Source organism: Streptopelia decaocto, assembly GCF_964273445.1.
Source record: "Streptopelia decaocto genome assembly, chromosome: 4".
In the NCBI taxonomy this organism is placed as follows: domain Eukaryota; kingdom Metazoa; phylum Chordata; class Aves; order Columbiformes; family Columbidae; genus Streptopelia; species Streptopelia decaocto.
This window is the reverse complement of record NC_138658.1, coordinates 63,093,125-63,237,303: the sequence shown is the minus strand read 5'-3', so window position 1 is coordinate 63,237,303 and position 144,179 is coordinate 63,093,125. Positions and strand designations below refer to the sequence as shown.

At 39.6% G+C, this 144,179-nt stretch overlaps 2 protein-coding genes across 5 annotated transcripts; both read right to left on the bottom strand.

Annotated features, from left to right (window-relative positions):
- Positions 1 to 51,988: 51,988 nt before the first annotated feature.
- RAB28 (RAB28, member RAS oncogene family) lies at positions 51,989 to 116,205 on the bottom strand. Of its 4 annotated transcripts, XM_082051232.1 has the most exons (9): positions 115,793 to 116,205; positions 108,347 to 108,443; positions 103,051 to 103,139; positions 95,651 to 95,780; positions 62,204 to 62,307; positions 59,411 to 59,488; positions 55,356 to 55,567; positions 53,259 to 53,359; positions 51,989 to 52,340 (listed from the first exon to the last, which is right to left on the bottom strand). In XM_082051232.1, the coding sequence occupies exons 1-8, from the start codon at positions 115,868 to 115,870 to the stop codon at positions 53,338 to 53,340; spliced, it is 810 nt and encodes a 269-aa protein (XP_081907358.1). In that variant the 5' UTR covers positions 115,871 to 116,205; the 3' UTR covers positions 51,989 to 52,340; positions 53,259 to 53,337. The 4 variants fall into 4 exon arrangements, with proteins under 4 accessions (XP_081907358.1, XP_081907359.1, XP_081907360.1 ...); XM_082051233.1 differs by lacking the exon at positions 53,259 to 53,359 and having other exon boundaries at positions 115,793 to 116,204; XM_082051234.1 differs by lacking the exons at positions 53,259 to 53,359; positions 55,356 to 55,567 and having other exon boundaries at positions 115,793 to 116,192.
- A 23,637-nt stretch (positions 116,206 to 139,842) lies between these two features.
- Positions 139,843 to 142,334, bottom strand: NKX3-2 (NK3 homeobox 2; the record flags this gene model as incomplete). Its single annotated transcript, XM_082051135.1, has 2 exons — positions 139,843 to 141,463; positions 141,929 to 142,334. The coding sequence occupies 2 exons, from the start codon at positions 142,332 to 142,334 to the stop codon at positions 140,988 to 140,990; spliced, it is 882 nt and encodes a 293-aa protein (XP_081907261.1). The 3' UTR covers positions 139,843 to 140,987.
- Between the last annotated feature and the right edge of the window lie 1,845 nt (positions 142,335 to 144,179).

The window sequence follows — 144,179 nt, the reverse complement described above, 5'->3', positions numbered from 1 at the left end:
GAGCTTTCATAATCGAGGATATCCTTGAGTGGGGAGAGGGGAGAAGGGGCGGAAAGAAAGTATCTTTGACACTCTCTTCGCCTTAATTCTTAAAAAAATAAAAGCATGGTAAAGTTTGTTGATCTTTCTCCATCAGTTTCTTATAAATGAGGGAGGAGCCAATGAAGAACATGGTGGTGTGACACAGCCCAGTACTAGAAACCATAAGGTACTCAAATTAAAATTTCTAATTTCAGGATTTCAGAGAGCTTAGGAAAAGTTATTAATTACTATTAGAAGAGAGTTTTGAAAACCAAACTGGGACATCTTTCTATAAATTGGATAATTTGGCTAGATATACACACATACACACATGAAAAAGAAAAATAAAACTTAATGAAATTATCACTGCATACTGACCCTGCTGAAAAGAAATATTAACATAGGTGCAGAAGAACCAAAAGTTAGTTTAGAATTTTCAAGTAAAAAAGTAAAAATCACCTGCACTTAATCTGAGTAAATGCAAACACTTTTGAATCAAAGAAGATGTACTGAATAAGGCTTTATAAGTCATAGCTCCAAGCTCCTGGAGAAGGGCTGACAGTTCGAGGTACCATCTGTAAAGGAGTTCAACACTATCTGTGACACATATTCAAAATTACCTTACGAGGGACAGACTGCACGGTGCACTCGCAAGCATGGTCATGGCAGAGAGCCCAGGTTGACTTCCATCAGCCCAGCTTAGGTACCGAGAGCAGCTGAGCTCCAAAAGCACAGACATCAGAGCAGGGTGTTCAAGCACAGCTGGAGATAGAGCTCTTTCCTGGAGTACCTGGAGTTCCCATCCTCTGTTTCTCTGCTACTGGTATCGAACTAGATTTATAAAATTAACAGATTGGTCCAACAACACTACAATCACTTCTCCAGCTTTGGTAAAGTTCAACTACTGATATTGATAAGACTTCAGATATGTACAGTGTAAGAAGTTCATTACTAGAAATAAAAAAGGAAGGTAACCATGGAAGAGCAAGAGCAGTTCCTGGACTAAGGATTGATAATACAGCCATCTTCTACAGATTTCTGGGTCTGAAGTCAAACAACAATGACAGACATACATCATAAAAGACAGGCATAGCCCATGCAAGATGATTTTACATTTTGCATCCTTAAAAATACCCTGTAGTTTTTACCACAAGTTTTAATTCCTGTCTTAAACACTCTGTAATTTTGCTACTTGCTTTTAAGTGGCAGCCATGTTTTGACACACTGTATTCCAAGGTAAAAAAAAATCAATGTGGTACTGTTTTAAGTTGTCTGTAGATTGCTTTGAGAACGAACCAGCAAAAGTGCCCTGCATTTACTTCATTATTTATTGTTATTCTGCAGAGATGGCTATAAAATCTGCAGGAATTAAGTCTTCGTGTGTGTTTGATCACCGGGCTCTGTGCGTGGACAGAGAGCACCTCTGTCCAATTAGGAGCCTTCCAAGAGAACATGACAGAGATATGCACTCTAGGGATTTTTTTATTTACTTTGCTTCTCAAAGAGAAATATCAACCAGTTTTCCAATGCTGGATTGGTTCTGATGGCCCTCATCACATAGGAAAGCAAAAGAACTCTTTTTTCTTTTTTCTCATATACACTACACTAAGAACTGAAATATATGGAAGTTCCTCTTTATCGATATTGGCAATACACATATTAAGTAACTACATGAGCAATGTGCATTTCATAAAAATAACTAATACTAGGTTTCCTTAATAAATTTCCAGTTACATCTGTCCAGGGATAAATGATGCTCAGAACATATCAGATCTCCTGAATTTATTCAGTTACCGAACTATTAATAAAAGATATATTTCACATCTAGACTGAAACAGAAACTCTACAACACACAGAGATGTGTGACAATACATATCCCATGACTTTTTTTCTTGAGGTTCTGGGGTCATTGCTGTGTTAAAAGACTATACTTCTAGGACCAATAGATTCCCTTGTTATGCCATGCCTCATAGTGTAATACCGTTTGTCATAATTCAGTTTTACAGATTTGCAGACAATCATTGTAATATGGGCACTGGGCAGAGAGTTGTTTTATAACTCTCTCCAAGTGAGTTCTTAACGGAGTATTTTCCTATTCCAGAGTGTGAAAGCCTGGCACAGGACAATAATGACAATGTGGTACAGCAGAACAATCTACTGAGTAGAGCCGATACTTTCAGACAAGATATTTTGGCATTCACTGGCATTCCTGAAGTGCTGAATAGATACAGAAACGTCTAAAACCCTTGTTCTCCACAATCCATTCAGTAACTGATGAGAAAAGGTGAAGAGGATTCAAACTACTACTGAAAAAAAGAGTCTCTGAATTGTTGAAAAGACTTTGTGCAATATAAGCTCTTCCCATGTGGGCAGCAGTACTGTGACAAAAATACAAGTAAATCTCTACACAAGTCATGGGAAGGCCCTCCAGTTTTCCTTTTGGTATTTAGTTTTTGGTAGGTTGTTTTTTTCTATTTTTTTTTTTAAGTTAAAAGTAAAAGAAATAAAGAAATTAACAGTCTCTTATACATTATACTGGGTTTTATACCCAAGTGTCCACCCATCACTAGATTTAAGTGTGTTTAATGCAAATTTGAACATCTCATGAACCCAACAAGAATAACATCCTGCTTGTTCTCGGAAATTAAGCCATGCTTTTGCAGTGATAGGAATGTAAATCAATGCACAGAACAGAGCATGGGCATTCTCACCACACAGAGCAAAGGATGTGTTGCCATCCACCCAGGGCATCACTCACAGTGATGTAAAGAAACTTAAACTCTAGTATTAAACAACTAAGGAACATCAAAGACTTAGTGACCAGCCCAGACCTTTATAATTTATTCTAATTTTCTCTGACTCTTCTGACTCTTTCCTCTCCTGCTTTCACATGGGCCTTCCATGTCCTTTTGCTATATCACTTCATTAACACATGGCTGTTTATTAGTCTGCTACAAAGATATTGCATACATACAGTAAAAGGATATCAGATACCATAGAGATTATTTTCCTTTTACAATAGTTTTGAAGCTAAATTTTAATTTGTGCTCTGGGCTTTACAAGTTAAAGACACTACCTTAAATACACGTTGAACACAGTTACTAATCTATGATCGAGTTTTGAGTAACTTGTTCAGAATCCCATCTTATATCTGTACTAGGGCTAGAAAATGATCCTATATTGCCCAAATTAAAGCCCATGGATTTAACAAATCTGCTCAGTTTTCTTTTACAGTGATAAACAGAAGGAAAACACAGAAGTAAATTCCATGTGAAACCTTTAAGAGATCAAATCTTTAAATCTTTGTTTTTCCATTTACAAAGTGCAGCTGACAGAGAACAGTTCATACACTCATGTTTCCTCACGCTCTAGTACTCCAGAGAGTAGTGACAACTCTAGTGACAAACTGCTGTCATCTGACTGTCATCACCATACTCTAATATCTAAATATTAGCAAACTTCCTAAGAACTTTCCAAGAGATGGACCACACGTCAGCAGTAAAAACACTCGGGTGAGAGATTCGCTGATTGCCTCGTTGCTATATAGGGACCCCTTTAAAATGCAGGACTTCTGGAAAGAAGTCCTGGACTCTTGCCTTCAGACTGGAAAAACCTGTAAACCCACTGACAGAAAGAGAGAGGCAGCAAGAGATAAACAGGGGTAGGAAATGTCAAGATATTTTAAATATTTTCCTGTCCTATTTTTCCTCAAGAAAGAACCTTGTGTCTGACTGTGTTCATGGGTACAGATTTAAAAATAGCTGGGTGACTTCCTGGCTGAGAGAAAGATATAATTCAAGTTTATTGGCTGCCTAGCAGACATTACATTCTGTTTTCCTCTGTGCCTTCACACAAGTAATTGCCTGTACATGCACAGTCCTAGATGTGAAAGTTACCTTAAAATTCATGACGTGCTTGTTATTTGGGTGCCCAGTGGTTTTAGGAAGCCACTGTATATTCCATCAGCTCTTCAGATAAAGCACTACTATAAGTATTCGGATACGTTACCAATCAAGAGCAGAGACTGAATTCACTGCTTTCCATTTTGTTAGCATCCATTTATTGTTGTGTCATATACAACATTTGTAAAGAAAACAGTAGCTTCCCTTGATGTTGTTTTGTTTTGGTTTGGGGGTTTTGTTTGTTTGCTTGAGTTTGGTTTTGTTTTTTGTTTTTAATTTCATAATTCCATTACCAGAGGTCTTGGGTAACTGCTGAATTCAATCTCATGTGATGTTGTGCAAAAGAAATTAATGTATCTTCTAAGGGCATTGGAAGAACGCAACCGTAGAAAACCCAGAAAAGCAATCTGTTTGAAACAGGCTGGAAAGGACAAGCCTGCATGACTTCATAATGCTACACTTATCCATGAAGGTTGTTCTCCTACTGTAACCTGTGGCCACACTGCTGATACTTGAGGCATGGTGCGTAATCCACACAAAACACCACTGGAAGGTGCAAACAAAGAGTTGTCTTCTCTTTTTCTGGGCTGCTTATGTATATTTACTTGGTTTGAAATAATCAAGCAGATTAAAAGGATTCTTCATCTCTTCCTCTGCCTTAACTCTTCAGTCCCAAAGATAAGCTCAAAGCCAATTATACAAAATGCTATAATGTAAAGATAACTGTTTGTACAAAACCAAACTCACTGCATGTTGTTTATTTTTAGGAAGTGTTGAGAATCACAAGAAAAATTATCTTCCCCAAAGATAATAATGGACATATAAAGGCATCAGAAAAAAACTGATATAGAATAGTAGAATCTAAATCAGTCACAACATTGACAAGGAAACAGACTTGCCTAAAACATGACCTAGTCAATACTTACCACACATTATCGAAGTAGCACTGTAATTAGCAGGAAAGAATTCTACTAGGGAACATTCATTTAAAAAAAAACCTTCTGGAAAGTGGAGCTATTTTGATCACTCACAGCTAAACATCCTCTTAGAATTCCAAATTCCTCAATTTTAACTCAAAAAAAATCAAGGATGTGCTTCACTCACTGAATGAAATTTGCCAGGAATTATTCGCTGAATATTTTCTGCAGTGGGCATTAGAGGTTTTGAGAGACATTTCACAATTCCTGTTCCGCTCTTTTACTTCTGGGGGGAGGCACCTCAATTAATACCCCAAAGGCAGTGAATATCAGGAGCTGGATTGAAGAGATTTCATTCTAGTAAAGCTGTGATGTGATGCTACATGCATTTTCTTGCAGCAGGGCTCACAGGGGGAGCCTGTGGGAGGTCCCCCACAGTGAACAAAGAAAACAGAAAATCTCCAGTTGGAAAGCTCTGTATGGACTCAAGGATCTCACATCCCAGTGAACGTGTCCAAGTGACCAAACAAACTCACAGCTAGAAACTGTAACTTAATCCCCTCTTCCAAACACATTTCAGCAACATGTGGAAGCCAGTAAGCGGGTTGCAACAGATAAGTGACCACACATAACAAAATGAGACTCATCAAAATAGTTGTAACTGCCTGAGAATTAAAAAAAAAAAAAAAAGTGAGAGGAGACAAAAATATTGGAGTAAAGAGAAGAAATTAGCACACTGAAAAGCAAGCATGCTAGAGCAGGCCTGGTAGGTCTGAGTGGAACTCAGTTCACATTATTTATCTAAAAGTGGGTTTGAAAAAGGATGTCTGATTTCAGCAGAGCCATCAGTTTTCACATGACCATGAAAAGGGTTTATAGAAAACAAGTGGCAGCATTGGCTTGATCTGGTATCAGAGAACGCAATATCAGACTAGAAAGCTTTCAACGGGCAGGGAGATGAGAGGGATTAAGTCTTGAATGAGTAAATCCTTGAATGAGTAGTCTACCTGTTTTGTACTAATAGGCGTTAGTAAATGAAAGTGGAGAATCAGGTCCCTATCTTTCTGAAACCAGATGACTTTCAACAGAAACACACTACACAAAAATTTATAGAAGCAAAAGTGTGACTCACTGCTTGCATTTGAGCTTATTTAAGAAATACTTGTCTTGCTTGCAGGGTTACATTTTAAGTAGGTGGTCTCCCATTTTTGAATGAATATTTTCTTCCTTTTTTCAGGCAGCTATACAGCTTATAAAATGTTAAGATTTGTTTCAAAGTCTTGCCATTCTGCACTGTTTAAATAACATAGCTCTAGAAACCAACACATTTTGAACACATTACCCACCCACATTATTAGTCATTAAACGAACAGCTGTGTCCCAAGGCCTCATGCAGGCTGGAGGAGTTTAGGAGATCCCAACTTCAGTGCGGGATCTACTGACCCACGTTGTTCCTCATCTGGTGCACTTACACAGAGATGAGGCCAGTGTTTCAAACACACCTCATCACCTTCCTTTGCTTCATTCTTTGTGCTTTTCACAGGGTGACCTTTTCACTCACCTGCACATTTTAGTTTAGAGGTCTTTGCTTGTTTTCTGAATAGCTCATGTTTGTGGCTCTAAAGCATGTGCCCTTTGACTCTGTCTTCCCAAAGGACAGTCATTTTGGTCATACCTACTTGCTTTTCCTAAACCACAAAACAACACCCTGAGTCTCATGATAAGGTGGTTACCTCTGCTGCTAAGCTCCAGACACACAGCTCTTTACATCTGTTGCTATTGTGTTAATTCTCTTTGGAGACGTTTTACTTCTCAAAGCTCATTTCTCTTGGAGAATAACTGAGATAGATTTCTTCCAGATTGGGTCAAATCAAAAGGACTTTTTTGCTTTTTCCTTTCTTCAGAAATGGTTTCCATGAGGCAAGTTTTAACTGAGGAAGCTACATAACTGAAAAATGTCTGTTTGTATGATTTGAAGTACGTGAGTAACAGAATTGAGTGCCACTAGAGACGCCTTTAGGTATCCCCTGGTCTCCGATAGGAGGGACACATCTTTCCAGAGGCAAACGGGTCATTAAAGCTCCTGTAGGATGCCTTCCAGTCCCACAGAGTTGTCTCACAGACCCTAATAACACAGATACCTGTGGCCGGGCAGCAGGCTTTCACTATGCTGTGCAAACAAAATAGCCTGAGGATACTTCATCCCAAAGAGTGCACAGTACAAGAATTTATAGGTGCGAGACAAAGGTATAACATAACATCTAAGCATATTTATACCTTGAAGACCACTTAAGATGTAGACTGGCCAGGAAATACCAGTGACACAAACATTTAGCGATTGGAGACAGCAGACACTAGACCACAGAGCAAGGCAGTTCTTGACAGTGAGTGTTAATCTGAAGGGAAAGCTAAAGAAAACCTGCAGAGGGGCTGGGTGGAAAGATTTTTAATAATTTAGAGGAAAGACAACAATCTGTGGCTAAGGAAGAGTTTGCAATAACATCTTTCAGAGAAATTTATCTGCAACTTGTGGATACTTAAGATTTGAAACCGTTGATTGGCAAAGGTGGGGTATCTCCACAGTCTTATGTGCTATGTTATGTATAAACACAGATACAGAATATCTTTTCTTCCTTGTCCTTCAGGCTCTTACAAATCTGAATTTAAAAAGAGAAAGATATATAGATAACAAACAGATAACAGTTACAAGTTAGGGGATGGTTACTAGATTTTACTTTGAACAAATCCATAGTGGAACAGGAAACTGAACACCATAGCCTGAATTCCAGGTCAGTGGAATTCCTAAACCCCACGCAAGAATAGCCTGTCTCCCTAATACTGTTTTGTGCATACACACATATACATAACATATGTGTAAGACATAGGATTGAAAGATCTAGACTCCGTTCTTAGTTATGCCAAGGTTTTCCACCTTAAGTTAAACATTATTTCCACGTAGCTTAAATCATCACAACTACACTGAAATCAGTAATCCCTGTTAGCAATTATGTCTACAATATCCATACATCAAAGATATGTTCAAGAGTACTAAACTGAATTACAGAAATAAAAATCTCATGTTCTGTGTCTTTAACTAAATAAGATGCAATTATATTTTTCCATTGACTAATATTCTAGGGAATTATAAAATTATTAGGTTTAAGACTGTCATCTATCACCCTTGATCTTTCAAACAGGCTGACCATCTTTGGCTTGCACTGATTTCAACCAGAGCTGCACTCCCTTAGTTTGTGTGAAAACTTCACACCCATGTAAACACAGAAGTAACAGAGAAAGTACAAAACCAGAGACCTAAAGAGACAGAACCAAAACATCTATGTATTCCTATAGTCAAAACTTGATCTCCTTGTATTCAAATTGACTTTGATAGGGAAATCTTGTCATGCTTTTGAAAATAACTCTATTGGTAGCTGTAGAAAAACTGTCAGAGGTACCTGGCCTTCTGCTGCTGGGTCACTCTCTCGTGGAAGATTTTTAGCCAGTTCAGCCTCCCACTAATAACAAACAGATGTACTTAATGCTACTGAATGTAAATATTATTCTAACACACTTTTGCCTAGTTTTCCATGAGGCCCTATTTTGAACCGTACATGCTTGTGAATCCCCTTGCCCAAGGGTTCTGCAGGTGGCCTATCTCACAGTGCCATTAGAAAGTTAATTACCTACAAGGGAAGTTTAAACAAGTTGTTCCAAAAGCAGTGGAACGAATAAAGCCTGGTTTCCTACAGATTTGTGGCTTGCATCATTCCCCGCTCTGTACTGCTACAGTCCAAACCCTTTTCCATGCTCCTTTGATAAATTCCCCTCCCTGCAATTGACGCTTATCCCCAGCCCCATTCGCAATATCCATCCACTTCAGCTCAAGCAAGAGGCAGCACACACCACCCTTGTTTCCAAACACTGTGTGTGCCAGCTGCTTGGCCAGGATACGTGTGCTGAAACTTTTTCTTCCATAGGTATACTAATGTCTTTTCTAGTGCTAGTTTTCTCACAATAAACAGGAACTTCATAATTTTGAGAAAACAGTGGCACTTAAAATCAGTTAAAATTGGCCAATATGTTCACAAGTTTCTTTGGAAAAAAAAATCTCTAGTTATACTCAGTGAATTATTTTATTATATCCATTCCCTTACAAATTTAGTCAAAAACATTCTGTCTTCTCAAATAATCTATGTTTATTTGCCCATGCATTAAAAGGATGTTTTCTCTCTTATTCTTCTAACCAGTACCAGATCTTTGAGACCATTCCAATCACCGTCTTCTTCATCTTAAAGGTAATTAGGACTACAAAAGGATATATACACACCTTGCAAAATGTATTTATTATCCTATAGCATTAAACTTAAAATGAGAATTTTAATTTTTCACTGCCACAGAGAATGAGATCACAGTCTACCCACTCTTGCATACCTGAGCTCTTCAAGGACCAAAGTGTTTTATTTCCTTTTGATAAGCTTGTCCCACAGCTCTCATAGAACCTTTCCTTCACTAAGCAACAGCCTGAAAGTGTAATTTTATTGGACTTTCCACTCAGTCCTCCTTAGCACTGTTTGGGAAAGCCATAGGTCTGTAAGCTATACAACACAGGTTTCCCAGCCCCTCACTCATAGAGAGATTAGACTTTTACAAGAAAGACCTTTCTTAACAGCAAAAAAAATAATAAATGTACATCCTAAAATAGCATCTGTGAATCTGGCCCAACTTATCCATCCAAAGATATTTTTCTATCACCCAGTAACTATAATATGCATGCATATTACTGTCCCTGAGCTCTCTGGGCCAGTTTTGATTAATCTTTCCCCAGGACACAGAGCTTTCCAAGCCATGGATCATTTTGCTTGATTTTGTCTGCACTTTTCCATGTCAGCAGTTTTCCTGCCCCACCACATGATGACAAGAGCAGCACACAGTGTTTGTTGACTGCCAAGTGTTACGCTAACTGTCACACAAGGAGAAAAGGCAGTGGAAACAGATCTGCATTGTTTAAGGATGTGTAGTAATCTCATAGGCATCTCCCTGCTCTCTAGCTCCATCTACAGTAGCAGAAATCCTCCCTTCCTAAAGTAAACCCAAAGATTCCCCACAGAGTACGGGAACATTTGAGGCAAAATTGCTTTACCACAGGGTAGTATGACACAGCCTACAAAAGCTTAAGTGGTGACTATACGCTCACAACACCCTACTGTAATACCCATTTCTGTACACTGATTCTATCTGAAGAGCCTGACCCCATAACACCAGAAATTCTCCATTACATACTTGACCTCCTCAGCACACTTGCATTGCCTTCTTTAACGAACACAGCTGCTAATGTTCTTTGCAATGCCCATCGGCTCGGTATCAGCCTTGCCCTTTGAATCTCTCCCTCAGTTGCCCCTATTTTGATGTGTTGCTGACTCCGCAGCAAAGCTACACCCTTTTTTTCAGAGGAGAATATGTTAACTACTTTTTCATGACAATACTCATTAAAGATCTATCATGAGTCAAGCCTTCGGTCAGGACTTTGTTTATTCTGTATGAGAGCTTCAATGGAACTTGTTCCAACTGTATGCATTCATCTTACAGCTGATGAGAGACATAGGGAGAATTTTGTTTTGACCTTCCCAAAATAAACACTTTCAAGAAAAGAGATACAAAGTAAATAGTAAAAAGACTGTAAAAATATTAAGAGGAAACTTGGAATGTCTAAGAAGATTACATAGTGTCTTCCCATTTAATGAGATTAATTTCTTTTCAAACTCCTCTTTAAGCAGTAAATTATCAAATAAAGATATATTTCAGTAATCACTTAAACATTTAAAAACAGGGGGATGAAATTACTAGAGAGAACTATCAAAAGGAAAAGGAAGTTAAGGTTCTTTTTCATTTTAAAATCGGTCCTAGCTGAACTCTCCAGTAGGGTGTTGTATGGAAACACAGAGGCAGCAGCGAAGGAATCTAGCCCAACAGCAAAGGGGCTGTCACCGCTCAGGGTCTGGAAGAAGGAGAAGCCCTGGGGTGGGCTGCATGCCCCAGGGACATGTTACATGTCACAGCATCCTGCTCTTCCCTGTGCTCCAGCAGTTCATCTGGTTCTGCCCCCACTAGCTTGCGATCCAGTGAGCAAACAGAGTGAAAGTGTGGTTCCTTGCAGGTTTTCCCTTCTCCTGTCCTGTCCTGCTTCTTCAAGGAACAATGAGATGCCTAGGAGAAAAGGAAGTGGGAAAAGAAATGAATGCCTCGTTGTCCTCTGCAAGGACAGAGATGAAGAAATAAACAACTTGCATTGCTCACAGGATGGGGTGAAAGGAAAGCAGAGCCGGTCAGGACAACAAGGATTTTCCTGGCTCCAGCAAAGCCCTCCTGGAGTAATATACTGAGCCACCTCACACCCTTCACTCCATTATCTGAAACATATTGTCCACTCGCAAGCAGTGTTTTGCCTTCCCTTCTGGACCTGCCCCTAGCTGCTGCTTGTATGTAGAGGAACAGACGACCTAAGAAGCCCAACGCACAGGTAGAGATTCAGTAGAGGAGAAAAAAGCCACAGGAGTCACAAGGACCTGGAAACTCCAGTGCAATCCAGGAAAGAGTTGGGAATAGCCTACAGTGTTTGCAGAGAGGTGTCCCAGCTGTTAAGTTGTCAGCCTTCTTTTTGACCTGTCACAGAGTTACTTGTGTGGCTAACACACCGCAGGAAGGTAATGGACTAAGGAAAGTAAAAATAACATTTCTGTTTACTGCATCAGTCTCAAGACTTGAATGACAGAGTGGCAAACCAGCAACACATAATGGAGACAAGTAGTTTCTGCAGACACATAAATTGTTTGAACGTGTTTAATCCAAAACACTTCACCAATTTTGAGAGGAAGCTAGTAGGGGCGAATTATGTGTCTTCTTGAAAGCTTACATTTTAAACATACAATATCATACACACAGAATATTCAGAACTCTAAATATTTGCTTATTTTAAAGTGACAGAAAATCATAGGTTAGATACTGTCCAATCTAGAGCTCTGCTCTTTAAATAAATAAATACACTTCCAAAGTATTATACCTCCTTTCACACTCAGTACAGCTTAAAATTACCTTTTCAACTCTCCCATGTTATCAGAAAGACTGCATATCACCACTTATTTGCTTATCCTCTCTAGTAATGTTCAAGATTAAAAAATGAGATCACAGTCAATCTCAGAATTTTATGTAAACTCCCAAAATTATGGAGCATACTGTGACTAGTGTAAACTTCTGGGAAACATTACTCCAATTTGGAACCACCAGATGGCTGTACAACAGATTTATAACTGTATTAGGGGGGATAACTTGAAATTGAATATAACCATTGTGATTAATTATGATATTTCAGTTGTCTCAGAATACAGCTTCCTCTTCCACTGAAGATACATCACAGGGGAAGGATTTATGGAATTAACTTTTCATTCAAATAGAGTTTTCCTTAAAGGAATCCAGAGAAAGTAATCTACAAACTCCAAGTCAGACTTGAAAAGACAACAGCCCAATGGTAAGTAGAGGGAATGCAAACTGAACAGGCACAACATACTGGCGTGAGTGTTGTGAGCAGTCTGTGTGGGTAAGGCACTGCCTGACTCACCTGCTCCCAGGTCACCTTGGCCTCCTGAGTATCTCCAGAACCTACCTCCTACGTATAACCTCATTAGAGACCTCCAAACTAGGAATTCCACATCCAAGTCTCAGGCAGGGACCAAACAGCAGCCTAGTAGGCAAATGAAAACACTCATCTCTCAGTCACCTTCTGCTAACCCATTCTTTGACACCCTTATTCAGTGTCTGGGGTGGCGTCTGGTACCTACTTTGAATATGAAAATTTATATTCCAAAAAGTGAAGCCCAGAAGTCAGACATAGACAATGCACAGGAACAGTGAATCAGCTATTTACCTTTTGCTTGTTAGTAGCTAGATGGGTTTGGTGTCCAGCTCCATTTTTTCAGACACAGGGTAGGCATCAAGGACCTCCAGATCCACTGGTCTGCGATAAAGTTAGGTCTACGCAGCACAAAAACTTTGAAAAACCTGTCTTAAGTTTCTTTATCTCCAAGTTGACTTCTGTAAATTGTTTCCTTTAAATCAAGTACATCAGAGGACCAAGCTGAGTGAGTTTGTATCAACTCTGTGTGTGTGTGTGTCTCTCTGCAGAGGCAGTATAAAGCAAACCCTCATTCTGTTAGAGATCCACAGATTTAAAATCTCCTGTCCTGCACAATCCATTGTCACTGCTAGTTTTGTTACAGCAGTGTCAGAGACCCCAGTATGGACACAGGGTCTCTGTTTAATATATAGGATCCCATACAGAAGATTCCTGGCAGTTGGCCAAAATTTACATGATAACACTTTGACCCAACTCAGCCAAATATAGTCCACTGCCTAACAGATGTTCAGATTTATTACTAGGCTCCCAGTCTTTTGTCAATGCTAAGATCATCAATGACGTACTTTCCAGAAAGAAAATTTCTTGAGAGTCATTTTGCAGTCTGGGGCCAGGATGAGGCAACTTGCAGTACTAAAAAAGAAAAAAAAAATCTTAAATGCAGTTCCACTGGAGCTGGCCAGTGACTCAAAGGTTGAACATTCACAGACAAAATTGCCTGTTAAAGGCAATGAGCAAAGTCTCACTGATTTCAGTGAGGTCTGGATATCTCCCAGATGTACTCAGAAAAATGGTCAAAAAATAACCCTAGAGGCAGAGCCAAGCATTCACATTCCTGCTTCTGTTGTCATTACCACTTAAAAGAATGAATCCTGTCTGCAATTGCTAACCTAAAGATACGTTAATCCTTTCAGTTTTAGGTCAGTCCACTCATCTAACAAACAGTGACTTGCAAAACACCTAATCAGAGAGACTGACCTTGCAGTTTTAGACATTTTGAAGCCTGCACAGTTAGCTGAGTCTTGCTTTAACACGTGTCTCAAGACTTTTGGCTAAAGTGTCCTTTAACTGAATGTTGCTCATTATAAGCTCAAGTGATTATGTAACCAGTATGTAAATGTGTAACCAATTGGCTCTTTAGGACTGTCCTGAGTAGTGATAAGATTTTGTATATAATGGTTGCTACTTTTCTTGCTGGCATGCTGGCTTTATTCCAGTATCCAGACTTGTGTAACTCTGTAATAAACAATATCTCATCTCTGTATGCTAAATTTTGCTCGTTTGTATGCTCACTGGGTAAAGAACTCTGTTTTGGGGACAACACTTCTGCAAAGAACCAAAATTTTCTCAAACCCCCGTGCACAAAACCCATTCCCATATCTAATGTAACTGCTTTTACCTTCAAAAGTATGGCAAATGGTCCAGAAAACAGATCAAGAGGCTTGGTAAATGTTAAACAAGTTACACCCTTCTGTCTCTCCCATATGTTTTCTCCTGTTTATTTTAAAAGGGAGCTTTTTAATCCAAGAACCTAATTCCCATCCTGCAACATCTCATGTGAGTGAGTTATGAACATTACTAGGCCGATAAAATACTTACAGGATTTCTGAATTAGCTTTACCTTTTTTAAATCACCAGTTCTTAAAATAAAGTAAGAGGAATATCCGGTGGAAATGTGTTTTATCAAAAGGAAAAAGAGTGCACCTATATTTAGTCCCATTCAGTACAGACAGCTTTAAAGCAAGACTGTAAGTAAAACTCTTAGACAACACTATATAAACACATTACTTAAGCTACATTCTGGATCTGATTAATTATAACAGGAGATCAAATGTTAACAACTTAAGAATCTTCACTCCCATCTACACATATGGAGTACTTTAAAAAGTACTATAATTTCACAGTAATAAATAAGAACTCTCACCTAAATTATACAAGCATTATCTTTTGGTTGCTTTAAAGGTGAATGCACAATACAGAGTTTTTATTACAGACTCATTTGGTAGAAGTTGCCCATATATGGTCTATGAGAGAACCAAAGAGGAAAATTATGTCCTTTGTAAGAACATTTAATTCACATTCCTGCTCTGTTTTCTGTACAACAGTTATGCTTATGACAGGTATGCATTCCTGCACTACTTACAATGTGGTTTTATATGAAAAAGACATTCACATTCATTCTTAGCTGAGAACATGTCTTGCATTGCCGTGAATGTTACAGTAACCCTCAGTTTCTTAACAGAATAAAGCAGGCCAACTTTCTCAGTATACGAAGTCCAAATTCAATTTGTATCCTTACAATTTTGCTTCCAGTTATTATTCTCAAATACTGGAAAACTTCCACTAAGCTCTACATCTAACAAAAGTATATTGAATGTTTATTGCCTGATAACAATTACAGCAATTTTCAGTATAATCAGAACTGCCACATCCTGTAGTCACCAATTTAACAGAAAGGGAAAAACCACCTCCAGTCCAAACCATAACACAGATAGTCCAAGTTCATTCCAGATGAGAGAGAGCAGAAACACAAGCATGTGATCCCATGCTACCAATACAGACTTTTATATGCCACATATCACCTTATAACATTCAATAATGGAAGTGAATCCCCTATTTGAGGTTTCAGCTATTTTCCTTTTTCCTTCCCTTTCCCAGAAGCAGATATAGTGGGCCAGAGCTTCATTTTGAATTAATAGTTAGAGTGATCAACCTTAAGATGGGAGACTTACAGTGAAAGAAAGCCCAGTATTTTGGAAAAATTACAGCTATAAACCAGGGCTGAATTCTACTTTCCTGAGGTTTCATGGTGAATGATCAGACTCCTGGGAGAAACACCTTTTGCTTAGTACTTACGAGCATGGCACCAACAAGTAACCTACCTCTTTTGCAAGGGCTGAGCAATACCCACACCCTGACTTTGGGCCCCTTCAGACTATGAAACACAGTGGGGATGGGAGGAACATTCTGTTAACTCCGAAGATATGTTACCTTTTTTAATGCCACTGTATCCACCCTTCATTTACAAATGGACACCAGAAACCAAACCATGGTCTTACACATTCTGATGACTGTAACAAAAACCAAAGAATAGTCCAGAATTCAGAATGTTCATTCACCTAAAATAATACCTGTCACATATCTATCCCATTCACAGGAGGTAACTCAAAGAAAAAGTTCAAATTTTTCATTACTTTGGTTCAGAAAGCAGTGAATATATACAAAGTCAGGAGCTCTAAGCGCAAACAGAACAGAACCCCTCTAAACAGTCAACAATCCTCTAAATGTGCTGCACACAGAAAACAAAATGGCTAGCCAGCCCAAAATAGGATGAAAAGCCATGATATTGAAAACAGTACTGCACAAATAATAGCATACAGGTCGGTTGAATAGTTCATCCTTTTTACTGTTTGACCTCTTAAATGTATGGATTTTTTTTCCCCTCACAACTCAAAGTTTCAAAACAAACCTACATTGAATTGGAAGCAAAAGAAAACAATCCTTTCATTTTGAAAAAGGCTCAACGGATTTTTTTTTTTTTTTAATCGCACTTCTCAAAGTGACCTTGTTCTTTGGATAAGCTTATTTGCTTTTGACTCTATTCTATTGTTTTCCAACAATAAATGTGTAATCAGAACATATTTAACCAGCTGTAAATGTCATTTCCAGAATGGGTAAGACAAGAACCTACATATGTGACTGGTGTCAGAGCTCAACAGAGCAGTGACTTGGTCTAACCAACTGCTAGCTGTCCTGAAATGGGCCTCAAGGCATCACCCCTGCCCTATGCTCTCTCCCTCCACCCTACCCTCCTCAAAACCACCCCATTGCACACTGACATCATGAGGCAATTACTTAATCTGAAATGTGACCTTTCATTTCAGCACCTCCATTATCTTCTTTGCTTGCCGAAATTTACATTTCTCACCAATTCCCCTTGTGTTTCTTTAGACATTAACCTCATGTCTGTGCATGAACATGCAGCCCAGGAAAACCTTCGGAAAGAAAGGCAGAAGATGTGGTAAATTCAGGAGTTTGGGGGCTCTTGCGTGCTTCATCTTGCTGCTAGGGAAAACAATTTGCTGTAGGTCTGATGAGACACTGTATTATTCTTGGGTCTTGGCTAGCTACGAGCATATAAATATTTCTGTATAACATCATTTCTTTCTAGATTATGCCTGATATTGAAAATGTAGATCACATGGTTAGGCTGGTTTGTGATGCTACAGTCATGACAGCAGTATTAACTACTTGAAAAGCTATCGGTAACTTTTTCTACATTAATTTTGATATTTTTCAATATTGTGTCACAATGACATGACTCTGAATTACCACCTCAAAATAGCAAGTGGATACTCCTGTGGATAACCACTTTTCAGATTCCAACTGCATGATTTCCATAAGAAAAAGACCAAGCAATAAACCATCCAAAATGTTAGGTAATGTTTCTAAAAACATCTTTGTTTCTAAGGAGCTTAAATATGTAACTTTTGAACTTGCACTTAAGCAATTATGAAAAATGTTAATGCATATCTGAAGAAAAGTACTGTTGGGGTCTAACAGTTGAAAGAGGAAAACTGTAGGAAGGAGAGTAAAAATTTGATGTTTTGTTTTGTTTTTGAGTTTTACATTAAGTGAATTGACAAAGGTAAAAGCTGCTAAAGGACTTGAACTAGCTGGGATAAGCCTTGAATAATACGCTCACTCTTCTAAACTTAGCTCAGGATTAACAAGTAACACTAGTCAGAGCAAGGATGAAAGATGGATACTGCTTTATTGGGAGATGAATGGATGTTATTCGCTTACAGAAACAGGTCTGGGATTTTTGTTTATATAAGGGGTCAACCAGACAAAAGCTGTAACTCTAGGTTGAAAGCACGTACATATGGAACAGGTGCTGCCTTCCTCCTGTTCACCCAGTACCAGAGCATTTCTAACACCCTTGGTGTTTGTCTGTTGCTGGTTTTCACTGTTGTGACACTGAAGTGACCTGAAGGAGGATGGAGCCCAAATTCTTGATGCAGAAAACTGTGGAGGATAACCAGCCCTTCAGGTGGCTTTGTGTGTGATTCACAGCTAACAAAAGTCTCCTTGGTTTATTCTCCCTTCTCAGTATTGCTAACAAAGAGAACATATCCCCTTTGCAGTTAAATTACAATTATCTCTTTGACCTCCTTGAAAATAAGAGAAGGCAAGTGGATCTTGGGTTTGAAAGTTCACAAGCCCTACCAAAAAGACAATGAATCAGCTCAGGAGGTGTAAGTAGTGGCATTCTTTCCACTGAGCAGCGTGTCCAGACCTCATGTGTCTGGCACCAGACTCCTGAACACGTGGCTGGTGCATGGTCCAGGACAGCTTTGGAGTGCTGGATTCACAGGCTGGAGCTCTCGTTCTGCCAGCTGCTGCACAACCCCATGGTAGAAGAACATAGGAAAAGCGGGTTCCCATCTATTTACTGTCAGCAGAAATGGGCTCAGGCCTGTTCATTTCAGCCACAGCACATCATGAGCAAATCCCACGTGAGATGCGCAGGTGACCACGTGCCTCTGAATGCAAGATCTGACACAGCCAGAGGAAAGTTCTCTGTCTGTGATTTCAAATGATGTCCTGTGTGTCAGGACTCAGCAACACCAAGTACAGGGAATGATCAGATTAGGCAAGATAGCCAAGTCTCTTCATTATGGATCACTTGCTTCTCTTTGGTGACTTCTTGCAGGCTGTGTGAACACAGCAGTTGACAGGACCAAACTCCTGGTTGTAAGTAGGCTTGAGAAGAAGAGTAAATTCACTCACTATATACAAGTACATGTATGTAGCACATCCCTACAAGGACCTAGCAGCAAACAGGTACAGTAGGTCTCATTCAGATGTAAGGCACCAAACACAACTTCAATAACTTTTTTCACTTTCTGAGACAAAGAAGTGGCTTTGTGAGTCCCACTGCCTTAGCCAAGCCTACTGGCCATTGCTTGGCCTGTGCTAGTGCAGAAAATCAAAATTACTTCTTCTTCAGGAAAAAGTTCTTTACCCAGAGAGTGGTGAAGCACTGGAACAAGCTCCCCTGCAAAGTGGTCATGGCCCCAAGCCTGACAGTATTCAAAAAGCATTTAGACAATGCATTTGGAAATATGGTTTAATTTTTAGTTTGCTGTGTGTGGAGACAGAAGTTGGACTCGATCCTCTGGGGCCCCTTCTGACTCAGGATATTCTTAACCAAATGTCCTGGGACTCAGTGCCTTCCTAGTTATAGAAGAGTTTTCATTCATTGCCCTAATCCAGTAAAGGAGCTTCACATCCCATAAATGACCCTTTCACAAAAGACGTGATTGACACAAACCCTTCCAGATCTGTAATTTTCAAAGGCTGCTTTTGAAGGAAGCAAACTGCTGAGGAGAAGTAGAATCAGCTGGGACAGTTGTGTCTCAATATAAATATTTTGCTGTTGTACATGGACTGTCATTAACTTCTATATGAATGGAAGTTTCACAAATGGAGGTTTCCCCTCCTTCAAAAAATAAAAATAAACAAGCATGGGTGAGCCAGAGTAAAATTCACATCGTAAGCAACAGAGTTCAATGTGTTAAAAACCATTAATCATGCTGAGGTCAACCAGTGCTTTACATATTTCCTCCCCAAACTCTGTCTTGTGGGTGATCTGTATCCTAACAGGTTTTGTATTGCTGAGTTGTAAAGCGTTCCTGATGAATTGTTTTTGGCACTCAATCCAAAGCCTTGAAAGCCTGAGTCCCTGAAAATAAAAAGCAGAGCCTTCCTTTAGCATTAGTGCTGGACACAACACTGGAAGACAGTCTGCATTGTATGCCGAACAGAAGAGCCTATGGCCTGTGTATAGGTTTGTCTGTGACGTCAGGGAGAGTCAGGAGGCTATCAGCAGTGTCATAAAGTATAACCATTAGAGAAATTACACTTTTGAAAGGAAGGCTATTAATATTAAATTTATTCCTCCTTCACTCTGCCACAGTAATTGCATGACTTGTTACAACCCCTCTAACTCCCACCATCAGACAGTGACCCAGTGCATCCTCCCTGCCATCCTGTTACTCTCCCTGCCTTTCCTTAACCTCTTGCTCTCATTAGTTTCCTCACACTTTTGACAGAAACATGCCTCATTCTCCTACATTGTATGAAGAAGAAAGGCACAAAAATCTCTCTGGCTTCCATCCTTTTATCCTGCCTTTTCAGCAATTGCCATGAATAGTCATATTGAATTCTTCCCCACTGACCTCATCCTTCACTCAGTCCAGTCTGGTGTCTTCCTTGAAATTACATCCTTCCAGATTCCTACCTGAATCCAGATGTTCATTGTCTCTCAACTTTAATCTGCTTTTACAAACTCTTTGCCATGCTTCTCTTGTTTACATCCAACCTTCCTGTGCTTATTGCCTTTTGAGTAGGCATTAAACAAGTTATTTGACATCTCTCTTTCCTTTTCTTTCCTACTTTTGACAAAGGATCCCAAGACTCCATTCTCTGCCTATAACTTTTCTCCTTCAGCTTCCATACCTATTTTTAGCTGTCATTTTTACCTCCAGTTTCTCTCTAGTCCACAGCCTCATTACAAATTTGCCTTCAGCTGTTCAAACACTTATTGGATGGCCTTCCTCTGTGTGGGGCACCATAAGTTTAGCTTAAACTATTATCTCTGTCAAGTTTCTATGTCCTCCACTTCTTCATAGCAGTAATATTCACTGTGGCAGGTTTATATATCTAATGAATTTGTCTGAAGTATTCCTCTTGATTTCTTCTTACCTCATTAAAGTACTATTTGGGTTTTGATGCATTAAGAGCTTTCTTCAAGTTTCCATCACTGCATGTCTTTGCTTTTCATGTCTTTGCTTTTCATGACTTTGCTTGTCATGTCTCTGGTGTTTCCACTAATTTTCTGCTCTTTTGTCAAATAACCTTTACCTCAATACCTCTCCTTAAGTCGGTGCAATCTTCAGCATGAAAACACATCACATATATAAATTCTGCTTTCTGTGAAACCAAACTTCAAGAATTGTGTATAGCCAATAGGTATATGCAGGAGAATACTCTGTCTCCCATCTAGAAATAAATGTGTTTCAGAGAGATTTGTCAGTAAAAAAAAGGACAACTGGGTATACAATTACATCTCTTTCAAGAAACAGAAGAACGCAACTCAAAGGAAGTCCTTCAGCAGAATGAAATTTATCATCTGTATGAAAGAGGCAAGTTCATAAACATTCAAAACCAGCAGTATTCCATTCTGTAAACAGGCAACACTCCTAGACTGCACAGAAGGACACAGAACCATTCTCTTTTTTTTTTCATCTGTTCTTGTTCTCTTATCATATTAAATTATCAACTGAGAACTGAAATAGTGCTTTTAAGCAATAAGTTTAAAAAAGCAATATATCATTCATTGTCATATGGCATTGTTATATGGTATGCCATACAAGTACACCTCATCCACACATACTTATACTACCTCTGCCATAATTTGTTTTGTCCTTCATAAGACCACCCAGATCTTCCTAAATTACCCATAATCAATAGCATAGAATGAGAACTCTTCTATTCGCAGACAAATAAAACTGCTTTTCAACTAATAACCCCTTTCAGGTCTAAATATTATGGTACTATAGTGTCTCATGGTTGAGGGTTTATGTGGATTTAACTATGCAGACTAATTTTTCATAAAGCTTGCAACTTGAATTAACAGATCATTTCTTTGTTTGTTTTCACTGCAGTCAATAGGAATCTGTTCCTGGATTTCAGCAGGAGCTGGATCAAACACCTATCTTCTGGATATTCAACTTCATTCATCATTATTGTCTACTATTTAATCTTCACCACTTGACTAGGGTTGTGATTAAAACACAACTAAACTAAACAACTCAAGGAAAGTTAAAAGATATTAAAAAATGTGGCTACTTTAATGAAATAATATATGGCAAATAACCATTTAAAACATAAGACAAATATTGTCTTCATAAGAATTAACAAACTGTAATGAAGGAAATTTAATAAAATTCAGTTGAGTCTTCATTCCAACAGTATCTTGTTTAAATACAATGCGTAGTCACTTTAGTAACTAGCTATGGATTTTTCGAAGTAATTACAATTTCCCCTATGATTGTGAAAAAGAGTATTAACATAAGGATGTGAGGATTATCTTCTTCATTCATAAGATCACTTTCACTTAGTTATTCCACTATTTGTTTGGTTATTTGTCCATGTCATGTCTTTTCCTTTTTTGCCATTAAGTGCTCAGAAAGAATTTTCTATCCCACATTTATAAATAACCTAGCACAATAGTACCCAATACCGGTTACAAGATTCAGAAATAATTTAGCTTCTAATTATAGTAACTTCATCATTATTTATGACCAGCCACAAGAATAGTCCCATTTAACTCTGAGTTAAATAAAACTATAAACAACATTGCTATCAGCCCCTTGTTTTTTTTGTGATAGAAACTGTGGATTAAATGAATGCTTTAAGTATCATAATTTTCTCTCTCATTTATGAGAGAATATGTTTTTATATAGACTCACATGTCAATAAGCTGAATGTACCACTTAATTCCTCACGGAAACCAGTGATCGATGTTCCACCTCAAAATTGCTAAGAATCACTATGTTAGCCTCTAACCTCAGTTGCCCCAGTATCTGCTGGGGGTAAGTGGATGTAGCAAGAAATTTCTTGGTCCTTCGAGCTTGCCAATGGTCTGATTTAGAGCAGCCCACGTCACATCTGGCTAGCTGTGACCCCAGAGGGCTGCCTGCCAGCTGGGATTTGCCAGAACATCGTGTGCTTTGGACATTCCCCTGTTCCCACAGTAACGTTCTTGTCAGGGGCTGTGGGGAATGTGCTAAGCAATGAGAATACCCAGCTGAGGAGACGCAGCAATTTTCCAGACGGTGCAGAATAAAGGAGCTCAGACTGACACTTTCTGAAGTTGTTCACAAGAACAAACCCTCTTGTTCCAGGATTGAAATATCACACCCCTTTACACCAGTCCTGACTCCGAAGGAGAGAAGGGGAAATGTTGCCTACAAAGGCATTTCTACTTTAATTAATAGGATAGCTAAGACAAGCAATGCTAAGTTGTGATTGTGTTCGGATGGAGAGCACTAAGGTAAATCCAGATAACAAGGCACCGTTCTGGGTTGAAGCAGTACTATCCACCTTTTGCAAAGTTTTACTTGTGTATTTATCACTGCTGATCAGTGGAACATTATAAAATCTGTGTATATAAATGAGACATTTTGTGATAATTAAATATTTTTACACTTTACCTCTCTTTGCAAGGTAAAGTACCCCATTGGAACAGGCCTGAACCTACACCCCACAGTGTGTTAATCTATATTTTTCTCAAAAATAACATTTCTTGAACGAGACTTAAAAGCACCAAAAGCGCTTAAAAATCCCAAGCAGTTTTAAACAAAGACCTAATCAACTACCTCATCTCATTATCTTTTCCTCATTCACTTCCTGTCCCAAACCACTGTCCAGGATTGCTCAACAGCATTGGGTGGTTACTGAATTCCCTCCCATCGATCATGGCGCTCCAGTGCTGTGTTTCCAAAGCTGCAAATAGTTTTGCAAATCCCTGATGAAATGCATAAAGCACTTTGGGGGAACGTTGATAAATGAAAGCTCCGTAGAACTTTTTTGTTTAGCACAAGAACTTAATGGAGCATGATCATGGTGGGTGGTGTGCACCTTCAACGGGTGGTAAGGAGGGACCAGAAAACAATCTCACTGAGTAAAAGAGAGAGACAGTAAACACAAAACGGTGGACTTGTAAAGATATTATTTCTTTTAAAATGTGTATTCCAATATGCAACACACATAATTTCTTTTGCTTTGAAATTGCATCTGCTTTTTATAAGAGTAGGATGATTATTATATAAGAAAAGCCTATTTGCCTGAGTATGTGGTTACACATTTTCTACTGACTTCACAAATTGTTCAAATTTCAGTATTTGTTGGCTTCATTATAAACCAGTGTTATTACTGGCAGCTACTATAAGGTATTAAAAAGACTTTTTTTATTGTTGCTATAGTGTGACATTAAGGATCAGAAACTCATCTGAAAAACGTGAAAGCTGAAAGGGCAGGAGTAAATTTACATTGTATTTCAATTTAAAATCTTACTTAAATAAATTATATTTACTCATCAAGTCAAGGAACCAAGAGATTCCCCAAATGAGTGATGTCTTCTAAGATCTCATCAATTAGAGCTCTCCAGTTCAAACCAAATCCTGCCTGATCACTCTGCTTGGTTGAAGAGACTGACTTTGAGTGGCCTTTGTGCTTTGGTTCATCTCCTACCCAAGGCACTTTATGGACTCATTTAGGGTTGATTTTTTTCCTCATACTTTGATATTTTCTGTTGGTTTTGGTCTCATGCTAACTGAAAACATATCTTTCCCCACAATCATCCATGAACATAAAGCAGCAAAGAGGAACCCTGACCTTGATGGGCCATGAATGCATAAGCTGATGAGTTGGCATAGGTCAAGCCAACAACAGTCTTATTTTTGACAAGTTGCCCACTGTTGGGTGAGATGTATCAGTGTTGAATTTCTGCCAGTGTGACACACTCTGACAGTGAGAGGAGCCAACAGATTTCAACGAATTGCTTATCTAAGCCTGCAAGGTCTCTAGCATGAGGCAGCCCTGTGACTTGAACACAGGTTCTTCTGTAGCGTCTGAGAGGTAACACACAGCTTCAGGTATTGTTTTCAAGGGAAACAGGCTTGGAAGGACCCTTCAGGTCATCACATCCAACCCTGGCTCTCAGAAGCACCAATTCAGGCAATTGTTTTTGTATAATTTGCCTCAAATAATCTGTGGCTTGCTTTGTTTTGATGGGTTTTGTTTCTTTTATTCATGTTGTTAAAAGACTGTTTCAGAAATTCACTGGGAACCTTCTCATTTCCAGCCTGACTGCTTATTTATTTATATGACCAATCTATATCTGTCTGCTGTTCATGTCACTGCAGTTCTCATTTTTTAATTTCTCTTTCAGTGAAAACCTGAGTAAAAGGAGATTTTTTTTTTTTTTTTTTTTCTCAGCTAAGCCTCACAGAATCACAGAATATTAGAGATTGGAAGGGACCTTGAAAGGTGATCTAGTCCAATCCCCCTGCTGGAGCAGGAACACCCAGATGAGGTTACACAGGAAGGCGCCCAGGTGGGTTTTGAATGTCTCCAGAGAAGGAGACTCCACAACCTCCCTGGGCAGCCTGTTCCAGTGTCTATCACCCTCAGTGTGAAGAAGTTTCTTATCATATTCAAGTGGAACCTTCTGTGTTCCAGTTTGTACCCATTGCCCCTTGTCTTATCATTGGTTGTGACCGAGAAGAGCCCGGCTCCGTTGTTGTGGACATTAATGAGGTCACCCCTCAGTCTTCTCTTCTCCAGACTAAAGAGACCCAGCTCCCTCAGCCTTTCCTCATAAGGGAGATGCTCCATTCTCTTAATCATCTTTGCTGCCCTGTGCTGGACTCTCTCCAGCAGTTCCCTGTCCTTCTTGAACTGAGGGGCCCAGAACTGGACACAATATTCCAGGTGTGGTCTCACCAGGGCAGAGGAGAGGGGAAGGAGAACCTCTCTCGACCTACTAACCACCCCGCTTCTAATCCACCCCAGGATGCCATTGGCCTTCCTGGCCACAAGGGCACAGTGCTGGCTCATGGTCATCCTGCTGTCCACCAGGACCCCCAAATCTCTTTCTCCTACACTGCTCTCCAACTTATACTGGAACCTGGGGTTGTTCCTGCCCAGATGCAAGACTCTACACTTGCCCTTGTTACATTTCATTAAATTTTTCCCTACCCAACTCTTCAGCCTGTCCAGGTCTCACTGGACAACAGCACAGCCTTCTGGCGTGTCAGCCACTCCTCCCAGCTTGGTGTCATCAGCAAACTTGCTGACAGTGCACTCTATTCCTTCATCCAAGTCGTTGATTAATATATTGAAGAGTACTGGTCCCAGTACCGGCCCTTGAGGCACTCCACTAGATACAGGCCTCCAACTAGACTCTGCCCCATTGACCACAAATCTCTGGCTTCTTTCCTTCAGCCAGTTCACAGTCCACCTCACTACCCGATCCTCCAGAACATATTTCTTCAGTTTAGCTGTGAGGATGCTGTGGGAGACTGCGTCAAATGCTTTACTGAAGTCAAGGTAGATCACATCCACTGCTTTACCATCATCTATCCATTTGCTCATGTCCTCATAAAAGGCTATGAGGTTGGTTAAGCATGACTTCACCTTGGTTAAGCCATCTTGACCCTAATGACCCTCATATCCTTGATATGCCTTGAGATGGCACCAAGGATAAGTTATTCCATCACCTTTCCAGGGATGGAAATGAGGCTGACCAGTCTATAGTTACCCAGGTCTTCCTTCTTGCCCTTTTTGAAGACTGGAGTGACATTTGCTTTCCTCCAGTCCTCAGGCACCTCTCCCGTTTCCCAAAACTTGGCAAAGATGATGGAGAGTGGTCCAGCAATGACCTCAGCCAGCTCCCTCAGCACCCGTGGATACATCCCATCTGAACCCACGGAATTATGGATGCCCAGATTGCTTAATTGCTCCCTAACCCAGTCCTCATCAACCAAGGCAAACTCCTCCATTGTCCTGACTTCCTCTGGGGCCTCAGCGGTACAGGACTCCTCAGGACAGCCTCCGGCAGACTAGACAGAGACAAAGAAGGCATTCAGTAACTCTGCCTTCTCTGTATCTTCTGTCACCAGGGCACCCACCTCACTCATCAGTGGGCCAACTTTGCCTCTAGTGTTAGTTTTATCTGTCATGTATTTGAAGAAGCTCCTTCTGTTGTCCTTGACCCCTCTCACAAAGTTTAATTCTAAGGAGGCCTTAGCTTTCCTAGTTGCCTCCCTACACCCTCTGACAACAGCCTTATATTCTCTCTGCTGAGACTCTACTAAGTCATTAGTTCTCTCACTACTGTAGCTAATTCAGTGCTTCACCATCATGAACAGAGCCAGGGGGCTGATTTTCAGGAGAGCAGCCTTCCAGACAGACCTGTGCCTAGAATCCCCATTGAAGCCAAAGGGCTTCCTGTTTTGTCACATGTGGGTGACCAAACTTGAAGTAAACTGCAATGAATAGTAACAGTGCCCTTCACAAAGATCAGGTCACCCATATACAGACTCATAGCATTTTGAGGAAACTAGAAAAATCAGGTAAAACTCTGTTCCCAAAGGAGACAGGATAAATCTCTCTTGTTTATGTTTTTACTCTGTTTCATCAGTAAACTGAAACACAAAAAAAATGTTTTATAAAATCTACAATTATAGACCCAGGTAAACTTTCTCCTTCACAACAGTAAACTACAGTTGTACAACATGTGAAGTTTTAGGGCAGCAAACCTGTGCCTACATCCATCCCAGTAAACTGAGACCACAGGATGTACCCATATGCATTAACAAATAGGTGAGCTGTTGATTTTTAAGACAGTACAAAAACATCAATTATTTCTTTGTCTTTTAAACTGAAGTGCTCAAAGAACATGACAATTTTTCATAATCCAAACACTCTGAGTATGTACAGCGGTTGCCTAACTTTTCAGTGAGACACCAAACACAATATTTAAACTATTTCTCTTCATAGGGTCACGTTGAGTGCTAAAGTCATCAGGAGCTACCTTGCACCCCTGAGGGCAAAACTCATCTTGTTGGGTCTGCTCTCATGCACAAGAGTTTCAGAAAAATCAGGTTTATGGTCAAATGTAGTGGAACAAAAAGATCAAAAACAAAGCCAACAAGGCAAGCAAAATGAAGTGTCCATCTCAATTTATGGCAGCACTACATGCAGCCTATTAGGAAGCATATGTCCAGTTTGCTAAGTATTTTGGGGGGAGAGGCAAAGGCAGTCAGAGAAGTGTATGCCTTTCTACAGCATTACTAGCCTCAGTAAATTCCCAATATCTACTGATTTCACTAGATTTGAGACAGCAACTGTAATACTGTTATTTACAGCAGTGCCAAACACTCAGTAAGTTGCCCCAACATCAGCTCTATTCTTGGTTAAGGACACAAGATACTGGCTGAGCCCAACTTTTCACAAACCCTGGACAAGACAAAAGATTGTCAGTTTCCCATCAGTAACACACTGCAGTTGTTCAAATGACAGGTTATTTTGACACCTACTGGCCAGCCCAGAGTACAGCATTGTTAATTTTCCAGGTTGAGACAGTGCCAAGAGTAGGCAGATGCTTAACTCAGCCTCAGTAAAAATCCTTTTTCTTTCTTTTTTTTTTTTTTCCCGGTGTGGAAGTCAATGTATGGTTGTAAACTGGAAAGTCGGGACAGACTGGTGAAGATCCCAGGCTAGTCTGAATCACAGGGTTACTTTAAAATAATTTGAGGGGCTAGGGACAGGGAGAGGAGTGGAAGGAGGAGAAAAATGGGGACTGGGAAGCAGGATGTTGCTTGGAGAGTGTGACATTTATATTTGTAAGCACTGGTGTGGTTAATGGCTCTAAAATACCTCTTAGGCATTGATGCATGAAATCCATTGCCAGGTCCAGGTGTTGAAAAAGCACTTGACTGATAAGAAAAGGCTGGTCAGAACTGAGAGTGCTAACAAAGATGTAAACAACTGCCATTTGGGGAAGGAAAGGGAAAAAAAAAACCAACACATTAATCACCATTGGAAGCTAATCAGAACACCAGTGACCCTAAATGCTGTTACAGGATTATAGTATCAGGGTCCATACAGAGAGAGGAGTGATGTTATATTACAAGTCAGTTAAAATATATAATGAAAGTAAAATCTAGTCAAGATTTGGAAAGAAAAAGTTAATAAACCTTATGAGATTTTGACACTGGGAGTCAAAAAAGCATGGTTATTGTGGTTATTGTAAACTGTCCTGCCAGGCTGACTAAGGTACAGAATCAGTAGATGTAGACACAAAATTGTGATCCTGCCCAACTAATTTGGTCTACAAAAAGGAGAAATTACTAAGGTCCAGAAATGATAATTTTTTTGGAGAGAAAAACTGAGTGCATTCATTTAAGTATCAATTCCCGGATTTTCCAATCCTCATTCCAAAAGCTTCAACACTCCAAATCTCCCTGGCTGTGCACCTGAACAGAAGAGGGATCGGATCCTGCAGCGCGAAGAAAAGCAAAGTTCAGAGAAAAACTCAGCTTGAAAGCAGAACAAATTTTCCAGCCTTCAGCTGTTCCCAGCCAGTTCCTTGGATTTAGAGATACTGTAGACAGCATAAGCAACAAGTCATGGCGTAATTTTTACTAGTGAGGAATATTGCAAGAAAACAAGCAAACAAGCAAAACCTGCTTGCAAATTTTTTTTTTTTTTACTAAGGAAATTTAACAAGTAGCACTAGAGTTGCCATATACCACATTATACAGTGAGGAGGGGTGAGGAACAGGCAAAAGAGATAGCCTTTAGTGTAAGCATTGAGAGCAAGTACCATCCCAACTTAGCCAGACAGACTTGGACAAGCAACAACTGTTTAGTTGGAGCATTGAAGAAATAAAGAATAATTGATGAGAAGAGATGGACAAGTTTTCCCACACTGAAGAGTTTGTAAAAAATCTTCCTGGTGAAAGATGAAAGAGGGATGAAAGTTTTCAAATTTTTTTCTTTCTTCCCTCTTCAGACCTTTTCTATCATGTTAGGGGCAATTTATTTTTTTAACTGCTCTGTTACATAGAAACTTCTTCTCCAAACCCAGCAGTGACTGGCACATATAGTACAGAGAGTGCTGACATTTTCATAGGAGTTTCTGCCCTTTCTAGTCCTGTTTCTTTATCACTCTCAACCTCCATATTAGTTTTTCCAGAAAGGAGCACTTCATTGCCTTTCTTGCTTCATAGTTTTACCATTTTCTTTTTCCCTGCCCCTTTGATATGATCTTAAAAAGAAACATGAACCCAGTAATGTTCAAGCTTGAGCTGAACCTTGAAAGTGATGATATCAGAATGGGTTTGAAATTAGACAAAATGAGTTTTCCATTCAGTTGATTGGGAAAAGATATCAACTTCTTGACAGAGATATGGGGACTGACATTTTCAAACAGCACAGAATGTTTTTACAACCAGTGTGTGCAGTATTTGAGATACTGAGTCACTGCAGAAAGATTTTGTACCCTACTGTCCAGTGTTGAGAGAGCTCGTACAGAGCTGACACTTCACCTGGGACTCTTAGAGAATACAGCCCTTTTTTAAGCAATCAGTCTACCAACAAATATAACCCTGCATGGTGGCTATAAAAAGGCAAAGTGAAGCTGCAGATGAAATACCACAAGTACCTTTTTTGCAGTTTGGCCTGATCTGGCAAAATGTGTCTCCTCAGGCTGTGCGTCCCACTGAGACAGGGAATATCTTTTTTGCTCTCCTCTGAAAATACCATAGTCCCAAGGCTCCAGTAATGTGAAACATTGCAGTGAGACTGATATGAGCATAAATCTGCACATAAGAAGAATTAAATTGTGAGGATTTAGCCTGCACATGTAAGCAACAGCAATCACGGGCATCTGCAGAATGAGAGATTGCTGACTGCAGTTCCTGAAGTTTTGCTAAATCCATTTTTGTTTGTATTTGAACTAGCTGCAGGGAAAACAAGTGCTGGACATGGACATCAGTGTGTTAAGTGTAGCTTCACCCTGAGCAGAAGAATGACCCCTTTGACAGAAACATTGCAATTCCAGTATCAGACAAGAAGGTATAGGCAAATGCAGATGGGCAGATGGGAAAGTATAAAGAAAACTGAACAAGTCATCTTGAAGTGCAGCAGTCTCACCTTGCCAGGTGCCTACTACTCATTTTGTTGGCTTTGTGGAAAAACATAATTTTAAGAAGTGATACTTAAAATTCATCTGCATGTAAAGCTAGACTCAGTCTCTCCTACCCAATAAAACAAGGAGAAAAATTCTTGAGTTCAAGCCCTCCAGCAAATTCAACCAAAGAACAAGAGGCAGCGTCCACTGCATCTGAAATGTTAGCAGTGCAGTATCAAGGTTCTTGAAACTTTATACCATCAAATAATGAAGTCCCTGGTAGCTACTGAGCCTGAGGTCAGATATTCCACAGCTGCACTCCAAACACAAAAACAACTTTTATCTTAAGCCTCCCATGATACTTCAGATGCCTTAAGCAAAATTCTCCTCTTTCACATGCACACTGGTTTTCATCTCTGCTGCTGTTTGCTCTCCTCCTGTGGGCAGAGCCGGTGGGATTCCCACTTGAGTGGAGCAGGCAGAATAGCAGAGCTGAGATGTTCTCTGTGATTCCTTAGGAGAAGAAGTTGGATTTTAACCAGGTTGCCCAAAAAGACCAGAATTGATATTGTTATTGAAACATTCACCTCCCCCCAGCACAAAAAAAGCAAGTACCCCTCTTCCACTCATATTCATGGAAGAACACAAAAAGTTTGTGAACAAATGTCATAGTTTGATGGTGCTACCTTACCAGGATTTTGTCTGCTCATTTTATTATTAAAAAAGAAGCAAATAAGCAACACAGAATATTTTTTCTGCATAAGGAAAGTCACTGTCTTGTGTTTTTCAGTATAATATTTCAGGTGTGTGCCAAGAACAGCACCCAAAAGCACTTGAAAATAGAGAAGACTTTAGGAAAAGCCTTTACTCCCAGGGATGAAGGCTATATGCAGACACTGAAGAGAATAAGCATAGGAATGACAAGGCTAGTGTAACACTAGCCTTAGTGTTGCATGCTATAATACTTGCTCTGCAGCTGTAGTTTGTACAAGTAGAAAGAAGCCATGTGTTGAGAGAGGGAAGAGAAGAAGGAGGCAGTAGTTGGCCAAACTAAGGCAATTTTGCAGCTGTATGGGTTACAGATATATATGGGTGAAACAAAGGAAACCCCAGAGCCCATTTTTCCTTCTACTAACTATCTGGCCTCTGAACTCTGATCATCTGCTCCCCCTACAGCTATAGTTCTCCTGGCTTATTTGAGGATTTAATTTCAAATTATACATGTGCAAAAACAGACTGAAATCCCATTTTACCACTGGTTTGATCACTACTGGCTGAACTATAATTCTAAAATACAGTGACTGTAATGTAGTTATGTTTCTTGCCTGCTATTTGTAGTATAATAAGATACAGAAGCCAGGAACCTACTGTATCAAGCACTGTGCAAACATATCTCTGTACAATTCTTCCTCCATAAGTTTACAGTTTAAGTACACAAGGGTTGAACTATGTTAACACTACTGCTACTTCCTTTTTTTTCCTAAGCTCTGGAAGACCTAAACATCAAGTTGACTGTATATGTTATAAATATTTTCTAAATATTATTTACCCAAGAGGCAGGATAACAGCTTTGAAAGTATAAGTACAATGTAAAAACACTTAAAACACACAAAATTTCCCATGCCTCTCCCTTGCAATCCATTTAACACAAACACTCACTACTGTATTCTTCTAACACCTTCATGCTAAGCATTTCCTACATAAAACAGAGCTTGTCTTTACCTTCAAGGCACCACTTAACAATCACCTCCTTCCTTTGCCCAGACAGCAGTATCTTCTAGCTGCCCCTTTTCTTACTGTGGCTTTTTTCCACACTACCATAAAGTTAATGGAACTTAAAACTAGACAGGGCAGAATCCCCTTAAAAATACTTCTGTCTCAAACTAATTTCTACTTGCTACATATAATTACTAGCAGGTTTCTGTACTGTGCTAAATTGCCTTTTTTTTGTCTTGGAGTATACCCAAAGATGGCAGGTCCTGTAGGGCCTATAACTCTGAAATGGCTGGTCCGGCTTGACACATTTCAGAGACAAGAAACAAAACTGGAGTTTATGATAAATATGATGCCACCTTCATTTCTGAATTAATTCCATCTTCTTCTGTCTAAAAATATAACTTGAAAACTAATCCTTCCAGTGGGCTTCCCACTGTATATTCTCTTTCCACCTTTAAGCACTAAAGTCAATGGACAAGGGACTGTTTCCATTTTGTGTCTCACACAGAACTGAGCAGTTCTGTAATTTGTGATGAACACATGAAAGTGAAACACGGGAACGTACCACCTAAAGTTTCCATTGCAGACCACTGAGTAAATTCGTACAGGACATTAAATATGAATTTCTGCAGAACAGACCAGAATAGTCTCTCCTTTGTGACCCACTAACAGACCTTTTGTGACTTAAGGTTTTTCTTTCAGGAATCGTATTTAGACTGAAGGCTTAGCTCATTGCTTAAACTTGCATAAATTTATTATCTTGATGGAAATTCTTACTTGTTTTAAAAACTGATCTTTTCTTAGAGAACTTATTACAGTAACAAATTATGTAGAAGTCATTATAATAAAAGCATACCTCAGAATCCTCTTCTGTTACATGCGCATTGCTCAGGCAAACCTTCCACATTTTAACCAGTAGCAGGTTTACCCTTACTGCTGTCAGCGGTTTCATCTTAACATATTGAATTTTAAATAATTAATGCTAATGATTACAAAAATCTAGAAATTTATTTAATGGACATTTAATTGCTGGAGAGGGTACAATTTTAAAGCTATTCATCATGTTTTAAGTAGTTTATTACATGTAACTAGCCCATTTAAAACTCAAGGTGCTTTGATTTCACTAATATTAATATTTGTCCTAAGTTACTACTAATGATGGATACCAGTGTGAAATGATCCCTTTTTCTTTATATATCTGACCTGCAACCACCCAAGCTGTGAGCCCACTGCAGATGCACCAGAGAATCCATCTTATAGTTTCAGTCATGTCTAGTTTTCCCTCTTTGCTTTATAACTTATCAAAACAGCTGTAGGAGTTTGGAGGGAAATGAGCAGCTTTATATTATTGTGTATTCTAAATAGTTGACTACTCAGCCAAAATAAACTTTGGCCTTCTAGTAGCTTTAAGGCAGTATTGGCACATGTAAAACAAAACATACAACAATACATACCACGATGAGTGCCAGATGTTCATGGGAGAAAACACACAGCTGTTGGGCTTAGATCACCTGAACTCTTTCAAAAGCCAAAGACACCGGTCACCTTTGTTGAGCTGTCAGATTAGCAGAGGGACTGCAAAGACTGGAAGCAAGGAAGGGCCGTCTCAGTTACACTTAAGAATGCCAATTTACGCCTCATCAGCCAGCTGTCATGTAAAATTCCTTATGATAGACAGGACTAAAAATAACTAATTTGTCTTAAATGTACTGTTAGGCACATTGAAATAATCCAGTTATAGTTAGTCTTCTATTAGAAGCTGAGTGTTTCTCAAATTTAGTGTAAAAGCCCAATTGACTCTAATTCTTCTGTTCTTCTATAAAGAAATAGCATTGAGTAATTCAGTGAGAGGTTATTCAGCAAGACTAAATTTCACTGCATCACAAAATACAAGCAAGCAGGCTGCAAACTCCTGAATTCTAGATAACTATAAAATAATATCTAGGAGTTACAATTATCCCACATACACAAACATAGATATTATTACAGATGAATATTAGGTGATACATATCCCTGATATGGAGTTTCAATAAAGACTAATTTTGCTCAAAAGATGAAGACAGATTACAACAAGTAATTAAACTATTAAAGGTGGAGTTACTCCAGTGCTGAAATAAACTCTGGCAAGCTAGTCCCCAAAAGAGCATTTCCCTTAACAGCATATAGCTACAGGATTTTTAGACACTTTGATGAAAACCAGTTGTAAGACTAAACACAATATTCCTCTCCCAGTGCTGAATTACAGTAAAAACGATTAATATTTTCTTCAGTTTTCTGAGAATCTAAACAGCAGGATCATGTATTCTTCTAGAAGGATTCAGGAGCTAGGGTGTTTGGATCAATTATCTAAAGTTCTGCTAGTGTACAGTCAGAAACATAAGCATACTACTTTTAAATCGCAATAACCAACAGAAATATCTATTTTTAAGCCTATTTTTGTTAAGCTCTTATACTGCATATGTATCCAACTGAAAATACCTAACAATCTGTTGTATTTGCAAATGTGGTTTCAGTTGTTTCTCTGAAATTTAATCAAGCCAAATTCCACAATGGTGTTTATCTGCTCATATCCAAATTTCTATGCTAATTCCCACTAAAATGTGAAGATTTATTTCTTCTAGATACTTAGAAATTACTAGGTTCTGCTGCCTTCTCATATCTGCTCAAGATAATAGTTCTTTTCTCACTTTCTAGAGACATCCAACAAAATAAAACAGGTTTTGAATTGGCCAAACTGTGTTGATGGTGAATCTGGAATTTTACAGCTAAAAATCTTAAAGGCATGTTTTCAATACAACTTTAGTGGGGGGTGAGGAGGGAAACAAACAACCAGCTTCACAAGACTGCAAATATACAATGGATAGCTTTACATTTCCTGTGTCTCATATACATTTCCCATGTCTTGTATAGCTGTAAAAGCATGGCAACAGAATAAATGAATACAACCACAACATGCAGGTAAACACTCTGCTGTGAGGACTCTCTCTGCGACTATTGGAACTATTTACATCCATGTATGAAGAAGTCAGGACAATTATCATTGTGCATTTTATTGTCTCACTTTCTCACTATTCAATTGAATCGTCTTTTGCTCTTTTTTTATTACATTCATATATAAAATAAAACTCCTTTTGGCAAGATGTTCTTGCCCATACTGAGTAAATGTGAAGATGTGCTTCTGGTTAGCGCAAAGAAACAAAGTTCAAACAAAAGCAATCCTAGCTCTTAGCCATTGTACTACTTATGATGTGATGGCAGATCTAGGAAATTTTCTCTTACTGAAGACAAAAGTAAAATTCACACAGTGCTCGTTCATGAAAGATTTGGCTCTGAGAGCCCACACATTAAGTTCCTTGTTCTCAGTCTCCACATGCCTACTACACTCCTGTGCTTTCACACATCCGTGCCGCATTTCCCCAGAGCAACTCAGTAAATGGCAAAATTATACATGTAAGTTTTTAGTTTTTATGAATCTTACTTAAGAAGACTTACTCTGTCCTCACTTGGAGACAATATTCATCTGACAAGCAAATTGTATCATGGTAGAAAATTCAGAACGTATCAAACTTTTGCTATGAAGTTTAGATCCATCTTTATGCAAAGACTTTATGTGAAGAGCCTATGAGGCCCATCTGCTTTCCATAGGGTATGAGTGCCTGTGAGACTCCTGTAGTTTCATATTGTGCTATTAGTTAAGGACTTCATTGCTTCCTAAATAAATACAGCAGTTCAATCCACAAACTCACCACTGTATAACACATTTGGTACCAGAGACTTGACATTACTCATCTTAACATCTGATTACCAAAAGCAGGTGAACAATTTTTTGTTCAAAGCTCTGTATTTGTATATGCACTGAGAGAAATGCAGAGGAAAAAAAAAACCACTATTGTAATAAAATATAACAAATAACTTAAATATTTTCACTGCTATAAAATCTCAGGGGTGGTTTCATGGAAACACCCCCTTTTTATTAAGTCTAATAAATTCAATGCTTCCTTAAGTTGTTGCCTCAACTGAAGATTTTAATTGCTATAACAGCACGAAACATTTATTCACACATCTGGTTTGAATTCCTTTTCTTTGACAAATTTAATCAGTGTAATTATCTATTTGACAGACACACAGTTAGACAAGGATAAACTTCAACAAGATGTAATTTACATGCTTCAATTAATCGTTCTAAAAATTTGTACAATCTAACAGATGGGTCAAACTCTATGAGAGCATTTGACCAAAGGCTATAAATCAACAGTGACACATTTTCTTTCAGGCAGTAGCTTGAGAAATTAATATTGTTTCACAAAGTTAGACAAAGGAATTGTAAATCTTACAATAGCTCCATTCCTCATAAAACTATCTACTACATAAAGAATATTAGTGATGTAACATTTTCAACCACAACAAAGGATAGGTTTAAAATATGTATTATTCTTGTTAAATAATTTTCTTTTACCCATGTAAAGAACTTCGTAGCCCTGCACTACTTCAAATTAATTCACATTAACACTGACGGACAAATAGTGAAATTCCCCAAAAGGCAGACACCACAGTTACCACCTAATATCACAGCACGCTTCCCTGATTTCATATTTTCCATTAACATTTAAAAAAAAAAAAAAAGTGCAAATGATTATGATACAAAAACAAAATCTGCCCCAGGGAGGTGGTACTATTCTAGGAAAGGCTCCAATACTCCAATAGATGATTTGTACTGTAGAGGAAAGGGGACTGTGACCACTGACCACACTGTGCTGCCCATGGAGGCAGCGCCTGCAGCCCTGGCCAGGGCATCTGTGTTGCCCATGGTCTCTTGAGCATTAATACCACAATACCGGGGCTCAGTACACCTGCGGTCAGCTATTCAGGAAAAGCTTTGGTTGTCTAGGCTGAGAGCCTGTCAGATGAGACCTGCTTGGACCTCCCAGGTAGCCCTCGGAAAAGTAAACTCACTGCTTCCCCCTCCCAAGTAACCAAAATCCACAGCAGCTGAAGTGCGATGGTCTGCATCAGGTCACCGTGTCACCACTGCCCCACTCCCAGCAGCACTGTATGCCCACTTGTCCAAGCAGACACATCCAGAGCTGCAGCACCCACAGGGTCTCCCATCACCCCCCCTCAAAGCAAGAGACACCTGATGAACCAAGGAAGGGCTCCTGTTCCAGCTGAGCTCCTGCAAGCCTTGTAGAGAAGGACATCTTCCTATAGACCAGCTTAAACAGCTTCAGCAAAAGGAAAGAATAAAATTTGCATCTCTCTCCCACTATAAGACTGAGCAACATGTCTAAGTCTAATCCCTTCACTATTTAGGCAACTTTTAAAATAAAACCTTATTCACTGGCAGAACATGCTATCGTGCTGCTGTCACATTATGCTTTAAGATGAGGTACCTTTGAGTGACAAGTAATACTTACTCTTTAAAGCATCACGAATGAGAAACCATAGGAAGAAAGTTTGTCTGGCATAAAAACATAATATCTTGGTTGCGACCTTCATCATTCTGCACTCTGAGAAGCAACAGGAGTTTCGATGACAACTATGGAGCCGCCAACATGCAGTGCAATCCTGACCGTGCTGTGTAGTATTGAGTGGGAGCAAGAATTTCATTTGAATTCCACTTGTTAAATACATCTTTCCATCTGTCTCTAAGTCAGCAGCATCAGGCTCAAGGTTGATACAAAGCTCAAGAGGAAACAAAACTGCTCCAAGACATTTTCAAACTTAATATATCAAGCCAATATTTTAAAACATCTGAGGTTCACTCTAAAAGTGGGAGGGGAGAGTGTTCCTTTCTGCACAATGAGTGTACTTCAAAGGTAGGCTCTTTTCACTTCAATGTGAAAAGCAGACCTAGTGCTCTACAGCTAAAGCCCCAATGCCCTTGATGTCTTAAAGATTATTTAAAATCAAATAAAATAAAAATTAATACCAGATGGGGAGGGGCAAGGAGGCCAGAGAAAGTGAAAAAATATTAACATTGTTTTATCTGCAGTTATTTTTGGCATTTCATATTGGTACTTTAATGTTTTTACCCTTCAGTCTGCTATGACTAACTAATTCCAGGCTTAACTGGTAGTGACTATAGGGAATTTTGCTCGCTTGTCAGATGATCACAGCAGTTAATTTTTCCACATCTTTTATTTAATAGTGCTAGGCAAATACATCAAAATTTATTTGCAAATACTTTTCCCTTGTCGATTATTTCTCCTGCTGATTCACTGCACTGGTATTTGCACCACGCTTGTTCACTCAGGCCTTGGATTCTGCTAGTGCTTATGTTCACAAACTATTGCTCGGGCAGAGCCAGCCAGTGGGACTATGCATGGATTGAAAGCTCTCTCATGCAAACCATGGGTACAATGGGTACATGCAGTCAAGCTTTGCATTTACAGGGAGAAAAAAAAAAAAACAGCTCTCATTTCACAGTATAGAAATAACCATTACAAATCCTCAAGCAACTTGGAAACTGAGAAGAAGATAGCACATTTTTCCATTTTAGGCTTTCCATAAGGAAACAAAAAGAATAATGTGCAAAACCAACTAATGATCCTATGGCATGAATAACTTGCAGCAACTGGTATAATAAAAAAAACCCACAGTCTAAAATGAATTTTCACAAATTACTGATTGAATATTAAGAACATGAACACATTCCCAGCACAATCCATTTGTGGGAACTTGGAATAATCTTGAGGGATGTATTTTAAGAAGCTGAAAAGGTCTCTTTTTACAACGTTTCTAGCTCAATCTAACTGAAAACCTAACTAAGATAATTTGCTTTGAAGTCTTCTAAATGTCACATGGCAGCCTTGGCTCCACCACAGTGTATTTATTTATACTATACTATAATATTATATTAAGTTTTATTCAAAAAAAGCTGTATGGAAGAACATTAAGACTCCAAGTTAGCAAAAAGTTAGCAAAAATCCGGAGTTCAAGTTGTCTGTTCCACCATAGTACTGCCTGCTCGTGCATGTACATTTGGACACCATCTCCCATTACATGACCGCTCACTCTTTTCCCTAAAGAAACCCTTCCCCAGATATTGCATATTTTCTCCTTGCCTCACCAGAAAGGTGCGGTACATTCTGTTATTTACTACCCCAGCGTGAAAGCCTTGCTGCGAGGGCAGGGCTCATTTCCTCAGTGGTGAATGTGGTGCTGCACATCCCCCTAGTAACTGAGTGCTTTGACCACGCACATGTTTTCACAACAGCCTTGTCTCCATCCTCACGCCCCAGTCACCCAATTCCTCATATAATCTTGGTCTCAGCCACACTTAAGAGAATGAGGTTTCCATCCAAGCCATAACTCTGGAAAAAATAACTTTAAAAGGTGGAGTTTAACCCCTTCTGATGAAGCTCCTCCCCGACTCCTGCAGACTCGCTCAAGGGGAGAAACACCAGCCCAAACCCCCAAAGTTTAGCAAAGCTTTTAAAAACTGAATGCAGGGAATTGGAAGGGGTAATGTAACCTGGTAAATCTTTGCAGAAGTTGCAGCAGCTCTGCCGATAGCTTTTATAAAAGAAGGAACCAGCTTCTAGTGAAAAGCAGCTTGAACTGAGGAAAAATAAAAAAGAAAAGCACACAGGGTTAAAATCACTCCCTGGAATAGAGAGAAGCACTCACTTGCAAAGACCACTTTCAAGGTTAGGACTGCTTCATTTTGCAGCACTTTAAGGGCCAGTTCCCAGCAAAATGTGCCAAGGAAAGAAAGTTAATCGTACGGAAAGCAGACGGTGTTAACAGTTGTAGTGAAAAGTGTTCTTTATGTGTATTTTCTAATCCTTCCAAAAAGCAAAATATATGACATATTCTGAATCAGCTCTTGCTATCTTTGCAGATTTGAGGTTTTTTAAAGATAACAGTAACATGAAATTACACTTAAAGACTGATCTTTTTTTTAAGCTTAAACACAATGTTAAAACTTCTTGTCTCTACACTAATGGGAAAAAAATGTTCTTGGAAATTTTCTCTCATTAACACATATTTTGGTGGTCAAATCAACATACTCCTGCATGTCGAGCAACAGCCTGTGTTGATGAGCTGGTCACTCACAACACAAAACCAGATTCCCTTTACAAAGCCTGTGTTTCTCTCCATCCCCTCCGGCAGGTTCTCCTCACCCTGACAAATGTATCTGCATGACAGGACACAATCTGGATAACCCAGGCACGTCAGCTGGGGAAACCTGCCTTGGATCAAATCTGTCTCTTTTGCAGTATCTTTGTGCACAAATTACACCAGCTCCTAAGAGGAAACCATAGAGCAGTGTGGGGAATACTATGCTAATGTAAAGCTTCACTGTCCTAAAACCTGTCAGTCTACCCTCTGTTAACTTCTGAACAGATTCTCTCAAACACTGAGTGCCCAGCAGCTACTTTAAACCTTGGAGTCTGAAGAAAACCCTGACACTGTCTCCACAACTCTGAGTTCACAGTCTGAGTGTAAATGCTCAGGGCTAAGACGGTGGCCTTTGAGCCAAAGGCTGGAGGCCCATCTGTACTCCTTGGCTCACTGTTGTACCTTTGCAGCTCCCCTTTGCAGGACAGCTGAGCAGCTCGTAAACACTCACAGAAACAGCAGCGAAGCAGTTTCATTTCTGTAGACCAAGCAATACAACAACAGCATAGAGGTACTGGCCTTCCACCGTGCAGTATTGGTTCTGGTCGCAAACCCCTGTTAGAGGTGTGGGACAAAATCAACTTTTTCTTTTATCAAATAATTCATATAAGAACTGACCCTGTAACGTCAGCTCCTAAATATCTCACAGCAACCAGGAGCACTCAGCCTTCACAGGAACCCTCCCCACCTCCTAACAACAGAGGCCAAAGCAGATATATTTTTCATACTTTCAGCTTTAAGACCAAGTAAAATGTCTCAAGTTAAAAAAAACAAAAAAACAAACAAACAAAAAAAAAAAAAAAAAACACAGCAGCACAGTGACAAAAGAAAAAAAAACAACCAACAGGCTTGGGTTTCAGCTTTATCAAATCCCAGTGACTTCTCAGAACATTTATTCAGCTGGTCTGGATAAAAAATAAGATCTAAAGTATTTTGAAGTATCATCAGATGTAAGACTCTCTCATAAATTACAAATTGAAAGGTCAATGACTCTATGAGCGCAAATAGCAACCAATTAGTAATTTAGGGCAGAAGTCCAACTATTAGGAAATCCATCTCCTGACTCTATTAAGTAGCAGATTATGTACTGTGTAACCACATGGATAAACCCTTAGTCCTTTATTCATCTATTATTAAAATTGAGCAAAAGTTTTGAAGGCCACACCAACTTAGAGTAGCATCAACCTTGAACCAAGGAGCCTCTGCTTTTTTGCCATACCTAGTTGGACTGCTTATGGTTTTAACACTTTCTAAAATGGGCACTCCTCGGGACATAAACCCTCCCTATTATGCTTCCAGCTACCACCTTGGGTTGTGAAGTATTAATCTGCCTTGGAGTAAAAGAAAACTTGTAATCTCTCCACAAAATAGGTATGGATTTCCCAAGGTATTACTGCATGGCCATAAAAAAAAAGCAGAGAGAGAAGCCCAGGTCTCCTGGTACCCATCCAAGGGCTCCACCCATGAAAGCTGGTTCTCTTTTTAAATGCCTGGTTGACAGTATTTTTCCAGAATTGCTTTTCCAACTGGGTATCTGACTAGATGCCACCGCCAAACACCGAAGCACATTTTTTTCAGTTAATAACATAGAAGTTCCTGTACAGTTAATGTGTTCTCTGAACCAAGCAGTGATGGTTCAGGTGATGCCATCGAACGTTCAAGTCATGTGTTCCCAGCTCTTGCCTCCTACCTGGAAGGTGTTCAACACCACCATTCAGGTTCTTCACATTGAACATACATGATGGCTATTACCATTTACACTATGTATGAATGCACCATTCTGAATAGTAGGAGGTTGAAGACAGACTCCCTTTGGTTTCTCTGTGAATCCAGGAGATCACATTTGGCCTCCAACTTGAAAGGTGTGCTCAGTCTTAATCAGAGTTCAATAAGTAATTTTAATGAGCAATATCAATGTCATCAAGCATCACAGATGCGAAACAGTGAGCGGTTGCCTTTGTCAAAATCCAGCCTACGGAGCTTATTTCCACCTCTAAAAGCGTATTGTACCTCAACTTACCCTTATCTTTCTGCATCCATGTTTGGCTCCCTACTTACAATGGCAGCTCTTTGGAATGAGGTCATAATTTCTTTCTGCATCTGAACAGCATCAAGCTTAAGGAATTCCAGATCGCAGCTGAGTTTTTGCCACTTTTTGATAAATATAGCAAATAAATATTATTCCATGTTTGCCCCAGAAACACAATGGGGAGAGGAATACTTAGGTTTGAAGGATTTAACCAAATGTATATAATCTACATAACAAATGTATATCATACATAAAACACTTATACTGCAAATATAAATTAACAGGCTCTGCCTAGGGATTGTAGCTTCTATACAAGGGGGCGACTTCAGCTTTGATGCAGGTACACACAATTACATTACCTTCAGTTGTAGCCATATGCCAAACACGCTTTTCTCACACAGAGAAGCTTTTAAACCGTAAGCAAAGCTACAAGAGAAAGCTTCCAATCGGTATTGATTTGCTATTATGTTACAGTCCTTTCCTTCAGTCACTTATTCACCATCAGATGGAAGGAGAAGAGAAAAGCCAGGTATGTTAAAAACAGTAACTGCTCCTTTCATTTAAAAAGTTCCAGAAAACCTGAAGAGGAATGTAAAGTATTTCTTTGCAACAGATTTCAGAAGGGCTGAAAGGGCACCCCAGTCCATTTCCTCTCTCTTTGCTGTTCTGAGAAACCACTACAGAGGTACAGTAAAGGGGCAGGTCATTTTATACTTAAGGTAATAATTTTTGTTCATTGAATTAAAAAAAAAAAAAAAAAAAAAAAAAAAAAAGCTCACAGATTATTTTATAGAGAAAGAAGTTACAAAGATCGATTTTCAAAACATGGGGTAACCCCAGACCTGCTCAGTGCCTCATTTTAGGCATCTCTGAAGTATCCCCTATTTGGAACATAGTCAGGTCTGTCTTTTGGTGCCAGATGTTCCTTGACGAGACAGCTGCCTTGGCAAAAAAAGGGAAAATTATTGAAAATCCTTATTATCTTCTGTGTTTCTGCCATTAATTACAACATACAAGGACAACAATGTAAACTGAATATCTGGGAGCCCAGGAAAGGACTGACTTTCTGCAAGTGGAATCAATGTCAAGAGGAGGTCAGACAGTGGTGAACAGGATGAGAAAAAGGTCGCTTTTCTTTACAACTTTTGTACAGCCTGAGGAATGCAGGTCAGAAAGAGCTTTACATTTTCCCAGGCCTGTGGTTCCATGAGAAACTGTCTTCACCAAAACAGAAACAATTGCAAATATCAGAATTACCACCAGCTACTTATTACATCCTCTTTTAACAGATATTGCAGCATGGTACTGAATGTTACTCAGAGAATTGCCTAATGAGGCCGGTGTCTGCACAAGGATCTGGATTCAGACTTGCCCAAAGCTGAGCCAGATTCAGTGGTCATGATCAGAATACTTTTTTATATTAGAGAATAATTAATTTCCTTATTGCAGGAAATCTTTACTGTCTGACAAACCTGCCATAGTAACAGATGTCTGGCTCTGTAAAATTCCAAGGAGAAATACAGGTAAGTTGCAAAATGCAGTTTCCACACGGAAAATGATCTCTTAAGAAGCACCTTTACCCTCCTTTCTTTCTTTCCAGTTCAATTCCCTGCTGATGATCCAAACCAGGTACAGCACACAGCTTTGATTAACTTCATACACAGGAGAAAATAATGATTGCATTGCATTCAGCCCTCTGCAACCAGACAGGGAAGATATTTTTCATATGCTGAATGACAAAGACGATTTTCTCCAGTAGCAGATCATTGATAATGACTTGGCGGTCTTCATGGACCCTACCATTGCCATAATCTACCATATTTCTGTTGGCAACATAAGCATTCTGCAAACATCTGTGCCATGATTTAGCAGATTTGTGCCTCTCATACTGATTTCCAGTTAGTTGTCAGAAAATGTTGAAAGTTGTTGTATTTACTTGTTCAGACAGATATCTCAAAGCACACTCAGAGTGTGGTACCACTATTTCCTCCTCAGATGAACAACAGACATTGGAATCAACATTATTTTGCTCTTTTGGGGGAAAGTTTGGCCTCATCCTTGCTATTCCAGCCTGGAAAACTAGAAAATGCTACAAAACTGATACAGAAAATTTGAACTTTTGTTCACAAAAGCCACAAAATGTGCCCTGAGAAACCTCTACTGAATAATGGAGGTTCGTGTGCACAGAAGGTAGTAGTAATTTATGAGCACCCATTTTGAAGTATCCAGGTACAAAAGGAGTTATAGGACTTGCCATATAATAAAATGCAGAGCCAACAACCCACTTCTTGCACTGATCCCATCTTGCATTTCTCTGACTTTCCACAGGGACACTCCACAGATCAGTGTAGGACTTACGGGATATAGAAGACCCTGCGTGGATCCTGCCCACTGCCTTCTTTCATGTGCACAATTTATGCTACCATGGACATGAGCCTATGTGCACAAACCCACCTTTATTTTGAAATTGTTGCATTTTCCATAAGTCTGTTTTGTCTCTGGAGGGCACGGATTTCCCACTCCCCAGTGCAAATGGCTCTGAGCTGTTCCTCTACATTTATTTTCATGGAAGTCTATTAACAGGGCTAAATTAGATAAACTCAAATACATCTTTTTGGAACACACACATAAAGAGCAACAATAGCAGACAGCATGAGGTACAGTTCAACAGCACAGGTGTGATATAAGTACCTATATAATAGCTGCGAGGAACTGGATTTGCTCTGGATTTGGGTGAAGATGGAGTTAAACTCTGCATTTCAATGGCTGCCCATTTAGTCAGAAAGATTAGCAAACCATAATGAAAAAAAAAACCCAAAATAAAGAGATAGGGAGCACTCTCTTAAGACTCTTGATTATATTCAGGCTTAATTGGCACAAACACAAATTGTGCTTCTAATTTGAGAATGTGTAACCTGCTGAGTACAGGCTTATTTGTATCCCCGAATTTCTGGGTGAAAAAAACAGGAAAGAGGTTAAACTGAAAGACTTCCATTTCCTTTCTTACATCAGTGTGTGATTCCTGGGGGATATGATTAGTTTTCTTGTAGTTTATGCTAGGTTGTGAGCTCACTCACTTTTATAAATGGGTTGTCTGAATAATTGTTACCAATTACATGCAAATTGCTGCTAAATGGCACAGACAGCCCATTTGTGCCAAATGTTGGTTTACACTTTGCTCTCTTTCCAAGACAGTGGGGAGATAAAAAAGTAATTGGATTGATGAGTGGGATGTCAAAATTTCTCTCCAGTTTCCATTATGCAGTTAAACATTGCCTCACCATTCTTTGACAAATACTGGAATATATCCAGAAATCACACTTCATTTTTTCCAAGATGGTGATCAAACACCTCCCCAAATCTGAGAAAGAAGTACCGGCTCTTGTTTATCCTCCATGTCAGATCTGCAATTCAGACACTACAAATGGGAGCTTGGTATGTTTTCCTGCACTATCGGTCAGTATTCGGTTTGCAAGGAGACTTGCCAAGTGTCTCCAGATTCTATACTCTGTTTCAGATTCATTATGGATCTGAGGGGCATTTGTTCCAAAAACAGCAGCTATCCCAATGTCAAGTAAATGCTCTGATCACACAACTGAACCAGATTTCAACATTCTTTTTCCAAGTTCTGTATCATTCATGCTGGGCAAAAGTATCAGAAAAGCAACTGAGTATATGAGAAACACCTTTTTACTTTTTTTTTTTTTTCAACTTGGGAGTGGCTTCAGTTTATACCCTTCCCAATGGACAGAAAAATTTAAGGAACGACACTGAATTTCCTGAAAGAACTTTAGCCTCAAAGGCATTTATTTCAATGGAGCCAGAATTTCTGTGTCAGCAAAGTATGCCAGAATGTATTTAACTTCAAATTTGTACTTAAATCACGTAGACTTCAAGAGAACTTAAATACGCGCTTAATTTTAAGCATATGCTTAAGTGCTTTTGGTGAATAGTATTGAACCACAGCATTCATCTCTTTGTAAAGGAGAGAATGCTTTCCAAAGAACATTTACTTCTCAGGGCACCGTGTGTGTCTTTTAAATCCTCCTTTGATGTTTCTTGGTCTACTTTGTTTTTAAAAGCTCACCAGAAATCAAAAAGGATTAGTAGGTCATGATCCTGCAAACTACCTGGTATGGATCAGCCCAGGAAAGGACAGAAATGGAGTTTAGCTAGCAAAGAAAAAATGTTTGCCTGGAGCGGTTTACAGGAGCAGTTTTCTGAGGCAAAATTTAGATAAAAACAGTTTGGTATTTTATTTTGCATTTATAACAGTTATCATTCTAAATAATATTTAAAATAAGTAGAAAGCAGAACATTGGATATTTAGCAGATCATACCAAGTAAAGATGACTAGTAATTTGTATTAAACACCTTCACCTACGCCAGTGATACCTTATACAACATAAGCAGTTTTTTGACTCATCCTTAACACTTTCCTGAACAAAAGTATAATTACCACATTTTGTTTTTTAAATGGGGACTTCAATTAATATTTTTATAAAATATTGGTTGTCAATATGACATGAGAGTAGAAAAAGTCTTGAAAGTGAAATTAAAAAAAAAAAAAAGAAAAATATCTGGATTCCTATTTCCACCAGAATTCAGTGTCAGTGCTCTAAATGTGGTATCTGAGCAAACACAAGCTCTTGACCTCAAATCTATATTCTTGTCCGAGGTTCATCCACTAGGATAAGGAACGCTGTGTAGCAGTTAAATACAAAACAAACCTGAAATTGGTACCTTCTGAGGTTTGGTTCTGCCCGGCCTTTGAAACAAGATTGCTTTCAGTCAATTGGTTATTTCAGCACTTGACATCACCCCCACATAAAACAAGGCAAATGGCCAATTAGCTAACTGGAAGTTTTCCAGTTCAAAATGGTGCCAAAATGAACGAAGATGAAGTGGAGTAGGAAAAAAAAAAAAATTAAAAAAGGAAAAAAAAAAAGTTTAAATTGGCTGAACAGTCAGCTCTCTATGGGAAGCCGAAAATAGAAGTCAGTTCATGGAACTCAGGAGCTTCACTATCTTCTATTTGGGGAAGATCAAACTTCGGCATTTGCAAGTTAAACAGGGATCCCCAAGGCTTCTAGAGAGTACTTTATAAAAAGAGGTTTTATATAGGACCTGTGTATTTTGCAAATAAAACTGTAGCACATTAAATTCTAATCACATTCTATTCATAGCATCTGAAATCAGAGTATAAATTTGCTTCCTACGGATAATTATCTGGACTGGAGTTTTAATCTCGTATGTATTCCATTACCCCTATGCAAACACAGATACATTTTTGCTTTTTATTTCCAGCAGCATTCAGCTATTTTGACATTTAAGTGGTTATGAGTCAGTTTTAAACCAAGACAGCCTAAAGAAATTAGATTATATGTTAAGCAGTAGGACTTGAACTGAGAAAGAAAAGAATACCGCATTGCAGAATAACTTCCTTGCTTGGGAAATAATGCTCAAATTCCAGAAGGAAAAGTAGTTACTCATGTCAGCTTTGAAAAGATAATTTCTATAAAACTCAATCCTGCTTTAAATACATCTATCAGGCCCCTCATGCAAACTGTTAAGCTACATCAGAAATTAATGCAAGCATTTTAAATAGGAAAAAACCTCCTGCAGAAAATTTCCCATTACTATAAAATTGTTAACTATGTTAAGGAACAGCAACTTAGTCTTCTATCCATGACAAAACATACACAGGACAGTATGGTTCTAGTTAGATATACCAAGATTTACTTTGACAGGGTTTCAGACGACTAGTTATGGAAGATTTTGTTTTGCTTTCAGTCAGCTGCAGTTGTTGGGCCAGGTGAGAGCAGTGACCCAAGCACGGCACAGGCACAGAGTGACACGGCTTCAGTGCAACTTGCTCTTCCCAGCGACACCTGAATCTTTGGTCTCAGAACAACACATGAAATAGGCACACCTTCCAAACAGTACTCTCTACTACAACTTGTATGAAAAGCTCAGGATCATCATGAAGCAAAGATTTCAAACCTCCTTTTGTGAAAAAGCACCCATGTTCCTAATACAGCTGTAAAAAGGAAAAACATGATTTTGACTTATTTAAATTGCCATCATCACCAAAAAGCAAAAGAATAGCAACTTCAAATATTACTACAATGTTTTTTCATTATAAAATTATTAGAAGATTTTGGCTACCATGTTAATTATCAGGTGCATTTGCCAGTGTTTACTCTGACAAGCAAATGAGCTCTGCATTTAAAATAAGCCGCCTGATCCAAAAGCCCTTTACTTCCAGTGAAATCCAAATGGTGCATTATGGAGCAGGTTTTTTTGGTAAACAGATGCCTAATGATGCAGATAGACAGCACCAACAATTTCCAAATTCCTCAAAAGAGAACACTTCATGTGATTTTTCTAGTAAACTTTTATGTGTCCTTTAAAGCATTTTTTAAGCTATTCTGGTTAAAAAGAAGCTTCGTGTGTTTTCATAACTTCTATGAACTGTCAAAAGAGCGATGTATTCTGAGAGGAGATCATGAACTCATCGCAGGTTCTGGCACTCACAGCAGCTGGTCACAAGGGAAAATACCTTCACACAGCTGTTTGTGAGAGACACTCAATTTGACCCCACCAAATTTTAGAACCACAAAAGGTAAGAAGTTGCATACACTTCAAACGTGTTAAAAGCACTGGTAATCTAACACACAGCCAGATGCAATGTACCTATTGGCATCCACCACAAAACAGAAGACTGACCCAAGCGAGAAGCTGAACTTGGAATCCAACAACTTTTAGCTGCAGAGCTGTTACTGAAATGATTAGTTACAACAGCTCCGAGCAGGCAGATCACTTCACCAGTGGGGATCTGTGTAAGATCAGGGCCTGAACACATTTCTTCCCTTCATCTGGCCTCAGCTTCAGGAAAAAACATGCTTCCCCCGGCCCCAGCCTGCTCCCCATGTCAATGGACATTAAGCATATGTCGCTTCGCTTTTGGAAAGTGTTGCATTATTTAACTTCATCACTTTTGTTGAATTGCTTTCAAAGAGTTCTCACCTTGCAAAAAACTTTTAAGTGCATTAATACAGCAGATGCTTAAACTCCACCATATGTGAACCGTGTGGATCAGCAGTGGGACGTTCCTCTCAGAAGGACACGGGCACAGGGCTCACACCCCCCCTACACAACCTCTCTGCCTGCATTTGTTTCTATCCCTCCCCTCTCAACAGAGCCCTTGCCTTCCCTCCAGAACAGCATCTACTCCCTCGCTGCATGTTTCTTAGTCCTCCAGAACTTTCTCTGTCCTTTCTGCTCAGGCTGCTGGAACTCAGGCCACAGCAGCCGCAAAGGCCCCCTGAACCTTCACCAGCTGCTGCAGCATTTCAAAGGCGGCCACCGCAGCCCAGGGTTTGGGCTGCAGCTGGAATCCGGAGGCTTAGGGTGGGGTCCCCGGGGCTGAGGAAAAAGAGTAAAGCTCATTTGTAAGGATTAAAACGTGGACAGGTAATGGATCTAAATGGGGTGGGAAGGGTAGGGAGAGGCAGGGAGAGTGGAAGTCAGTATACAATACAGAAAATCTGAGGAGGTTAAGAGGGGCAGCAAAAGGAGGGGCTGGGGCCACAGAAGACAAGAGATTCCTGGTTAGCGTAAATAATACACATGTATGTTAGGGAGGAAGAATGAGAGCAGCTTAGAAATGTAAACATAAATATCTTCAGAGGAGGTAGGGCTTTAACATAGAAAACAGTGAAAAGATCAATGGGAATAAAACACAAAAGGATGTGCAAGTCAAAGACAGCTAGGAAAACAGGCACTGGGAATAACAGATTGTGATGAGAGGAGGCACAAAACCCATCTGTGAAACAGCTTGGACTGGGACTTGTATTACAGCCTTCATACTGCTGGATTACACCAAATGTAAAAGCAAAAGTTTTTTATTATTCATGGTAATAATGGGTTTTGCATATTATGTTATGAAAAAAGCATTTTATTCTGAAAAGTAAGATTACAGAAGTTTAAGAGAAAAGCATGGTTTGTTTTTTAAGACCATGCTACATATTGCTTGGGAAGCAGGACTATGAAGTCAACTCACATGAACTAGGAAGAATGCTCCAGCCATCCAGCTGTGCTGAGCTCCACAGAGAGGGGACACTTCTCATGAATATTTGAACATATGGGCAGAGTTCAGGATGCACTAAGAAATCTGAGGGTGCAAAAAACTTACCACATGCTTCAGAAGGCATAAACTTATCAGCTACTTCAGTAAAACTGTTTGAACAGATGTTCTCATCTGGTGGTAGCAGAATATAATTCACTTCTCAGTTGCATTCAACTATAAGGTAAAGCTATATGGTGGGACACAAACTCCATGGCACAGGAGCAAAAACACAGACTGTAACCATAGGATAAATATTTCAAATTCACACCTATCTTAGTGTAGAACCATTTCTCCATATCTCAGCTTGCTGCTTAGAATTTCCCACATTTGAATGATACAATATTACAACACTAAGTCATTATCGTGTAGTTATAAAACCATGTGTCAAGCTGCATGTTGAATTGTTTAAAAACGAACTTAGCTTTTCAGTGAACTTGGAATATACCAATATAATAACAAATAGCACATCTTTACCATCTGCAATTTTTTTTAACATAGTTAAAATAGTTAAGCTATTTTATTAAACTATTAATAGTTTAATAGTTCCACCTATTAAGCACTTGCTTAACAGCTTAACAGGAACACTCAGTTGAAGGACCTTGTAATTTTCACTCGTGATATACAAGCTTCCTTCACTCAGCCTCATTAATTTTCCGAATCTCCAAAAGTTTTGTTGTACTTTATAAGAAAACACATTCTAGAGTTAAAACAGGAAACAATTGCTAATTTGGAACCAAGTCAGCTTATTTTTTTTTCTCTCCTTAGCTTTCTTTTCAGATGTGCCAGCAGAGAACTGCATGTCTAAAAGCAACTGCTAGAAAAGGAGCACAGGAAAAATGTGATGATCACAGAGCAGACAGCTTTTCTGTCATTTACTCTGAACTAGAAAGAAAAGAGTATCAAGCCAAAAGTCATTCAGTTAGTTATTAAAAATGATTGATTCTAATTGATCTATCAACAGTTTCTAATGCATGTTGAATATATCACTCAACATTTACAACCCAGACTGTTGACTGAGGTTCATTCATATTCATGAAGACATATGAGCATATCTACCACTGCAAGAAGTAATGCTGATGGGGTAACAAAAATACACAAAACCACTAGCATTTTTCAGAGCATCCATGGAGACAACCCAAGACTTTAGAAAAGTAACTAGTTTTATATTACAGCTTTATTTCAAGCACTGTTTCTTACTGGATACAATTTATACATTTTGCACTGTGTGTATATATATATATATACTAATGGAATACTTCCCAAATTATCCCTAGATAAAATATACTACGTGCTTAACAATATTCCAGCAATAGCTTTTCTGAGTTACATTTTGCTGAGTGGTAGTTCAGATCACAGAAGAAAAATTTTTAAAAAGCTTTGGCAAAATACCCTTCCATGATGATGTCTCTGAATGCAGGACTTCTTAATCCATTTTTATTCTGGTGTCAGACAAACAGAGAGAACAAAACATATAAACACAGTTATACTGCTTTATTCAAATATAATTTAAAAGAGTAGAGAGCTTAAGTTTCAAAGTGTGCGGTCTCACGTTTGAATTTTGGCCAGTCAAAAAACTGCCTGCTGCTCTCAACATACAATGCTGCAACACCTTTTTGAAACCTCTAGTTGCATTGTTGCGATGGTCATTGTTAAAACAAATTTCCTGGTAATCCCAGAGCCTATGTCAAGGTAGGAGGACCACCAAAGGTATCAAAACAGAGAAGAGTCTGGTCATTGAACTGCACACATTGAGCTTCTAGGAGGATTAACGGTTCTTGTCACAGGCTCCTGACTGTAGTTGACAATATCTGCCTTCACCACCCTCTGTCATAAAAGAAAACAAAGGAACAATCAGAAAATATAATCTTCATGTTGGCAAAGCATTCAACAGATATTTTCCTGTGAAATATGAAGGGAAAATTAGGCAAAGCAAATACTGTTTAGGGTTTTTTTCATTACCTTACAGAAAGTCTTATCAGGTGCTAATTCTCTTTCAAAATGTCATTTTATCCTTACCAAGCAGAAGGAAGTGCCTTGGCAGGTTTTCACACTACAAATGGAACATTGTTTTTTTGCAAAAGCAATGAATACAGTTTTACTTCCATGAAGACTGTTTTGTATAGGTATAATAAAACAATATTTGTTTACAATGACTATGGCACACAATTCTTGAAGAATAACTGCCTAAATTGTAATTGGCAACTGCACATAAGTTTGCCTTTCCATCTTTACTCTAAGCACTTCACAGGAAAATATGGGACAGAATTCAAAGCAGATTTCAAATATAACCATATTTCAAAACAGCTTTAATAGACACAGACTAAAGACTAAATTAATATGAAAGTGACCTCTGCATACTATAATATTTGTTTTCTAATACAAAATCAACAGATATTATCTATTCTATTTACAAAGCGTTTTATAAGACTGTTGGGTCTCTCCTATATGAGAAGTAAATATTCCAGTCTTGTGTCCATTCCCATCTGAGGCAGCTATGTAACATTTTGAATACACAGCACTGAAGGAAGTTCCTAATACAGTAACAGAAATTATTTCAAAAATTCTATTAACTGTCTTGTTATAAACACCACGTAATTGTACAGAGTTCCAAGTTAATACATTAAGCCTTACAAGTACTTACAGATACAAAATATATTTTTCCAATAGAACTTACTGTAACAGTTGTTACCTCATGTAAAAGCAATGCAGCTCAGAAAAAAAACCCAAGTTTTCCATCAATACCTGAACTACTGCATTGAGCAGACTTTGCTCTGGCAGTTGGAAGTGTTGTGATGTTGGTTATCTTCTTCAGGATATTTCACTAGTTCTGCCCTGACAACATGCTGTTAATCATGTATCAACATAATGGATAGAGGGCAAGGAGAAGAATGTGGAAAGAAAAGAGAAGGAAAAAAATGGAGAGATTGATCAGTAGTTGAAAAGAATGAATGAATGACATAAAAAGACTATGCAGAAGCAAAATGAAAATGCATATTTTTCAGGCCTTATGCTGATATAAGAGCAATACGTCCAGCTGAAAGCGGCACTATCAGCACCAAGGCTGCTTCTCAAGCTTCTTCAAGGACATGCCCTTGCAAAGCACCAAAGTGAAATGTTCATGCGTGCAACCAACAACAGGGTATTAAAGCAAGAGAAGGGACAGACAAAAAGGAAACAATTCAGTGGAAGAAAAGATTACAACAGCCAATTCCCTGAAGTCCAGGGTACTTAAATATTACATTAGTCATCTTCCTATCAACAATTGTAACAAGTGCATTAGGTCTACACATGCATCTTTGCCATTACTATCCATTTCCACATTTACATTACATTTCCATAACTATCACACTGTAACTAAATATATAATCAAAAACAGTGACATAAATTAACAACCTCACATCTAAGTGCTGCAAAGCTTTGATTTTTCTTTACTTCATTTAAAAATAAAAGGCTTTTCTTTTTGATCTTAAAGACAAACAAAACCATCAAAAGTTTTCTCACTATTAATACAGGGTTTGTGCAAAGGGGTGAAAAATTCATAGAACTATTACAACAAAGAAGTAACAGAGGAGGTAGGTCTGCTATGAAAGATACCCTAAACCAGTTTAATATTTTTTCTTAAATATTTCAACATTAACACAACATATTTTCAAGGTTAAAATTAATGGATAAAGGAATGAAAACTACTGTTTTAAAAGAAGCAACATAGAAACTGGATTATATATATAAAAACCATATATGTTAAAGATTACCTCTATAAATAAAACCTGTATGTCAAACAAGCAACAATAACTGAATTGGCTGGTAAGGGATCTGGATTTATTAGCTGCTGATGTACTCTTCTTGAGTTTAATTGATCGCATTCATATTATCTTATCTAGCGGACAACACTCATGATTTACTGGACTCCTGGCCTGATGTTATCAAGGGAAAGGTTGCCAAATCCCATGTAAGGCAGCAGTAGAGTTTTAGCATTAAACACTGTTATCTGACCTCACAGGACCTAGTTTCTTAATACTAATCTTTTGACTAGAGCTGAGGGGGGAAGAAAAAAAAAAAGGGAGCCTTGCAATCAGTGTGCAATTAATTGTTCCTCAAAACATTGGTCTAAATCCCATCATGTAAACACAGGCAGGTTAGTGACCCATCCTTAGACACCTTGTAGCAAGAAACTGACTATCATAAATGACTTGTATTTTCTACAGGAATTTCATCTAATAAGGATAAAAAAAATACCACTGCAACGCTTCTTTTATTAACTTCATGGTAATTAAAAGTTTGGGCTTCTTTGTATTAGTTTTTATGTCATGCATATCATTGCCATAGTTCAAGTCGCTGTCAATAACGAGAAATAACCTTTCTTGGTGCAGGTGCCCTGAATTCCAGATCTGACTTATCTACCAAACGTTTTGTTGTACAAAGCTGGCACATCCAGCCTAGTTTGCTGAAAACTACACATCACGTACAAAACTGCTAGCTCTTGCCAACGCCCAGGAACAAAGCTGTACCCCATGCAGCTTCTACACTATGGTTGAAAGCAAAAAATATAGAAAGAAAAACATTCGATTAGTAAAGGAGCTATTTCCTCAAATTTCATCAGACCCTTGCGATTTAAAAGGGAGAGTATTTTGAGGACTGAAAAAAGTCAGAATCTGCATTTTTTTTACTTTGGAACTGTTCCACTTCCAAAACATGCTCTACTTTCCAGTCACGCATAAAGAGTAATCTAGTTCTTTGTTTCACCACGGTTTTGACCAAACAAAGGTTTGATTAACAGTCATCTCAGCATGTTAACAGACAAGGTTTAGTAGCTCTAGCTGAGACAGTTTAAAAACTTACCACCCCCAAATGTCTGTGCTATTCCTCCGCTGGAGATCACTGCTGCCAAAGGAGAGCTGGTGGAATGTAACGTGTGCTTGTACCTCATCCGCTTCAGCACAAAGTCTGGCAGCTTCGCTTAAAAACAACTTTCGGCAGCAGTTTAAGCTAAGCTGCTCAACTTCACCCTGATGTGGCCAAGGCACATGATCACCTTCCATTTTCTGATTCTGCTGTGGGAGTGATAAATTCCAGCAAAAGGGCAGAAACATATAGCTTGGGTTGCATTAATATCTTAAACTGCTGCAGCTGTTTTCTAAAACAACGCATAGTAAGTAGTAAAATTTCTAAGGCTTGTTCTTGCAGTTAATTAACAGAAATTCCACTGTTCATTTGAAGGGGACCGAGAATCCCATCCACTTTTCACAAGAACTTCTGCAGTTCTGACAGTCATCAAAGCTCAGAAGTCATGAGTCAAGCCCCACAAATTCATACAAGTTAAAATAATGTCCTATTACTTATTTCTAACCACCTGTGAGTCACTTCTAAGATCTTCCTCGTGACTGTGACGATTATAATTTATTTTAAGCACAAGAAACATGATTTTCAGGCATAAAATAAAAAATGGGAGACATGGTTTTTAAGATTATTCTCAATATTAGGCAATCGGTAACAAGGAAGAAATGCATAACAACACCTAATTCATATATATGATTTCACTGTTGGCATCTCACACAAACCCAGTATTTCATCTTATATTTTCTTACCACCTAGACTGAAGAAAGACATCAGATGTTCTCTGACAAACATATTCAAGCAACAAGCTTCTCATTTTTCAAAATAAGGAAACCTCACATTACACAAAATGTGGAAATACAAAGGTATAATCCAGCGTATAAATATTGCACATTTGTAAAAACTAAAATGTATTTTATTATTTGTTTTAAAATTAAACCTAAGTCAACATTTGCATACTTACTCATGTACGGATGAGTCACATTACTATTGTGGTTTTTGTTTCTTTATAGCATTTACCTAGCATCCACCCATCTAATAGTCTACTTTTATAGGCCCTTGGCTAGAGTATTAACCGCCCAAAAATTTTAATATACACTGTTCCACAAGGTAAGGAAGCCCTGTGCTCATTCTGGAGATAGAGAAAAAAAACAAACAAACAAACAAACAAAACAAAAAAAAAAAAAAACACAAATAAAAAAAACCCCACCACACTAAGGACCCTGTACCTGTCACACCAAAAGTATATGATAAACTAGAAACCTAGTAATGGCAACATCATCTAACACCACCTCCTTCTAGCCAAGAGACCAGCTCCATGATTTTGAGAAACAGCATCAACATTTTACTTCAATTAGTCTTTTCCACTGCAGACTACGAAATTTCTCTCAAGAAATGTCCTTTTATTCATCTCCCTGTGAAGGTTAAAGTTTTCCTTCTCCAATTTTATGTAGAGACTTTACCTTTCCTGTCTTAAGAACTGACCAAGGTATTTGGATCCCCACAACAGTGAACCTTAAGTTACAGCTGACAGACACTCCAATACAATTCCCATGGGCTTGTCATTGACTTAAATTTGGGCCATTCCTACAGCCCACTCAAAACAGCGCCCTGGAAGGAAGCAAACGTCTTACTGGGAACAAAGAACTACTGCTAGGTTACAATAAATTCAAACTACTCTTATTAGCAGAACCTTGCAAAGTCAGGCAGCTGCTTTCCAGCTCTCACTCTTTAGCTACACACTTAACAAAAATTAAAAATTGTAATTACAATACCAAGGTAGAAATAAACCTACTTAAAGTCAACACCAAATTGACATAGAAAGTTACATATTCCTGAGTCAGTGCTATATAGAGGTTCTTACTTTAAAAACAACCTAAAAATAGACACTTTTTTAGAAAGCTACAATTTTCTCTTTAACTCCATTTCTTATATTCTCTTTTTGATTTAATTTATTTGCATACCTATGTACAAGCTTACACCTGAGTCACAGGAATACAACACCACACAGCACAGGGAGGTCTGAGACTGATGCTCCAGTGCTAGCTAAACAACCAAAGAAAAATTAAAGAACCCTCTATATGCTGAATTATTTATATGCAAATAATAATCACAGAGCTCAGAACAATAGGTGATGCCTTAGTAGTAAGAGATCACTGAAATGACACAATATTTCTCTGCCTATTAATTACAGCTTTTCAAAGCTCCCTGGTTTTGTTTGTTAGGTATGCACTATATTTTACCATTTTACTGTTTGCAATACAGTTTTTCAGTCCACCACTTCAACGCAGACTGTAAACACTGCTGTGGCAAAACACTTTCAGAAATTAAATATTTATTGTATATTTCAAAAAGCAGGAGACCAAGACATACATAAGAAATGTTTTGCCTTTCTTTTAAATAAACTTGTTGACTTATTTTGTGGTACTTGCTTAATGTGTATAGTTACTAGCACTGCTAGCATATTACACCACTAGAACAGCTACCTTTTGGTTCAATAAGTATATTTAAAATAAGCATATTGTAATCTGAAATGTCATTATATAGGAAGGGTTGCCTTAGCAGTATAAGCTTAGTTTTCAAGGTTTCTGAACCTGGATTTGTATAAAATCTTTTTGGTTTAAACCTACACACACAGTTTTCCTGGCAGGAAAATTATTTTTAGAAGCAGGAACTAGGAAGAAATAGGTGGTAAGAGAAAAAAGGGCTTACATTAGAAAACCTCTTGCTTGATAGCTTATTTGAACAATTAATACACTTTTGATCTCCTAGCTTTCACTGATGAAAACAAAGTGACTTGCAACTCTGGGAGATGAATTTGAGCAAGTATTCACACTTCAGTTAATTTACTTCCAGTTCAAATTTTTAAAAACAGTGAAAACATCCTTTCCGCACTAATTCGTAAGGTCATAAAACAATGTTCTCATTAGAGCTATTTTGCATACATCAATTACTGAACAGTAGGAACTGCAACAAAGCTCTGCTACAGTTCAGAGGACACGCCGCAGGGTTTTGCCATGCGTTCCCAGTGAAATCACTATATTCACATCCATAACGCACTGCTAACCAATATAAGACAATGGGGGACAACCTGCTTGACGACCTTCCCACCTACTGCTGGGAAACATTCTGCTCTCAGCACTGTCTTGCTGCAGAGGAAATGGCTGAACCTCCCCAAGATAACACTCATAATGCAAAGAACAAAACGCAAAACACAAGGGCAGAAATTCTGAGGTTCCTTTAGAGGGAGATTATTTGGGACTGGTACAGTGAGAAAAAAAAAAATTCAGATGCCAGGAAGCCATAACAGCTACAGGTCTGTCTGCTGCTGAGAATGGGTATGCTGAACCAGAATAGGATTAATTTCTCATCTGCACATCAGAATAAAATGGGAAATGGTGACTAGAAAGTCAATATCCCTTCCCCGAGGTAGATAGTCACTACCAAGGAAAGTACTCCTATGCTGTATTATACAGGCACACAATGAAAATTAAAATCTGAGATTAACCAAACACAGGATTTGACATAGTTAATTCCTGACTCTGTGACTGACAAATATTTTTCTGTATGACTACAATGAAGATTGACTTAGAACATTTCCACTCACAGAAGCTTATGCCTTCTATCACCTAAATTTGTAGCGTTCTAAAATGAAATTTGTTTTTAAATGTAATGAATTAAAAAAGAACCATTATCATAAAAAGTGTAACTGACATCAATGTACCATGATAAATGTGTATGACTGCCTTCCAAACCTGTATATGCATACATATAGAGAGGTTTTAATTTCCAAAACTATTTTAAGTACTATTTTTAAACAAACAGCTCTCAAACTAAAGTTTTTTCCTAATTTTTTTAACATGTTTTCTTGTTTCAGCAATTTTATCATGATGGATAAATAAGGAATTATTATATTACAAAAAGTTGTTGTGAAAGGAAATAATTGTCTTCTGAACAAGAGATGCAGCTTGCTTTAAAGGACAGCTATTAATTTGCAATGAGATTACTTTTTTAATACTAAACAAAATACTATGAAAAAACATGTATTTGTGGCAAATCACCTGTGACTGTTCCAACTCTGCTTTGTTTAATTTGATGCCAAGTATGTCAGCAGCAATTCTCTGAAAACACAGAAAGACCTATGGAAAAAAATTAAATTGCATTTAAATGATTAAAACCAGACATCCAGAGGTTCTTTCAAACATATCAAACCATTCTTGAACTGTAAACAATGAGATATACAAAATTATGACCTGTGCAAAACAGATCTGAAAATAACCTCATCTGGTACATTCAATTTTGTTTAAAAATTGGAGAAAATAACTCAACAATGGCACAAGGAATGAACAGTACACTGGATTGTTAAGCAACACTTCTCCTCTGCCTCCAGAGACCTAAGTTTAAACAAGCTTCTACACAACCAACCTCTCAAATACTACTCTCAGTGCTATAATATATGAATAAGGGTATTCACTAATGTTTCGCACAAGAATACATTACCAGTGTATTGTGTAACAGAGATGTAGGTTTGTGAAACTGAAAACAACAGAACTGTGCATCAACATCACCAAAATACTTACTGAAAGTGTTTGAAAAAGCCATTAGCAACACAAAAATCAAGCAAAGATACATTTGTTCTGAAGAGTCTTGCAAAACCTTGTGAGTATTACACTGAACAGAAGTTATCTAGGAAACAAGCAAGATGGTGCACAGCACGCTCCAGCCTAGCAGTGCTAGGCCTGGGACATGGTTTGACAGATAACATGGAGTGGCAATGCTATCTTCAGTAACTCCTTCACTTCATCTCAATCAAGTCCTCCAATCTTACTTTTTAGGCAGCTGCATGTTAAATGAGATTAAAGAACACAACAGATGTTAAAGAGGAGCAGCTTAAGCTTCCACTGCTGCTGAACACTGTTGTCAAGCTACACACTATATTTTATCTACATGGTTTTTCAACTGAGCTCACAAGCTGAACTGCTAGCGAATTTTGCTTTTCATCATGCAGTTGCCACCCCCAAAAAAGGTAAGGCCTGTGTAAGTGCTTTTATTCATTTTCAATGAAAATTCAAACAAATAACATTTACACAATCTCTTCTTACACCTGATGTGGTAACTATAAACAAATTAGTGGCACAACCAACAAGTCATGATAGCTTCCAAAATAATTTCTCTTTCTCTAACTACTTGTTCTGTTACAGCAAGAAAGGAAACCCTGGACAGGCTCCCCTGAACCTGCACCAGGCTCTCAGGTGTACTGAGCTACATCACCTGCCATGAGGATGCTTTGTGCACAAACATTCAGTGCTTTAGTTATGGAGTTTGACAGACAGTAAGACAATGAGCTACACTAAATCTTTCATCAAAGTTTTTCTCTCCTGAGGAGACTTTTGGGCTTTCCTACTTCTAAAAATTAGTTTTCGCAAACAAGTCTGCTGGAAAGATGTGAGCTAAACACATCAAATCACTTCATTTATCTTGAGTATTTAAAACTCCTCTAGTCTATATCCACAGTAGCAATGAAAAACCTCTTCTTAAATCACTGTCCAGGGTAAACACCCTGTCTTTCCTGCACAAACCCAAATACATGAAGGTTCTGAAAGGATAGATGGCAGCAAGAGTGAAAGAGTTAATTCAAATCTATACTGAAACTAAAAATGGACTACTGTAAACTACAGCTCATACCTTCTTTTGTTAGTAAATATTTAAACAGAGATTCCTTCATAATTTGTAATGTTAAATATATCAGCCTTATAAAAAGAATTGTTTTTTCTACATATTACCAAATCCCACAAAAAGGTTGTCTCCTTGAGAAAGGAATACGTTTTATCAGATGTACACCTCACTGACTGAAGTATTATAAAAGTTTTATTCTGTTACTAGCATAAAAAGCTGGAATTTTCACACTTTAAACAAAAACTTATGGCAAAGATTTAACACAAATTACAAGGAGACTCAGGATTCACCTCATTTGTAACAGCAGTATTGTTAGACTTTACAGAATAACTATTATCTTATAAAATTGGGCAGTCCAGTGAAGAAGTTTCATCAAGGATTTTAAAACAAGTTATTCCATTTGTGCTACAGAATTATATTTCCATGTAATTGAACATGGTATTTTTATGTTCTTGAACAGTAAGAAAGTAAAATTTGTTCCAGTAAACAGGAGACAGACACAGGGCTGTTTTATGGGAATGACAAAGTCATTAGGCATGTAAGAGAAATCAAGCAAAACAATATAGTGTGATTTAATTTGACTGATACAGTCAACTGAAAAAGAACCTTTTCTTCCATAGGCTTCCAACTAAAACAAATAACCCAGCTTGGAGTCAAAAGATTGTTCAAAAGTATGCTTTGCAAAGCACTACAAACACCAGAATGTTCAAATTTCAATGGACCTGCAGACAGTGTGTGTCTCATGGCTCAGTACCCACATTAAAAACTTTGATCACAACACAGTTTTGTGACATTATCAACTGTTGAAAGTTTCTGTATTGATGGCCTATGGATGAGACTCCACCTGGACTGAAGGAATACATTAACTACAGGCTGACAGCAAATAGAGATCTAGCTGGTCTCAGTTCTCATGGTGATGTATAAGCTAGACCACTTCTATATTAAAATCTATACCTCAAACCGCAAATCAGATGAGAAGCCACTGCAGTTAATAAAGAACATATACACTAATACAAAGATCTGTTTTTCAGGCAAGCAGGTAGGCAAGAAGGACATGCAGCAGCCAAAGTTCTCAGTGGTTTGATATGTGAAGTAGAATAGAACAGTTACATCATATCCCAGAACAATGGCTTTCTTAACAAAAAGACATCTACAAGGATTTGGATTTTCTTACTTACAGAATCTCCTGTCTTGGCCGACACGAAGTGGCTACTGAAATTGTTTTCCTGACAAAACCGCTGGTGCTTGTCGACTTTCACTGTGCGCATATGCTCCAAGTCAACTAAAAATAAGTTGAAAAAAGGTAAAATTACTACAATGGAGCCCATTTAGTTACCCGTCTTAGAAACTGTTCATTGGAAACACATTAGATGTAATTTTTGCCTTTACAGATGTATGCAAATACAAGTTTGTTTCTTTTTATAATCATCTGCCAAAATAGAAATAACTAATTGCCCCAGATTCATTTTGTTTGCAAAACTAAAATAAAACCACAATTAAAATTATATGGTCAAATTCAAAAAATTCACATCTGAAACGAAGGACAAATTTACTTCCAGATACACACAAGAAATTTGTAACAACTTTTCTACTAACTACCTACAAAAACCTGAGACAAAACTAAATTTTGCGCATTCTCTTTGCAAGCATGATGCATATTGGAGATTACAGTGTAATCTAAAGACTTTTACAAAATGGAGTCCACCAAGCACATCTGAATCTACATATTTTTTCTAAGTAAAATAGTAAACAAGTTAAAAAGAATTTTATTGCAGAACACGGTAGAGCAAAAGCATTCACTGTAATAAAAAATGAGCTGAGTGAAACCATTGAGGCATAGTTACTTGTACACAAAGTTTTCAATTCCACAAAGGTATGGTTCAGAAAATTTTAAAAAGTAAAATACATATTTCAAGAGTCACACACATTTTCATTTTTATCATTTTACAACCCTTGGAAGCAGAACAAAGTTTTCAAATGGTATTTTATGTTGCAAAGCACTGGTTGCTTCCAAAACAACATGGAACTCGAGCCTTGCACAGGTTTTATTGTGTACATTCCAGTTTCTCCAAATCTGATCCTAAGGTAACTGGAAACTATATTGAACAGTTTCTCTTTTTATTGCATTACAGTTCCTATAAGGGTGTTGACTCAATGCTGTCAAATTATAAGGCAAATATATTCAGAAGGATTTAAGGACAACCAGCCTCTTTGACTCAATACAGGAAAAAAAACTTAAACTGATTTCCTGAGGAAGGGACCCAACTGACTTGTAAAAACTTGTAAATTTGCAAATCTAGTAAGCCTGTATAATAGTGTCATTTGATTATCAGTTGAAAAAATGCTCTCCTACTACATAAAAGGCTTTATTTTAAAATGATATTGGAGGTCTTTAATTTGTAGGCTCTGGAGATTTTCTCTTGGAGATTTTTAGTCTAACAGGGGATTCCTACACCCCATTTATACTGCTTACCTTGGTTAATGTGGAGTTTTTGCCACATATTACTGTTCCTTGCACATCAGTAAGGCCTTGTTTATAAGAGCAGGCCTAAAATCATCCAGTTACCACAGGCATTAATTTGTGAAGGACTAAAATACTAAGTTATTAACACTAACGTTTGAAGCACAGTTTTTCATAATACTAAATGCAGAATAAATAGTTTTATAAAAAACAGGAAGAACAAATGCATTTACAAAGACAGAACTCAAAGTTGATAACAATTTTGTTAAAAACTTACGCAGTCTGTGTAACAGTTAGTTAACTTTTTTCTCTGCAAAATAACTACCAGAAGAGAGCCTCTGCTGAAATGCTTTTAAGAATAAAATACAGCATACTGCCTAAACCCTGTCATTATTAGCTATTATTTTTATTCTTCACATATTAGCTTTAAGTGCAGCTTGGAAAACACAACAGTGAGATTACTCTTTTGGGAAAAATTAAATAGTTTTTTTTAAATTTTTATCTGACAAGCTCTTAAAGCAACCTTAACCCCAGCTCCAAATTTTACTCACTGTACCCAAAATGTACACATGATTGCAATAAAAATAGGTAGATAGATAGACAGCATTTACACTGCATCCCTCTAAAATACCATGGCATGCTTATGAAAGTCCATAAATACAAGCTTCCAAGTTACAATCTCTCTCATACTCTCCCAGGAAGGAAAGAATAGGGAGTGGAAAAAAACAACAGCATGCTGAAAGCTTGATGAATTTTCAGAAAGAAAATGCCACTGCCATATTGGAAATCATATCCTCAAGTGCCTTCTATCTTCTATTTGAAGAAACATCAAGAATAATATATGGTCAGTGGAGTGTATAATTCACTACAGTTGAGAAATTAAAAGCACACAAGATCCTAGAATCTAGCAGACTTAAACTGAAAATCAAAGTGAAATCATGTTTCTGAATTTTGTGTAATTCTCTGTCCCTCTCCCCAGTTACAAGTATTTAACCTTGTGCCTTCTGAATTAGGGGCAGCCTGCTGTGAACTGTATGATCACTTGTACACCAGATAACTGCACCATAACTGTCCATGTGCACACTCGCCCACTGTAAATGCAAGGCCATTCATGTCACATTAGCTCTCAATGAAAGAGGGCACAGTTTTAGTACAAGAAAAGGGTTTCAAGCGTTAATAAATATTTAACTATAAAAAGGTGCAGTTTCCAGTCAATGAAAGACAACTATGCTAACTCAAATTACTTTGCATTGCCACAGGCTAAAGGCACAATCACAGACAGTTACTGAAAATCAGCTAAAATACAGTGAATAATTACCCTCCAGTCCTTTTTTTTTTTTGACATTGGTCAGCCTGACAGGCAGAATTCTTAGCACACCAGGAGATAAGTCTTGTCCAGCTTTTGTTTAGACATCACAGCAAAAAGACTTTAAGGAGGGATTTGGAGGAGAAAAGTGATTTTCTAAGAAGATGTTTATAAGGAATGCAGGGACTTTATAGAAAGAAAACTAACAGTTGGCCAATGTGGGCTCATATGATGAGCCAATTAACAGCAGGAATAGATATTTCAGGATGAAGGATGATACTAGAATGCATTTAAGCCATGAAAAGTTTAAAGGCAAAGACAAATAAGTTTTGGATAGAAAGAGAATCAGATACATAAATACGGTTTGATTTTACAAACCAGGAAAATGATCATTTGGAATGACTAAATGACTAGATAACATTGCATTGGCCAAGAAAAAGGAATTACTGAAATTAAGATGCAAAATAAGAACATTTTTAACAGTGGTAATGGTTATGATAGGCCATATCTAACAAAGGTCTCAAAGAAAGAGTCTGCAAGATTTGGACACACATCGAACACAAACATTTAGAGAAAGGCCCAACGTGAAGTTTACGTGCCAGATACTACAGTCATCCTCCTCATCTGAAGGGAATGAGAAAGAAGACAATGGCAGGAGACAATTAAAAGCTCAATTTTTACCAAGTAGAATTTAAATTGATGGCTAGAAATTCACAATGGGATGACAAAGAGACATGCGGATTTTTATTTTGAAAAGTGAAAGAAGAGGTATAACTATTTGTAAATGGTGAAAGTCTAAAGCACATGAATGTTACACATCGGTACTTAAAAGTGCTTGGATACAAGCTCTGCTATCTACATGAATAAATTCTGTTTTCTGATCATGAAAAGCTAAAAGTAACCCCAAGATGTGTAAATTTTACAGACTGCAGTAAGAGCATTTATTTGTTCTACCATATCTAAAATTCTAAAGGTCTTAAAAATGGGACCAACAGGAATGGCAGTTAAAGTTAGCAAAGCAACAGTTAAAACGTCAAATGAGTACAAGAACTTCGCTAATTCTTTGACAATACAGGAACCACTTAGTATATTTGTGTTAAACTGCATACTTAAATAACTACATGAAAATTTAAAACAGAAGAAGCAGAAGGACATCACGAGCAATGGCAGAGAGAGATTAAGTCACAGTATTGTTTCACTGACTGGCCTGATGAGGACACAAAAAGGGGCTCATCAGCCCCCAAAGGTCCCTTTCTAGAAAAAGCATCCAAAAGATGGGCTGCTGCCATTTGCTCATTTTTATGTCTGAAGTACACGCTAAAAAACTTGTGTGACAAATACCAAAAACCCCCAAGGTTGCCAGATATTCTCCAAAAATTATCTCCGTTGTCTTAGTTGTCCTGTTCTGCAACTCTCTTTCTACCTAACCAGTCAAGAGTTCAACCTTTTGATTCTCTGGAATCAAACCAAACATTCACCATTAAGCTTGTCTGGGTGGGAAGAGTCATTTCAATCAAAGCTAGTAAGATAAATTGTTGCTCCATAGCTAACAGATCTATCCGCATTTGGATGTACAGGTATCCCATAAAGATACTAGCACAACAAAAATAGATTAGGAACTTCAGTAATTCCGACATAAATTGCATGAAGTCAGACAGATCCAAGTGAAAAAAAACTCACCTCGTAGATTAAACCAGCACCGGTCAGCATCTGCTGTACCAAAACCAGGTAAACCTTGCTAAAAAACCTATTGCTCGTGAACTCTGGAGAGTTCAGTTTTGATTTGAAGGTGAAACTAAACAGAGATCGAGCGAGGTGAAAAAAGAAAACAGAATCTAGCAGACAAGTATGAAACTCCCACAGAAATCCCCAAGATACTCCCCTTTAAGGCATTCCTGAAGATATGAGGAAAAGAGGAGAAAAAAAAGAAAGGGGGAAAAAAATCAGGTAAGAAGAGAACTGCAGAATCTATGGAAGGAAACAGATGCAAACACCATGATGGTTGCCTATGTAGAGAGCAAGTGACTTTTCAAAGCAGCCAAGGACAAAATAGTCGGTTTAAGTTAGGACCAGACAGATTTGATTAGACCACACTTCAGGTGATTTATATAAACAACATTTTCATCATCCTTTGAGTTACCCTTTGAATCACCTATTTGCAGTGAAAAGCTGATAGACTGTGCTAACTCAGAATGGAAAAGGAAATCGTACTTTAAATGTCTGTCTGCAGGGCTAGATACCATATGACAGAAAAATTCTCAGCAAACACTTGAGACAGTGTAAATGGTTATTCAAAGTCAAATCTCTATAGAATTCTACTTGAGAAATTAAGTCACTGAAACTTTAGTTTATTGGGTAGTAGCAAGGGACTAGAAAGACACTAGATAAAGTGCTAGATAAAACACAGATGGGTGCTTTACAATCTACTCACACACAGCAATTTAGTCTTGATGGAATAATTCTGCTGTTTTTGACTTGAGACTCTGAAACCACTAATGGTAAATACATTAATGCCAAATTTGTTTCTCTTACACTACTTAGATGTATGTGCCATTCTTTTAAGACAAAAAAGGCTTGCAAAAAGCCACACAGCACCACTGTCCAGGGACAAATGATCATTTAAATTCCATTAAACCATATGCAGGTGGAAAACCAACAGTCAAGCAGCTTAAAGACCTTAAATACTACTTTAGCTCACCTGCTTCACTGAAATGAACTAGAACAAATATAAGCAGCTCGCCAGAGTTTACTCCAAGGAATAAAGTGTGATATCAAATCCCACAGCTGTATTGTCTTAAAATACAATTTATCAGAGTTATACAACTGGTACAAATATGAAGCCAGAAACTATTTTAAAGTAGGAATAATCAGTTAGAAGAATAATGAATGTTCTCATTCTATAATCTTTAAAAATGCCAAAAATGTAATAATAATGTATTTTTATTTAAATATTATCACTCAAGCAAATAACTGCACATACGCTAAAAAGACATCAGAACATCATTTATGCAGAACGTAAAAGCTGCTACGCATGCTATTTATCTCCCTTTCCCACAGGGCTGCCAGCCTCTTCTTTCATAACATAACTGGAGAAGAACTCCATGTGAAACTACAGTTCTTTAAAGTCGGAAAACATCCATTTTGCATGAATCTTCCTTTCAGGTAATTCTGGAAGAAACACAAATATGTAACTTGTACAGGTACTTCCAAGCAGCTGAAAAAATAGTGTCAGTACTTGTTCAGAATGGCATAAACAGCTGAGTGGCATGCATAATGCATGTTAAGCAAGTCTGAATGTTTAATAGTTTGTTGGCATTTCTCTTGGACCGTGAGATTACACTTGCAAAGTATAAGGCACTATACAGTCATTGTAGATGATTGTAACAGTGATAACTAACCTATTTTCTAAACCGTATATTTGAAAAGAAACATGAGACAGTTCAGAAAATTTCAGTAAAGGGATCGCTCTCCACCCAAATCTGACCATCTTTCACTTTCAAAGCTTGCAATTGTAATAACTGCGAGGGAAACTGTTACAAAGGAGCAGTTCTCCTGCCTTAGCTAAACTTTTTCTTTTATTGATAATTACAGTATTTGCCATTAAAATTGGTATCAACACATAAATGAATTTACAACTATCTAGTTTTGTACTTATCATGCACATTATAACTATTTCATATTTTAATATAACCAAGTATAGTTTTAAAGTTATAAGTAAACATCTATATTAATCTACGGTACTGCACAAAAATATATTCTTTTATAGTATGCTGTGAAAAACGAAATATAAATCTTTCTGCAAAGTATTTGCAGCTGTTCACACAAGGTATACAATTACATAATGTTTAAATAATGAGCTATCACGATTAGCCCACACAGACATGACAAGTAAAATGCTTTAATAATTTATTAATTTGATTTACATGTGCTTAAAATTATGTACATATTTTCTCTTCTGAAAATACTCCAGGGTCGTAAGAAAGGGGGCTGTATATGACCATCTCTTTTTCATCCTGTTTTTTGGTAGTATTTCTGCCTGATTTCTGAAGAACAAACCTAGCTTGAGCACCTGAAAACCCAACAGAGCGATGAAGACAGCCCTGTCACACAGTAATGTCTCCGTGCAGTAATTCACTGCTCAACAGGCACAGTCAGTTTCATTTCAGAGCGCAAAGGCTCTGCTTCTCCCGGGCATAAACAAAAGTGCATGAAAAAGGGAATAAAAATGAGATCTCTCTAAGATGTGCCCAAATAGCTACTATTCTAAAGAATAAAACAGAAATCATGATGAATACTGGGAGCAGCGTTCTGGGTAACAGGGTTTACTGCCCAGTTTCTCAGAGCTCTGCCCCACAGAACCTCGGCAGAGCCCGGCCTGGCAGGTCCCACAGCTCTGGCCACAAGGAACCCGTCTCTGGCCTCTTCAGCAACATTACCCAGTTTTAATTCTAATCCTGCCATCACTCCAAAGAAAATAGAAAAAAAAAAAAAGGCAACAAAAAACCTCCCTAGCTTTTTATTGCCCAGCTTACCAGTAACCTACTGCTTTCCCACTAAAAGACAGAGCTATTTCGTTATGCCTTGCTTTTTAAAGGATATTTGAATGAGTTACTTAAAACATAAGCAATCGCACTTTCATTTTCTAATTAGACACAAGAGTTCTTTCTGGGTAAATAAAAATCATCTAATGGAACATATATCTGATGTTATTAATAATAATTACCAATATAATACCATAAGAGTAATGCAGAATTATGCAGAAATAATAATAAGTTAATTTGACAAAAAAATTTACCACATCTGTAGTACTATCAGACTTTGTGTATTACCAGCTTTTTAAAAATCAGGGTTGCTTTGGTAGTTTTGAATTACTACAGCACACACTTCTCGAATATTCAAACCTGAGTGTTGGAGTGCAAACTGCAGCTTTTTGTAGTTACAATTTTATTAATACTTTCAATCTTTTTCTCACACTGAAATTGTATAACTGCCAAGAAAAGAAAACTCTTTCATGGAAGTCCTGAAAACTATGCCACTACTCTGATTTAAGGAAGCTCAAAACAAAATATAAATACAGTTCCAGTACAGATTTTCTTAGTATTTTTTTTTAGGTTATCAAGAAAACATCTAGAGTGTTGATCTGGTTATACTCATGTCAGACAAACTACACGTCACATTAACTACCCCCAGGAAGTTATTCCAAACACAAAATAAACTGTTTATGCCCCTTCTCAGATAGATAGCATGACAGATTGTTATTAGTTGAAGACAGATGAAATACATTAATTTGATTGCAAGCATGTGTTTACTTTCTCACTGTCATGTACACTCTACTGCTGATGCTTCCCTATGAGGACATAGTAACAAATCAAATGTTGTATTAGAAGACTTGCTAAGGCAGAAGAATAATAATAGCTGGTGCTGCACTTTAATACTTAAAAAAATATACTTAACTTTTCCAGCTACGACAGGAAATTACTGGTTTCAGAAAGAAAAAAATTTTAAAAAGATAGCTTAAAAACACTCATAATTTACACAGAACATTGTAATACTTCCTCCTCTAAAAAGTCAAAATTATCATCAAATAGTCAATTCATTATCATCAAATTGTCAATTACTAAAGAAAAATACAACTTTCTAAATGCCAAAACTATGATCTAAGCTCCTTCTAAACCAAAAGATAGATTCCTACCAATACAAGACACGAAAATGTATGCCGAATATGGGAAACAAAAGGGGGGCAATTCCTAGGTCTCCAGTTAAAAACAGAAAGGCATCTTGCCTGTGAAATAAGGTTTGCCTGGTTTTATGCACGTCTCCCTTATGAACCTCGACTTTTGTACAAAGCCTATGTGGAATTCTCTTTTCTCTCAAAGAATGACATAAGATGACACAAAATCCATTATGAGCTTCTTAGAATAAGTGTACTTCACACAATAAAATCAGATTGATGATGCTAATAGTTTGTTCTAATACAGGAAATAATGAGAAAGAATGTGTTTAGCATGACAAGTTCTCTTTTATTTGTATTTATGGAAGTAGCTGTAACATTTATATTAAGTTTTCTACACAAAAACATCCCATATTAAATGAGACTCAAATACTGCTAAATAATAAAGGATTACAGCATTTTTACTAAAGTTATAAAACATAGTGGTCCTTGTACATCTTTAGAAGACAAAAGGCTAATAAGGTTAACGTTTCCAGGATTTAAAATAGGTTTCAAGAAAAGCAGAGCAGCCAGAAGCAAAAGTAACCATCTCAGCACACCAAGGGCATCTAACTGTGGAGGACACAATGTTACAAGACTCTTGCCTAATAACAAGGCATGTACAATGTTTGGTAAATGACAAATTGTGTTTAAAAAGACATGTTAACCTTTGCAAATACAAACAGCAGGCATTTTTTCATACAAAAGTAAAATTCCTTATGAAGAAAAAAAAAAGAATTCACTCAAGTTTTTCAAACCTAAGATGACAGATGACTGGCTTTACACAATTTGATGAGACAGTTAACAAGAAAATAAGAATATTTTTTTCTCAGCTAGACACTTCCCATTTTCATTTTTCAATACATTCTTGGCTGAAATTCTTGCAACCATTTAGCATTTGACTGAATAGCCTAAGCTTACACTGAGTGTTAGAATCTGACCCCTTCTGTTACGTACCTAGAGTCCTTACCCTATCCCACATGCAGACATTTTCAGAAATTAGTATTCAAAACTGATTATTTTATTAAACAAATAGATAATTCAGTCACCCTGTAATATTATCTTAGGATTAAAACATAATTGGAACAACTCTGCCTTTTTAAAAGACTTTCATAAGGACACAGAAAGAGAGGAGAAAGCATGTGTTGATGGTCATCTCCCCACCCTGCATCGCAAGTGACCAAGTACATCGAAGATGTGACAGTGGCACAGCAAAGAGGTGACCAAGTTACCTTGAAATGCATTAATCTGGGTATATGGAGTTTAGATGTGGCAGTACAGACCTCTGTGCAGACGATTTTACCAGGTATCTCTGTCTACTGTCGGCAGTGCACAGAACTAAATAAACACGCCCTTAGGCTTAACAAATCAAGGGGGGGCGTGAATGAAAGAACATGAAACTCTTTTGTGTGTATTGGTATGGAGAGGGAACAGCCCTGCTTCAGCAAGCGCATTGATGCCCTCTCTCTCAAAAGCATCATCTCAATGGACTTTATGTTCTTTAATTTCACACCTTTGATTAACTAGTTTTTAACTTTTCACAAAGAAACCTGTCCTAAGATTACAAGCTCCTCCTGGAAAAAAAGACAGTTTGTTCACTCTTCCTTTTTATCAGCAGATTCTTACATGGCCCTTATCACCAGTTTATAAGCACTTTGCAATTGCTAACAAATCACTTCCTGACCAATTCTCTTCCCAATATATTAGACAAATACTATTCTTATTTTTACAAATAGAAAAATGAAACATATATGAAAAGATAAATTTAAAGCCTTGCCTAAGATCACATAAAGCTTCACTGAACCATGAATTTATTGCTTTGTGCACTAAATCATCTTTCATCTTTTTTTTAACACTTGTGTTCAGGCTTCCTAATCTTTGTGCAAATATGAAATTTGATAGTGATTAGTTTTACTTCCTTATTAAAGCTGTTAATTTGCATTCAAGCATCTTTATAAATACCTACTTCCTGGAGACAAGGAGAAATGAGGAAAAGGTTGGGACAGGACAACACCCCACTTGGGTTTTCTTGCTATATTAATCCAATTATAAATATATATATATATAAATAAATGATACAGTAACAGCATTAGGTGACCATCTTGGAGAAACGGCAATTCTGTTAATTAAGAACCATAACTCAAATACCATATAGCATAAAAATATGTAATAATTATTTTGTACCTCTGCAACTCTAGCTGCAGCATTTCTTCCCCCATTAAAAGTTTCTACAAACAATAAATACAATATTTCACTTTTGGGATCCAGCATCCTTCACAAACACAGTAACTAAACATACTCATTGAAAAAAAAAACAAGTTTCAAGTCATATGTCATTTTCTAACTGACAGTGTTTTAGCAACACTAACAAGAAAAATGTTATACCATTTAGAATCCACATTTTCTCACCAATACAATACTTCCCTTTACAGAGCAACATACGAGAAACACAGAATTACTTGATTAATAACCTTGTAAGACTATTTTTAACATATGATGACTGCTATATATATATATTTTAAATGTTCATGTGAACTCCTCTGGACAAATGAATTGCCAAGAGCCTAACTTCAAACAATACATTTCTCTTTAGATTACACATTAGCAGTTCTGATAGTAGTTTCCAAATTTCTCTACACTGAACTTTAATGACTGTCCAAGCACCCTGAAACAAAACCTGCTGACAGAAAAATAACAACAGACCCTTCTTGGATTCAACATCAAATTATTTTTATCAGGACTAGTGAAACAACATTAAGAAAATGTTTAAATGTATTTATTTAGCTGAGCTACTAGCGACAAACAGTTTTTTTCAAAAAATCATTTCTCTTCTTGTACTTTTTAGGACAGAGGTTAAAAAACAGTAAAAAAGAAAAAAAATCTTAATTTCTCACTAATCCAATTACAGATATTCTTTGTTTTGGTTTAATTTAATAACTTCATAGACTCAGAGTGTAAAAAAGACACTGTGATTACTGAAATTAAAAGTTAATTTTAAGTTCTTTAATACCTTAGTGAAGACATAAAGTTGTAATGTACTAAACTTTCAGAAGATGGTGCTAGTCCAATATATCTGCAAGCCATGGATGGATCAGCTTTTCTTCATCACTCTCAAATATCTTCTCTAATTTTGAAGTATCCACTACATCATGACTGGATTTATCAATCCCAGTAAAAAGTACAGTCGGCTTCAATTAAATACTAAGAACACTACTACATACTTTATCGTTCTAAAATGCAAAAAAAAAATTTAGTGGATTGACAGCCATAAAATATAAAGCTCATTATAATTTTATGAACTCAAAGTCTTGCGATCTTAATGAAAACTCATACCTTTCTTAGACACTCCCTTCAGTCACCCACATCTGCCTCCTTTTGCAGTCAACAGCAAGACCTTCCAGCCACAGACCTAACAATGCCAGCACCAAAGCTTAGAAAATCTCACCAACCTGTCCCACTCCTGGTTCTATTCTCCCCTCACCTACCAAGGAGGCCATGCAATTCATATGAGCCTATGAAGCTCAATGTTAAAAATAGCCATTTCTTTTTGTAATGTTCTGTTTAACCCAGATCAAGTCACAGACCTGATTTCCCCTGGGGTAGCAGTGTAACTTCAAGCTGTAAACCGGCTTCACCACAAAACCGACCCATCACAGAAGTGCAGCCTCTGTGACCTCAGAAGGGCCAGAATCCCTGTCAGCATTCAAACGGACAGCCTAGGTAACAATGTCTTTCTATTGCCTACGAAAGACTAAATTTTTCATGTTAGCAGAAGCAGACATTTCCTTATTAAGAGATAAGATGCAGTCTGCAATTACAGACAGAATGTTAAAACAAAACAACAACAACACAACAAAAACAACACACCACCACATACCACCTTCCCCTCACTAAACCCTCATAATATGTCAGACACAATTGCAGTTGTGCCTATAATTCAAACATTCTAGAGTGCCTTGTAAGCTAGGTACAGTTGTACAAGTAATTTATTCCAAAAATAGTAAATCTGGACATACTATAGCATCAACCGACAAGTTTTATTCTAACACAGCAGTTCCTAAAACATGTTCCTATGCATTATTTTGAGAACACTATCTCAGAACAGTATATTTCATGAAGCCATGAAAAATAACTATTAATAGAAAATGTCTTCCTATAAAAAGCATTTATCTAATGAATAACACTCCCTCACAGGACCCATTCTAGCATTCTTGATGGCTGCTGCTGCATCCATCTCTACAAACTGTTTCCACAGGTTTTCTTCTGTTGATTTCACGCCAAACAGCCATGTTAAAAAACTTGCTATTCTCTCCAGTGTGATGCTTTTATTCAATATTCTGAATTACTCGGTCCTACCACAGCCAACCCAGGTCAGCTCCAGGGCCCTTCCATGCCTGATTCCATCGTTGCTTCCAGCAGATGTAATAAAGAGTTGGAGACACTTAGTGCTTCTCCTACATACGCCTCTGGGAGCTCTCCCACAACAAAAATTATAAATGAACATGAAATCATTCACTGGGATATAAAAACAAGCCTTAAATGTTCAAAGATCAGGCCAAGTCAGTATTACTGTTATTACAATAAACCTCTAGCATTAAGCAATTTCAAACATCAGTTCTTCTTCCAAACTTTTTTCAATGTAGAAGCAAGATTGGCACATATCTGAGTGAAATTACTCAGTTACTAGGCAATTTATTACTGCTTAACTGTTCCATGTGTATCAAATCCTGTTTGACAGCAGCCCAGTTTTTCTTCCATTGGAAGCTTTTGTAACTAATTATTACCAAGCCAAACTGTTTTGAACTGGTAGTTAAAAAATTAATAGTACTACTCAACTTCATATTAAATTACTTTTTATAAGAAAAAAGTAAGACTGCTTAGTAAAGAAATATAACATACATCTATTAACTATAAAAGGAGAAATTAAAAGCAAAAATATCCAGATCACGGATAGTAAATTTATCAGCTCTTTCTTAAATTGAGTCACAGCATTCCATAGAATACAAAGAACTGAATTCAATCCATTCATATTTCAACAATATGATGATTTCAAACAAGACAGTAGAAATGGGACTGTACAAACCTCTTTTACATTTACCAACTCTCATAATTTCACTAGTCATCCAGGCAAAAAACAAACAAACAAACAAACCAAACCCCTGAATTTCAATTAATAGCTTGTTTCTTCCTGACAAATTTCTACCGCAGCGTGTGTGAACACTTCGATCACAAACTTTGTTAACTTGATAGAAGGCTATAATTAATTCAGATACAAAAGCTCTTCTACAATATTTATATCTACTATTTTTCCAAACAAATTAAAAGCTTAAAAAAGTAATCTAATATTGCAACTTTATAGAAGCTATATACTGCATAAAGGACCCAAAGGAATAAGAACAGTACTTTATACATCATTTGATTGTTACAGATCTAACAGAGCAGGGTCCACACTCTTCTCAGAGTTAACCTGGCCATCTGACTGTGCAGAGCAATCCAATTACCTCTTCTTGTCTCACGTACACACACAAAAAGAACAGTCAAACAAAAAAAAAACTTTTATCAAGAAAGTGGGTGGTTCAGTGGAAGGGGCTGGCCTGAATTAGAAAATTAGAATTAGAAAATTAGAATTAGAGAAGTGGTAGTTTCTTTAGCAGCTTAAACTACCATAATTGCAAATCAAATGGATGGTCCTGGCTTTCCCTGTTCTGGTGCCAAGCACTCCCAAACCTTCTTATGTGATAGTACGACTGAAGAATAACAGGAATCCACAAGTTCATTCAAACAAGAATTCATCCCATTCTTCTCTTCAGTTTAGGTTGGATCAGTGAACTGAACCATCTCTTGGTGCAGCGCTATCATGACTACAGTGGACTGGGTTAAGTCAGTTGTGAAACCACCTTCTCAGATTGGGCTGAGGGTTGTTGGGAACAGCACTGGGAACAGCTGAGTTGGACACATGTGCACTCTTAAAAATTCTTGTCAGTATTCACTTTAATTCGAAAATATTAAGCAAGCAAGTTAAGGTTCAGCTGAGATTTCTTTTTGTAAACGTTAACACCTTTTTTCTAAATCTTCCTAAAACCAAAGACAATTTCAAGAGTTTTTGCTTTGTTCAATTTTTATTGAAGTTAGAGAAATCAACTACATCTGACTTACAGCAGAATTTACATGCTGAAAGCATATTTTCCCACATCATTTGGTCAGTCACAACCTCAAACAGTTAAACACAACCACTCTACTTTTTATAGTTAAGAGTCCTCAAGGATAAGCAGCACTTCCTTTGCTGGGTTTGAAAAGGAAAGGGAGAATAAGAGTCAAGAAGTTAACAAGTCCCTTGTAAATAACCCCAAGATATTATCTACTAAAATTTTAGCACAGCCCTGATGATGACTTAGTTTCTTTGTGACTTCGTATGCTCCACCTCTTCTAATACACATTAAGAGGGCATAGAGCTTCTGCAGGCATAATTTCCATGGGTGAATTTTTCAAAATTATGACAGTAAAGAGAGTTTAGTTAAAGTTTAGGCCGTTATTGAGAACTCTTGGAAAAATAACGTTACCACCGTGCTTCCATTTAAAACATATTTATAAAAACATATTAAACAACATGTTGGATTTTTAGAACTTTTCAGCAAAACAAACTTCTTTAACATAGTGTAGGCAAGAAGTGGCGTTTTCAGAAGAGTCTGTATGACTAGCATAGCTGAATTGGTTAAGAGCAGATACTGTAAAGACCCTGAGGGCCTAAAATTAATGACTAGGGATTACTCCAATACCCAGTGGCTCTCTCTATCCCGCAGACTTCTTAATTACTCTATCCAAAGACTGTTGTGTTGAAAAATAAATGAGAGTCTGTGAAGCAACGACCAGATTCCAGGTCACATTCTCTCATCTGCACTGTTTCAACCAACCAGCTACAAAGTAATATATGTAAATACAGCTACACAACCTAAGGCACTGAGGGCAAAATGGCAAGGGGGGCGTGTTTCGTTCACTGTTCTGGGGTTATTTTTTGAAGGTTGGAGGCGTTGGAGCAGTCACTGTAGCAGTGACTGGAATTTGGGGTTTTTAAATCTAGTATTTGAAGGTCTGGTAAAACCCATGCCAGTAATGCACCTCAAGGAGCAGTCAACAGCAGGTATTGAGGCAGGAAAATAAGAAACAATACAACTACAATGATCATTCCTTAATACACACCTCACTTTGAGGCAGCCTGCATTCCCCAACCTGACGCTACACCTCCATGTTGCTAGGAATACACCCGAAGCGTTTTACAGCCACTGGTGGACCAGCCCCGCACAAATCTCTGCGGTTCCTTCCTGAACCCACGTGCACTTTTGCCTTCTACAACAGCCAATGAATAGGACTTCCACAATTGAATTATTCACAACATGAAAAAGGTGTTTCATCTGTTTGAGTTTCCTTGGGTTTGTATTGAAAAGATGGTATATAATTGTTCTCTAGTCTCTTCTCGTGGTTTTACACGTCTGTTTGTCTTTTTCCTACTGCTAAAGAACTCAATCTGTTTTGTCCCGCTGTATATAAAAGCTTTTTCATTCCTCTTGCCATTACTGCCCATTACATACACACTCTGTAGACAGGGACTACCTGAACTTCTCCCAGTTCATTAGGATAATTCGGTGATTTATACCCAAAATTCTAATCCCAGCATAGACAGAGTCCTGTGAGAGCTTTACAGTTTGGTACCAGGGATACTCACTGCGACAGAAGTTATTCAGTCTGAATTTTGTTTGTCCCACTTGTTTTTTCATTTCCTTTCAGAAATAATAGTAGGAAAATTTTAGGCAATTCTGACTAAAAAAACGCAAAAATGAGACATCCAAGAAATTGGAAATGATAAACAAGCTTTTTGGTTCTTGCTTGCTAATAATATGAAGTCATAACATATTTACACATATAAGCAGAAAACAATTACAAAATAACTTGAAAAGAATTTACATTGCTACACAACTCATCTTCACTCGCTGCCCATGCGAAGAAAACATGGGCATATTGCAAAGGCAGATGTGTCAAATGAAAGCCATACCGAACCTTCAAACCCAAAACATTAGGCTGCATAGTTTGGGCTACACTGTTGAGTGAAAAACTGATACTGAAGGTGTAACACGAGCGTGGAAATCCCAACACAGCAGTTAGAAGTGTAACAAAGGGACCAGTGCCAAGAGAGACCATTTCAGTGACAGCACCAGTTAACATGGGCTGTACTCTGCTAAGATTAAGAGGTAACAGGCACCTCAACAACAGGCTGCCCTCCCCCCAAAAAAAGTCAAAAGACTTATTTAGAAAGTGTGGTTCGGGGGACACCTCACCCCAGTGGATCAGCACAAGTTACCATGCAAAGCTTGTTGAGCTGTACTCACACACAAAGTCATGTCTATATATCACATGTAGCCCTCACCTGTGGTACAGCCATATATCTGCCCGGCTTCCAAACTGTATAGAGACAATTCCACATCCAGATGCGTGTTCTGAGTGTTAATGCACGCTCACAGTGTAAGCCCGATCTAAGCAAACCTACTGTGTCCCCACCACAGTGTACCCTGGTGGGGCCGGTCACGCCTGCTCAGACAAACTGCCACCACACCTCTGGGACAGCACTACAGCAATGACATCTTGCTTGTGGAAAGGACCAGCTAGGACAGGCCCAAAGAAAAGTGCCCAAATCAGTTCCAAACATACATAGACATGGTTATTAGGTCACAGAGCATTTATACTGTAGTACCCCCTCCCCATCAGTAAAGACAAAAAGTTTGTGAAAGAACTACTTTTTTTTTCTCTGAAAGCTCCTTACAGTACACAAGGTGGACTGAACAAGGAATGGTCTAAATCTTTCCTCTTTCTTTTAAATATTCAACATCTGATAAATTCCCCGCATGTTTCTGTCCAACCGATTAGTCAAATTTGGTAACTCAGACTCAAAAAAGAAATCCTATGATTACCTCAAAATGCTGAAGTCATGAGCAGGACTATAAGGGCTGCAAAATATGGCACAGGGGAAGTACTATCTTTCTATGCTTAGTCTTGGAACTCAGGAATTTCAAAGAATGAGACCGCTCATTAGTATCGGATGGGGACACATGTACTTACATGGTGGGTGGGCATGGGTGGACATCAGCCCCTCCAACCTCTCTAATGAGCAATTTCCCCAGATTCAAAGAAAAATTTCATTAAAAGTTAAAGAGAAATGGCAAGTTGCCTCCTATTACCACTGGTGTAACTGCTTGGGCTGCTGCTTCTATAAAACACAGTTTTTTTCAAAGAAAATTATTGTTAAAACCATTTGGCTGAAAGTGAAGAGCTATTGAAAAATACAGTCAAACTGGCAGCTTGCTCTTAAAATTCCCCCTACCACTTTTATAAGTATTGTTTTGCTTGTGGCTTTTAACAGCTGTTCACACACGCCTAAGCTAGATGTGAACTTTTATTTTCCAAAAACTAAATGGGAAGCTTTAAACAGCATCTGTTTTAATTTTTTTTTAATTAAAAGTAGAGGTTAAAAGGACCGTGGAAATGGATGATGCAGCTGTGCTGATGCTAGGGAAAAGAACTCCAGAGCAAGTGAGGTAGAGTAAACACACAAAATAAGTTTCACAAAACTAAGTGTGTACCACACTTAAGTGATTTTATTAGCTAATGGGAAGTTAACTCTATGTTTCTTCAGAAATGTTTTCCAAAATTAAATTAAATTGCATTTTACAAAGATAATAGGATTTGGCTGTCGACTATCTTTTCCCTCAGAGTAATCCTAAAATTAATTCCAGAATGAAGCGACTTCACGGGTCCCAGTTTTACTCCCAAATACATTTGGGAACTCAGAAAACTCAGACACACAACTAAGAACAAGCTCACTACTACTGCCATATATTTACTGTTTTGGTTCTCAAAAGAATTTAACCTCCCCTGGTTTTAGATGTCTTATTGGAATAATTAAACGTTTAGAATCAGATTTGCAATGGTATTGAGACCCCGAAAGATGCAAGCAGGAACTCCTAGGGGGATATTTTAAAGTATCAAAGCAGCTACTGGGCAACTAGGCAATGGTTTAACCACATTTGAAAATCCCACCAGACACCAGTCTACATTTTTAAGCACAGGCATATTCACAAAAATTCTGTTCTCTTGTCCTAATTACTTAATATATAGCACTAGATAGCAAATTCACAAAAACAAACAAAAAACCCACAGAAAGAAAGAATAAAAATGCCATGTTTTATTTCTACTTGTACACATTAAATATAAAAGCACACAATGAAAATATAATAATTCCAGTTATCACCACATATTTAAAGGGTCTTTTCTACTAAAACTCTTAGGAAAAACATAAAAGTATTTTTAAGGCAGAATATTCCTGGGATTATGAAGGAAATGCCATATTAATCCATTTGGATTATATGCCCTGAAGACTGTAAGAGCTCCAAAAGAAAGCTTTTCCAGCGCACTAGTGCAGCTACTATTTAAACCAAAAGACCTCAGCAGTTCATCCATCAAGTTTATTCAGCCAGAGAAGCTGCTGGATTTTTATTAGATGTCTAATATACTAAAAAAGTATGCAAAGTAACCCCCACTTCTAAAAACATTACTATTTAAAAAAAAATTAAAGAACAAAAACCTGGTGGCTTAATATCAGGTTTATGAAAGCACTCACAGAAGATCTTTGATTGAAAAAGAAAACCAACAACATTAAGAGCACTCCCTTTGCACCAAGCACAAGGGACAAGGCATAAAGAGAATGGAAAGGATAAAAAAGTGCAAGAAGAGAGATTTGTAACCCAGCCTGGACAGCAGAGCCTAATGGAGGGAGGCAGGTGGAAAATTTTAGTTACACAGTCATCTGTTTGCCCCCCTTGTCCACCCACAAGTAAGAGACTCAAGGATGAGAAATAAAGATCTCATAACAAGTATGAAAATCTGACCTAATAAAAAACAGGAATCCCGAATATTCTAGTCAGGTCCAGCAAAAAAAAAACCACTACAACCTGGATTCCTGCCTAGCGTTCCTCTGGGACGTAACTTAATATTGCATTTGATGATATGGAGCCTTGATTTCCATTGGGTTAGTTCCTTGCTGAATCAAACGCACAGTTTGACAAATGGAACCCAGGTCACAAGTAAAATATTTTATGCAGATGCATATTTGCATACTTTAACACATCAAACACAACCAATTAAAGTTCACCACAGGTAAACACACTGATAAAGCAAATTTAGCACTAATGTTTCTGAATCTTCTACAAATAAAAACATGTTTTAAGAACTGAGATTAATATACTGTACACCACTGTCAGGTAAAATGATTCATAGTGCACCAATCAGAAAAGCATGTTTCATATTGGACAGAAAGAAAATTCAACTTCCATAACTATGAAGTGGTTATAAGTCACTTCTCGTCCAGTTGCCTAATAGTACTATGCTCAGCACTACAAATATACATATATCAATAATAAAAGTATCATTCAATGATAAGACAAAAAGAACTACCAATGACCAATATACATTTGGCAGAAATACAGTTCCTTAATATTCCACAAGTTAACTGAAAAAAGACTCGGACAAGTGATCTCAGAAATCGATACATACTACAAATAAGACCACAGAGATGCACCCATACTATAAAATGCTCAAAAACGGATGGCGTGTAAACAGAAAATGCCTTGTTCCCATATGATATTCCTTCGTCCAAAGGATACCAGAAATCCTCCTGCTTTTCCCTCCTGTCAGTCAGTATGATCCTGAACATATCAGAAGCTAGCTCCCCGAAGGATTCTTAGCTGCAAGTGTTCTCCACAGGTTAAACAACTATAAAAGCATATGGTTCTGCAACCTAAAAAATAAAGGCATAACATGGTGAAACTAATCAAATGGAAAGAAAGCGTAACCATTTCCATCAATAAAGCAATATAACCTGCTCAGGACAAGGAAAGTGGTTTTATTGCATGGTTGCTTAGTGTTTCCTTTGCACCTTGGTTTCTTAATCTCTGATTTTGTTGAGAGACTGCCTTTGTCTCCTAATGGGAGCAGGGCTTGGGATGTTAGCATATAATGTGTGTACTGCACAGCTTGAGAAAAAAAACAATGGCCTTTTCACAATGATCAATCCTAGTTCAGTCTGAATTACTAGACATGAAGCAAGAGTTAGAAAGCAAAATATGATGACCTCTGCCATGCAGGTCAAACCTGATTATAAAGCAGGGCTTGTGGCTAAAATCTCTAAAACAAATCTTGGTTATGCTGACATCAAAGGCAAAAAAGTACTGCTGACACTGGAACTAGATGCTCAGTTTTGACTGTATGATGTTTCAGTTCCCTCTCAAAGATGATCAAGAACACCCTAAACCTTAATCCCACATACCTGTCAATACCACAAAAATGTAGGGTACTACTTAGTATAAACATTGTAATTAAAATAATAATTCCATAATCATTTATTTCAAAATTAAGAGATAAGCAGAGTTAAAAGTTGTTTTGGTGGCAGTTAAAGAGCAAAACACCAGATTTGAAGTATGCTTCACTTTTAGAGAAACCAGATACAAGACATTTTTCTGCACATGTCGCTCTCTAGTGATCTGCTTCCACCATTAGTTCAATGCCACACTCTAAGTTTAAATATATGAAGGAAATGTCTGTGTTCTTTCACTGCTTTTGAAGCAATGAGACCACTTGGAACAAGTTGGGATAAGCGTATACCATGGGATGGTGATGTTGTGGCAGTACTTACTCTTTCATGAATAGTAATTACTCTAGCAAGTGTGTAAAGCAGACAGGCCCGGTTGCAAAAGAATCAATGCAAGTTTTATGAACTGCAGAAAAGCATTATTGGGGGGGGGGGGGGGGGGGGGGCAGGTGGAAACACATTTCACACTTTTATTGTAAAGAACATGAGAATCTCACAGAAACTGCCAGAACAGATGTTCATAAATTGGGCCCTTAATCTGCAGCACTTTCCAGGTTTTAAGCTATATCCACTGGTCTGTAGAACATATTCCTCTCTTTTCAATATAATTCTTCTGTTTAGTTTTTTTAATAAATAAGTTTATGACTTTAGTAGTGTTGCCAGCTGTCCAATTTTGATTTACTGTCAGAGTCTGCTTTAATATATAGTGGCTTTTGTGGCTTACCCATATAGATTACATTTTAAGCTTCAAGATATCACTATAAAGCAGCTGGAAAAAGCACTGGCTGTGCTCAGAAACCAGCATTATTGCCCTAGTGATCAACCACTTAAACATGCAACTACACCAGTAACTATTCTCTAAAAACCTTTTGGATACACCATTCCCAAAATAAAACTGCAAAACTTCATGTGTTAAGATGACCTCCTTTTACACCTTAAATTTAAAAAGCCAGGCCAAGAAAATTGTTAATTATTAGGCAATTAGTTGGCAATAGAGATCTCTACAATGACTGCTCTTTATTGTTTCATTACATTGTTTCCTTTACTTGTACTGTGTAGCTTGAGACAAACGAAGAAATAAAAACTCATACCTTAAAAAAAAAAAGTTCAAACATTATTAATTCCAGACATTTTCAGCAATTGTTCCTGATAGACATCAGTAGTGTTGTAGACAGTCACAGTTACTGTAGCATTAAGTTAATGTAGGATGACAAGAACTAACAGTAAAGAATGCAATAAGTAACTTCTAGGAAAACCCAGAACCCTTCTACAGCCTGAACTTGCACTCCATATTTTACAATTGCTTTATACAGTGCTTTCTAGAAAATTTCTTTACAGCATTGTTCACTGAATATTGCTGTGAAAGAACTGTCAACCCTCTTCACACAGAACCATTTTTAACTTCACAGAATTGAAATATAACCAAACTAGGCTTTTTCCCCTCTTATCTGCAAGTACAGGGCAATGTTATTAGAAAAGACTACTACAATAGTACTCTTAGAATCGAACAATGGATCAAAATCAAAAACTCTGGAAAATCTCTAGAGTTGGACTAGTCCAGAATTATAAGTGAGAACTACCAGGGGTTTTTTAACTGCACTGAAAACTGTTTTTTCTGCTCAAAAATATTCCTTTTTCTATATAAAACTAACTCCCTCCCCCAAAAAATCTAACAGAATAGTTTTAGACACTGTTATTTTCTCCCAAGTTTGGATTGGCCAGTTGGACAGTATCCATGATGCATTATTCTCACAAACTCCTATCATAGCTAAGAGGATGTGATACATCATGGAAGACACAAAAGGAAAAATAAAACAAAACCAGCCTTAATAAACATAGCATCAGAAGCTTAGCCCGTAGGAGAATGGGAGGAGAAGCATCAGCCCTACACTTCCCATGAGATGTAGCAGTGGCATCACCGAATCAAAATACTTCAAGCTTTTCCATAATGGTTTTGAAGGGAGACTGAGAAGTAGACCACAAAATGCCACCATTTTCAATGTGGGGAGCAGAACATAAATATATTTTTGAAACAGTTCAACTTAACATCCTGACAAACAACTTCTATACACTGCTTTCTCCCTTCTGCATGCCTACAGCAAATGACTTTTCAAACATCTGTAAATGTATAAAGTAGGTTTTAGCAACCAAGGGTCTCTCTTTCTTTCCAAAGTATCAAATGCTTAAGATCGCAAAATCCAACATTTTAAAGTTGCCTTCAACATACATTATTATATCCCAGTATTTTTCAAAAGCGAGCTTTTCTTAAGACATTTTACTATACTGTGTGTTCCTTCAACTATTTAGTCTGTATCTTTTTTTTTTTTCACTTGTGTTTGCTCAGCATCTGAAACAAGAGAGCAATGATCCTAATGGTGGTTTTCAAAAGCAATTATGTAAGAATGCTTAGGAATGTGTTCTCTAGTCAAAATCAGAAAAAGGTAACATTATTCCTCTTTCTGTATATGTCTCAAAACTTTAATGAATTCTACTGTCACATACTAGTATTATACTACTATGATATATTCCTATTATCACAACATAGATAAGTAAACAAATTGGACAATACTTACCACAAAATAAAGACCACATGGTAAGTATATAATAAAAAGCAATCGAAAAGAATATTATACCATTGGGGCTATTCATGAAAACACCAGAGTAAACTAGGAGCAGATCATCTCAAGTTACTAAACATGCTCTAAATTTTACACCTATGTAAACAACTAGAACTTTTATCTTAAGGTGAGTGACTCCCCACACCGAACAAGGCAACGCATCAAATGTGATATGGCTCATTTTACATTTGTAAAAATTTTTAAGTGTTAAAAATACTAATCGGGATGGGACGGGATGAGATGGTTACTCCTTGTGTTCAGAGCATCAAAGGATGAATGGATGGAATTAAATTAAAACTTCTCAAAAGGTTCAGCAGAAGTTACATATTTACAATTCCATTGTCGTAGTCACAAAATATACTGTTGCATTGTTAAACAAGGGAGACAAAACTTGGAAAGGACTACTTCTGCAAAAAAATATCAGTTTAGAAAGCTAAAAGATATAAAGAAAATTTCATAGAGAACTCAGTATTTTTTAAATAGAAACTACATACAAGGTACATAAAGCCCTCCTCTTTTAAGACCATTTTTTAAATAAACAAACTAGCTTTCTAATTTACTATTCAGCATCACTGTACTCCACCTCCTTAATCAATACATTTCGGCAAATCTTAATTCCTTTTTAACACTGACTTTTTCTGCACTACAGAATCTTAGATGTCTCCTTTGAAAACAAACATATTTTGAGGTTATCCTCCATATCACGAGGGCTGGAAGCACAGATTGTAAATAACAACAATAATAACAAAAATGCTGTCGGCATTTAAACTGCCTGGCTTACCTCAGTGAACTATTAAGATCAAGCAAAGTTTGATGCTGGCTTAGTAGTTACTCCCCCGGTAAAACCTTCACAGTTTCACATTACACAGGCAAATAATGAAATACCTTTTTTCAAATACCTGTTTTCAAAACTGACTTATAAAATAAACCCAAGTAGATAGCTGAAAAAAAATGCACCTCATTCAGAACCACATTAAGACATACTATCTCAAATACCGGGACAGTAAAGAATTCATAACCAGAGGTGCTGATGTCATGAAGGCATTAATATGCTTGAAGATCTATCAAAAAAGCCCTGCATTTAGCAGACTATACATACTACTATACTGAAATGGGCATCATAAACTCAGAATGTCTCATTATATCAAGCGCATGGAGCTATAACTGTGGACTAAACTTGAAACAGTACCATTAATCCCTGCTTCTTCTCTTGCAAATACCCAATAAACATGATAATGTGCTGACAATTATACAATTTTAAAATACACATATGATGCATTTCCCATAATTTTTCTTCTTCATTGAAAAATCTGCAAGTACATTGTTCATACTATACCACTAAAAGCAGTTGATTTGAACACTCTACTCATTTATCTGTCCTCTATTATATTTTGCTCCTGAAGGACCTGACAGCAAATTTTTTGACAAACAGCAACACAGGAAGATAATCCTGCAGTATTATTTTAACTCTGTAAAAGGTTCAAATTTTCTAAAATATTTTCAGGACAATATTTCAGAATTGCATTATTCTCAGTACAAACTCCTATTAATCATATTAATAGAGGTTGTCCATTATGATTGTTCCTCATATTAGCATAGGCTGTGCTTCACCCTCTAAATTGTACTGAAACAACTACTGGATACCTCCCAGAAAAATCTTAACATTTTATGGTTAATTGAAATAAATAGAAAAAGCTTATTTTTTCCCTGCTGATTAGTAAGAAACTTCTCTTCCACACTTTCTGCCTGTACAGAGTAGTAAACATATTCAATTACTATATGCATTTCAGTTGAAGTTGCAGTGCACACACACTGTACAACTGTTACTACATTTTGTTAGTTTGACTCTGAAAATGTGAAGCATTACAAAAAGATTTGTCTACTGACTACCTAACTTTTAAGTAGAAAATAATGCTACAATAGCACTTGTCTTTTTCCCACTTTGTCCAAAATCCTAATACTAATGTGCTATTCACACGTGAAATTTGGTTATCCTCTCTCATCAACTTCCTTCAATAATAATATATGAGAATATATTTCCACAGTAGCTAATGGAGACATTCCTACAAATCAATGTGCTGCAGTGATACAGAAATAAAAGCTTATTTCACTGTAATGATGCTTCCAGATTTCCCTCAAGTCAGGTGGTTACTTGCAGTTAATGATCTGTGACATACCACACAAGTAGTCCTAAAAAGACTTATTATCCACTGCATGTGCAACAATATTTGCTTTATGGATGGCTAAATGAATGAAGACATTCAATGTAACTGTAAAAGTAAAATCAAAAGAAAACTTACACGCAACATGTTTTCTTTGAGTAAAAGAGCTGTGAACATTTTCCATTAATACTTAACCTTTTGCTGGAGCAGTGCAACCACATATAGTGCTTGAATCCATAAAGCCCAAGAGCTGCTCAGGGTTAACACTGATTAACTGCCCCCAATCAAACTTTTAAAAAATTCAGACAGCTTCACTCCACTAATGAAATCAAATTGCATTTATGTCATATGGCAAAGGCGGGAGCAGGACAACTTGTAAAGCAAAGAAATTCTGGTTTAAGAACAGATTTTTTTTTTTTCAATCCAACACAACAGACATGAAATTGATTGGTTTTTAAAACCACGTTTTTTATGCTGCACTGGCTTTCATTAATATACTAATAGAAAAGAATAGCAAATTAATTTTAAATAAGCTACAATCCAACAGTACAATATCCCACATGACTCTCAGACTGTGCAGGCATTCACACATTTTCTGTTTATAATTTTTTTCATTTACTAGACTCAGCTTTTGTCCACCATATGTCCACCGTAGATTAACTATTCCCTTAGGTACAATTAAGGGCTTTCCATTTGTTGTAAGAAGACCTAAGTATGAAGGACGCAGCCAGAAAAAACATTTCTACCTAAACCAAAAACAGAAGCACATTCAGCCTGGACTATGGTTTATGCAGCATCTTTTTTATTAGATGTATATCTACCCTGCTAAATAAACTACAGACAAAATCCATGGAAACAGTAGAGATCTCTCGGCATTTCATGTGTGTATTATTATAAAAATAGGATACATATACTGTTCTAACCTTTGTATTTAAACGGTTTACTTCTACTTCCATTTTTCAACAACATCCTTAAAGATTTTTCTGAATTTAAGCATAACTGCTAGTGAAGGAGAATATATTATTTACTGGCACTTCCATCACACTGGCATTTAGTTCCAGCTACTTTAACAATATTCTTAGTTCTTGGTTGGTCTTAGCAGGCAAAACCTATGTGCACAAATTAAAAAAAAAATGAAGTACAGCCTCAAGATTTTACGTGCAGGAAAAAGAAAACAAGTTATTCATGCTCAACTAAAATAAAAAAGCACAAGGACATTGTATCAGTTGGACTAGTTTGTGACTACCCTTGCTTTCTTGTTAAAGTACCATATGATCCAAATGAGAAAACATTAATTTCAGCAGTTTGTACAACATCTAGTCTGTCCTGGTTCAAATGTATGCAAATTCATTGATTTTCATAGAATTACACCTGTTTATATCAGGGCTCTGTCTAGCTGTCCAAATCTCAAATTCGGACAAGTGGTATAACAGTAACAGACCTTCTGTGGGCAAGATGTATGTATTATTCACCTTCATCCCCGTACTGAACCTCATACTGCAGCAGAAGACAATTTAAAAAAAAAGCTCACTACTAGCTAACCCTGTCTGTGCTGAACATCAGAAACTGGTCTTAAGACAGGCAGGGCAGAAAATTACGATAATTATCTTTTGAGCTGCATGACAGCAAAGATTTCGCCTGTCTACTCTTTTGTTGTTGTTGTTGTTGTTAGTACTCTGGCACAGGCCACGTGGCTTCTGAGAGCTGCCATCAAAATCTCTTCTTTATACATGCTTCAGTAATGGCTGCAGCACTGGAAGAAAGTCCAGAAGTCTAAAAACCTGCCTTTAACCAGGTGATTTAGCAGCTGCTGTGTCCACTGTGAATTCTCACCCAAGAGATCATTTTACAAAGGACTCTGAAAGAAGGGTCCAAGTACAACATGGGCTGATTTGCAACCAGATGCAACAGATACATTTATCACAGCAGATTACAGGGAGACTGGGGCTAGAATGGAGCAGATATGCCCAGATCCTTGTGATCTATCCTGCCAGGTGTCTTCCATTCTCAGCCAATGGAATACATCTAAGTAAATACTACACAACAACAATAAACCTTCCTTCTTTTGTTCTGTGTAATTTTCTGTGAGCTCAGCCACTTTGTAAAGAACCACACTTGAGGCTCAGGCTCTGTTTACGTGTCTTAGTGTGTCATATATCACAATTTAGTAACTTGCCCACATGGCAGCTTAACAGACATAATTAAATAGATCACTTTGGCAGTGATGGTAGCCAGCACCATTAATATTACACCAAGCATGATTTAGGATCAAAATCTCACAAGAGGGACACTTTCTCAGGCACGCAAGGTAATTTTATCACTCAAAAATATGTATGTTTCTAAATTGCTCCCATCTCTAAAGTAATACAGAGCACATTTGGACACTAGGTTAGAAATATATTATTATGGTGAATAAAAGATCATTTTGACCTGTGATTTTTCCTTTTCATTAAGTTTCTTGTTAAAAACAATTTAGGAAAACAAAAAAAAGTTACCCAACTATTGAAACAAACAAATCCATAAGACTGCAATCTTCTATTAATCTTAGGAGTTTGTTGAAACAAACATTCTATACATATTTTGAAACAGGGTAGCATTCTACATTTATTCAAATGAGTTGGTAAATTGACCATGCACAGGACAAGGTTTTCTTTTTAAGGGAGTCTCTACATGTAAGAAGTTTACCCTCCAATCCCAAGAGCACGTATGAGGCTCAGGTCACTGGACCTGCTGTCAGGCTCACAGGAACTTTAATTTAATCAAGCATAAGACTCAAAAGAACAGGGGTCTTCACATTTGCTACTCAACACTTGTCTTAATTACAGGTGAAAGACCAAACAAGTGCAAGCCCACAGGAAACAAGAACAGAAAACAGCTGAGGAAGGTTGGGAGGGAAAAGAGAATGAATGTATAGTTGTGAATTTTAATAAGCCAGAATCACAAAATGAGTATTAATGAAGACATTTTCTGAGTGCAACTGGGGAGTGTAAGTGTATAAGGCAGTAACAGAGTCCAAAGACAGACTGGGTATGTCCTCTTACTTGCCAGATTCACATTAGTACACAGTACAGTAAACATTCACTTGTATCCAGGCTGAAAAATGTTTCTTACTGCACTCAGATAAGATAGGTAAAAACATTTTAGGTTGTATGTAAATGCAAGTTAAAGGGTACACTAAAATGTAACCTTTAAACTTCACAATGTAACAGCATACCACTTCCTGTTCAGAGAGAGCACTCCAAGATCAATTAATCATGGCTAAGACGAACAAACGGTCAACATTCTTAATTAGTGTTGATTCATTCTCCTCTGTGCCCTCATCTGTCATGAAGACTGTTTAAAAATCTGAGTTATTACTCTCTATTGAGGAGTGGGTCTGGTTAATATCTCTAAGAATAGAAATCATTCATCCATCCAGTATACACTGGTACCTGATAATTCCTACCCCTAAATAAGCTCCAGATAACCACCGCCCTAAGACCATCTTGGGAGCTATAAATCAAAATGAGTGTAGCTCCCATGCAACCTGGGTTAATTTTTGTTTACAATATATCCACTGAGAATGTTGCTACGACACTTGAGGAGTCTGCTCAGAGATTAGTGCAGAGGAAAATATATAAAGTAGTCAAGGTAGAAAGGAAAGAAACACATCAGTCATACAAAACACAGTAAAACCTCCCAAATTCACACTAACGACTAGAAGATCCATTGCAATTACTGAACTTTGTCAACTGCAAATTTAAGTCAAGTTCCTAAGTCCACAAAACATAATTAATTCATTTGATAACTATAGTTCAACTTATCCTGCAGAATATAATAACTCGAAGTATTTGGCAGCAACATACGTATAAAAGTTTTAAGTTACTGCATTGAAATTTAAAAGCATTTGTTAATTTAACTATAAGGTTTACTCCCTTAGTTCTGATGCAAATGAAGTGATATTAGCAAGACAGAAATAAGCACACTTCAAACATACTTTATATTAAATAAGATTAAAATACAGCACAGTGAGTTACAAGGAACGTTAAATTTAAGATTCAATGCCAACAGTAAATTTTAGGATTATTACAATCTTATGACTTACAATTAATACGAAAAAGAGAAATTCTATATTAAATTTTAAAATTCCTTTTGTTGTTTACCAAGCACACAGACAAAAAAAAAAAGTCTATGGAAAGACAGAATTAACTGATAATCAGATGTAAGTGAAGGAAGCAAGTCTGGGCAAGATCTTGACTCTAATCAGTCTTCTACTCTCTCTGACAAAATGTGTAAGTCAGCAATAGAAAAAAAAAATGTATGTGAAGGAAGAAAGAATGAAAAATAAACCTAAGCACCCAAGAGGAAGACAGTCACTTTAAATAAAGTACCATCTTCACAAAGGACGACTGCATCTCTGAAGCTCTTGTTCCCCCAATTACTTATAAGGAATTAGTGGGTAATGACAGACTTTCATTTTAGCTAGTCCAGAGGGAAAAAAAAAAAAGGAGCGAGGGGAGAGGTAGAGGGAAGAGGTCTAGAATTTAGGAGATCTCAATTCATACAATATTATTTTCAAATAAATTTCTGACGGATGAGAGACTGGAGTTTTGTATGTAGAAATTACCTTTCCAATGTTTTGTGAGTAAATCTTAATCTCTTATAATGACAACAGGATATTTTAATAAATTGCCACAACTCTGAAGTTAATTAACATGCTTTCAACAGACACACAGTAGTTTACTGTGTTCATGCTTCTTATCTATTGCAATGTACAACAAAAAAGAACAGTCAAAACTAGCACCAATTCATTTAGATCAGCACTGAAAAATTTCTTCAAGTTTGGTGGAATAATGAAGAAATTTCTGCAAACTTAACACATTTAACAGAATTACTACAAATAGATTTAAAAAATCCACAGATAACTCATGCAGTTTTATGAACAATTTAACAGCTAGTACACAATTCTGCTCCACATACTGCTATACCTAAATTAATTTGCTTTCAATGACAAAATTACCTAAGGAAATTATTTTCATCTATTAGGATGCATATGTACAGTTTTCTATATTTCATTGTAAAGAAAAATATTTTGCATTGTTGTCATCTAAGTTTTTTAAAAAAAAAAAATATAGCTTTATTCTTATCTCTGAAGCACTACAGCAGACATCTCAGGTGTATTTACCCCAAAATGGAAAAACACACATTTCTTTCAGACAGTATTAGCAAGTGAAAATGGTTAAATGAGAGACTAAGCCCAAGCTAAGTATACTTAAAAGAGCAGCACTTAATTTAGGTCAAGGTTTCAAAATGGATGGTTTCAGCTGGGCTTCCAAATTCTTATCTAGGTATCTCAATACTAATCTAATGCTTTCCCGTTGCTAGGAATGAAAATAATTGCATTTTTGGCAATTTTTAAACTCTTTTATTAGAAATAAAGTGTTAGAATAACTCGTCTGGGGATATAGATGTTTCCAGTTTTCAAGCAAGCATACCCAGATATTTTCTTAAAAGAAGTGCATAGCTCAGAAACAAACACAAACCTGAGACAGAAACTACAGACTGAAAGTATCTCTCCTATATGATGCATGAGGTCAAATAACTTCATCAATTAATCAAATGGCTTTTCTTGGCTTTAAACCTATTATTGCTCTTGCATTGTGTCTTACCACTTACTGAGTAAAGAGGTTGAGCCATTCCAAACACAGTGATTCTACCTGATGAAGTTTGTTAGTACTGGTAGCTTTATCCTTTCATAATTTACAAGAGTTAACAGCATGCTTCTGTAAAAGCACCTTGTTTTCTATTTATGCAACAACAGGAGGCTGACTACAGTCGCATCTCGCAGGCTATTAAAACATTGGAGTGGAAGCCATCCTAGATATTCTTCTATTACAGAATTCAGAAAAGCAATACACTTCTAAAAGCTTAATTTTTATCATGCTGAAATAAAAACAAAGCAAAAGAATGACCTCTTCAAGCAGCATCCCCTACACGCTTGACATGTGAAACAACAACGATCAGCCTTAAGATCACGTGAAAGCAATATTTTGTGTTTTTTCTTTATAGGCAGCTTCTGAAGGAAAACAAGGTAGCAAGCACACTGTTCTTTCAGCTGCTATTTTCATAAAATGAAAGCTCTTTCACTAGTCGGAGTCAGCCTTTATCTGGAAACTCATCTATGAAACCATAATCTATTTGTAGATTCTCCCAAGGAAATACTTGGATTTTTAAGAATTGTAGGCATGTATATGAGAAAAATATATACTTAAGGTATGTAACAGAGATAAAATTCCTTCAAATGGAAACCAGTGCCTGATTTTCTCCATCTATGGTGTCATTCTGGCAAAAGAACATTATTTATCTTATGTTACAGTGTATCTTACTGTAAATACTTCATAAGATTTGCAGAACTCAAGATAGAAAGTCCAATTTTGAGGCAAAATATAAATCAGTGAAAAATATTTTTCATTTGAATTTCAACAGAATCTGTATTATTGACTCTGGTCAGCTAGAGTACAAAACTGTCTATGTTATAGTTTCAGAACTGCTATTTATATATTGTAACTCTAAGGGCTTCTCTGTTTTCTCCCCAGAAAATAAGTCGTCTTTCATAATTAATATCATAAAATGTTACAGCAACACAGTAGCAACACTACAGTTAATGGCTTTGAATGAACCATTGTACTGTCTCTACATTGTTTTCAAATACATTTAAACAATACTAAATTGCTGGATGAGGGGTTTTTTTTCAGGTTTGTTCATGGTATGGACATTGTGACATGGACACAAACTACTTGGAAAGTCAAAAAAAAAATAAAAATCAGATCTGTTTTTTGTTGTTCAAGTTCTTTGAGGGTGCCAGAACACTGGGACAGGTTGCCCAGAGAGGCTGTGGAGTCTCTTCTCTAGAGACATTCAAAGCCCACCTGGGCACATTTCTGTGCAACCTGCTCTAGATGAACCTGCTTTAGCAGGTGGGTTGGACTAGGTGATTTCCAGAGGTTCCTTTCAACCCCAACCATTTTGTGATTCTGTATTAAATAAATATATTTACATTGTTAAAAAAAAAAATCTGTATCTGCTTCCACCACTTTGTTTCTAGAATTGCTCTATGTTGCTTTTATCATCTTCAATAGAAAATGGGCAAAGAGACCTCAGATCACAGAATCACAGAATGTTAAGGACTGGAAGGGACCTCAAAAGATCATCTAGTCCAATCCCCCTGCCGGAGCGGGAACACCTAGATGAGGTTACACAGGAATGTGGTAACAAGGATGTTTCTGTAAGATTTCTTAGCTGGAAATAGAGGAACTTGGAATTCACCTAATTAGGAAACTTACTAGGTGATGGCTATTTAAAGTGGCATATTTTGGTGGTCAGAAGAAAACCATTATATCATACTTAAATGATCCAAAAAAAAAACAGGTTAAAAAAATCCCAGAACAACAGGAAATAAGTAACTTCAAGCAAAACTTCAGATACCATGCAAGAAAGCTTAATAAGCAACTCATAAATATTATGCCTACTGCATAGTGTAGTTATTTTAAATAATATATACTGGTACTTAGTTTAGCAGTCTCTTGACATACAAAACCATGAGATATACCTGTTATTAGATCCAGGAATGCTTCCCAGTTCTCTGTTCTAGATGTATGCCATGGCTATATCCTGAAGCCCTATCAAATTCAAACATGGGTGAGAGACATCTCTTTACTTCTGTGTGCTGCTCCCCAAGTAAAGCAAGTGCAGGCACAGAGGCTGCAGGCTACGCAAAACATAATGCAGCAAGTCCCTCAATCTAACAGCCCAGAACCAGAGTCCTAAGGTAGACCCAAATAAGTCATCTGTACACAGCAATAACACACTAGACAGTATTTAGTTTCATTTTACTAAAGAAAGATGCCCTGTGACATTTCTTTAATAGAAAGAAACATCCATAGTATTTCAACTAAGATTTAAGTATGAAGAACTTACCTTTATTTCCAACCAAGGCCACAAGTGGCTGTGTTTCTGAATCTTCATTCACCTTTTTCACCACATTATACCAGTCTTCTAAATTTTCAAAGCTCTGCCCATTGGTAATATCATAAACCAGGAGAATACCCTAAATAAAAATATATATTTAAAACATTACAAGTTATAAAAATATTTGAACATGGTAAAATTTGCATCAGCCTAAACTATTACAATAAAATAGAGCATTAACAAATAATGGTGTTGTCTCTTTTGAGGAATAATCAAAAGAATATAAGCTTCTGTAATAAACACGGTTTATTACAGTATTTCTCCTGCATTCCGTGTGTTCCAAATTCAGATGTTAACTGAACTACAAGGGCCAAAAATAATGGCAATTCTGTAAAGAGCACAATTAGTTATATTAGAAATATTCCAAACTGCACATGCTTTATGAAAAAACACAAAAATACTTCACACTAATAGTAAGATAAAAATCACACTGGAGAAGGACTTTTATTTTAGCTAATACTATCTGTAGTTTCACTGTTCCCTTTTTAAAAAAGTCAAAAATAAAAGCAGTTCAATCATAGATTTCTGCACATGGCGTGACTGTTGTCTCTCTGCTCTCCTTTAGGAAGACAGACTAGATTCCTTCCTTCACTGTTGTAGAGGATAAGCAAGAAGCACTGGCAAGCTTTAAACTTTCAAAGTAAAAACTAGAAACGTGGTCAGAAGTCTAAAACACGGGAGTCCCATGTATTTCAGCAGTTTTAAGCCAGGCTACAAGTAACAAATACTCAGAAATTCCTGAGGATTCCTCAGAGCTAGTATCCAATATTATAAAGCACAGTCCATTAACAGCCCAAATGTCCACCTTCTCCCCTCCATAATTCTAAGATCAGCTCTCACAAATCACTCTCCTCTCAATTACTGTCTTCTGTCCCTGCTTTCCACTACACCCTAATAAAGTATCTTGTAAATGAGGAATAAAGTCAGTATTGGCTTCTGTTGCACTTGTTCTCATGGTGTTCGTATCTGGAAAAAAAAAAATCCTTAAAACTGCACAGTGTTCCTCACATGAAATTTTTACTAATGTTCTAAAAAAAAAAAATACAATACATACAAAACTAACTGACTCAATGACCCACTGTCAATAGAAAAGATTTTTTCAAGTCAGGTTTTTCAGGCATTTGCCTGGGCCCAGCTTTACTTGATAGCTTCATGAGGAGTGTCTTGGATCATAAAACAGAGTACACACTTATTAATTTAATTTAGCAGATGACAACAAACTGGTAGAGACTGCAAGATTATTTGAGGAGAGTTAAGATTACATGATGAGAAAGAACCTAAAAAAATAGGATGCAATTCAATAAGTAGCATGACAAGTTCAAAGGATGCAATAATCAACTGCACAATAGAAAACATCTGGCTTTGTAGCAAGTTCTATACAATAGGATCAAGGAGTTATAGTACATCACAGTTTAATATGTCAAGCTTATTTTGTAGCAAAAAGGCAAATATCACACTGCCATGAAACATTCCAGGTGAAATAATGCATCCAGCTTTGGATACTGAATGTCATGAAAAGGGTAGACTGGAAGAGACAAGTAACAATATCAGAGGTTTAGAAAACACAACTGACATCAGAAAATTGGAAAAACTGGACAGTTTCAAGAAACACAAGACTGACTGCAGGTATGATGATGTTGGTAAAAGTTTCAAGAGAAGATAACAGGAGTTCTCTTTTTATATGCTCTTATATCTAGTGGCCAGGTGACATTAAATCATAGTTGGCAGATGACAGTAAATCAGAAGGACCAGCCAACATGCCTGAGGGCACGGCTACCATTCAGAGGTACATACATATGCTCACGGAATGAGCAAACAGGAACCTTTCAACACTCAACAAGGACAAATGCAACACCCTGCACCTGGCAAGGAATACACAATACAGGCCGTGGGGTGAGAGGGGGACACTGACTGGCAGGGGAGCACCTGAAAATGACCTGCAGGTCTTGGTAGCAAGCCAAATATGAGCCAGCAAAGTTCCCTGGCAGCAAGGATGGCCAACGTGATCCTGGGTTGTATTAGCAGAAGCACACCCACTAGATCAAGGGATCTTTTCCCTTCTACTCAGTACTTGTTAGATCATACCTAAATACATCCAGACTTAGGCCTTTCAAGACATCAATAAACTGGAGTAAGTTCAGCAGAGGGCCACCAAGATGATCAGAGCCTGGAGCACTTGTCTTATGAGGAAAAGCTGAAAGAATCAGAATTCTTCAGCATGGAAAGGAGGTGGCCCTTTGAGGACCTAAAAGTAGCCTTCTCATACCCACGAGGAAGCTATGAAGGAGATGGAGCCAGGTTCTTCACAGCAGCACATAGCCAGAGGATGAAGCACAATGTAATTTGAAATGGGAGAAATTCAAACCAGATATAAGGAAAAGCTTTTTCACTAGGAGGAGCATCAAGTAGTGGAATAGGTTGCCCAAAGAGGTTGCTCAGTCTCAGTCCTCAGAGGTTTACAAGAAGGAACTGGGTAAAGCCTTGAGCAACCTAATACCACCTCAGAGCTGACCCTACTTTAAGCAGGAAGTTTGACTAGAGACCTCCTGAGATCTCTTCCACCTGAACTTTCTTACAATTCTGTGATCAATATATGTAGCAACAAGTTTAACTTACAACAAGATTATAGCAAGGGTATGTACTAGAAAAAAAAAAAAAAAAAAGTAGACAATAAGAATAGTGAAACTCTAAAATACATCACTTTAGCGATACCAGAGTCACCAACACTGGAGGATTTTTGAAGGCTGATAAAAAAGAAACAGACATTATACAGGTACAGCTTCGGAGAAGGGCAACAGATTCTATTGAGATCCTTTCACTTCCTGTTTCCCTATGACAGTCTTTTGCTTCAATGCCATTAACTCCTTGGCAAAATGAGTTCTTGTTTCTTATATTTATATGATTGCTATTAATTTCTGAGGAACAGCTTTCATTAGTTCCTTCAGGCAAATTAAGAATTACCACACCCATCTTTTCCCTTGCTATCTTTCCCCCTTTACTTTACTGATCAGATCTGATATTAAACATCCACTTCCCTCTTCCAACTTTTGTACAATATAGTCTTTAATATCTTGCATATCAGTTAACTTCTCCTAACTATTTTTATAACTGCTCAAATGCCTGTGCATGCATTTATTTGTTTTTCATAATATAACTACTCCTACATTTAGGAGTAACTACTCCTACATTTATACAGTCCTAAAATTACACTCAGCCCTTTGAAGGCAACCGCAAGGCTGATGTGGCCCTTGGTGAAAATAAGTTTTACACCCCAAAATAAGGCTTGCTCTAGGAAGGACATGTTATTAAATTCTCAGTCAAAAAAAGAAACATGGACAGGTATTGTAAACGTCACAAAAAAAAAAAACAACAGACATAAGGCTGGAAGTTGTAAATAAGAAAAAGCACATGACACACTTCTTTCACCAGCAGTCACATTCTCTCACCAGCTTGCAGAAAAGCAGAGCAGACCATCTAAACCATCTTCAGCATCAAAGAGTTTAATTAATTTTAGAAGTAAGATGAAGTTAATAGAACCTGGGCATTTAAGGTGGGCCAACTCTGCTTCTAACCAATTCTTTATCAAAATGCAACTCTGCTACATGTCCTCTAGCCAACTGCGGCCTACCTACACCTGTGGAAGAAACAGTTTTCACAATGGATTTACTGTGAAAGAAATAACTGAACAAAGTTCACAACTAGAGCTCACCTAATTTCCTTTTGCCCCCCTTCTCCATGAACTAAACATTGCCTCTAAAGCATATTCTTCTCTTAACCATTCTTTTTTTTTTTAATCTTGTCAATATTTGCTATAGAGGAAACAAAAATGGCAGGTATGACAACTTAAGAGATGCAAAACAAGCAGCATGGCATGCAGGTCATAAGGAATACTTCTTGCTTAAATTTTTGCTACAACAGCACTCTATAAGCGACTTAGTATGATACAGATAATTAATGAAGGATTAGTCATAACTCTATAGCTAAAATTTATTTCACCTTTTTTAATTTAACATAAAAATCCCATCATTGCTTTCCAAAAAATACATCATATTTTCCACAAACTTACAGTATATGGAGTGCAGAAGGAGTAGACAGTGTAAGAGCTGTTATTTCCCCATTATGCGTGAGGAATTAAGGTAGAAAATTAACACTGGCCTTTTCACACAAAAGTAGCGTATTTCCTTGCTATGAAAAAGGTTTTAAAGGTATGGAAGACAACATACCGAGAACAGCACGTTAATTCTCTAGTCTCCAGGAACACGGAAAATACTCCCTGCTTGCATAATTGCACTCTAGTAAGAGAGACATTTTGCCTACATTAGTGTATATGTGAGTGCTTTTTGTTTTGGAATTATAGAGTATTTTCAAAAATAGGTCACTGGAAACTGAGAATATTGCAGAAATGATTTGCTGGTCTCTGGAGAAGGCAGAGTCTGCAGTAACCTTATTATATTAACAAGCCAATTTATGAGGTAGCATACGCCAGCTCTTAAAGATATTTTAAACTAGATATGTGGTTAGGGGCAGCAATTATAGGTAAGAGATGGGAGAGTTTCTGAAATATTTACCATGCAAAGAGAAGCAGAACTTCTATTATGGAAGTGCTGTAATCAGGCAATATGTTCACACTAGACAATCAACATTTAAAAGGTGTCAAGTTTACGTCAAGATTTGTCATAATAAAAGAAAGCTACAGAAAACACTAATTAAAACCATACCTTTTCTTCTTCAGGTTTGTCCTCAGCTGCCCTCATCCTATAACTGACTTTAGTATGAAGAACTAAATTAACTTTCAAATTTTCATTGATATTCATTAAATATGTCAGAACAGAATCCTAAGATATTTTTTCTAGCCATAGAATATCCATTTTAGCAAAGAGTAACTTCACTATGGTACCTTGCACATCTGCAGAACTGCTATTTTTACAGGTGAAAACAGTCTACAGTCTACATACGCTTAATCACTGTTGTCTTTGCTGACACTAAGGATATGGTCATTCAAATGCATGCAATTGAGTTGCCATAATTGAATGAGCTACTTTCTATCAGCTCAGCTGTAGTAACTGACTATACGATTACTCTTAGCCTCTCTCAATTTTGAGATAACTGTGTCAGTTTTAAGCAACACTGACAAAAAGCTGTTTATTAGCACCTTTCATTTCCAAAGACCAAAGAGCTCTTTTTCCTCCCAGCTTGCAGAGTTCTTCTGATCCATCAGTGAAATTCAGCTACCAAGAAGGGATATGGTAACTATACTGTTCTGGATGAGCAATACCAAATTAAAAAAAAGAAAGGCGGGGCGGGGGGGACAGGACGGGGGAGGCAGGGGGAGAAAAAGCAACTGCTTCAAAACAGTAAGTGAATTGTAATTTACCAAACTGCAACCACACAAGCAAATTATTATAAATAGGTTCCCATCCTCAAATCTGGCATTTAAAACATGGCATAAAAAAATCAGGGACCTCAGTCAACAAAATGGCACCTTAACAGTAACTTAATCAAAAGATCTATCCTAGAGAATTGATTCAGCTCTCAGTGGAAGAAAAGGAACCCTCCAGTGGCAAGGTTTGCAGCAATGTATAGACGGATGCTCCACTTACTTCCCCTGGTATCTTGACCAAAGTTCAACTGACACCAAGAGAACTGTACACTTGCTATTAAGATAACCTTGCTGTAGACTCTCAAAACATCTCCAGCTGCTCTTAGTATTTTATAAGTAGGTCTACAATACATTTGGATTTCTGCACAGAAAACCATGAATTCAGTCACTTGCGATTTCTGAAACTCACAGTGATCAATCAGATGAAGACTATTCAAGGTTGTGGATATCTGCAAATACTGGATAAAAGCATGATGGTGTTTCATTAATAGATGAAAATAGTTTTATGTCTTTAAAAGGTGCTGTTACAAAGGTAATAGAACAGTGTGTTGCAAGTCAGCTTTGATGATAAGAAGCCTGTTACAGACACTGGCAATACATACCAACAATGGGAGAGAGAACAGTTATTAGTTCATTAAAAAAATTACGGTTACAATGAGGGTTGTGGAAGGATTAAAGCAGAAGAGATTAGATGTAGGGGTTTTTGTTAATGTGCTCAAAATTACTAAAAATCAAATTTTTGTAACTTTAAGCTTACTGATGTCAACTTTTTCAGTACTTTGAGGCACTGGTATTAACTTTTTGATCTGCTACCGATGATAAGAAGCTCCTAAGTTTACCACCAAATTCAATAAAGAAAAAGTTAATAGCCCTTTATTTCCTTTATCGAGTTTACTTGGGCATATGGCAACAATGTGTGATTTATCAAATTCCCTCTGTCATGGAAGCCACTTTCTCCTGTTGCTTGGTAGATCCTTAACAGGGCAGCAAAATGTTTTTTATTAAAAAATAAGAAAATGCTATGAAACGGAGGCAACAGCTAAAAACAGCCATTTTTTGAAAGTGACAAAATGTTAAATTGTCTAGTTTGTCTTTACCCCATTAACTAATAAATCCTAATCTCCTTAATTAGCCATTCCTGTGCTGTATTTATTAGTACAAAGTTTCTGTCCAATCAAAGTTTTAGGATTCCATACTCCTATTGCTTAAAGTACTGGGGGAAAAAACAGTTGTGTTTGTTTTCAGATAAATACGACATTATATAATAAAATATGTTATGTTTATTGTTCTCATTACAAACTTCAAATTGAAGAACAGACTACATTTTAGGATCACCCATGTTAATAAGTTTGGCATATAGTAAGTACATCCTCCTAAATCATCTAATAACTCAAGATACTGTTATAATATTTAGCTCTTACATAACCCTACAATTCACTTTAAGTTGCTTAGTTAACCACAAGATAAAATTAATTGGATAGGAGTTCTGCAAAAATATCTACCTACCTGGTTCCCTCCTTTTGTTTGCCCTTTTATAACCCCAGTTGTACGTATGAGTTTAATGGTGTAGGATTGCTCTTAATTTCCTCCTTCTACTTTGTCCCCCCAGGAGGCATCTGTTCTAAAAGCAGCCACTATATCTACCATGTGGATATCCAAATGGCCTTTACTATTTACTATGATTGCTTTTTTTAACTCAAGACAAAGCATGGAAACATACATCTGTTCTTGAGAGTTATTCAGATCCACAAATGCACATTCTTGCTTTGCTTTTCAAGTTAGCTCTAAAAAATTAACTACATACCAAAATTAGATTTGTGTATTAATATCAATGAAGTTTAGGTTAAGCAGAGATTCAACATTTGAGATTTCAAAACAACAACCTGGAAGTTATTTATACTTTTAAGAACAAAATTTCAATTAATTTTATATCATTACTATGATACAATTATAATAATTTATACTGTACCTGAGCTCCGTAAATATATTTATCCAGCATTTTGCCTCCTATCGTTTGTCCCCCTACATCCCACACTTGAAGAGTAACATTCAAATTTCCTGAAAAGAAAATTATACAGAAATTGTATAACCTGAACAATTTAAATAAAAAATAAAAATAAAAGATGTATTATCACAGCAGGTGATAATATCAACAGCATTAGCATTTTACAAGTATACAATAAATAGTAACTAAATTTCAACACAAAGATGAGTATTATTTGGAAAAAAAAGCGACTTGTGTCCAGCTAAGTCATTTAGATGCATTAAAACTATAGCTAGACACTAACATATTTAATATTAACAGAAAATAATTGGAACTGCATAAAGTATAACATTCCTGACTTAGGAATTATATAACATATTTCACTGAAGAAACATGTAAAACTTTACAGAGAAAGTTCTATAGTACAGTACTTGGAATTGAAAGGTAATACAATTAATGCCAACTTAATCAGATTATTTCACACTCTGTGTCCCTTCCCAATCCCTTCCCTTCAACTTTTCTTTACAAAACTAGGAGAAAATCTGCATAGTAACTGCATTTTGGTAGTGATGCTCTTAGTATTACACAGTTAAAGAATTATATAGTTGACAGATTTTAAAATGGAAATACTTACACACATCTAAGTTGAGGATGCAAACTATGATTATTTCCTCTACCCAACATCCCAAAGCAGGCAACTAAATTGGACATGATTTACATAATTTCATCTTTGAAGAATCTACATCGAGAACAGATCTTTCTTTCTACTCTAAATAATCTTTAAGCTATGTTGAAGCTCTGAACAGGTTTTCAAAGTAACCAAAAAATCAGTGTAAATACAGAATATTTAATATCCTACAAGTCATACATATTCTGCAAGCTAACAACTCAAACTCACAGACTAAACGTACACAGAGCAATCTATGTCACCACATGCATACAAACATATTAAAGTATAATTTGGCTCATTTTGCACAGTAGGCAATGTTTACAAAACTGCACAGACTACCTGGAAGCACCAAGCTCTAGTATAGTAAGGCCTGATAAAGATTTTTCTAATCTACATAAAACTCAAATGACTTACATATTAATAACTATTCTACATACTTACAAATAATAATAACAACTGCCTATTAATTTCTTGACAACAATTGAGACTTGAGTGAAAAAGAACACGTTATTTTGGGCTGCTAAGAAAGACATACTCTTAATTAAACTAGTTTATGTTATTAACAACTGAACTTTACACAGTGTCATTTATTTAGCCATCAGTTTGTAACTAACACACTCATATTAGTTATGCAAGCAAGTATGCTCCATGGAAATATATCCCAGCACTTGGTGAATATAACCAGCAAATTAGAGCCACATAGCAAATTAGAGCTACTTGTGGTATTAAACATGCCATATTATATTTTTATGATGCATCTTGCTTTAATCTGGTTAAACACACAGATTTCCTAAATTGCTGCTTTGGTCTCCAATAGATAGAGATGAATGTGAGACAATCTATTCAAAGTACTTTTAAGCTACACTGAATTTTATCTAAGATAAAGAACTTCTACATGGAGCTTAATAAACATATAAACACTCAAGTTCAATAAAGGTAACCTCTCACCAACTAAAAAGTTTATTTGACAGCACATATACTATATATTAATTCATTAATTATTTTTAAAGCTTAGAACATATGTGACTGCAAACAATGCAGGAAAGTCTTCCACAAAGCATCTGGCAGGGATAAACGGGTGAATCCCCAGTCTGAGATGACTACGCATCCTCAGTGGGTAAACAAACTAAACCAAAAGCCCACCATGCCGCAGTATTCTACCCCTAACCTAGCTGTGTGTATTCTACTGGAAATTTACCATGCCATTCATGCCAGCTGTTTGGAAAAAAAGCTTTATAAATATTATCACTTTCAAACTCAACAATTTTCAGATGGCCAATTTTGAGTTCAAATGTTTCAAAAAGTTTCTAACTTCATTTTTCTTCCTAAGAGTAGCAATCATGCACACCATACTGGGCTTAGCATCTGGATAACAGTATGAAATTATCTGAGAAACTTTAATGCAGGAAGTGAAATTAAATTATCTAACAGTGACTGTTTAACTTAAAAATCTACTATAATGAATTATTTACTTCATTTCACTAACAACAGAAAAAGAAACTGGGGGGAAAAAAAAAAGTTGGAATGTTCATTTAAGGTGAAGAGGTTCTTAATTAAGACCTTACTAACTACTGAAATTGATGTTTATCATCTCCAGTGCAAAATGTTTCATCTTCCCTCTTTTTTTCCAATTAGATCCTGTAATATTTGCTTTGTACTCAGATCAATTTTGGGGGAGAAAGAAAGATGTTAGAATTATTCTAACAGAAGGAAAAAATCCAGACAATTTGCCTAGCAAATATTTAATTAACGACTATGATAGTAGCATATGAAATTTTCTACGAAGAGTTTGAAATCTTCTCTTTTTTCATAGATTTAAGAGGAACATACAAACCAGGGAATGACAATCGAAGAAAAACAAACCAAGCATAAGAAGATAGTGCTTAGAAACAAGGGTAATATATCAATAAAAATAAATTAAGAATCCCATATAAATAGTATGTAATACACTGATAAGGAACAAGAAAACACTAGCACTTCTTTACTCTGTACAAAATGCACACAAGTACTACGTTAAAACATCTGAGGCAACAGTGCAGGTATCTAGATTGTTTCTGGTATGAAATGAAGCCACTGGGCTGATTCAGCAGTGATCCTGCAAAGTAAACTTGCTGCATTGCTTAACCTTACTTAAAATGCTGCACAGTCAAGATAGAACTAAAAACATGAGTCTGCCCACTTTTTGCAGTGATGACTTTAAAAAACCATCCTTTTAACAGAAGAATACTGTTTACTGGATGGCACCTACAACCTTCCTAAAAGTATCTGACTATAGCTCTTAAAAATCTCTATCAGCAGACCCTCTGACTAACAGATACACTATTTAAGCACTAAAATCTACACCATGGTTGCATCCAGACTATACAAGATACTGTGAATAAATACACTGAAATGGATTTGCATTTAAAAAAAATATTTTGAACAATCTGCATGAAAATAAATTGTCAAGAGCTGAACACTAGAAGTCACATTGTTCAAAATTCATGAAGGGATTTACTGTTTGTATTAAATCATACTGTTTTACCATGTAAAATCATTTCTTTTTTTACTGCAAAACTGCATCAGTTACTAAAACAACTGGTGACAACTACCACTTTCATTTTTAAAAAGAAAAAAAAAAACAAAACAAAACAAAACCGAAAAACAGTACTTTATTTTACAAGCTAAAAAGCATTTCTAATGTGGCCTAATATAAACATCTTTGCAATTCTAGAAATCAGTAATTTTAATTTCTGAAATCTTTGCTTACACTTAAGGAAAAAATTTTTAAAAAATCAACTACTAAACCAGTTATTCATTTATTCTCCTAACAAGCAAGAGAAATTGAGGCTTTTTTCTGCTGATACACAAATTATAATTTCTGTGGAGCAGTATGAATTGACCTTTCAAGTAAACTTAGCAGCTCTGCAAAAGCAGAACTAATCAAGAAATTTAAAAAATCCGCTTGCATAAGTAATGCTTCCCGTGCCAGTACTTAGAAATTTTATCTCCCTCCCCTCTCACTCGCCCCAACAAGTTCATCTTACCTACAAAGCACAGAAATCCAGATATACCTAAACACATATATAGGCACAGGCAAAAACTGATTGACAACAGAAAAATGCTTCTTCCTGACTATGAATACATTCCCTTTTGTTAATGATAAATGAGGAAAATAGATGTACAGACTGTTGCTTTGGTGTTATTTTCATCTACATTCTGATTTTATTACAAAATAAACCAGAAGAAATTAAAACATGAATGCATCAATAGTTGATAATTTTCCAAACCTTCTACTCAACAAGAGTATTTAGAATCCCAGTAATGTACTAATAGCTTCTGTATGCTTAACAGCTGGAAAAAAACTTGCAAAATACAAGTTCTCAGCATGCACACTACATGATTTGTGTACACATTCCACTTGCAAGTACTGCTATTAAGTATTATGCACACTGGTATTTTTAGAGGCATGAGCAGGACAATAAAAAAAATTATGCTGTTGATTTTATGGAGAAATAAGCACTGAAATTTGGTACTTTATCACTCACCAGATACTAAAAAAGCACAGCAAAAGGGCTAAACCAAAATAGTGAATGCAGGAATAGTCTGAAAAGATTATTCTGTTTCACTGAAGAAAATATATAAACATAATCAAGAAATTATTAGCAATGTAATTTTAACAAAATAAGTTCAAGAACTGTATGTATTTTCTTACACATTGAGGTTATAGCTAAAATGCTTCATTTCTGGGTTTGCTTCCCTCCCTGCCCTCCACAAGGGAAAAAGACAGAACTACATGACTTGCATCAACTTTTATCAAATCTCACTACAAGCTTTAATAATTACATATACTTTCCTTAACTTCTTCTAATTTCTGAAGCCAGAAGAAAACACATTTAATGAAATACTTTCATACTTAGAAATTGAGCAACCACAATCCAATGAAAAGACTTATTTCAAACCCTCAATTGTTCAGAGACAAACTTCGACCCACAACTATTCTTTTTTAATTATTTCTTTGCATTTTCCATGCAGTGTGCTGCAACTGCCATCTAAATAGTTTCTTTGCCATCATGAAGGGAAACATCTTGAATGCTCAACCTGTATTTTTATGAGTGCCGAGGGACCCTAAATTTTAGTGGTCTATTAAATGCCAGCAATTTCATGCTGCCTTGCATAAAACAGCATTCACATATTAGAGCACTGCGATTCCATAGCTGCATTATGCTTCTCTCACACAACTCAAATACGAGTTGTGTATTTCATTTAAAAAAAAAATTCTTTCAGGACACATACTGTTTCAATGAATGTATTTAAAGCTGCCTTTCATTGTTGCATGTTACACTATCCACACAGAAAGTGAGTATACTCAAGTAGAGATAATAAAAATCACTAATATAGATAGCATTCCTTTTATTTAAATTCCGTGTTTTTCTTAAAGATGTAAGTTGCAAATGCATAACCCTTTGTCACCTGGCAAGAACATACTAACATTTTCTCTGATTAACCTGATTTGCTTTGCCATAAAAATCACTGTACTAAGCTTATTTAGTACACATTACTTTGAAGAATCTCCTTCTGCAAGTCTTCTGCTGCTGCCCAACCTTTCAGTGTTAGTTTTTCTTCTCTTACCTGGCAATATTATCCTTTTCAAGAAGAAGTCCAGTCCCATGGTTTGTTTATACTGCTTTCCAAATGTTTCTTGGGCAAAACGCGTAGCTAAGGATGTCTAAAACAGAACAATATCCAATTAAGTTGCAATTTTAAACAGCCAAAAACTCAATGATAAATCATGATATAAAGTTAAGCACTTTTTAAATCAACGCATGCTGACACTGATCATGGGTTTGGAGTGACAAGCATTACATCCAGTTTCAACATACTAAGAGGAGGTGGCAAAGGCTACTAATGTACGCAAAAAGAAGCAAGGTGCATATTTCCTTTTTATTTCAAAGACACTGTGATAGTCATATCACAAAATATCACACAGATTTGAATGAGGTGTCATTACACACTCAAACTGACACAAATCTAAATGAAACTATCCATACCCGAAGACCTTATTATTTTTAAAAAGCATTCATTTCCAAAACAAGGGTCCTTCCCTTGTACAGAACACCATGATCCCAGACCAACTTTCTGGGAGGGAACAGAGATCTGCTCAGTGCAGAGTCCCATAGGAGCTTCAAGTATGGCAGATTCCTGCCCCTGTACATCAGAGTTTCAGGATCAGGGATTACACGAAGTCTAAGATAGGAAGAGAACTTTCTTGTACACACAAAAAACTAAACTCACATTAAGAATCACATTTGCAGAATCATTCCTTTAAGCAGAATCTTGGAAACTTATTTCTTTAATTTATATTTTGTGTATTTATGAAAGTAGACCAATACACTGTTGACCTAATAAAGGATCAGCTTTTACTACATACTACTAAAAGTATACACAACCAACCTACACAGAGTAATGAAGCAAGGCATTTATATTCTTTCACTAGAAATTTAAGTTTTCCATGCAAGAAAATAAAAAAAAAGGAAACAAGGCAACAAAGAAGAAAAAAAAAGATAAAGATGCACAATCTAAGGTCGAAAATAAAGGAAAGGAGAAAAAAGAAGTGCAACTACAAAGAATACGGAAGTTTGTATTGTGGAAAAAAAATTAAATATTGTATTAAAAATGTATATCACATAGATAATATACATCCTACATCAAACTAGTGATGTATGCTCACAAATCTCTTGTTGACATGACATCTGAAAAAATGAAAACAAAGTAACTGCAGAAAGAAAAAAATAAATATGCATTTACATATATAGGGGGAAAAAAGCCTGACAACCTCACAAAACCCATCACTGTCTGAGAAATCTCAAAATGGACAAGAGGGAATTTCTTTTGCCAGCCTTCCATTCATCAAGACCCCAAGCAATTAGTCATATCAATTGTTATTAGAAATTGCTGTTAGAGCACATTTAGTTAAAAATACAATAGCAAAATAATGCAAATAGTTCTGAAAAATTAAAACGGGCAAGTTATATTAATAGAACAGTTATAACAAAGATCTAAATTACGCTAATAATGACAAAAGTACACAGGAAGAAAAGGTAACTTACTCTTTTTGTTTGCATGAAAACCAGAGCTCCAGCATTAAAGCTCTACCATAAACAGGCAAACAATTGTTAATCTATCAAATTACCTGTGAGCAAATAACACAAGATTTACCGTTTTCTTGGTTTTATATCACATTTATATTCCTATCACTGCCATACAGATAGTAAATGAAATTTTGATATCAGAAGGTATGTCTAGGAAGTAATAAAAAAATCAAAAAGACTATGGCAACATTTTCATTTACTTAAAACTCAAGCCCTGAGAGGATTACAAATAAATAAATAAATAGGAAAAAAGCAAGTAAACTAGAAATAGCATGATTATGCTTATATAATCATATCACTGTGGAAAGTGTGACGACCACAGAGGATGAATCGTAAGAAGATTCTTCTGCCTACAGCTATGTGACAGTAATACTAACACCACGCACTAAAGAAAAGTCAGCGCGGATTTAGACTGCAATACTAAAAAAAAAAAAAAAGCAGTAGAACTGATTCTTTCAGTCACAATAGCATGTTAAGATTACAAAGACATTATTTTTAATCTGTTATGACCTTAAAGATGTAGACAATAATAAGAACATTGCAGGAATGCACCATACAGTCTTATCCTTGAAATTTTCCTTTTCAGAAAAGTCACTAGTACCCAGAGTACAGAATAAAATATTATCTGACTATATCATAGTATTCTGTGTTCTTCAACGCACTCATTTAGATCCCCATTAAATAAGCAACCACTCCCTTCTAGTTTTAAGGGCTCAGTAAATATTAGCTTTATCACTCTGTGACACTCAATATTCCCTGAGGGGTTCTAGGGGTGTTAGTAAAAATAAACAACATACATTCAATTTACAGCCAACCAATAAGAGCAGCAAGTAATCAACAGCACAGTAAAATTCTCTTAAACAGTTTTCCTCTCCTATGCTCTTGAATGCAAAGGAATTTACAGTAGAAAATCATTGACTAACCCCTTTTTATTTTTTTTTCTAATAAATGTTAGAGCTCAAGGAAGGTGTTGGATTACCAGACTAGAGTCCTCTATTTCTTCACAGAACAAGCATTTTTTTCACAAAATACTAAGAGCAACAGTCCAAACTTCTCAACAACGGTAAACAGAGAATTTGTGCAAATGCATATTCAAGTACCTCTACAATGCAAACACTCCCTTCAATCCTAAAATTGTTCTCTGCCATGCTTGCCATAAAAGATTCTGCACGACAGTTTTGCCTGTAAGGACATGTGGAGTACAATCCACACAAAAAATAATAAAAGTTAAATAACAGTTCACCAGAATAGTAGCTATAAAAATAAATAAGTGATCAGTGACCTTTTCTTAAAAAAAGATTATGTGCCATTCATAAAATTGCAGCCGTTAAACTAGAGACAGATGATATCAAGAAGGCTCTGGTTCTTCACATCTCTACAAAGACAACCAGGCCACCAACTTTTATAGCAGACTTTCTATTAGACCCAGTTTGGCAGGTTCACACATTTGTCTTAAATACTTAAAAGCAAATGTTTATATGCTGTTCTGAATACCAATACACTATTGAAGGCTGGCATTACAAAGTCCCTCCTTTCAGACAAAAAAAATATCTTCAGGTTCTAACATACAGCAATCAAGACAGCACTAAAAATAATACATAAAAATTACAGTATTCTAAGTAAAAAATCCAATGGGATATTTGGGAAGGCATTTTTGGAAAGAAAGATGCAATTAAACCTCACAGGTGAAGCAAGACAACTTCTTGCTTCTGTTTTTCTATGTCAACAACTCACAGTACAAACTGCTGACATGCTGTTCCTAAACACCTGCATACTGAGTAAACAGAAAAAAGCAAACAATATTCATTAAATACTAGCAGACAGGTCAAACAGAACAAGCCACGATAGCCAGCTCTGACTCTGACTACTCACCAGGATAACATGGAAAGTTGTATAAAAAAACCCTCCCAATGACAATTCTTTGAGTACAATCCTATAGAAGAAAGCTTTCAGAAAGCAATGCCAAAGTGTAGTAGCATAGTTGTAAGAAGAAAAAGTAAAACAAAAATTCAATGAAAGGCAAGCATATATTTCTGAAGCCATGAATTTCCATTCACATAACAACTTTCCCAGGCAATTAGGAATGCACTTTGCAAAAAGCAACACATGCCTGTCCCTTCCCACACTCCCTTCTAGAACACCAATGCCATTCTCCAAGCACAGCAACGTTCATCCCTCAGTCACATCCTATCCTTACTGGCAAGAATTTTAAGACAGACAAAATGAAAATAAATACCAGGCTAAATAACTAAATGTTTTAACTAGCATAAAAACACTTAACTGTCCAACACAGAGAACTTCTCACTGAGAACAGCCTAGCTTTATGGGGGGAGTATTTTGTGAACAAACGAAGTAGTTCTGTCATCTGAAGCTGATGTCTTTCTACCCCACTTCTATCTACTGATGAAACTTTGTTCACTGAAAAAGATAAAATCACCAAGACTTTCTGACATTAGACATGCATCTACGAAGCTAGGACAGTCTGCACAGGACACTCGATGCAGTTTTCCATTTGCAAGACTAAACAGTGACGACAAAGTTTTTGCCGACAATGACTAAGTTTTTGAGCCCATGCGTAACAACAAGATCCAGAATTGGCACAATGCTTAAAAACCTGGTATCCTAAAAAGTCCTGAAGTAGGACACCGCTCTGTCTTCCAGCTTGTGTAAATTCTCACACCAGGTTGAGCATTCGCTCTTTCATTTTCATCATCTGTTGTCAAGAGCAGAAGGAAATGGTAGGATGTTTCTGCTATTGTACTTTAGTCCCAGTTGCAATGGATGGCAGAAACAAAGACCCTTGGCTGCTTTGTTCCTCCCGCACACATATTTTTCAGGACTGCCCCGTGAATAGCTCCAAGATTTGCTTCCAAAGGCCCAAAATGGTTTTCAATGGTAGCAAATCAGAGTGGTTCTAGCTTAAATCAGCATCATTATAAACTTCAATATTAAACCAACCTGTGCACAACAGGAGTAGAAATAATTGGATCATAATGTCATTTATTTCAATCCATACTAGCACTGCTTATTTTAATGGAAAATTATTTTGGCTGAGGAAGAGTAGGTTGATTTAAAAAAAATAGATGCATAAGGCTGTTGTGTGTATATATGTTCCATCCTGTAATCCAAATCAAAGAGCCAGCTGCTACTAATAATTGTTGTTTACTTTCACCTGATGCTGTCTCCGCTTCCAATTTCTCTTCAGATTATTTTCCTAGTTTGTCTAGTTAATTAAAATCATCTTCTATTATTATCTTCTTACTAACCAATCTTGCCTTCCTCAACTTTTCTTTTTGACAATTTACTATTTCTTTACCATCTCTACTTTATCCTAATACTTTTTCAGATTCTACTCTGTCTATCTCACTCTTCTCATTCCTTCGTCCCTTTCCACTCTACTATCCTTAGAGCTTGTTCCACCACTGCTTATTCCTGCCCGTAAAATTCTAAGTATCCAAATATTCATTCAGCCACCACAAAACAAATGAATAGAAGCACAACATCCCCCCCTTGCCTCATGGATAGAGCAATTCCTAGCTAGTGGAAACACAAACATTACCCTGAGCATGAACTGACACTGATTTGTTTTTAAACTGCTACCAACCCATGCACAGAACCTGAATCACATTGCTTCTAAACAACGGGCGAGGAGAAAGAAATTAAGTTTTCACCTTCAGCCAGGTGACTCACAAAGACATGAATTTTTTTCGTCCGGAGAACCAAAGACCAGACAGCCCCAGATGGCCAAGGGGGAGGGATTTTTTTTTTTTTTGGCCAGAGGGAAGCAATGAAGTCAAATATGAACATGTCACATTAAACATGAGACGCAATATTTCAAAGATATATTCCATTATTTTCTATACTCCTCCTGGCCAATAATCCCAGCAACAGAGGAAGAGAAAAACCAATGTCTTGTACAGTAAATGAGAGGGTAAGTATACATGTGTGTAAAGACCAGCTGTGGACCAGATGTGAGAGTCAGGCTATTTAGAGTTGAAAACATATCGACATGCATGTTTCAACAAGTAAGCAGAAAGAGTAGCCAACAAAGGAGAGGAACCTCAACAATTTAGTCTTCTGAGTTGCTTGAAACAGCGCTAGGTACATTTTATCCTTCCATTCCATGACCCAGTCACTACTTTATTTTTACAAGATCTTACAATAAATCTATTATTGCAAGTGTTTGCTGTTAGGCCACAGGATAGCTGGAAGAAGCCTCTATTACAGCATCATCTAGGGGGGACAGGAGGAAAAGCAGCCCACCATAGCATAGCTGCTGATGATGAAAAATAAAGTGCACTTGAAGCACAGGATTCCTAGAGCCAGCAGGAGATTCAGCGAGTGGCAGGTCCTGTGTGAGAGGTAGGAACCAGCAGGAATATGCATCAAAACTCAAGAACGCTCGAAAATCCATGACTGGCGAGAGGTCTTGCCACAAGGTGCTGAACAGCAGTAGAGAAAGAATTCCTCAGTTTGAATGGAAAACTCCTGGGGAACACTATCAGTGAAACAGCACTTCAGCTGTCAATCCTGTGCATTCATTATGCTTCTCAACACATAGTGGCTTGGAATTGCCCATCTACTGACTCAGATGAAAACAATACTACTTCAGGCTGGGTTTAGAATTGCTGGAGATAAGCAATATTTTGTTTCTTCATAGATTTCTGCATAAGTAAGTTAGCGAAACTACGCATGCACTTTAACTAAGAGCTTATTTCTACTAATGGCAGGTGGTTCATTTAAACCACTTCTAAGAATACTTCTAGAGTTCATCAGAACTGTGAGACAGGCAGACTTCTGCCTCCTTGTGTTTTCAAGTTAATGACAGAGGAAAAACCGTATTCTTCAAATATACAATAAAACTTTAATGTGTATCTCACAGGCTACATATTGCAATAGATGGGTTCACACGTGTAAGCAAAGATCAGTGGTTATTTCCATGGGTAAGAAAGCACCCTCTCTTTTGCCTAACTTGGGTCTCTGCTTGTCAAAATTATTCTTTCAAAATGACAAGCATAACTTGTTTATAAACAAAGTGCTTATATATAGTACTTAATTATGTTCATTATAGATAGGAAAAAAAAAAAAAAAACAACCTAGAAATCACACACAAAAACTAAACTGACCCAGAAGAGGGTCTTCCTTCCAACCTCTGAAACAGTAACTCAAACAGATGCAAACTGTTCTGTCCTCCTCGGGAGGCTATTAGCCCTGCAGCCGAAATGAAGAGAGCCTGGAGACTCAGCTGAGCACCCTTCCCTGCTCGCCGTTTCGGCGGGAACCGCGGATTCCCGTGCCCGACCCCAGCCCGCCCCGGGCACCGCCAGCCGCTCAGAACAGCTCCGGGCTCTGCCCGCAGCTCCAGCCGAGCGACCGCCCGTCACCAGCCCGCGGCCCGCAGCGCCCGGGGATCGCTGGGAAACGCCGCACCGGGCAGCTCCATAGTAATTAGGTTATTAGCCGCTCCTTTTATTACGGCTCAAGAAAATTGGATTAAATCCGTGTAGGTCGGTCTGCTGACCAAGGCTCTTCGGGGGCTACGAGGGGACGGAAGCCCCAGTGGAGGGTTTCGATGCCGAGCACGGAGCGGATACGGGCGGCCCCGGAGCGAAGCGCCCGGCTCTGCCTGCCGGGGAGCGGCGGGGGCCCGCCCGGCTCTCCGCCACGGCCCCGCCGCACACACGCGGGGCAGAGCACGCAGAGAGAGACGTGCACGGCCGGGGCGATGAGGGAGCGGTCAGCCAGCGGCACGCCGCCGAGTATCGCGACAACGGCAGCACAGCGAACTGGCAGCCGCCACGGGCTGCTCCCTCCTCAGCAGGAGGGCCGGAGGGAGCACTGAGAGGGAAGGCCGGGAAGGGGGCTCAGGGCACCGCGGCAGCGGAGAGGAGCGGAGCGGAGCGCTGCCGGCGGGGCCGGCACTGACCTTGCCAGTGGTGCCGTCCCCCAGCACCACTAGCTTGAGCTGGCGGTCCGGACCCTCCTCCTCCTCCGAGTCCGACATGATCTCTACGCCCCCGGCGGGGAAGGAGAAGAGGCGGAGGGCAGCCCGGAGGGACGGGGTGCAGGAGCAAGGAGGGGAAGGGGGAAAGAGGCGAGCGCCGCGCTCACTGAGCCGGCAGCGGTGTAGAGGCCGGAGCCGCCATCTTCCCTCAGCGCGCCTGCCGTCGCTATGGCCCGCACGGGACGAAACCAACGACAGAACGGAGGGAAGGGGGAGAGGATAGCTCGTGGGCGGCAGCTACAGCAACAAGTCCAACAGCCGCTGCGGGCGCAAGCGGGAGCACCTGCGACGCCCTCACTTTTGTCTCCCCCTCCCTCCCCCGGCGGAGGCGCCGCGAATGGTTCAGCCCATCTCTCCGCTACGCGCAGCGGTGGTTTAGCCCCGGAGTGACGCCCCGCGCGGTAACTAAGGAACGGGGAGGTCAGAGGTGACGGGGCGGGCGGGGATACCAGGGGCGCTCCGCCATCCCGAGTGCCCGGCTGCGCGCTGCGGGGCTCTGGTACCTGCACAGCGGTGGCCGCTCGTCTGAGCCCCGCGGGGGCCTCCCGGGAAGGGCAGCTCCGGCGGGACAGTTAGAGGCTTACAACAGGAGAATAAAACCCGGTTCGTTCCCGGAGACATCTCCGAGAGCAGAAACCGGCCGCCTGCGGTGCCTCCCTGCAGACGCGATCCGCCCCAGCCGAGGGGCTGCGTTTTCATTCTGCCCACATCCGCCTCCGTGGCCGAGCCCCTTTCGTGGCTGGGCTTCTCCACAGCAACAAGGCGTGTTAATATTTTTAAAGAAATGAGCTAGCACAGAAAGCAAACCTGACAGCAGCGCACCGAGCCCAGGCTGGTTTCCCCACCCTGCAGCTCGGCTGCTGTTGGCAGCTCTTTGCCCAACCTTCTCCTAAACCCCTGGGCAGGGTCACTGACACTTTCTTACATAATCTACTCAGAACTTTGCTGTCCGTATAGGCAGTCAGTAAGAAAACTTGTCATCATAGCTCTAGCTGCGTTTTAAACCATTATTTTATTGTGCGCGATGACCACAGAGAACAGTTTATAACCTCCCTCTTCTGCAGCAGCCTTTCACGTATTCGAAAACTGCCAACCCGTTTCCAGTCTGTCTTATTTTCCGTAGACTAAACAACTCCTCTTCGCTCAGTCTTTCACTGGTTTGTCTTTTCTAGACTTCTGATTATTCTTGATGCTTTCCTTTGGCCCCTTTCCACTTTCTTGAAGTGTTGTGCCAAAAACTGGATACAGCACCGTGGCTGAGACCTTGGGAGTACTGCGTACAGTGGAAGTTTTGCTTCATGTGTCTTACATATGAGACTCCTGTTTATATATCCCAGTATGATGTTTGCTTTCTTCACGGTATGACACTGCTGACTCACACTGTGTCTGATTTGCTAAAAAACGTCTGAATCTCCTGTTATCAGAATTCCATACACTTTGAGGTTTTATTCCTATTTAACTGTAGTGCTTTCTGCTTGTCCTCATTGAATTTCATCCTATTTTTCAGGCTACTTGCACAGTTTGTCAAAATAAATTTATCTATAATCTGGTCTTCCAAAATGTGTGCTATCCCTTCCGACTCAGTTTTATCTGCAACTTTAAGAATCATATTATCTATTCCAAAGTCATTAATAGAGATATCAAATAGTGCCAGACCTCTGCAAGCCCCTATTTGCTATATCCTTCCAGTACGACAAGTGATAACAAGTGATAACAAGTGATTCTTTGGGTATAGTTTACTCAACAATTTGAAGAAGAGAGACAGCTAAAACTGTTTAAAATATAGATGTACTTTAATGGATTCAGTATCAGGCTATGAATTTTTATAAGAACTTTGTGTAATGGCTGAATAGAAATCATTCCTGTTTCAGTCTCTTCAAGATTTTATTTTTAAAATTAATATGTCAGAAGTTTCCAATATTACAAGTACACTGTTTTACTCAATCCTCAGCAGGATCACGAAGATTCCTTATTACTCATGTACTCAAGTGTTTGCAGAATTGAGGCGAAATGCTTTCCCAATGACATTGGGGGGGTTGGGGGGTGACTACAAAACAAAGCAGAAAATACCTTAATTTCTGATGGAAAACCAGACACACATCTTAGTCACTTTCTTCATACTTCAAAACAAATTAAACGTGTTACTCATCAACTACTTTCCATTTAAAATCTTCTTTTAGCCCAATTATACTGCAAGTTCTCTTAACTAGGAACTTCAGCAAGATCAGCATCAGGACTCAGCTGAACGGCATTTCTTGAAGGGAATAGCAACTGGGAAAACATTGAATTTTACTTTGATTTCCAACATACTGAATGGTTGTACAATTGGTATTTGACATTTAAAAGCTCCTTATCTCATATCAGGGCAGATAGGTGATTGATAAACCACTGTTGATGGAACTGTTCATATTCCTGCCAATTCTGCCTCAGTCACATTAAGAAAGAACATAAAAGATTAATTCAAAGCTTCCCAGTGCTTTTGGGATGATGCAGAGTTCTATTCAACCCCAAAGATGAGAATTAGGGAGGCTTCAGGCTGCATGTGCAAAAGCAGAATGATCAGAGAGGAAGATGCTCCATGTGTCTAGGCCATATGTATTCTCATTTGAAATATGACAAAGAAATGTGTGTGTTATAGTACACATGCCCAAACTTAATTTTCTTCATAGATTATATTTATTTTTCCTCCCAAAATCACCTGATCTTTTTAAAAGTTAGTGTCATCATCTAAATGAGTGAACAATATGAAAAGAACTGTCTCATCTTTAATACAGCATTCATGGGCTTAAAGCTGTCTTGAGGCTGTGTATGATCTATTTAAATAAGCATTTATATATTAAGGCATAATTTGGGAAATACAAAGAATACTTGGTATGGATAAACACACATGTTTGCTGTTGACCACCAAGAAAGATGAATGGAAAGTACTCCAGGAGACAGCATAGGAATGTAATTGAACAATTCAGCCCCAAAGAGCCTCCTTGCAGTTCTTAAGTACATGGATGACAGGGAGGTACTAAAATCCTTTTTTGCTCTATAAATAGTCAGTGTACAAGATTAAAGCTGTCTGGTGGAGCTGATGTTTTAATTCACAATAAAACTACAAAAGACTGTTATTTACCATATTTCACTTTATACTACCATAATGGAGCAAACAGTCAGACGACAAATCTTGATACATCGTAGTTGTTGACGTTCAGCAAGTAAATTACGAGTGTGATGTAGTTATTTTATGTGGAGTGGTATGGATTGTTGGTACCAGCACATCCCCTCTAGAGAGGTTTTCAAATTGAAATATTTTTGTTATGCAATCTTAACTAATTTGTTATTTGCTAAATATGAACAAGGATTTATAGATGAACTGCTTGATACTTTACAGGTGAAGAAAATATGTCAGGCATATTGAAAAGCACTCGAATTAACAAACAGAACATACTCCAGTCAATTTTTTTTTCATTGATGGCAGCATGCAAATAATATGAAACTCCTGCATTTTTAGAATATGAGGAAAAGAACTCTTGAGTAGTGCCTTTGAATAGAGCTTTCGCTGCAAAATGCTTGGGTCACCCAATGACACAGGAAATAATTATTGTTTATTGGACAATCAGTCAGTATTTTTATGTTTGCTCTTTTGTTTTTCATTATACTTTCTATATACTTTATATTATTTCTTTATGAATAAATAAAGAAATTATCTAGTAATCTGCTGGTAATTGAGAATATTGTCAATGATAAGTAAGATGACAATGGTTTCAAAATTTCCATATTTCATTTACGCTCCAAATAAGAAAGTAATTGTATCTCCATTCTCTGTCAGGTTTGACCTATTACTTGGCCTCAGCATTTTCTACTGAATTAGTTCAACTTCTTAATATGTGAAAAACCAAATGGTATAGACAGCTTCCTATCTCTATACTTCAGAAAAAGGGAGAGAAGAGCTATATATCTTCATTTTGATTCCCTAAACTGATAGTTCTTGATCATTGGAGACTTGGGTGTTTGAAAACACTTTGCAGGAGTCCATGGAAGGTTGCTGAGAAAGGCAAACCCAGAAGGCTTAGATTTAGCCTACACAGATTTTCACTTCAGGTTGAGGACTTCTTAGAGTCTGTAAGGCTGATTGTTGCTGCTGCTGCTGCTGCTGCGCTATGCCACTACTAAATCTTACACCTTTACTAACTGGGCAGTGAGCTTAATAAATGTTTTCATTTGGTTGGTTCTTCAGATTATCACTGAAGTTGTTCCAGTTCAGTTTCAGTTGAAAAGCTGGAGTATTCGAAGGCTTGGCAGCTCTCCCCAGTGGGATTGCTACAACTGCTGGATGAGTTGTGGGGGGGACAAAGGTAACAGAGAGTGATAGGAAGGTCCAGAGAGGTTTAGGAGAGGAGACAGGCAGTGGTGGAGGAGTCAGAGGTTTTATGTAGGTAGGGAAGGGGGACTGGAAGGGTTTGAGTGGGCATTGTGGGAAAGATCTATGGGAATTTCTCAGGGTGAGAGACAAATGTGGGAATCCCTTATTATTCATTCTCTGCAGTCAGCCCCTCCTGTGGAACATCTTCCTCCTTCATGGGAGACAGAGCAGCTCACTCCTCATCGGGGTCAAAAGGAGCTTTCCTTCCTGTCACCTGCTTATTTCTATACCTCTCGTGGATGCCACCGGTTCCCTCCCTCCCATCTTCCCCTACATCTTCCTAGTCACATTTTTCAGTGCAAGCTATTGCTTTTCGTTCTGCCCCTGTTTTGAGCTGGCAATCAGAAATACTGCCTTTTTTTCTGCATCATTTTGTTCCAATTTAATTGGAAAACAATTGTTGCTAGTCAGTTTCAGTTTGAAGAAGAAATAACAGAGTTCCAGTTTTGGTTCCTTTGTCCCTTTGTTCTGAAGTTAACCTGACTGTGGCATACACAGTCTAATATATTTGCAAATGTAAATTGTACAAATGCAAACTAGATCTTTGTGAATGTGTGAAGTTTTTAGAATATAGTATGAGGTTGCATTTCCTACGTGCAAATATCTTCAAAAGAGCCAAAAATCACTATCTACATAGAAAATAGCTCTATATTTCTCCCAAGCTCTGAGAAGAGGTGTGAACCAAGCTGAATGGGTGGAATTCTGGGCTGAGGGAAAAAAGAATAGCATGTGTGAGAGCCTGCGACCTTTTTGCCATCTTGGTCAGGAATGCAGGGTCGTTAGCTAGCAAGTCATCTGTGCTGTCCTCTTCAGTGCTTGATGGAAACAACACATTTCTCAAAGTGATCGACAGAAGCTGTGTCCTCTGTTACCAGTACAAGCCATTCTTTTCACTTTTGTTTTTTCTGTTTCTTCCTGTGCTTATACAAACACGGCCATTTCCTTTTGTGTTTCATTCTTATCAATTTTTCTGTTTCAGGTCTCTGTAGCTGGGATCCATAGACACTCCTCTTCTCCAAGGTGGAAATTGCCATTACATCTGTTTGAATGAAGAAAGTTTCCTTCTTGAAAAGAAAAGTGAAATTGTTGCAAAAAAAAAAAAGAAGTGGAATGTGCATTTAATAAAAAAATATTTGTTCTGTTGTGTTGATTTTGCCACTCAGCTAAGAAGCTGAGAAAACAGCTGTTACTTTTAATTGGACTAGAAATTTGCAAATAAAAACCAAACGGTTTCTTCTTCATCAATATAATCTCTAATGTCTTTACCAGATAGTCTTTTTTTCTGCGCTGCTTGATTACTGTGCCTTGAGTCAGACTCAGTGATTAATGCAGCTGACTAGACTGACAACTGAGTGGAAATGTTAAATAATCACTTGTTTTTATACACATTAAAAACAGTTATTACTCAAGTTGGAAATCCTTGCTTTTGGAAGGGCATTCTTCCATCTTGCTTCCTGCTAACCTAAGGTCATTTAAGGAATAACCACTTCAAGTGCTGTTGATTACGGTGATGTAAACGTCTTTGGCCCGGGCACTGCAGTGAACAAGACTTTCCACACAGGAATATGGTTAAACTGAAGGCCACAGCTTTTATGAACTACATTGCCTAATAAAATAGGGAAGAACTGCTAGCCAGCTTTTCCCCACAAACTACCCAGTAAAACAGGACCAGTGAGGTTCACCAAGCACGAGACTATGGAGGCCAAGCTAAATGTTTAAGAGAAGGCTAACCGCATCCTCTCTCCTGCAAAAATTACCAAGGCATGTGGTCCCAAACAACATCTCTGCTTCTACACTCTCTGTGACAGGCAGAGAAGTGTGAAGTAAGTAGTAGCCTTTTAATTTCTGCAAGGTGCTACATTTTCCTTGCATTGTGGAAAGGGAAATCACTAACTGACACCTGGCTAATATGTAAGACATGAACAGTAATTCTGGCCACAGCTAACATGAAAAACCCACATTGGAAACTTGCTCTCCACTTGTGTGAATGCACAAACAAATCCTCTGGTCTTTCCACTAGCTGAATTTACTAGTAAAGCCACGCCACATTTGCAGTGTAGTGGACACTTTTCCTCACTGTTGAAGGAAAGCACACTAACCAACTCAGAGTAGAAGATCCAGCAACAGACAGGCTAAGTAACAACAACAGTTAGAGAAAGAGGTCAAAAAGATCTTCAGAACAAGAATTAATTTGTAGAAGAGGCAACTGGAATTCGCACAAAGTACATCTGACTTCTACTGAGAGGGTCGTGCAAATTTGAAATTTCCCACCTGAACACAGAGGATCACTGGGAACTCCTGTTCCTTGTCTCAAAACTGCAATGCTTGTTAGAATAATGTAGAAAGCTCTCTTTCTCACAATGTTGACTTGTTACCAGTCTAAAAGCCCTCACTGCTCTTGCTGGAAGCTTGTTCTAGAGCCATGGTCTTACTCCGTGGGGTAGGTTGACCCCACCTGTCAGATAAGCACCCACCCAGTCACTTGCTCACTTTCCCTCAGCAGGATGAAGGAGAGAATCAGAAGGGCAAAAATAAGAAATGAAGGCTGAGGTAACAGTTTAATAAGTGAAACAAAACTATGCATACAAGCAAAGCAAAAAAGGGAATTCATTCACTACTTCCCATCAGCAGGTAAATGTTTAGATCCTTCCTGGAAGGCAGACCCTCAGCATATGTAATGGTTACTTGGGAAGACAAATGCCATAACCTCAAATGTCCCCCTTTCCTCCTTTCCTCCAGCTTTTATTACTGAGCACTACGATTGCATTTGCTTTTTTCATAAATAAAACACATTTAGAATAGATCTATCTCATTCTCCTCTTAAACTGTTAACTACAATGTCTTCTCCTGAAGATTTAGTTACTGGTTTCCAAGTGTATGACCTTGCACTTTATATGGTTGAATCTTATCCCACAGATACAGATGTATCCCGTTCTTTTGGCCCAATATCCTGAGCCTCCTCTATAGCTTCCCAGCATCATCTTACCAGTTAATCAGCTCAATCCTGCATTTTGTGGGCAACTTACTAAGAAATTAATTACACAAGATTTCACCTGAAGCTTATATTTACATAGCCCATCCCCTGCAACCTGATACTTCTTTCATCATCTTCTCCTTAGCTAGTTCTCTCATCTTCACTTTATGCACTGATTTCCATCTTTTTAACTTAATGAGTAACTACTCTCTCTTTATCAGTGTCCACACAGGTGACATCTACCACATCTCCATTGTCTTTCAGCAAAGAAAACTGTCACGTTAATCTGACACGTGAAATAAACCTATGCTGCAATGTATGCTATTTTCCACTTGCCTGAAGGTCCTTATTAATTATTCTTTTTCACACTGAACTTTATGCCAGGACAAATCCCTTGGATGTATATCAGTAAATGTCTTTATATAATCTACCAGTCTGAGAAGATATTATCTACTTGTGAACAATACACAAGAAGACAAACTCAGTTTTCTGAATAAATTACTAATTTCAGATGATTTTTAACAAACCCATGATAATGAAAATACCCCTTCATCATTTTTATGATCAGCCTCTCCAACAATAATCGCTGGCTATTTATCTCCATCCAAGGAACTGCATGTACATCAGTTGAATAAATCTTGGTATAGGAAACCCACTGCAATCCTCTTTCCACCAACTCTAACTGACCTGTTTATAGTCATATATGGTGTCAACCTCAAAGGCAAGATTAGAACTCAGTGTTTCCTACCTTGACCTCTCCAAATATACATTTATGTCCAGCACTAAACTGCAGATGTTAGTAATGACTGTTATACCTAAACATGCAGTTCTGTGTTCACTGCAGTGCATACCAACCATGCTTTCAGTGTGTTCAAACTTAATTAGTTCCCTAGACTGCTAGGCTTTATTTTGCTAGTCTCTATATAACATAGAAAAATATTCTGGTTTGTGATCCACTTGGAAAAATTTGAATCCCTGTTCCAGGAGTTTTGTTCCAGAAAGAGATGTCTCTACACTTCAAATTATTTTGGCTGTGTATCTGCATAGCTCTTCAAGAAGCTGTATTGTATGGGGGAAACCATTACCAGTCCAAACACAGAAGAACTCCGATGTGAAGGGACAAGAGCTTACTCCACTCCTTCACTGCTCAACCTCCTTGTCTATAAGTACCTTTGCAGCTGGAAGGCACTGATGATCCACGACGGTTATCTGTGAAATTGAATCAAATTGTCTCATTGTTTCTTGCTTCTCCCCTGCAACCGTGGCAAGTTCCTGTTTCTTTCTTTATGCCTAGGTTGCAATTCGCAATTTTTAAGGAACAAATGTGACCTATTTGCTATACCTGTATACATCATCTTGTGAACTGAGATCTTTATGCCTAACTAGAGATTTTAGCTGCTGTGAATATCCAAGCAATACAGTCAGTTGTACATCTCAGTCTGGAATTACTGAGCTGGATGCCTGGCTTTCCTCTCAAACCTTCATGAGAGAGGTAGGTTTGCACTGACTGCAGACACCCAAACCTGATTTTCTTGAGTAGGCCACAATTCGAGTCCAAAATTAATTTGAAATGTCTGTAAAGTGTCATATAGTAGCCTCCTACACAGGTATGTAATGCCATAGTGATTACATAAGATATAGGGCAAGAGAAAGAGGATGAAGCCTTGCGTTACCTCCACAAGCCATCCAGCTGTGCCATTTCAGTGCAACATGTCAGCGAATGAAGGCAAAGATGATTGAAGCGCTAACTATCCCAGTGTACTTTGCCAGAAAATTATCCCTATTTGAATAACTAAATGTAACATGTCCTAATCAACTTTGAAATGTCTGTTGTGCCTGACAGGCATTCATGTCACTACCCAGTGTGGCAGAGGGCTCTGATTCACGTTCAGAGAGCAAACAGCTGCCGTGGTTTGGGATGTTATGATCCCCACCCCCTCCTCGTTTGCTACCACACCTATGCCTATGGTTACCCTCACATCACAAGACTTGGCAGAAATGACCATGCACCCACACCACAGCCTCGTGCCTTTGTGTGAACTCATCTTCATCAGTGACTTAAGCCGTGACATCAGCAGTGAGGCTGGACACAAACCCCTGCTGCCGCTTCAGCTACTGTGACATCGAGCAAAGCTGATGTCCTGACTGAGCCACTGGGCATCACAGTCCAGTCCAGCATCTGGTTTGTCATACCTCTAATAAACATCCCCTCTGGGATATTAACACAGTAAAGCTCACAGCTCAGTGGTAATGTGTCTCCACTGGAATGACAAAGGGCTAGAATTTCAGATACTGCCCGTCTTTTTATTGAACACAACAACTAAAATCAGAACTACCTGTCAGTAATCCATGAGTAAGACCAGCAACATTACATATATTGGTAATTGATTTTCAAAAGCCTTTTTTGTACTGATTTTCTTCTGGTGTGGTATCAAAAGTCATGACTCACCCAAAATGCTTTTGTTCAACACTGGGCTATGTGTTTCCTCCCAGGAAATTTTACATTTTGAGGGCAGTTCATCTACCACTGCCAAAACTACAGGAGTTCTTGACAGAGCTGGAGTAGCTTTATGGCATGATTATGTCAGATCTGTGTTTAGCCAAACTATAGAGATATATTAGCAGCCAGATGAGCATAGAAAATAGCAAGGAAGAGAAAAAAAAATTAAACTGTGACAGCATTTACATATCTAAATCTGTACTCAAGTAGACCAGGATGAAACCTTGCAATTAAGGTTTTGAGAATGTGCAAGAGTTACTAATGAGAGATTAGGTGTAATCTCTCTAATGAGAGATGATTACATTTTCAATGTCTTGAAATATCCTTTTATCACCTAATAGTGGATAAGATTCTGATGTTTTACTTTACTCAGGCAAAATTATTGCTGGTTAATAACAGCCTAAAATTCATGTTCAGTTTGGCAATATATTAAACAAATGAAGAGTTTTCACAGCTTAGTATATGGATCTGATGAAATACCATGAAAAAATACACATTGAGAGCGCTATAAGAACTGAGACTCAGACTTACAATTAGATGTGCTGACTCTTTAATCTTTCTTACCATGCAACACAATTTGAAATGTTTGGAGTGTTTTGCTATGGTTACTTGTAGAGTACTTTTTTTTGGAATAACATTTAATATATCGAGTTGATAGTATTCCATTAAATGGACAAACGCATGCTCATACACAGCCACACACACTGACATATGTATCTGTGACTGCTGGAGCACATCATGTGAAGTGGCTGGATTTTAGATCCCCACTGGCAAACACGAATCTGTTGGATGCTGTGCAATTCTGTCACTTCGGTTCTTCAGTGGTAGCTCAATCTTCTCAAAAAAAAAAAAAAAAGCTGTCATAAATGTCTGAGCTGTTTGGCCAAGTTCCTGCAATCCTTTGTCTACACAAAATTGTTTTCTCCTCAAGCTCTGTTAGTCCATTAAAATGTTAACAGGGATCTACACTGATCTCATTTTGTCATGCAAGAAATTTTTTTTTAAAATACTCCCTGCTAGATTTTAGCTTTAACTGATAGGTGTTGGTATGTTTTTATTTGTCCTCTCAAGTGCAAACCAAGGATCTTTGTGCCAGACTCTTGCCATGCACATGCAAAGAAAATTTCTGGAAATCTAAGGAGAAAATCTGGCTGGTCTGAAGGGTAATATCACTGTTAACCCTATTTTATTTTCTGCGTAGTGAGAATGAAGAGAAAAAGCTTTATACAATATAGATTGTAAACATGACAGTTGAGCCTATCAGTGACAGGAAACATGCATACCTGGATCCTGACAAGGATATTTTGTGAGCAAAGGCAATAATGAGAATTTGAAAAGCACATACTTCAGACTGGTAAATGTTTTAGAGCTGTGCTCACACAAGTTGTGATTTAAAAGGCTCGAGGCTTCAGTCTGAGCCACTAAAATTCAAAATGACAGAAACTTACAAAATTTTATTGCTGTGCATTTAATAAAATTCACATTTACAAGCTGGCAGTTTGAAATACTGAATAACTCATAGGTTAGAACACCAAACACCAGTTGAAATTGTGCTTGAAGTCCATTACTTCCAACTTAAAAATCTTTTTCAGATACTCGGAATACATTGATCCACACACTTCTGTTATCTCTTAATTCAGCCTTGGATCAAAAAATCTATTGACTTTGCAGGAGAAGACCATATATCTTCTTGCCTTAAAACAAAAATAAGTAAAGGCATAATTGAAAGCTCCCTTTCTGCTTGTTTATCATGCTAATACAAGATCATGAAGGCCAATGTACCATCTACTGCTTGGTTGCTCCAGCTGTCTAGATTTTTTTGTTAATTTACAGACTCAGTTAGTTGTGTAGACTCTTAAATCCACAGCACTGGTTGGTGGTTAATGAAGAAACATAGAGTAGGAAACTCTTTTAATGCCTGTTTTATGCATACCTTGGGTAATATTTTTAGGAGAAAAAGGATCAAAGATTGTAACTTTAAGAAACTCTCAAGACAGGAATAAATGTACGTGGTTTTAAGGCACCCCTAAAAATTATGAGATGGCTAATATCCCCACGATTCTGTGGTCTGTTCTAAAACAAAAATATTAAGCCAAATGTTTGGCTCTGTATAATAAAAACAGATTATCTAATGGTTTCCAGTGGGAAATATGAGAAAGACCATTCATAAAGACTCTGTAATAGTTATGAATTATAAAGACTTCCTCATTTTCAGTATAAACTGAGACCCCAATAGAAACTGTTAGATATTTATTCACATGTCCTCAAAGGGACTGCACATGGACATTTTTAATTAACATTACTTGCAACACCTTACTAAGTTGTTCATTATTCATTTGACATGTTTTGAAGTCCTGACCAGAAAGTTTTCATCACTTACTCTAATTACACCATTCTTATGTGACTTTAATACTTTTAAAAGGATACAGTGATTTTCAATCTATACTTATTTTAATTAAAAAAGAAAACTGTGTTTAAGTAATCTAGGTCATAACATACCAAAAGAAAAAATCAGGAAACATTAAATAAACTTTGGGTCATTCCCTTTAACGTGGCACGAGGCCTTCTCTGTGATGAAAAGAAATAGATAATTTTAAAATAATACATGATTTGACAGCCCTTCTGCATATTCAGAGGTGTCTCTGTTGTCCCCATTTTACCTGTCCCTTTCCAGGTCCCCAAAATGTTTATATCTGTAGTAGCAGGTATAAGATGGTTATATCACCCTCAGTTCCCCTCCATCTGTCCTCACTGTGCCAGTCAGTTGAAATTATTAAGTTAGGGTGAAACTTTCTTGTCTTGCCTCATTTGATTTTTTTTTTCCATAGTTTTTCTCTTTCCTGCAGCTTTACCTATTGAAACCACTCACCAAAACTGCATGGTGAGTCTGTAGATATCCATTTGTGGTTACAGTAGTAGTAGCAAAGGCAGAAGATATGCAGAAAACTATTGACATGATTTTCATGTTTGTGTCTGAAAAGAATAAACAGACTCTGCTAGTTTCTTCCTGGAGCATAGTAAACAAAACTAGAAGAAAAGTGCCACTGGAGAGACCTGAGAGATCAGCAAAGCCTGAGCTGAACTGTGAGAGACACAGAAATATCTGGTCCTTTGAGAAGATCCAACAGGCTCAGTTATGCTTAAGCTATGCTATTTCCCTAGAAGCTAAAATGTTAAAATGTAGTGTCTTAAATAAAACGGGCACTTGGCACCTCCCTTTGAGACAATGTGTTAAACTGTCTGCAGACCCAGCTACACTTTTTTCTTTGCAAATTACACCTTTTCATTGAAACTTGGTGACAAAGACTCTGTTTTTGTAAATAATAGCTGAAGCTCTGGGACACAAGATGGCAGTGTCAGACACCACGTCCCGAGCCAGCGGGGGACTACAGGCTGGTTCAGCTGCATCTCCTGGGACGGAGGACCTAAGCACTGAGGACTTCGTACTTTCCTTGCTATCCCTGTGGAAATCTTGCTAGGAAGCTAAGAGACCTTTGTGTTCCCAGGATACCTAGAAAATACACTGCAGAAGCACAAAAAGACAGTACTTTCTGTGGAACAGGTCTTGCTTTCTTGCAGATCTCTGAGATCTCCAGGTTTAAGATGGTATGTTAAGACATAAAATAGTATGTATCTTGCAAAGTTCTCAATGAAAACAGACCTTCTGTCGCCGGAACATTGGTTTGGGTTTTGTGGGGTTTGCTTTGGTTTGGTGGGCTGTTTTTTCTTTTTTCTTTTTTCTTTTTTTTTTTTTTTCTTTTTTTTTGGCGGGAGGCGGGCGGAGGCGCGTGTGGTTGGGGTGGTTTTGGGGGTTGTTTGCTATTATTTTGTTGGTTGGTATGATTGTATGTTTGGGGTTTTTGTTTTGTGTTGTGATTTTGTTTGTTTTTTCCCTGTGGTTATCCCAACAGAGAACAGAGAACTAGGGCGATTTTTTTTTAACTTTTTTTTTTTTTCCAAATTCATATATAACATGTCTCTGTAGCTGGCTAGAACGACATGTATAGTAAGAGCCTACTCTCTGTCAAAGACATACAGGGAAAATTATTTATCAGTTCTGAAATGTCATGGGTTTGTCTTGTTCCTTGTTTTAGGAAGCTCACTACAATCGATCAGGGTGAGCATGTGAAGGTCAGAGTGGAGAAGGTGCGAGACTGTGATCTAAAACATCGCAAAAGCCACATATCAAGCTTGGCAGAAATCTGGAGTCCAGACACCTGGCAGAGTCTCGGTGGTAAAATTAAAGTTTAAAGACCCGTTAATCGCACCAGTATGTCTAAACCCCGTGAGATCATGAACAATTATTGTTCTGCTGACTTTGGGGGCTTCTTACTGAGGTGTCCTTGATGACTTTCCTAGCACTACAGAGCTCCTGAACCTTAGTCCTGCTCCCACTGAGGGACATGAGTCTATTCCTTTGCATGCTGCAGTTCTGGACCCACCAACTTCCCAGGTGCAAACAAGCGAAATATTCACTGAGTGTCATTACTTGAGCACGGACACTCAACTCGAGCACTTGATCCTTATGTGTCTCTTTCAACTTGAGATATTCCGCAAAGAGAGGAAGGATGAGAAGATATTTTGAAGACGCAGGTGGTGCGGACGGGAGAGCTCAGTGGTACCCGGGGCCCTGCAGAAATAAGGGCCGCTGGGATAAAGCACCCAGGGAGGGGCGGCAGCAAAGACACGGGGCTGGAGTCCCGCATGCGAGGGGGAGAGGGGCTACAGGGGAGGGACCCGGCTCCCAAACTGCCCGTTCGCCCTGTGCCGCCTTTCCCTGCGGTGTGTTTGGGTCTGCCTGAGAACCGAGGCGTTTCGGACCAGCCTTCCTTTCCCAAGCGAGAAGCCCTCGCTTCTGGCAGTCAGTCGATATTAAATCACTCGCAGTGCCCTAATTTTTAACATGTAGTGGGTTGCTGGTTTTTTTTCCGTCGTCTTTACCTCGACATCGAGGGCTGCGGAAGTATTTTGTTAGAGGAAACTGCAATCACACCTCAGACATGCCGTGGAAGTTTAACTAGAAATAAATCTCATCAAAATACCTCGCCTGGAACTGAGAAACCTCAGTCAGTCAAATCCTCTAGTCCTTATTTTAAAGCATATTGATGGATAAATCCGCCCAGTTTCTCCGTTAGGAAGACTATGAGAACCACATTTCCTCCCCACAAGCTGTCCAAGGGACTTTATCCCTCTCGCAGAGAAGCGGGGCCGGGACGACGCGGCGGTCAAGCCAAATTCAGCACTTTCCCACCGATGACAGTTCCCGCTCACCGCCCCGAGCCGAGGTCCAGCGGAGGATGCTGGCCCGGCAGCTCCCCCCGGAGCTTCACCCTGGAGGACACGGCGGTCCCCTCGCCCTGCAGCCGCTCCTGGCAGCCGCGCTGCCGGGTGCCCAGCAAAGAAACAGCGGAAAAACAATTTTTTAAAAAGGGTATTGAACAGGAGCTGTCGAGTTCGGGTGGGCTTTAGGCTTTGAGGCTGAAGGGAAGCGATGTCCGAGGCAGCGGGGAAGGGCTGTGTGCAGCTTGAGTTCACGGGAGAGCTGGTAGAGGGGCTCAGGGAAAACAACCAGGGGATAAGGGCACAGGGAAGCCACGGCTGATGCCGCGGCATGCTCGGGCGCATGGCGCTCACACCGGTGGTCGCCACCCCTCGGACAGATCTGCCCGTCCCACTGGAAACGCGCGTGTCTTTGCGCGACCCTGTCTGTGCTTGTCAGTCGCTCTAACTAGGCCTTTACCTCCGTCGGTGAGCATTGCAATGCGGGGGAGAGCAGCACAACGCCAGGGTCTGACCTCGTTTGCTCCCTCTCTGCCCTTCCTTGCAGCTGTGACTGGGATATCCACAGTCAGTTATTCCTGCCGAAGGAGGTTCTTCGTGTGACACTTCAAATGATAGCGCAGCAGAAATATTTAGGGCTGAAAAAGAAAGCGATGCCTGCTGATCTATAGAAAAGTGGAGTTCCTCTCTTTGCAGCACTCGGCAGGGACGTTGTGCTGTGCTGCTTGTGTCGTGTCACTTGCGGCACGTTTCTGTCGGTGGGGGTTAAAACCAAACGCCACGGCTGCATTCATTTATTTAAAATAAATAAATAAATAAATAAATCACCCAGGGTTAATCATTGCCCGGTTGCTTTTGGCAAAACGTGTCTCGGCGCGGAGGGGCCGGGGGTACCGGGCAGCGTCTGCCGGCGCAGCGAGAGGTGTCCCCCGGCCGGGGCGGGCCCGGGCGAGTGAAGCCGGCGCGCCGGCAGTGGAGGCGCGGAGCTGCCCGTTCTGCTTCCACCGGGTTCATCGCATCCCACAGAGAGACCTTCCATCGGGTGCATCGGATTTCCAAGGGGACCGTGGAGTTGGATGCCCCAGGAAAGCTGATGGATGTGATGGAAAGTACTCCTCGCCCTTTCTGCTGCTGAGCCTCCCCGCCACCCTTTTCCGTCTCTCCCATATGGGACCATTCAAGGCCATATGTCCCCACGTCGAGCAGCATCAGGGCTTTTCTCCTGCACTGAGAGCCGATCTCCCTTGGCGCTGCACAAATAAGCGCACGGGCTCTCCTGGCCACGATGGGGCAGCGGAAAGGAAACAGCCCGCAGAGACCCCCCTGACTCCCGGCTCCCGCTTTTCCTCCCAGCCTGGACTTTCTCCGAATTGCACAGCTGCTGCGAGGCCGAGCCCAGCTGGGTTACCCCAGGAGGGCGACGGGGCGGTGAGCGACCGGGCCGGCTTGTTCGGCGCGGGACTCAATTCTCTCCTTGCCGGGTTGCCCCACGCACACCCACGGCCACTGACTTGCCGTTCGGGGGCTTGCGAGAGCAAACGGCCGAGCTCCAGCGGCCTGGGGAAGGGTTGGGGGTGCTGGGGGTGGGGGTTGATAACATCCCAGGTGCCTCTCTCAGATGAGAGGGGCTTGCTGCAAATGTCATCAGGGCCTCGCAGCCGAGCCCGGCGCATTTCAGCCACATATGGTGGGTGGATTTAGGTGTCAAAAGCCGGCGAATTAGAAATGGTAATTGTCCGTCATTATGGGTGAAACGCGATCTATCACAACAACTGGAACATGTCTGGGCGCTAGCAAAAATAATTTGAATGATTAGCGATCATTATGGATGTCAAGCCACGTCCATTAAGTTGTATGAAGAAATTATCCTTGACGTGCGAAATCAAACTGCAAATACACAGGCCTGGCATTGAGGAGACCCTCCCTGCTGGGCCACGGGAGGCCGAGAGCAGCCCGACGGGGCGCTGGCAGGGTCCGAGAGAGAGGCCGGGGCCACCGCGCTGCCGGGGCCGCCGGACGCTCCCGCCCCGCTCCCCGCAATACGGGCGAGGGTTCTGCCCCGAGGCTGTGTGGCTCTGCTCACTGTGCGGGGTACAAAGAAGAGGCGCTCCGTCGTTCAGAAAAGGTTTTGCAGGTAGAGGGATGCGAGGGGCAGGGAGCCAGGCGGGAATGCGGCCGCGATGAGCGGTTGTCCCGAGCAGGCATCTCCCGGAGGAGAGAAATGATGGGATTCGGACCCTGCTAGAACGGTTTCTGAAAGATGTCCTCTGCAAGGGACACGTCTACATCTCCCGTAGTTACACCAGTCCTTGGCAGGAGGGGCTCTTGAGGGAGGGCAGCGCGCCCTGGCCCCGCCGCGGTCTCCAGCCCGCAGCCGGCGCCGCCAGCCCCCCTCATCCCCGCCTCGCCTGCCCGGCGAAAGGGCTTTGCCACAGCTCTGAAAACGAGACTCTTCCTGAGGCGAGATTGGTTTACTAGCATTTTCCACGTTGCAAAGTTTGAATATATTTTTTTCTAAGGCAAAATGTCGGTTTTTCCTTTTAAATTTCACCCTTTACGGCGAGGGCTTGCCATAGATTTTTTTTTCTGCATCCTCTCCCTTCGTTTCTAATCGTTCTTCTTCAGCGAAATCATTTGTTCGCAAAAACGAAGCGGATATTTCAGTATCGTTTGGAAATATTTTTGGCAAAACTATGCCATTGTTATGCCTCGGGTCAGAGACTGACATGGACATTTAAGTACAACTTCCCAGGGTCCACGAATACATGCTGCAGACCACACTTTTAAAAGCAACACGTTAAAGCTTTTGCGTCAAAGCGAGGAAAACCGTCCGTTTCTTCCAGGAATTTAATATTATTTTTTATTCAACAAATTGGTCAAATTTTAAACAAATTAGAAGAACCTGCAGAACCACTTGACAAAATGAAAGCCTGCACCCCTGCAGAGTGGTGTTTATAACCAGTGAATTAGCGCATACATTCTGTTCTTGCGATACTCGGAGAATGTAATATGTCCGTAGAAGTTCCCCGTTTCCGATATTTTTTTGTTAACTGAGTAAAGGATTCCGCATATCGTCCTTTATCTGTTTTTAATTAGCCAAGTACAAATTATTTGTTTTCTGTGTTCATTTAGAAGTACTGTGCCATCGTGCAAAGCAGACAGCGACGTCGGCAGTTCGGTAAATCCACTCACGACAACCCTCCCGGAGGAAACGGCCCCAGGTCTCCTCGGCTGTCCCGCTCGGGTTGCGCCCCCGCCCTGACACCTCCCGCACCACCCCCGGACACCCCGCGGCCGCCGTCCGGTACCACATGCGAGTGCTAAACGGCAAAGCCCAGACACGACCTGTCCCTCGTTTTCGCTGTCCCGAGCAGAAAAGCCCGGCACAAACCTCGCCACCAAGCCCCAGAGCTACTGGCAGCCAGCAGAACTGCTCCCTTCCCTCTCCTCCCACCGTACCCAGCTTTATTCGTATAGTTTGCAAATCGGTATTATTCCCGTACAAGCCAAAAATAATATTAGTTTTCTCCACGCGCATTTCATCCCTAATTATCATTCGAGTCCTTTGCGACACGAAGGATTTCCCCGGCCGGTTTTAGCGCAAAGCAACGCATATGCATGGACGAAGTATTTTACCCCCACCGGGGAGAAAAGCAGGGGGGTCTTGCCGTCGGGGGGAGCGATCAGCGATGCCTCAAACCTCGAGTGGAGAAAGGGAGGATCGGGATCTGAAGCAACGGTCAGGGGAGGTAGAATCTTTCTGAGCCATCACCGCTTGCAGGATTTGCTTTCCACACGGAGAAATTTAGGAAAGAAAGCGGTATCCCGTGCCCACCCCTGGCAGGCGGCTCCTGCCCAGTGGGCGCTCGCCCTGGTCCCGGTTCGGCGGCCAACCCAATCCCCGCCGCCCCGCTCCCTTGCTCCCGCACTCTGATGCCATGCAGCCCCAGGAAGCTGAAAATCAGAACCTTCTTTGCCTTTCCACCCGCTTTATAGTTTCATGGTCATTCTTGCTCGGTGTGGAAGCACTGTTTTGGTTGCCAATCGGCCGTGCATGAAAAGGCTGAGTGCAGCCTTGCAGTCTTTTCAGCTCGTTTTTTTTTGTTTTTTGGTGTTTTGTTTTGTTTTTTAGAAATAATATAGTTTTTAAAATATTTGAAATACATACGAGCACTATTACCTATATATTTATCGTTATTAATAGCTGTGTCCCTATTCTGATGGAAAGGACATCAGTCACCAGTCCTGATGGCAACTTGTACCCCTTTGGAGAAAGCAGGTAGTCTCTTCAGGTCGCCACCCGCCCCTGGCCCTCAGCGGGGCTGACCCTCTCTCCTCCCTGCTCTGCTCTGCTGCTCCCAGCGCGAAGCCACTGCCGCGGGAGAGGCTTCCCTGGCTCAGAGGAGGATCCGTTGCTGGCTACCAACCGTGTCATTCGGGAGCACAAGTGCTGGCTTCTTTACTACCGTCTCAGATTTTAGGCTAAAAGCCACAGGAGCACCTGAGAGTCCCCAAACGGCGTAACTTGCGGTTCTTCAGCCACCACTCCCCGCTATTACGTTTTCAATGAACGCCCCGACAATTGCACTCATCACCAGCATCACTTGGGAACTGCCTTTCGGCTAACACCTCTCCCAGCTCCGGTACAGAGATGGGCAGAGGCGGAGAGGGTTCTTTAGTGGCCCCGACGGCTCCGGGGAAGCGGAATCAAAACCCTCACCCTCTGGCCAGTGCTTTCCGCTCGGGCCCGTGGGACCCGGCTGGGAGCTGGGCAGGGCGGTGTCTGCGGTAGCGGGGGAAGGAGGGCAGCCCTCACCCCTGGCCTGCCCGGGGCTGGTGCCGTCCCTCACCGTGCACCTCGGTATCACTTTCCCGAGCAGGCCCGGCCGTGAACTCGCCCTTCTGCTCCGCACCATCCGTCTGGAGAGAATGAGGGTTTGCATGTGGATCGCTGAAATTCTTTCATTCTCTTTCAAAAAATATATATAAAAATATACAAATACAAACCATGTTGGGGGGGGGGGAAAAGACAAGTCCAACATGCGGGTGAGCGTCCGCCCGGTCTCGTGGTCTCTCGGCAAGGCACCGGACAGCCGCCGAGACGTGCTGCCGCGGTGCGGGGGAAGAGCGACTCCCCGGGGGCAGAGCGGTGCGAGGGCCACCGCAGCCGGAGGAACCGGCGCGGCCGGGGTCTCCGCTCACAGTGTCCTTGCCCATCGGCGTCTCTGCTCTCCCCTGGAGCAGGAAGCGCTACCCGGCCCGGCCGCCATGCGACTCGGCTGTGAAATGGTTCTCGGTTTCCCCCGCAGCATCAGACAAGGCGAAAGCACACCCCCTTTGGGGAGGCTTTCGGACAGGCGAGGAGCGGTAGCATCCCTCAGGTGTGTTCCGGGCCAGGAAGGTGCTCTGTATTTTCCCCATCACCTGGGGAAAAAACAGGCTCCTCGCTGGAGCCACCACTGCCACTGCCTTAGGGCTCCCCCGGCCGCGGGGCTCCGGCTTTTCGGCCGCGGGGGTCAGCCCTGCCCCAGGAGCGCTCCCGGCCTGCTGCGGCAGGAGCATCCCTGTCTTGGGCTCCGGGGCTCTCCAAGCCGCGCTGCTTGCTCCGGGCGGTTTGGTGCTCTAGTCCCGGGGAGACACCAGGAGGGCAGGTGAGCTTCTCCGTTCCCCCGGCCCGTGGGCCGCGCTCGGGGCGCTTCACCTTCTCACTGACAGGAGAAGCAGAGCAGAAAAGTATCTGCCAAAGCCCCAGGCTTGCCGGGGAGAGGCCCTTAACCCCCGGGCCACCTTTGCCCCCTGCTCCCGGGAGCCACTGGGAGGCCAGGCAGGTGCTGCGCCGCCGTGGGGCTGCCTGTGCTGCGGTATCTTCTGCTGCTTCTCTTTCTCCCAGGGAAGCGTCGCTGGTTTCTGCTTGACAAGTGAAGGGGGAGAGAAATCTACGTGGTTTCCCGTTTTATTACCCTGCGAGCAAGCAGAAGGTATCTAAATATAGGCAGCCTCCCGGTTACACAGTTGGTCTCTGCGCCTGTGCGAGTGTTTAATACACAAACACAAGCGCCTATGGAGACATATGCAAAGATATACACAATTTACATTACATTTCAACAGTCGAATGTCTTGTAGCTGCGATAGTTACTTTCTCTCTCTCTCTCTCTCTCCCTCCCTCCTATTGCGACTATTTTCTTTTAAGACTGGAGTTTGTCCACGACCGGATGGAAAACGATTCCCACGGCTCCTGTACAGATTCGCTTTTTGGGAGAGGGTCCGAAGTTGAAATATATCTTTAGGGAGAATGTTTTCCTGTTGCAGCCGTGGATGTGCTGATCAACCGAGTTTGTGTTCGAGGGGGGATGAAGAGAGCATGGTAGAGCCCGGCTTCTGCTGATAACTGCAACGTCGAAAATCCAGACTAATTCCCTTGGCCCTAGTACAGTTACATGCGGGTTAGTGAAGAAAAGACAAAAAGACTCAGAACGTTTGCTTTATATTTTAAATCGTAAAGTTATAATTAAAAAACAGGAATAGAAACGTCTCCAAATTCCCGAAAAATTCCATTAAAATAGCGATTAAATTTTCTCGATGCAAAATGCTGACTTTTCGCAAACATCGAATTCTACCAATCTCCACCGAGGACACTCTCAAAGCCTAAATGTTCGATATCAAACACTACCCTAAAATTACAAGTAACTTCACTTGAATAATCTCTTTCAGTAATTTCTGTCTGCAGTAAAATGCATCTTTGTTTTTCCAGATTCGGAGAAAAATAATTTGATGCTTTATCCTATGTATGTTACAACCCGGGGAACCCCGGGGAAGCCCTAATGACCGACACTTTCTTTTCACATCAGGCGGTTCCCTACAGCGCTACATCCGTCAGCAGGCACGAAGCAAAATAATAAAACACGGTGTCTTAGGGGAAAAAGCAGGCTTCGAAATAATCCTCCTTCCAACGGAGACCCCGATGGGAACCATACCCAGCTTCGCCGAAAGCACTCCCTCACACCCCCACCGCTTCGCCTCCCCATCCCCACCGGGACCAAGAGCTCCGCTGGTGTAAATTGTCCTATCGAATCTGGGATGGGAGTCAGCGGCTGTATGTCTTGTATGGGGTTGCAAAACTCATATGGGGCTGCAGGCAGAGAAACATCCCCAGGGGCCAGAAAAGGAGCAAACTGAGTTGTCCACGGGTCAGCAGGGGCTCCTCCTCACCTTCCTAAGTGCACGGGGGCCCTGGAATCCAAAACTTTCAGTTTTCCAGGAGTAAAAGCGTTGGGAAAGGTGGAAGATTTTTTTTTTTTTTTATGTAAGATTTCGGGATCAATATATGTCAGTCCTCGCGCATCCGCCAGTGTCTGCTCTACAGAGCACCCTTTTCGCCAGGACCGTTACATCTGGAGCTCTGCTTCCGTCGGCAGGATTGCCGACTCGCCCGTGGGAATAGAACCAAAACCAAAGCATTCCCCGGGTGCTCTGACGGCTTCAGGAGCAGTGAGGTCGCCCCGAGCACCCGCTGGGGCCGTCGTCGCCCCTCTCCCCCCCACACCGAAAGCAGCCGTGGCTGTCAGCCCGGGTGCACCTCTCCTGCAGGGCAAACGCCCCCAGCCCGCAACGCTGATTATCAGAGCCTGGAGAAAATGAAATAACAAACCGGGCAAGGGCCGGGACGAGGGGGTGACGGGGGGACAGACCGGCTGTCTCTTGGAGCGGCTTGCGAGAGCTGCGGCCGGGGGGCGATGGGGCAGCAGGAGCTCCCCCTGAGCCACTGTGTGCTCGGGAGCCGGAGGGAAGGCCATGCGATCCAGCGTTAAAGGAAAGAAGCCGGCGGCGCCTGCGAATCGGCGGCGCCCAGGAAAACCGGACTCCTGTGAGCGGGGCTCAAACAGGTCTCCATCGGCGTGGGGAAAATACCGTAGCCAGCACCGGGTCCGGTACATCTGAGCATCATTTCACGGCCTCAGCCCCTCGGGTGGAGCTGCTCACCCCAGCGCAGGCTGTGCGTCCCGTCCAGCAGTGCTGGCCCCGGCGGGGCGGCGGAGGATGGGAGCCCGTGGCGGGGATGCGCTGCCAGCACTGTGACGAGGGCCCGGGCTCACCGCGGAGGCTCGGAGGGGATTTAGTCCAAGGTGGGAGGCTGCCCCAAGTGGCTATCGCGGTTGTGTCGGGATACAAACAGGCTCGGCCATTTCGCCGAAGAGTGCAAAGCCACGTCTTGCGGCCCCAGCCGGAGCCTCCGACCGCCCGCGGTCCCCGGCCCCGGCCTCTCCGCCAGGCTCCAGAAGGGAGAAAACAATCCGCCGGCCCACGCACTTTCCCCGGGAGCTGCTAAGGTTTCAGACCGATATGGCCCGCACAGCGAGACCTCCCTCGCCCGGGAAAACCAATTTAACGTGCCCGCGGCTCCTCCGACCGCAACGCATCCTCACCGTCACCCAGGCAGCGTGAATTAAACCAGCGATCCCGGCTCTCCGGCGTAAAGGGGAATCGCTCCATCCTGGACACGCGTTATCGAATAACTCCTTAAGGCGCCCGGCCCGAGCCCTTTCTTCTTCTCCGCTTCGCACGGAGGAAACCGGCGCTGCACGGTGCACACGGGCAGAGCGGCGCGGGGACCGGAGCAGAGATGCCCCAGGCCCCACGATCCCCACCGCCGGAGCTGCCTGTTCCCACCAGAGCCAGCGTCAGACTCCGTGCGAGTGGGAAAAGAAGGGACGTGGTCTGAACTACAGCCTGAAGTCTGCTGCAGGGAAAAAGTCGCTGGGGAAACCCGTGTCCACTCTCAGAAACGACACAAGCGGCAGAACTAAGTGTTAAACTAAAGTTTATAAATTAAAAAGGAAAGAAAAAAAAAAGTACAGCGGGTAGCTTACAAACATTCACAATTCATTTGAAGTAAATAATCTAGTTGAGTGCACAGTGCCATTAAAAGAGAAAGGGAAAGGGAAAAAAAAATAAAAGAAAAAAAAGGAGCAATTAGTTACCTTGAAAGAAAGAGACTGTAATTACATTGCTGAGGAGATCTGAAATCCCTGCCCCTGAAGGAGAGGTCTGCAGAAGAACTGTAAAAGGCACTGATGGTATTAACATTTCCCGTTACATCGATTTCTTAAAATGCCTGACTAGAAATATTCACATTGAATATAAAAATAATAATAACAACAACTTTAATACAACTGGAAAGTGCGAAAAAATCCATAACTCCTCCCTCCCCAAACATGGAAAGATCTCAGGAAAAAAAAGGAAAAGAAGAAGCCTGGAGTATTGATAGAAGTCTCACCCTTTTGTGACATATTTATCCTTTGCCAGGGATCATGGAACACAGGAATAACATGGGCAACAAGAGCAGGGGGGATCTGAAAGAGGCTTCCTTACATTCAGCACCATACAAGGCACATTCAGTTTGCAACGAGTTGGAAGACCAAGGACTCAAACAGACGTCAAAAATAATCCTCCTTACAATCCACCGAGGGAGTCCTTGATCTTGTCTTTTGAGCTGCATTTGGTTTTGTGGGTTGTTGGGGTTTTTTTTCCTCTCCTTTTTTTCTCTCTTTCTCTCTCCCACACAAGATCGAGTCTCTACCAATCCGAAGCGAAATAAAACAAACAAACAAAAAGTCTACACCAAATACACTGACAACATGGATACCATGAACTAGTCATGCCGAATCGCAAGAGTCCTCGGCTGGCAGGGGGGACACGGTCGGGGCGGGGGTGGCTGAGAAGCCCTACGTTGGAAGAAGAGAGGGTGAGGAACCATCCAAATAATATTAATAATAAAAATAACAATAAAATAATAATAAATACTGTCCAAGGCACTGAGAGCTGCAGTTGGGGCTCTGGATTTGAGAAGCTGGCTGGCTGGATGGATGGAGGGGTGACAGAGGGGAGGTGGGTGTTCTGGCTGCCAGTGTGTGTGGTGGGGGGCGCTGCGGAGGGTGGGATGTATGTGTGCCCCTCACTGAGTGCCGGCGGCTGCGGCGCAGGTGGACAGAGCCCACCCGGGCAGGCAGTAGTAGGGGTAGTAGTAGGAGGGCTGGAGGGAGAGCAGCGAGGGCGGCCGCAGCACCTCGCCGGGGTGGTACTGTCTCTGGTCGTCGCGTACCAGCACTTTGACGGCCACTTTCTTAGCGGCGGGGGCGGCCGCCAGCAGGTCGGCAGCCATCTGCCGCCGCTTGGTCTTGTAGCGCCGGTTCTGGAACCAGATCTTCACCTGCGTCTCGGTGAGCTTCAGGGAGGCGGCCAGGTCGGCCCGCTCGGGCCCCGACAGGTACCGCTGGTGGTTGAAGCGCCGCTCCAGCTCGAAGACCTGTGCGTGGGAAAAGGCTGCGCGGGAACGCTTCTTCCGCGGCTTCGGCGCCGCCACCTCCTCCTCCCCCGGCAGCAGCTTCCCGCACTTGCCCGCTCCTTCCTCCTCCTCCGGAGGGCTGCGATCTGCGGGCAAGGAAAGAGCACGGTGGTCAGGGCAGGCAAGCACCGGGATACCTACATCCCCGCGCCCCGCACCGCTCCGCGGACAGTCCGCACCCGCGCAGGCGTCCGCGCGCGTTCCTTGAGGCCAGCCTGCAGAGAACTGGCGGGCGGAGGCCCCGCCGAGCCGCTGCCCATCCCGCCGCTGGGACAGCCGCCGCCGGCACAGCCGTTTCTCGCTTTCCTTTAAGCGCTGGGCGCCCTCCCGGGCTGCGGTCTCAGCCTGGCAAAGCGCTCTGACCGATCCGCCCTTTCTCATCCCGCGGGACGCGTTTCGTGCGCCTTTTGCCCCGGCAGAGCCCGGGCCCGTTGCACAACCACTCGGGATCGGCGGAAAGCCCCGATCGTCTCCTGCTCGCGGCTCAGGCACGGGACCCTCCCGCCCAACCCGCGAGGGTGCGGAGGGGCCGCCACCGAGGCCGCCCCTACCTGAGACGGCGGCCGACATCTCGCTGTCACTGAGGCCGGCGGCGTCCCGCTCCGCCGCCTCCGGTGGCTGCACCTCCTCCGCCGCCGCCGGTCGCCCCCCGCCCGTGGTTTCGGCGGGGCGGGTGCTGCCACCGGCGCCCTCCTCCTCGGAGCGCCGCTCGCCCTCGGGGTCCTCGCTGAGCGCCGAGTCCGAGTCCCAGCCCGCCGGCGTCCGCGGGGCCGGAGCGCGGGCGGCAGTCGCGGGCATGGGGAGCGGCGGGCCCTCGGCGGCCCCGCACAGCCGCCAGCCGCCGGCCGCCCCCGGGGGCGGTGGCCGCCCCGCCGCGTGGCGGGCGCGCTCCTCCTTCTTGTTGAGGATGGCCTGGATGGAGAAAGGCGTCAGGGCGTTGCCGCCGCGGACGGCCATGGCCCGGCGGCGGGCGGCCCCGCGGGCGAGCAGCGGACCGCGCCGCGCCTTCAGCTGGGCGACCGCATCGCCGGCCGCGGCCGCGCCGGTGCCGGGCCCTTCTCTGCCGCCGGGAGGGAGGGCGCCAGCGGGGGCAGCCTCTCTGCGCCGCTGCCGGCCCGCCCGCCCATAGGGCCGGGGCCACCGCGCCGCGCTCCGCCGGGCGCCGCCGCGGGTCCCTGGCGGCGCGGGCGCTGCCTCCGCCCCGCTCTGTCCCGCCCCGCGCCCGCCCTCTCCTTTTTCTCCCGGCGGCGCTGTCATCCCTCACGGCCGCCTGACAGCGCCGGCCCCGCGCCTTCCCATTGGGCAGCCCCCGCGCAGCCCGCCCAGCGATTGGCTCCCCGCCGCGGGGCGATGCGGCTCCGCGGGGCGCGCGGCGGGGCGCGCCGCGAATTAACCCTTTGCGGCCCGCGGGGCTCCACTGCCGCCCGCCGGCCGCCCCGGCCACCGCGCTGCCAGCCGGTGCCACCCGTGGCGGAGGCGACCCTCGGAGGGAGGGTCCCTCTGCTTGGCGGAGAGCGGCGGCTTCCGCCCCTGGAGCGAGGGATAATAGTTTCATCGTGTTTCCAGTCTCGGCCGAGCCAGGCAACGAGCGCTGCAGCTCGGCGGCGGGGAAGGGTCCGGTCACGGCGGAAAACATCTCGGGGGAGTTGGAACGACGCCACACGCATTTGATGCGTGTTGCTCGGGGAAGAACCTCGAGAATTAGTTTGTTGCAGGGTCTGTCAGGGATCGCTACGCAGGGCCGGGGCCAAGGCTGTGTGAGGTGCGGAGAAACCTCCCGAAACCTCCGGCCGCTCGCCTTGTGAGTGTAAATGCAAAATAGCCTCGACTGTTTTTCGAAAACAGGCTTTTCGCCCGATATTTGTTTAAAAGTGTAGTCAGTTTTATGTTAGGGACGGTCTTCGGCCCATGGGGCTTTTGAATACCGTTTTTGGAGGGCAAGTTATCGCAAATTGAAGACTGCTTTCCTCGAAACCATTCTTCCTCCCCCCCCCCCACCCCCCCCAAAAAAAAGGCCCTAAACAAGAAGCTTTTGGAAACTATTACACGCACGTGAATTGTATCAATGCGACTCATTGCCAAAGCAACAATGTGCCCCAAGTATCATGCTTGTCCTTATTTCTGACATTATTTGCATTCTCAGAGCTAACAGAAAAGTCCCGGCGAGGGTATCAGCAGGTATACGAAAAATGAAATTCCAGCGCTTTACGACCGTGATTTTTTTGATGCTGGGGCGTCGAGGCAATGTAACGAGCTAGAGAATATCACAATCATAACCCCAAACTTGGCTTCGCTTCGTGAGCCGATTCCGCGGGGTGTTAACCAGCTTCTTCACGGGCGTGCGTCCACCTTCAACACTTTACTTGATCCCGCAGAGATAAGCGCCTGTTCGCAGTAGACCAGGAAGCCACGATAATCGATTATCAACGACTCTGCCACGAATTAAGTGTTTTCATTCACCATTCCTACCCTGAAAATAAATTAATGTAATAAATAATCCCGCTTTCATTTGCATCACGAAGCCGGAGAGCAACTTCGCGTGACTGGAGGAGAATAGGCTTTATCTTTTTGAACAAATCCAGCCCACTTTAATAATCTTGCTTGGAATCACCCATTAGGGTTTTTTTACCACCCAGATATTTATCGGGAAAGCCGTCGCTTCTGCCACCCAGATTTCGGTGCCACAATACACTCAGGAAATATCCAAAGGGGATTTTTTTTTTTTTTTTAAAGCCGGAGGGAAATAAGAGGCATCTGGGGAAGCTGCGAGAGATCCACTTACGAGGAGATGTGCAGGAGGTG

Excerpts from the sequence above, each read along its gene's own strand:
- RAB28 (XM_082051232.1), bottom strand. The coding sequence starts at position 115,870 with ATGTCGGACTCGGAGGAGGAGGAGGGTCCGGACCGCCAGCTCAAGCTA. Across the intron at positions 59,489-62,203 it reads CGGCCAAGACAGGAGATTCT|GTCTTTCTGTGTTTTCAGAG; the intron begins GTAAGTAAGAAA and ends TTTTTTCCATAG. Across the intron at positions 53,360-55,355 it reads AGCACAGACATTTGGGGGTG|CATGTTGTCAGGGCAGAACT; the intron begins GTAAGTTTTTAA and ends CATGATTAACAG.